The sequence below is a fragment of the Vanessa atalanta genome, chromosome 4 (genome assembly GCF_905147765.1).
Source record: "Vanessa atalanta chromosome 4, ilVanAtal1.2, whole genome shotgun sequence".
In the NCBI taxonomy this organism is placed as follows: domain Eukaryota; kingdom Metazoa; phylum Arthropoda; class Insecta; order Lepidoptera; family Nymphalidae; genus Vanessa; species Vanessa atalanta.
In genome coordinates, this window is record NC_061874.1 from 9441313 (window position 1) to 9585491 (window position 144179).

At 31.7% G+C, this 144179-nt stretch overlaps 1 protein-coding gene across 1 annotated transcript; it reads right to left on the reverse strand.

The window, feature by feature from the left end:
• Positions 1-50912: 50912 nt before the first annotated feature.
• LOC125077670 (roundabout homolog 2-like) lies at positions 50913-90298 on the reverse strand. The gene is made up of 11 exons (XM_047689667.1): positions 90252-90298; positions 64864-64980; positions 56914-57243; positions 56663-56816; positions 55543-55673; positions 55143-55415; positions 53726-55042; positions 53278-53611; positions 53015-53187; positions 52108-52454; positions 50913-52031 (listed from the first exon to the last, which is right to left on the reverse strand). Exons 2-11 carry the CDS (start codon positions 64910-64912, stop codon positions 51447-51449), a joined length of 3693 nt encoding a protein of 1230 aa, XP_047545623.1. The 5' UTR covers positions 64913-64980; positions 90252-90298; the 3' UTR covers positions 50913-51446.
• Positions 90299-144179: the final 53881 nt, after the last annotated feature.

Here is a 144179-nt window from a genome sequence, read left to right on the forward strand (position 1 = left end):
AATCAATCTATTTAAAAAACCGCATTAGATCCGTTTTGTAATTTTAAAGACCTAAGCAAACATAGACAGCGGTAAGCGACTTTGTTTTATACTATGTAATGATAATGATGTATAAAATAATAATAAAGTCACGCTACAATATCCAAACACTATCCAGTACCGCTTCCACCAACGACTTAATATCACAAAAGCTGCCTAATACAGAATTAGTGAGTAATAGTAAAATCTGGGAACTGAACAAAATATTTTTATTGTTAAATTCAAATGCGAATGAAGTCGCGGGGACAGCTATAATATAAAAACACTAGCTGTGAGTAGTAAAGTTTACCATGTGCATAGCTAAAGCAGCAAAATGTCTGAAAAGGAATGAATTTCTTGTAAGCTAATGTATATGTCCTGTTCTATTATGTTTGTCAAAAACCGTAACCTAATTGACAAAAAAATAATTATTATTAGTGAAATAGGATAACTATGATATTTGTGCTGTATTTAGTTTGGGTGAAGATTGCACAGTGGTTAAAACAAAATGTAAACTAATGTTTGCAGGTTCTAACCTAGGTAAGCACCACATCATATTCATGTGCTTAATTTGTATTTATAATAAGTCTCCTGTTCAGCGGAGATTAAAAACATAATTAGGAAATCTGCACGTATCGGATGTAAATCTACTAGATGTATCCACTTAGCCACATTGAAATAGCTTGGTAGAATTATCTCCGAATCTACCAATCAAATGAAGAGAAAGCCTACACAGGCTTTTACTTTTCTAGTTTAGAAATTATTTTGTGAAATAAAACTACCGTGTTTTTTCTTGAATATTTAAAAAGGAATAATTTAATTAATTATTCTGAAACAGTTAAAAAATTAAATAAGCACTTTGTATTTTTTTATGCAACATAAATAAGATTCCAATTATAAGTGTCGTTACAACCTGTAGTTTAGGTACTGCATGTTGTTTCTACAAGAACTATTCGGTTATAACGGCACGTGTCTGTCACGTGCCACGACAAGAACACCTCATTAGCTAGACGTCGTGTCTCGAGGGAGTGCTTCGAGTTTTTCTACTGATTTTTTGGTACATCAATAAAATGTTAGCGATAAGTTAAAAAAATTAAAAAGAAAGATTTTTATATATTTGAACTTTAACTTTTTATAGGTCTCCTCTCTCAGTGTGGGCACTTTCGATTTTGATAAAATTTTTGTGTGTATTCGAGTGAGTGAGAGTTTGGTACTTTGTTGAAAAAGAGTAACTACTGAGTTTCTTGCCGGAGCTGCTCGGTAGAATCTACATTCCGAACCGGTGGTAGCTTTACTTAATATAGTTTGTTAAATAACGATTCTAGTGCTTGTAAAAGCCTACTTGAATAAAGTATATTTTGATTTCGATTTAGATCGGCAAGTGACGCTGCGTTCTGGATTAAAGAAAATTAAGAAAATTAATTATATATATATATTATTAAAAAAATTATATTAATTTATTCGAATATTCAAGTGGTTCCTTCGCATTTTGAATGATAATGGTGATATCCTCCAGACCGATTTCAGTTTCGGCATTCAAAGAGACTAGCCATCTGTACATAGCATGATACATACAGAGCACAAGTGTGTACGCAAAGACAAGAGCACACTCTATTCCCTTACTGTAGTGAAAGACCGGAAAAAAATCAGGCGTACAAATAACGACTTTAAGTATTTTTCGAGGAACGGGATTGTAAGCATCCATATAAATTACCTTACCAGGCCATATAAATTACCTTGTCCAAAGAGATAGTAAATAAAGTAAATAAAATATAATCATTTAAATTAGGAACAATAATGAAGTATGAGAATCTTATAACTTATACCAAACGGGAAAAAGGAAAAGGGTTGTTACGATTTTTGAAATAGCACTACACTTATAACATTGATGTTTGCAGATAATTTATAGTCAAATTGCATATGAAGTACTTAGTGTAATGTGTATTGTATATGTTTATATAGCCTAATGCTTAAGTTTTGATCTAATGCGTAGCTTTATTATAGCGTACATAGTTGAAATATACATTTTAAATAAGTGATATCTTCATATAATCTTCCTAATATCATGAATGGGAAAGTTTGGACGGATGAATGTTTCTCAATCACGCCAGAACGACTCAACGTATCTGAACGAATTTTGGCAAAAAAATAATATGTTTTTTCCAGACTTATAAGTTTAAAAAGCACATATGTTACTTTTATCCCGGTAACATATATCTAACACCTGCACCCTCTGATCTCTCCTTTCACACGCAGGCAAAGCTACGAGCGAAAATTGGTTTTACATATATTTATTTACGTTAGATATAAGATTTGAAATTAACATGGTTATTTTTATTACGCAGCAAACGTACGAGAAAGGAGATAGTCCGATATGGACACTTCTAATGCCGTCAACATCTACCCACAAACATCAGTCCCGTGGACAAGACATTCGTAGATAATGTCGAAATATCGAGCTCCATCAAATAAAAATAAAAATATGGTAAATATCTCGTTTCAAATACTTACGTTAGATAGTTTCTTAAATAATATAAAATATTATAAGTAAGTAAATAGACTAAATTTTGTTTAAAATAAGATTAAGATAATCCAAATGTTCGAAAACTATTTGATCAACTCTATTTATATTATTTGTACGTCATCAATTTAGAATCCTTCTGCTTTCCTTATTCTGCAGTTACTATTGAAACAATATATATAAAAAAATACGTGACTATACTAAAGCATGCGTCGTTATAAACGTTGTGTTTAAAGCTAGCGACAGATAAGTCGCTTTACTACGCATTGTTATAAAAGTTAGCTAGCAACACCGACGTTAATATGACCTGATTGATGGATGACCGTCTGGCATAGTGGTCAGCGTGCACCTGCTTGCATTAGAGTTTTCAAGTCTGGTTCTATTTTATAGCATATATTTGTATGATCAGAATGAACTAGATCGTTTGGTATTAAATACAAGTATCTGTGAGAATGTTCCATATTTATTTAATTACAGACACTAAATAATATACGAAGTCGCAACGGGTATTAATTTTTAAGATAAATATTGTTAGCATTATTGTGAATTATATTGTTAATCTTTAGTATGTTTTTTATGTTATGAAATCTTGTACAGATGTTATGAAATCTTGTACAGATGTATTGAAAACCGTTAGGCTTCCGTCTCTTATAAATTTACGGTTGTTTCTTATGGCCTACACTTCAGTCGGCTCTGATCCTTGAAATAAGACAGCTTGTTAAAAGTATAACAGACGTAGTATAAGTTGTAGAAAATATAATTGTAAAAAACCAAACCAATTTTATTTAAATATACGACTATAAATATTCATATATTGCAAACATAAAGTTACATATTTATGGATATTATTCATTTAATTTGTAATATCAATGTCACGAACCCATATATGATCAATACATACCCACTATAAATATAAAAAAAAATGTGTGATTTGGTTATAAATTGTGCACATACGGTATAAGTTTTTAATTTTAGATTTCAATTAGGATGTGATTCCGTACTCTCATTGAAATAAGTGTCAAAAAGATAAGTTTTTTTGGTATTAATTACGCAAAATTCCACCCGTTCAACAAAAAAAAAGGACATAATTCGAAGATTTCCCCCGCGTCCAAAAGCGTCACAAACTTGGAAGTTTATATCCTATAGAAAAAGCTAAAATATACAATGTCTGTTTTTAGGGAAATAGTTATTTATCATAGATTTAAATACACACACATGTATGTGTGTAATACATACACTTAAAATATCTTGATGACATGTGGTACATGAACGTTAAAAGAAACAACGGTAACAACTCAACAAAAGGGATGTTTAGTTTGGAGAGAATATATATATATATATATATATAAAACAAATATGTCTATATTCTCTCCAAACTAAAAAACGGAACAAATATTAAACAGTAAATTTAAATTAACAAAAATAAGAATTAATTTCAGTCCTCTTCGTAAATAATTCTTAAATAAATAAATTATAACATTAATATTAGGAAATCAAAACATAGAAATTTAGAGTAACCATCCATCCATCCAACCAACCAGTAACTTCTTGCATAAAAAAAATAATAATTAAGCGCAGTACACACGGAGTGTACAATATTAACAAATAATAACTTTTTTTTTTTTAATATCGTCAGTCTATACACGTAGCAAGCAGACAATTGAATGAGGTGGTTGAGGATACGACAGACACATTTCAAATTCACGTGACAGAAATACGACATATTAGATCGTCAACATAGTATAATATTATCATACAATTCTATTTTCGATATTGAGAAAATAAAATAACTACGCTGTAATTAGTAATATTGAGTTCATCGACTACTTTTTAGTTGTTTTAATGCTGTTTGTTTTTTTTTTTTTTGTTCAATTGTATTTTTTTTTTCAGTTACTGATAATGGATGTATATTAATATTCCTACTTCTAAATAGTGCAGTTTTTGTCTGATTCTCTGTAATATTCAAAAATTTAGAATTTTCAAACAGGACTCATTGGTGAAAAGTATCATAAATAAAATATGTGTTATATGTTTTAATTCAACCCGCTTTTGAGCAGCGCAGTGGAATTAACTCCAAATGATTTCCTCAGAGACTTTATCCCAACAGTGGGACATTAATACGCTCTTACGGATTAAGCAGCATACGCGGGTTAACCAATAACAAATTAAATTGCCAAATATATAGTTTTATTGTATTTCTTCATTACTATTTCATCTAAGATCCTTATCTATGTTTTCTGAGGGCTTGAAGGTACGTTACGTAACGACTTGCATTTGTCAATGACATCAAGCCGACTCATGATGGAATCCAATCTATCGCGTCACCTGGAAATCTTGATTAATTACTAGATGTCCCCTAAACTATTTGGGATCGTCGTACCATCTGCACATGTGTAAGTATATAGGAAAATTATACGGCACAGTTTTATCTAAATCTATCTTATTGGTTTTGATAGATGAATCGTGTTTCTTTTATATATATATTAGGTGGCGTAAAATAACCGATTACATAATTGAGATATTTTAGTTAGTTTTGAACTTTTAAGTGCCGATGGCTCAGTGGTTAGAACGCGAGCATCTTAATCGATGATTTCGGGTTCAAACCCAGGCAGGCACCACTGAATTTTCATGTGCTTAATTTGTGTTTATAATTCATCTCGTGCTCGGCGTTGAAGGAAAACATCCGCCAACCCGCATTGGAGCAGCGTGGTGGAATATGCTCCAAAGCTTCTCCTCAAAGGGAGATGAGGCCTTTAGCCCAGCAGTGGGAAATTTACAGGCAGCTAATGCTAAGTGCCTCGTAGTACATCTCTGACATCACACGATACCTGATAAACTCACGAGGTGTGTTTCAAAATTGTATCAACGTAGTAGTTTCGCCAGCGTTAGACTAACGCTTATAATAACGATTTTCGATACAACGATTGTTCATTTTAAAACAGACCACTAACTATTATTTTTTGAATGATATCGAACTTGCATTCGCGTAAATGGTTCTATAGCAATAATATTTTTAATTGTACACCACATAATTTACAATAAGCATTCAACTTAATGTTGACCAATAAGGCAGTCTTATCGCTAAGTAACGATCTCTACTAGTCAGCCGTATGTAATTGAAAATAAATGATAGAAATTTAAGATTGATGTGAAATCGCTCATTTCAAATTGAACATAGGTAGTAGGTACACAAATTCTGAATTAGAAGATGCAAATTTATTTAAAATATTTTTTGAATATACCGAATAAAATAACATTACATTTAAAATCATTATAATATGCAGCTAGATTATTAAATAATAATGTTCCTAAGAGCCGAGATGACCCAGTGGTTAGAACGCGTGCATTTTAACCGATAATTGCAGGTTCAAATACAGACAAGCACCACTGAATTTTCATGTGCTTAATCTCGTGCTGTGAAGGAAAACATCGTGAGAAAACCATGTGTCTAATTTCAACGAATTTCTACCACATGTGTATCCACCAACCTGTATTGGAGCAGCGTGGTGGAATCTGTTCCAAATATTCTCCTCAAAAAGGAGAGGAGGCCTTAGCCCAGCAGTTTAAAATTTACAGGCTGTTTATGCATGTTAATTCCATGTTCCTAAATGCGTTATTGATGTTTCATTTGATACAGTCTCTATATGCAGGTTTTCTCACGATGTTTTGCTTCAACTTCGAACACAAAGTGAACTGTTTAAGTTGTTTGTTAAGGTGAAGTATTTACGTGGCATTTTAAAATTCCCGTGTTGGCTTGGCGATTTGACATCACATTTTACTAGTATTACGACACAGTTAACACTAGTACAGTCATCAACGTATTCTCTCTAATATTTGTGTCAATAAAATATATTTTTTGTTTAATTTATTTTAAGAGATATTTGTCAAATGTAGAACTTATTATTAAAAAAAAGCTTAATATATAATTTGAGATAAATAATAGTCTGATTTCATATTTTTTAATTTCCTTTTAACCAGAGAAGGTTAATGTTTTATTTAAAATTCTCTTATACCTCCTACTCAAGCGTCCGTATCTTTATGGGTTCCTTTTATAGGAAATAAATGTTTAATCTTTTATGACTTTAAGATAATATGATAAAATGTTTGTATAAATCAAATCAGTATATCGGCAAAGTTAAAAATGCGGAATTTTATTATCATTGAATCCATTTATATAAAAGCGAAATACCACTCACTGATCAATCACGAAATCTCAGAAACTATAACACCTACAAAATTTAAATTTGGCGGCAGGTTCCTTATAGGGTAAGAACTGGTTTTAAGAAACTCCATCCCTGAGGGTGTAAAACGGGGTCCCTGAGCTCTGTGGGCCCTCTAACCTAAGCTATGAAAAGAGCTTTGAATAGAGATGAAGTATGGATTTAATTTACTAACGATATGTTCAACTCACTGTGTCCTGTATCCTATTCTTATTACTATTTATAATTTTGAATGCCAATATACGTTAAAGAGGGGGCGAGGGCCCGATTCTTTTTCTATGCACCGGGGCCCTAACCCACCTAGCTACGCCACTGGGTTTGGATGTTTGTGTTTTAAAAATTTCGAGTGGATAAAGCCACAGGTTCAGCTAGTATTCTTATATAATCCTTTTTTTACTTAATATTTGATTGAATGTCTCGATTTGAATCCATTACCTTTGATAAAGTCCTTATCCAGAGAGTGATAAATATTGTTTCTGTATTCATTTATAATTATCTCTCCTTTGTCTATTAAAAAGAATATTTTTTCAAATGGAAAAATATTATGCATTTATAAATGCAGGCGATTTTTTCTGAACTAATTGTTAACCTAGTTTCCAACAGGCACTCGAACAATAGGAAGAAAATGAAATTTGAACTAAAATAAAAACTTAAAAAATGTCTACGGTTTATTTATATATAAGCTATAATATTAATAGGGTGAAAGTTTGTATATAAATCAATTGAAAACTCTTTACTATAGACTCCAATAATGTATAATATTTATGACATTTTTTTATAGCTTCTTTGGGAAAAATATGGCTATCGGGAATGTTCTTGGGATAATCAGCTGGTCTGATTTGACAAAAAGACAAAGACGTATATAATATAATGAGAATACTAAGCTAATTTAATTTTTAAAAACAGCAAAAAAAAATTATTAAATTATTATTAATAATAATAATATATGTGCCCCACACACACTCTAAAAGCGCCCGTCTAAAAGGTTTTTTTTATTTAAAAAAAAAAAAAAATAAACAAATAAAATTGTAGAAATTATAAATTGTAAGCGTTTTATTTTTATCTAATTACTGGTACACCGAGCAAGCCTAAACGCAACAATGTGTTAAAATTAGTTATAAATTATCGCCCCGCGTACGCGGAGCCAGCGCCGCCAAATCTCCAAAATAAGAGCACTTATGAAGTGACAACGGAAGGTTCCTTTCCTGAATAATGGCTGCCGACTTCCGGCGATATATTTCCGCTATCTCGTCGGCAACATGGCGTCCGAGTTTCCGCTTGACCGTTATGGTGTGTTAATCGAGCCTTCACTATGGTCATGAAAAACTATCCGCAGACAGACTCTATTAAAGATAATTTTCATGCCACTTACGAGAACGTTATGCGTGGTACTTATCTGATATAAAGTGATTAACTGTTATTGTTGTATGAAGTGAATCATGAATTGCTTAAATTCTGTTAATAAATAACCCCTTACATCTTTGTATACGTATATAATTACGGTGTGCGTGTATTCGTTATTTTTATCCTCCCTTTTCTTCAGCACTTATTCGGCTTGATCGCTTTTATGTTTTATATTTATTTTATTACGAAATAATCTCTTTTTTTATCTATAATTTGACCCTGGTGTAGCTGTTTCCAATTTTCAGAATATTTTTGCGAAATATAAAATCACAAAATAGTTAATTCTTCAATGAAAATATCATGAGATAAAATCTTTATTTTACGTGTACAAAGTCGTACGGTAAATAAAATCTAACTACTAAGAATGTCTAAATTTGCTAACATTGTATAAATGTTATCTTGTATCAGTCAGCTACAGTATAAAAAAAAATGAAAATATATGTATATACATTTTACATGTAAGTTAATAATAATAAGATTATTCGTAAATACAATAACATGCAAGCAAATTCGATATCAATTATTTTCGCAATACGCATCGATTCTAAATTAAAACGAGTGAAAAATTCCCCTAAGTCTCAGTTTCATAGTACGCAGACATCATTGTTTGCGCTCCCTTGTCTACTAGCTTTTGTTATTATTCTGTGCTTGCTTTTAAACAAAAGAACATTGATGCTCAACAAAGACGTAATTATAGAGAACGGCCGCTAAGAAACTGATGATTACGACAGGTAGCTATTATGCCCTTTATTTTCATAAACAATTTTATACGCTATTAATTAAGTCGTCTTTTAATATTTTACAATAAAAATCGTACTTTTTATACAAACCTTTGAAATTAATTCGTGTTTGTATATCACTAGCCACTAGACTATAACATAGTGTATAATATACATCAGCATAATCCCGCGGTTCTAGTATAATTTGTGTCCAAGCCTGTAGTTAGACAGCTACGCGTACAAACGCCCGTACAAAATATTTATATATATATATTTACCCAATATTCTATTCCCCCAGGTAATATAATTACATATTGTATAATCAATTAATTTATAAAAAAAGAAGTGTGTTCTCCTCTCCTTTCTTCCATCCGAGGAAAAGTCCTTTGTATAAATTTAATCAGACACAATCTATCCATCCACTCGTAAAGCATAAATAGTTCTTCGAAGACTAGGTAACAAGGTACGGTAGGAATCAATGTAGCTTATTGGGTTCATCAACCTATAATTCGAAGCGTGGGTACTGTTTCACCGATACCTGCTTGCAGAAAATACTTTCAATTATAGACCGTTGCAAACCTATCATTTAAGAATTTTTCCTTTGCAGTGTTTCATGAACGTCTGTCATTAGTTGCGAAGTCATTATTAATAATATAATTTTTATTACAACGCTTCTTATTATATTACAAAATAATATCGTCGATTAGATAATTGTTTTGAATGTGTTATGTTAATGTGACTAAAGAATAAATAAATATTTAATATTAGGTATAATTATCTATCAAAATATCACGTGCATCTTTTATCTTTTAATTTTATGTACGCTAATGAAGGAGCTTCACTTATTCTTAAACTCAATTGAATAAAAATTCAATTTGATTTAAATATCTATGTAGTAATAAGCTTTGTATGAATAAATGACTAATAAAGATGTACTAGTTCACAATATATAATTATTGTTAATAATTAAAACAACTATTTCTATGTTCATCTATTCGTTACTAACTATTCATCCGATTATGATGAAACTTCGGTAAGTTGCGTAGGCCCGGGGGAATTATTTCCCAGTCAAAATAATATAAGATATTTTTCTTTGTACGTTTTGTCCCTTAATATAAACATTCTATGTAGACCCTTCTAACCGTGTGAAGTTACGGCTAGCTAGTACGGGACGGTATTCTTGTACCGAATTCTCAGTTCTATTCTTCGGACATTTTTAAGAGAGTACATTTAATTATTATATTAGTGAATATTTTTTTTATTTTACTCAACTTTATCAACGTAAAATAAAATACTTTGAAACATCCTCTCGTGTATTTATTATATATTCAAGGGTACATTAAGCATGTATTTTCAAATTCAAATAACTTAATGGGTCCAAACAACCACAGCAGAGTACTATACAAAAATGCCTCAGCGGTTTGTGGTTTGACTTTCCACCGTCCCAGCACTTATGCAAATACGACCTACATTTTCTCGTAACATCCTAACATCAGGGTTGTGCTTACAGTAACCTATGAATATTAGATTAAAAACTGTACAGACTTGCGTCAGGCGATTAAGCATTCCGTTTGTGTTACACGTGACAGCCGTGTTAAGTGATTTATTAATTAGGTTATCAGGTAATAGTCCGACTTTGACATGTCTATCTAGATTAAAAGTGTAAAACTAAACATTGCAAGTCATCTTGAAGACGTTGCAGATCATTGAACTCTGTACTCTCAATACTAATAACAGCAATCACTATTTTGCAAAAAGAAACAAGTGACAGTGGTTTATAGTCCGGCCGATAAATTAATATACAAGTGCTTAATCAGTGTCTATAAATAATCACTCTTGTGCTCAGTGGTGTGGAAAGCATGGTGATGAAACCTGCATGTGTCGGATGAAAAACTGTCACACATAAATTCATCGTGGAGCATGCATTGAAACATATTCTTAGACCATTCCAGCTTAGGGACACTTTCAGGTTGTCAGTTTACTTTCCCTTTACGTAGAAAATTATTCTAGATGAATATAAAATACATATAAAACCTTCACAGATAATGAATTTGAACTGGAATTTGGACTTTGATCTTCACAATCCACTCTACATCCAGATAGGGCATTATGTGCGCTTAAGTATTCTACTCCGTCTGCCAAATAAGCTTATTTTCCAACACGCCGTGTGAAATCTTATAAGCGGTATATATGAAAAGGCTTAATTAAAACCCTTCTTAATTAGGCTCAGGGCGGCAGAATGTGCGTCGAAAGTTATAAGATAATAAGAAGGAAGTAATTAAAACATTACCGTACAAAGTCAGACGTATTCGACCGTTTATTAAAAGAGCTCAACAAGTTTTTGTTTATTTTCAAAAGCATAACGAGTCTCGCTTCTGTGGGCGTTTGAGAGACGAATTAAATTTATACTAAAAGTTATTGTTTTCCTACATTATGGAAATGTCTAGGTATATATATATGATTGTGATTTCGTCTGACACGAACGGAATGAGTTCAATCGCCAACCGCTTTTCGTGCTTTCCGAGGCACGTCATTGTAAACTCTGCTAACTTCCAGACTGACAAAGTTATTGTTATTGATTTTGTCTGTACTGATTATTAGAAGGTATTTTTCTTTGGCTGTTCCAAAATGAAATTGTGAGATTGACTGCGCGGCCGGCAAATTGGGCAAAATTCCGAACAAGGTACGGATGATGTACGAATCAAAGTCAAATAACATTCAAACATTTACCCTAAATTGTGTCAATAATTTCCAGAATATAATCCTTATTGACACGAACGATATAATAATACAGGTGTATTTTATTTTCAAATCAAAGGATCGATTTCTGGCTATAATATTGCTACGTATTTCAAAGATCCATTGATGCAGTTTCAGTTTTCATCATAATCGGGCTCGTATCCTTTGAGTATTATTGGCTATTCCTCAAAGTCTTGGAGTTAACCCGCCCATTTAAAAAGATCACTCTCTATAAATAATTTCTATATTCAAAAACACAGCACGAAATTTAACGTCAATTACGAAAAACGAAATTGAGTGCACCTATGTTTGCGCCCACGCTTGTGCACTATATGTCACACACACTCACACACACACACAATATGTCCTGCATAGTTGGCTGGTCTCCCATGATATTGGCCACCGTAACCGAAATATGCCGGACGAAATCATCACCATCGTATTTATTATTACATTGAAAGGAATTTTAAGTAATAAAAATTGTATCGTAATATTTGACTCTCAATTTTCTTAGAAATAAAGAGTTTTTTTAATTATGTTTAGTATTATAATGCTATGTTCCAAATTCAACGGTAAGTTAAATAATAAAAGCGCAGGAGATGACAAAATAGATACCGCAGTTAGGTACTGGATAAGTTATATTTGGTTGTCAAAGTTACCAGGAGGTTGATTTGCTCGTTTCAAATTTTATTTATGGTATACGCTTAGTAAGCCTCGATCACGCCTATCGGTATTGTCAGAAATGTTAACCATTCCATACATCTTTAATACGCCACCAACTTAGGAAATGAGATACGTATTATGTCTCTTAGGCCTTTAGTTACACCAGCTCACTCACCGTTCCAACCGGGACACAACTATACTAACCGTACCATCAAGTGAAATAAATAAAAAACACATTTTACAAAGGAGTCTGAAAATATTAATAAAGTGCTATTTCAGGCGGGGTATATCAAAAAATACTTTTGATTCTTGACATTGCTCTCTGTAATATTTCAGCAAATGATTTTGAGATATTTCATTCTCGCTAAAGCAAAATATGAAGGTTATTTTTAACGTAATTACGGTGCTACAATTTACATTAGTCATATCAAAGATGTCTCGTAATCTAAATGAACATACATAGATCAAGAAAGAAGTAATCTGAATATCAAATTTAAAAAAAATCAGATGTGTCGTATGGATGTTATACCATAATATATATACATAAATTATATATATATATTTTCGAACTACTATTAATTAGCAAAACTGCCACATACAAATACATACAAACAAATATAAATATTTCTAAAGACAATATAGCCGAGTCGATATGACTCAGTTGTTAATACAAGTATTTGTTAGCTATGTCGCCGATTCAAAAGTTAAAAAACGCTGAGTTTTTTTTATTCATGAAAATTATATTAAGTGGTGAAGGGAAGCGTGTCTATGTTGGAAAATTAATTCATCAATGCACAGCGTGATAGAATTCTGGGCCATTTCGGCTGACTGGGATTCTTGGGTTAGGTACCTGGTTCTGCAAATTATAATTTACCTTCAATTTATATAAATACCTTACATGTATTGTATAATTAATCATACGAAATTTTGGTAGATCGGGATAAAAAAATAAATTCTAGCTTGATAATAATTCTCCAACAAAGACTTTTCTCAATGCCTCGCTGTAATGTCATTACTTCTCGTGATCAATCTATGCCAGTCTTAAATATTATACCACATAAAATAATATTAATTAAAGTTTAAAAAATATTGAATAATTAATTACAATAACATTTTTTTTAGATAATATCTACTCTTTCGTATGATTTTAAGCCGCAAAAGTAGGAGTATTATACGGTTGTCATATCCGAGTATCTTTGAGTCTGTCGTGACATTGTAGTTCCCAATAAGTATTTGTTTAACTGCGTAATCTATATGACACGATGTTACACGTAGTGCCGTCGCGGATTAAAGCATAGATTTTTTTGCAGTTGCAAAAACGCGACAGAACAAAAATTAACGTTTTTTTTTAATGAGAATGAACCGGCGTATAAACAAGATGATGTAACACCACTGGAACTCTTTAAGAATATTTTAACTTCGTTAGCCCTGGTTCCATAATATCTGGATGTTAATAAAACAAACGCTATATATTACCCCAAGGTTACTACAGTATAAATCAGCGAAAACCGCATCCAAATCGGATAAGCGACTTTGTTTTATACTCTGTAAGGATGATGATTTACATTAAATATTATCTTTTTGGTTTGATTGGTTTTAATAATTATTTGTAATAATAATGTGATATAATTTACTTGGTGGTAGGGCTTTATGCAGCCCATCTGGGTAGGTACCACCCACTCATCAGATATTCTACCGTCAAATAGCAGTACTCAGTATTGTTCCGTGTCTGTGTTCCGGTTTGAAGGATAAGTGAGCCAGTGTAACGAGAGGCACAAGGGATCATCTTAGTTCCCAAGGTTGGTGGCGCATTGTTGAAGTAAGGAATGGTTAATATTTCTTAAAGCGCCATTGTTTATGGGCGGTGGTTATCACTTACCATTAGGTGGCCTATTTGCTTGTCCACCTATCGACATAATACAAAAAAAAATTCTTACTTATGAAATCCAATGGCATAACATTGCGTTGGAGGCGAGGGTTACGTGCTAACAAATGTCATATGTGGTTTTATAAATAGTATAAAACACATACAAAATAGAAATACATACAAGTTATAAAATTTGAAAAGTATATTTAAATCATATTGGGTAAATCTTGTTGAATAAACTTAGTGTTTACAATATGGTTTGAGTAATTTTGCTAAACTATCGAAATTAAGGATTGTTTACAGCTGTTAATTATTTAAATAACCGTCCACTTTTCGCATTTAGGCACGTGTTCGCTCGGCGCTTAGCCAGCATTATGAAAATGTTTAACCCAGTTCCGAGAACAGAAACTTAAATATAACTGTTTGAACCGTAGTAAATTCAAAGTTCAGAAGAAATTATTTCGAAAAGAATGTAAGTACTTTCATTAGATCGTATATTTAAGTTATATTTTTATTAATTTTATTTTTAATTTATAACACGCAGCACAGTTTTAGATAGCTGCGTTTATACTATAGAAAAAAAATGGAACTTAAGTCTCTAACAAAAATAATAATAATTTTACCCAATTTTCATTTAGTTTTTTTTTTTTAATTATTTATAATTTAGTTGCAAATGTTTCAAACCCGGAAATTGCCAAGTACCTATTCAAACAGAAACAAATTATACGTTAAAACTGTTACGCTTATTCGGGTTACAAGTAACTTCCCGACAATAACAAGTCGCTAAAGAGAATTTCTAAAACATAATTTCAAATTCTACATGTATTTTTATAATATCAGAATATTACTTTGAGCGTACAGTCACAAGCACCGTTTGTCCCGCAGTTTATCCACGTGCTCGTTCCCACGAGACGGAGCTGTTAGCATTATGCTAATTTCGTGCACACATAACCTATTATTGTTTCTAACTTTTGTGCGTGATGTTACCTCTCATACACATTAATGGGTAAAATATATATTTGTATTATTATATCGTGTTCATAGCGCATTCGCCGAAAACAAAGTGCAGCGGTGTATTCAATTTAGGAATATTAATGTGTTCTACGCTTAGAAATATTAAACATGGAATACTGTTTCTAATTTTCCTTAATAGAAAATACGGTAATCGAACTATATGGTATATAATATTAGACTTAGCGATATACGAAATAGGTCTTTAATAAATATCACATATTATAATGTATATAAAAATATCTACACATTCAAAAATCGAAATCAAAATATTTAACTTTATTCATGTTACAGTGTTGAATTAAATGTAAAGATACCACCGATTCGGAAGGTAGATTCTAGGGAGAAGAACCGGCAAGAAACACAGTACTTACTCGTTTCCACCATTTTAATTACAGAGCATATCAGTAAAGTACAATTAAATTTATACACAACAGTATTAGTAGTACTTTTTACCTAGATTAAATATTATTCTATATAAAGAAATGTATGTTTGATATTAATAGTTATGTCGATGTCAAATTGTCTGTTAGACCGATCACCGTCAAATTTGGCTAAAAGGGGGCTAGACGGAAAAAATTCTCACGAAAAGTTGTAGGGACACTTTTTGCTATAGTGTCATATCCTTTCTTATAATGTTGTTCCTTAGCAACGTTATATTTGTTATGTCATTAAAAATGTATTAAATAAAAATGCATGATTTGAAATTACCAATTATTATTTATTTAGTAAAAACATATTAGTAAGCTATTGTAAGCTGTGCGGCGTGCGCATGCTTCTCTGTATGTCTCTCTCTCTCTTTCTCTTATTTAAGGCAAACCAGATATTTTCATTTCTATTTCGCATTGAACAGTGTGGTGTCGCAACGATTATTTTTGTTGAGTGTATACAGGTTTTTTGTACATAATGAATAATAAAAAAAAAATAATAATTTCTTATAATAATAAGAACTTCGTTCCATCCGGGTGACATCCCTTGACACCTCTCAACTTTTTATTTTATCCACTTTGTTGTGAGTAACCACTAGATGGCGCTGCGCCACTAATCCTCTATCCCATGAACTGATCGCTATGGCAATTGGTATATATGAAAAGACAGAAAAACTTCTCCTAGTAATTGCTAGTACCTTATGCACTTGTATATTTAAAGTACATACATATACAGAACCATAAAAATAAATATTTGACGTGTGATCACATTTTAATAACTAATTACTCAACTTTTAATTTGTATCAAATATAATTAAATTAAGCTTATTTAATTTAATTATAAAACGAAATTAAATAACAATTAATATTTAATGAAATATAAAAAAACAATATCTACGTATAATTAAAAGTCTAATACACAGACATCCAAAATTTATACGTGTATAACTTTAACTAATAGGCCGACCTTTACTGTCCAAGTATCCCCACCTACCTACCATCCGAGCCATGATAAACAAGTAGGGTATAATAATAAGTTATCTACTAACCGTCTCAGGCAGATTTTCCCTACGGTGAAATGAAAATCTAATCAAGAACTATATACTAAACTACAAATCGTTTGTATTAGACATTTATCGTTATAGTAACGTTCAGAACTGTCCTAAGTTCGACGATGACTGTATGAATTTTGTTTAGATGTGCGGGTGTATTTTTCTGTTTAAATAGTGCATACGTTAAGCTTATAAATTTAATTAATCACTATAGACATAAATATTGCAGTCTACTAATCAGTCGACCGAAATCAGCTATCTGTCAGCAAGCAATCAGCAAGCAGATCGATCGCAAGCAGTAGTCAGCAAGCTACAGCGAGCCAGCTAATGGGACTTTTCCAAGATCATATGAAAACAAAGGGCTACAATATACATATTAAAATAAAAGGCTTTTGCAGCCTCACTCAAATTATTACTCTTATATTTCTTTTCACTTCTAGATAATTATTTTCCTGTATTACTCCACTGTTAATCACCGTAGACACAAAAGTATCACACATATTGTTTTGGCAAAAAAATCTTTTACAGTGTGCATGCATACATGGTTACATAGTTTGTATATATACTGACACACATATATATATATATATATATTATTCAACATACAAACATCATTATTTTAAAGTTATTTTTCAATATTTTAATTTAGATTCCATATACTGATATAAAAGTGAAACAAATAAAAAAATAGTTTAGGATACACATATTCGTTACGAGCGTGGATCAAACCTGCTACTGTTTGCAGCCAGCTACGAATGTACAAACCAGTCAAGCGATTTTCGATTTTTCTTTATGCGATTTCGTTAATGCAGATGAAGTAAAGTAAATTTTTAACATTCACTTTTAACACGTATGTACACATGTTACAGTATCGCAGTAGGTCATTTCCTGGATAAATCGCATTCAAATCCCGTTAATACGATATATTATGTGGAGCATTGCTGGTGATGTCATTGCATAACATGTTAAAGATTTAAAAAGGTTTTCATAGTATATTGTTAGACCAGAAGTGAAATATCGACTAAAAATAATACTTAATCACAATATTTAACAAAATTATAACAATACACGAGAGGAACAATTGAAATTTAATTATATATTGATAAAAACATTTACAAACCACACTGTCAGAGTACAACTACCACAGTATACATCATAACAACGGAAAGAGTCGGAAAAACAAAAGAGGTCCGTGATCGTTGTCTGTACTCCTTTGATATCTTAAAATAAAAATTATATATTTCTTACGTGTAATTAACATTTACTAAAAAATCTAAAACTCATATTAAATAATAAATATAATTATGTTTAAGATTATAGTTATTATACAAAATACATAAATTTAATTTTAAATAATTTCACAACTGTTAAGGCTCTACCGTGTTATGCTTAGTAGAATCTACATTCCGAGCCGGAAATGAAATCGTATTCTATAAAATAATTATTCAAAGTGCCTGTAAGAGCTTACTGTAAGCATGATAAATAAAAAAAATTAAGAAGAACATCATGTATATTATAGAATGACAGAAGTAAATTTGACACAATATAGAGCGTGTCATTTTATTCATTCGGATTATTTTTTAACACATTTAATAGCAATTGTTTTTTTTTTTTTTTTGTCCACAATTGTTAAATATTTTTAATCCCAACAAATAATATAAATGCAAGTATTCGTTTCTTACGCTTCTCTAGCTACTCAACTAAGCGTTATGATATTTTGCATATACGGTACAGAAAAGGACATACGGAACCTAACACCTGCCCTTCCTCCCAACCCTTATTTGTTTTCATTTCGCCTTCATACGCAGTCGAAGCCGCGGGCGGAAACTATTAATGAATATATAACAAAACACACGTTGGAGACAGAAAATGTATTTTTGTATAATATAATATTTATGTCACAGTCATTATTATTAAATTAAAAACTATTTAAAATATTTTAGTATCATGGAGTTTTAAATTCTTTAAAACTTGATGCTGGCGTGTAATGTTAGTCATTACATAAAGCGGATCTTTCATTTCACTTCGATGAAAATAAGAGAAAATATAAAAGAGATGCGTAAATTGTTCGTACCGTGAAACAGCAGAGATATTATCATAATTATTTTAAAAGGTGGAAGCCGTAATCGGAATGATGGTATAGAAAACCAAAATTGGTAAAACTCAATGGATAAGAGGAAAGCGATTTTTCAAAAAAGATCAATATTTATTTAATATATGCGTCTGTAAACTCGGTACTTACAGGTAAGGTAAGTGAAATAATAATAATTTATCAGAAATTTAATATATTTCTGATGCATATTACCTTAGTATATAGAAAATATTACCTGTCTGTATTCTTCATATAAATTCTATCTAAACCAATATGTCACTAATCCGCCTCGTCATTTTCGTAAAAAATATCAATGTTTTGCTTTACTTATTTATATATATATAGACATCATTTTTCCACAGATATATGTTGTTAAAATTGTATAGCTTGCTTGATTTATATTTGTTATTACATGCGTTTAGTTTAGTCGTACTTGTTTTATATAACTAGTTCGAAATATTGCTTGACCCTTATCCACTTCTCAAGGTCAAGCACATAACACAACTTAGAGAAATAAAAATAAATAAGTAATTTCTGATGCTATCGTTTTTCAATAAAAATTTAGTCGATCTTTGAAATCTAAATATTAAATATTATATATCGGATAATGTCTGTGGTCGAAATAAACAAATAAAAAACACGCTGTTTTTTATATCCTTACTCCACAGTCGAGGCTAGCGGGGGACCGTAGAGCGCATCACTGGATCGTCTCATTTACCACAGACAGGGAAAAGGCGGGCTGAGTGTCACAATGACTGGCGACACTTTATTTACGATAACTGTCGATATATTCTTTAGTTGATTGATTTGAATAATTGTTCTTAGGGTGACTGATAGTTACAGGGAAGTGATTTGACTTGAAATTCATTATAGTATGTTCCATGCAAATTAGTATTTATATTCTATTCCAACCATAAGAGGAGAAAAGACAAACAAACAACAATTGACGCGATATAATTGGTCGATAGCTTGATCAATCTATCATATTTACTATGGATTTGCGAAAAAAATGCCGTATTGAACGTCGACATAACTGTTATCGGAATTTTGGAAGTAAAAATAAAGGTGGATATTAGTAGTTCAGTGTAATAATCTTATATTATAAATAAATATATTAATCATAAACTCTTAGTGCACAATATAGCTGAGTTATTAGCAAATCGGATGAAATACGTAAATCTAAGGTTTGTTTATCTTTATTCCTACTTCGATTGGAATAGGCTTTTAGGTAAAATATGACCATCTAAACATACTATGCAGTTCATCATCACATCAGACGTAAGACGTCCACTTCTGAACATAGGCCTCTCCCAATGACTTCCACCTTGACCGGTGAGTAGCGGCCTGTATCCAGCGATACCCCACGGACTTGACCAGATCGTCCGTCCATTTCGCGGGGGACGTATTACATATGAATCCACATTTAAGACAATGCAGTTACGGCTAGTTAATATGAATTTGTTTAATTTATGATAAACTATACAGTTCAATTAAACTAATATAAAATTATGTCCTCCTGGCTGATTTGTGCGTGCAAGTACAGGTGCACTTCTTTCTCTCTCATAATCTTAAACGAACGGAAAGAGTTCAGACACTTACGGCGCACGTGCTTTATGAGGCACGGAAATGTTAATACTACTAACTTCCAATCTTCGAGCTGCTACTGAGAATATCTAAGTAGAAATCCGAAATTCGAGTTTGAGATTTGCTATTTTAAATTATTTATTTGATCTCCTATTTAGGATACAATTAAAAAAAATAGATGTGTTGAGGGTCATCGGGCTGGAAAGAAGTTTCTATTGGTATATTATATTATGAAATAAATAATAGACACAATGAAATAAATTAACTGAGCTATTAATAATATTAAACAAAACAATAACAAAAAGTAACAAAGAAAGGTTAAGGTCGTCTGGTGAGGATAAAACGCCTTTTCCTTACGTGACGATCTTCGCCAGTTCACGCTACTGCAAGCCGTATTAAAAAAACTTCGTCGCAATTATTATTATTAATACCAATGAAAAATTTTGTATTTTATGAATTACGACTAATCTCAATCTATAACCGATTCAATAAATAAAATCCATTTATCCAACCAATCATTTAATCATAGTACCGCTGTGTATTTACACGGGACATCTCTCGAGGTCGGAGGTAGCCAGTATAAAGAAACATTAAAATTGGTTCATAAAATAAATATTAGTATAGATAAATGGGTATATTTTTATCCATAAATATAAAAAGATATTTCATATAAACAAAATTCGAATAAAAATAAATCGGTAAAAATGTTAAATCGGACGCGTCAAATTGTCAATATTTCATTCGAACTACAAGCGGACACGCACGCCAAGACGCGGCCGACGAGGCGGCGACGCACTCGCATATTGTGTCTATTATTTATGGCGAGCACACGACCCTAGCAATTTCGATGCGGAACTTTCCCTTCCTTTTATTCCAATTTCGCAACGTTAAAAAAAATATGACGATATTATTGGACGAGCCAAGTTATGAGGACCCGAGCCGCGGTCAGGCGAAAGGGGTGTTTTTTTATTTGCAGTCAGAAAACTTTCAGGTTTATAATGCTTGCACGAATAAATTAAAATAACGGAGAGGAAACGGTGTAGATTTTCAAAAACAGTTGTACTGTGAGTAAATGCATTCAGCTACGCATAAATTAAATTCCATGTTCTGTTACGTATTACAATTATTCGCTTTTAAATGGGAAAAGTATGTCTAGTATGATATGATAATTAATTGTGTCTCTGCTATATCATCTGCAGCTATCGTTTATTACACACATTAAAAGTTTTCGTTAAATCAGAAAGCATTAAATCAATTAAAAAAATATATTTATGCAAGGTGATAGACCCTAATAACAGAAACTTAAAATTCTTACTATATATACTAGCGTATAAGTTATGTATGATATTCTTCTTCATGTAAAATAAGTAATAAGCTATATTCTGAAATCTTAACTTTACAAACTTGACCTGTTTCAAAGAGGAGTGAGCTGTATTTTTGCATGGACCGCATTCGGAGTTACCATCACTTAAATATTTATGAGTTTTGTTCGAAGCGAGAACTGCGATCGCTGAAAGAAAGTCAAACATTAATGAACGTTTAAATATTCCGTACGTGTGAATAAAGAAATGGATTTTTACATTATAATAAAGAGTCCAGACCTTCGGATGAAAGGCATTGGGATGTAAATTGAACTGCTATCTAGATTCAAGGAGAAAAATTATAATATGAACTTAATCTTAGCCCATAGCATAGACTATGAAGAGACGGAGATTTATTATACACTCATAAGTTTCCAAATAAAAAAAACTGATACAAAAGAATTGGGAATAGATTATTATACATTATTTTGTAATAATGTATATGTATGTATATATATCACCACAAACTAAATAGAGACATAGGTATTATATATATATTTTAATTCATCACAGCAGAATCTAATGTCGATAGTTGTATCTAAATTTATCTTGATAATAAGAGCTTATAAGAATCTACTTCATTACAGTTTATTTATATTTTGATTAATTTTATTGGAAATAAAAATAAAGAAAGATCCGAATCATAAGACTGTTAGTCCGTGTGATGTATACGTTTTATAATTTGTATACATAGATTATGTGGAAATATATGTTTTAAATGAGTATTTAATTGTATAATGCGAAAATAATAAAAAGCTTAAGAATCAGTAATAAAATTATCAAAATGAACAAACCGTATTGTAATTTTATTATACAAACATAGAGGCACATATAAAAACAAAGCATAAGTACTACTACTTAAAAATAAATTAAGTTGCCTAGTTCCTCATTAGTTTCAAATAATAATGGAACATACAAATACAAAGTCTTTGCTTTAACTTAATATTCTATGAAATATTAAATTAAAAATATAAAACTTTTTTTTTTTAAATTATTTATTTACTTTATGGTAACATAGCTTAATAATCTATAATAGCGATATTTCTATAAGTTTCCTATTCCGTATTTAAAACCATACATACGTACAAGAAGTTCAGTCAGCTGATTAGCTATGAATTATTGGGCGATTAGCTGGTCACCGAGAGCGCACAGCGGAAATACATTCACCGGAATTGGTCGGCCATAACTCAAAGAGGAAACATCCGGTACATATCTGATAGCTCTCTATACCTTTGAATACGAACAAAAAGTTTTACTTGCTATTGCTTTGAGCTTGAATATGAAATTTAATATAATAATATTCCTTTCGACTTTTTGTAAGGCATTCAGGATAACTCATAATGGCTTTACTGATAATTACGCGACTTCATGTCCCATTACGTGCTAAATTGCCAAGCAATGGTCGCGATAAGCAATAATTTATACAGGCTGGTGATGCTTGTTCAACACGAGCCATCTGCTGCGTAAAGACGCATTTTTTGGCCATTTTTATATTTTTTTTATAATCCTTATTAAGAAGTAATAACTATTTAAGCGTTTACGATTAATTTACATTTCTGTTTTTATTGTAAATAAATACATACATATCACTTAATAACGAATACTCACTATTATTAATAATGATGTTTTAACTATATTTGAATATATTACTCGTTCAGTAATAATAAATAAATAATAATTATTATATTTATTACACTAAGAAAAATTTGAAAAACAAGTGTATAACGAAATAATATGAGTACACATATTAAAAATTCGTAGGTCTACGATCGATCCTATCCATAATTATTATAAATCTTTAAAAAGTAATTATTTTTAGTCGATAACATTTATATATAATCGAGATATTTAGTTATTAAATCCATGAAATTCAATAACATGACAGTTCAACGGGCGGCAATGTTTGACGTTTACTGACGTTTACGCACTTTCTGAATGCATCCGGCATTCCAAATAGTAATTTCTTGCAGATGTACGGTATGTAGTATATCAATATTAGATTCGTTTCATACATTTTATCCGAGCATCGGCGGGTTTTCATCTAGTCATTATTATTATAATAAAGTTCATAATAACAAGCGCCTGATTAAAAATGTCAAGCAATATAACATTCCTAGAAAAATTGTTATAAACATTTAAAGGAGTATTTATATTATTCAAAAGTAAAATATTTAAATGTAACTAAAATTTTAAATTATCTTTTTATATGTATATAAATAGAATGAAGAAATTTAAATGAACCTTTAATTATTCATGTACTGTTAAACTTTAATGTAGTTAATTTCGTTATGTTTCTAAATGGAAAAACTTTTCTTAGGCCCCTAATCTTTTTTTCTTAGATCCCATAAATAATTGTTACTGCAAGCTGTTACGCACGAATAAAGTTTTTTCTTCTTAAGATTAAAACCGAGGGGTCAACCAGCACGTAGGTAATTATTTCGTACAACGTCGCTTTTAAAATGTTTAACAGACGTTTTTAGAAGCCAATACATAATTTAATTTTGCTTCATAGTGTATTCTAGTGTATTATACCTTTGTACTTGGGAACTAAAATTATAAAAGTTGTAAAATTATTTAGATTAAAATATATTTTATTATTTTTTTACATTTTGTTAAGTTTCTCTTGTTAACCAAGAAACTTCAAATCATAGATATAAATATTTTCGGTTACAATTCGGTTGTAATGCATGTCACTTTTAAAGACTCACAATGTACCCACGAATAACTTGATAATACCGCCCCCCCTCACTCCCCGTTTCTCCCTGGCATTCGATCGCGTAAACCAATTTTAAAGACTACTTATTTATACAGGACATATTATATTGCACAAGTAAATTTCCAAATACAATAATTGTAATATAAAAATCTCATAAATTATTATTATTTATTATCAAATTACTACAATATAAAGACTGAATCATAAAATTATTATATTAAATGAAATATTAGTTCAAACCTTGTGAGGAAAAGAAACAGACTGGTTGATTTATAGACGAATTGATATGACTCAACGTTGTAGACAAAGTTTCCTTCGTTAAACTAATATTCGACATTACGAATTAAATTAAATAGAAGAGGTATTTCAATTAGTTAATTTATTATTCATATTCATAAGTATGACGTATAAATAAGCTGTACCCAATACAATACATTGCTATCTAGAGACAAATGTCACTTGACATATTTTCAAATATTGACATAATTTTATGTCCTTAAAAATAATCTTTTTTTTTAAATAAGCAAAAGCTTATATTATAAGCTTGTATAATCATTTATAAATTTAATTATTAAATTAGAATTTAAATAGAAAGAAATCCGTACCTAATTTATATCAGCATTTGGTTGGCGTTAAATGACTTAAGAAATATATCATTTACTTGTTTTTATTATTAAGACATGCACTTCCAGATTTCATATAAAATGTATCTTGAATGACAACGTCTTGAAATTGTTGCTTACAATTTGCGGCTCAAATTTGGTGCTTAATTTAATAGTTTATCTTCAATTGCGCAGTTTGTGGGAGTCAAATAAATAACTGAGGTATCTCTAATGTCTAATGGTCACAAGTTTGTTCACAGCCGGTCGTTTGCGGTCAATGGCCTGTGAATCAAATGAGCCGACCTTCGAACTATCGTACATTATTGTGGGCATTTGTGCGCGAGTGCCATTGTCTTATAGTACAAATTATGTAATTATGTTTTCATAATGGCCAATGTTAACCGTATCTTGAATTCAAGCTTCGCATTTTAGGAATAAGGAAATTAGTATCGATAAAAAAATTAAGAGATAAGCCAAAGGTATTTCTTACCTAATAGATATAAGTTATAATTAATTACCTCGTGGAGTTAAAATTACGATGCAATTTATTTACTTAAGTAATAAGAAGCCCGACGTTAAAAGGCAATGATAAGATATTAAATTCCTTGAAAGTCTACAACTGGTTACTTAAAGTAATTCAATTTGAAAGCCAGGGCAAAAATAATAAGACGTCAGCTTAGCTCTGAGCGTAAATGCTAGAACATTGGAAGCTACGAAGGCTTATATCTCTGGGGACCCGTAGCGCCAGCTACGACCCGTAGCGACGTACCGTCTACGGTAACGAAGGCAGAGCTACAAGTGTTACAGAATGGTTTAAAGTTAAATGATGCTGTTAAATATTATTTATCTATAAAAAAACGTTTAATTTTACAGAATTTTTTATTTGAATAAAAATAAAACATCCCTTGTTTTATTTATCCTAATATTTTCAAATGTATGTTCTATTTTCCTTCTTAATTAGAAGACAACCTATCTTAGCAGCTATTAAAATCATTCTTAGTATGGCTCTGGCTATTATTATATTACTTATATAAGGCTAAGGCTAATTTAAACCAAGTAGCTGAGTTTCTTCTAAAGAATTATAAGGCATCATGAACTCGTACGTAATCAGTATCGCTCATCGCCCCACGCAACCGGTAGTTGGATTTCTTGAACCGTGAAATTTTATCAAGAGAATTAATCTCGTGAAACTTTCCCCTCGGACATCCTACTGTTTTTTTTTTAATCCCGACAAAATTGATTTCACTTTTTTTTTCATAAGTCGAACAACATGAATCGACTTTGATATCTGCATTATATTTGATTAGACTTCTCTCGTTACATTTTTAATCCAAAGAATTGATTAAGTATTTTTTGTTGTATCTCGTGGAATTAAATTGAAGAAAATAAATTTTTCAATAATACTTTTTAAAAATTGACATTGATGTACTCAAAGCGAAGTCATATGGTTCAAAAGGATCATATCAACATTTGTAAGACAATCAATAATGGTAATGTTGATGTTCTCCAGAAATACAGAAATATCTATGCCGTGACTGAAATTAGGATATAATAAAATCCTCTATTTTCTCACACTTTTTATCCGGTGGTATCACAAATCAAGGTGACTAAAGAGAGATCAGACACCGCCAATTTCTTAAATATGAACTTCTACTAAGAATTCGTTGACTGAAATTATAATAACATATTTGTCTGAGCTGGGATTTGATTTAATTCCGTCCGGCCTTTAGGTTACAGCCTTACAAAATTTGCAATCAGACCAACGTGGTTTGAGACATTCAGGAAAAGGCCCGTCGTTAATAGACTATAATTACAAAACGCAAAAGGCGTCATTCAACATCCCCTCATAATATTTAAAGGCCCGTGTACATGTAATTGGTATTAAATTTTAATTAGTCATTATTTTCGTAACATATATAACCATATTTTGTATTGTATATTGCTACTACTTATTTTTAAAGTATAGTAGTAGCAATACCCCATTTTACCTCAAGAAATTGCTTATATTATTATTTACCCATCCAATTAAGCCTACAGCTTGTGCTACAGAATTGAACTCGCGACTTTTTAAATCACTAGTCGGCCCCTAAACTAATTGCTCTTCAAAGTATTTATTGGTAGAAATTATGAATTTTATTTTAAAAAGAATAAAAATAATGGTAAAATATTAAGCAGTAAAATGACGCGTTTAATTCATAATAATTATTATTGTAAACAAGTAATAAAAATGATTAGCATATTTTATGAGAGGTTTATATATATTACTTTTTGAATATTAAATTGTTACTAGCGAACCGCCCCGGCTTCGCACGGGTGCAATACTCATACTAAATATACTACAGAATGTCTTACAACGTTCACGGCTTTTTTGTCATTAGACAATACAAACTCCCTACATTTAATTAAAATATTCATTTAAATAACATGTTGTAAAGGCATATTGATCTATATTAAATGCACAATTAAGGTACTTAATTGGATAAGGATTATTGCTGATTTGCTTAAAATAAGCCATTATTTCTCATAAAAAGTAATGAATAAAAAATGGTTATTATGGGTTATCTCTAAGAGATAGATATATACCATCCCGGACTTTTTTAAGGTGTACAATACCGTAGTACATTGTTTTTATCTATCTCGTAGATAGATAAAAAAGATAGCCAGCTTTTGCAATGTAAGCGCAAAAAAATTTGTTTATTTTCGACATAACTTTAGAAACCTCTAAAATCATCAGTGTTTCTCCACTATATTATGCATGTTTCATAAAAAACTTCCTCTTGAATCAATCTATCTATTATAAAAAACCGCACCAAAATCCTACGTATAATTTTAAAGATCAAAGCATACACAGGAACAGACAGCGGTAAGCGACTTTGTTTTATATTTTGTAATGACGACGATAATGTATAAATTTGACGACATACGTGGTCGAGTTTTCATGGGTACGCCACTCCGAGGGTTCGATTCCCGGCCAAATCGATGTAGAAAAAGTTCATCAGTTTTCTATGTTGTCTTGGGTCTGGGTGTCTGTGGTACCGTCGTTACTTCTGATTTTCCATAACACAAGTGCTTTAGCTACTTACATTGGGATCACAGTAATGTATGTGATGTTGTGCAATATTTATTTATTTATTTAATGATCTTGTCAAAGTGTGACAAGACCAACTGACTTTTACTACTCTATGTATACATTTTGAACATATTTACGTTAAAAATTAAATTTAGTTCATATTAATATTATTATTGTCACGTATTAGCGCGTTTCATTTAAAAACAAGTGAACACGTAACTTAACAATTCGCAGAAATATTGATTCAAGTAAAGCAAAACATGCTATTAACGTTCAAATCGATTCACATTTATAAAAGGACTTTTATAACTGAATGCTCTAACTCAGACTACGATAAATAATTAATGCATTATTACGTAAGCAATATTCTTCACGCTTGCTTATGTTACATTTATATTCCAATTTAATTTTTACAAAAAATATTTGGTTATGTTCGTAAACAAGGGGTGAGTTTCGTTTTCAAATAATCGAATTTCGTTAGACGGACAAATGGGCCACTTGATGGTAAGTGGTCACCACCTACCATAGATACTGGTGCTATAAGAAATATCAACCATTCCAACCTAAGAAATTAAGATGTAATGACCCTTGTGAAAATAGTTACACAAATAATTGGCGATATAATATCGTATGAGTGTGTGATACTTACCCAGACAAGCTTGCACAACGCCTACAGAAGATATGATTCTAATCATAACGGTAAAAACATTTCTAGAGTATGAATGTTAATATTAATTAAGGTATGTGTGTAATAATGTTGATAGAATAACTTCCGAGCCTACTTGTGAAGAAAAGAAGAGTCCTTGGCCTACAAGTAAAACATTTGTACGCTGTTTCTTTTTTTAATAAAATGTACGATTGGATATAAAGTTAATACGAATAATCTCTTCACTGTAAATTATTTATACTTATTTCAGTATCAAATATTTTATTTATTTTCTTTTTGGATTCACATAACAACAAATTTGATTGAAGTTAGCTTATCGTTTCAAAATGTTACACGCACTACTTACTTTAATCAATTAAAGAACAGAAATTGTTACTATAGTTTGTAGCAGAGCCATAAACTTAATAAATGTAAATAAATTATTGTGTGCATAAGATTAATAAGAAGATTAATCATGAATATAAAAACGACAGAATCATAAATTCAGTTAATTCTGTTAGGTAAAATGTATATAAGAAAAAAGACTTAACTTCGTTCCAAATCAAAATGTTACCGAACAAAAAATTAAGGCATATTTTGTTTTTTATTTAATAAAAATTGAATATGGAACACAATGCTTTTGTTCCTCAACATAAAGTACTCATAAATAAGGTTGATGTTGAATATTTTATAAATTCGCTTCCATTATCGGATAGGGTAAGGATGTCCGGCCTTATGTTACGATTTGGGAAATCTGTTATATCAACTGTATAGTGAAAATATATTTTTTTGTACGTTTTATGTTTTAATTCTATATTTTTATAATTCCAAGACCCTAAAAATAAATCAATGAAATATTTTTACCGAGGGCATGATGTATGTAACAAGATTTTTTTAATTTACTGTTTAAATACGTTTTTATGAGCTAGGACTTCAATCAATGTTATAAAATACATTATTTTTGAAAATAAATTTAATTAATCATAGAAATAATCGGATAGCTAAAGTACTGTAACACCATAAATCAGTCAGCGGAAAAGAGTAACAGCCATTTCACAAAACGAACACTGGATACAAATTTACGTTGTGCATTACATTCCAAACGTATAACACTATATATGCTCGTTTATACGGTTTTTTAGTCGATCGGTCCGCTGATCCGTATCACCAGGCGACTTATAAAACATTCATGACCTTCCACTTTATTCATTCACGACACCTCGGGATGAATCCGATCAAAGCTTCCCAGTTGACGTGTTGGTTATTCTTCGTGACACAAGTATTATTCTATTTCCATATAACCTTTCCAAAAACAAATATATGAATATAAATAAATACATAATTGAACAATTGAAATACGATTACAGTTTTAATACGTCTTAACTGAAGGCAAGCATAACTGAATTTTCATATACTTATTTTCTGTTTATTCATTTTGGACTTGGCGGTGAAGAAACATATATTGTGGAAACTAGCTTGTGTCGAATGAAAATCGGCTACGTATGTATGCACCAATCCACTGATGCACCGTCGAGGTAAAAGCTGGAAATATCAGTCCAGCCTTTCCCCGGCAGTATCACATTTACAGTCACTGACTTAAATTATGTTACTCATATGTAATTGCAATGTATTTTTATATTTCTAAATTGAAAACAATTCTCAAAAGCACGGCTTAATGGTTTCCTTTAGGAATATTTACATATTGCTAAAGAAAATTTAAAGAATCGAATCTGTTTCCATCTGTTTTTAATTTGATCCGAGAGACGGAGTGGAAACTCGTTATTGCATAAATATTATCAATTTTCTCTTCACAAGTATTTTCTTAAGCCGAAAGGGCCTATTTTTCCGGTCGCATTGCGATCCTCAAATAACTGAAAATCCGCTCCGGGACGTCTAGAATTTTCATTACCAAAGGACGGGATGAGACGTAGAATCGAAAATCTTCGGAGGGCGCGGGGATTATAGATGCAAGAGCGCTTTATTGCCAACTTATCAAGAAATATTTTGAGACACAACAGAATGTTCAATTACTTTGGCATGTGAAAGACGATGTTTACGTTCAGCCTACAAACATCGGTATTTTCTTGTGAACATCTAATTATTTTCGTATCACATGTCACAGACTTTTATATTCAGTAATCAACTCAAAATAAAACCAAAAGTTTTAATGATATCAAAAATTATATTCGAAAAAACATCCAAACCAACTCATCGTGAAAAAGAGCGAGAAATGAACTACTTCATAAATTATACTTGAACCAAATTATTCATCTTCATTCATTTATATGCCTTTACGAGACGTCGTCGAGATAGATAAAATCACTCGCAATTCGTTTTAGACTGGCCTTTAGCGAAATTTTTAATTAATTAGCATCCTTTTACATAAACCGGCAACGCTTTGAAACTATTTATTTGTAAGTAAAAAAGGCAAGTCCATTAGTAGAATGAGCGTCGGGGAATGAATAGAGGTCATTCAGGAGATGTCGTGTGTCACAAAGACGACGGAGTGAAAGGAAACAGTAGGTGCGAGCTAGGGTTGATACACCTTTATCTGAAAAACAACGATAATATGACAAAAATATCTAAACGACGAAGAAAATTTACAATAACAGATATACAAACTATTTAAAAAAATCTAAATGAATCATTGCATACACTTCTATTTGACTTTTTGATTCTCTAATATTTAAGTATTATATTGCTTTAATTAAGTATGTCAAGTAATAATGGAACAATCAAACTATTGTCTAATTTCATAAACAAATACTTCACATAAATTAAAATATTTTCACATAAATTCCTCTTTGGCGTTATAAGTTGTAAGTTATAAAATTTTGATTAAAACTTATCAAAACGGTGCAATTCTAAGCCCCGGAAGTAAGTTTATAATTGACCGCGTAGAACAGTCGCAAAATCGATACTCAATGTAAGCTCACAATGGTCTTATCCTAACACCGATTCAGTGCAGGCACAGTCGAACACGGATATGCGATAACGAATGCAATTTTCCAAGTCCCTGAGCAGAGTTTAGGCGGGCCTCTGATTCCGGCGTCTTTTACCTAACTACCACCTGGTAAACTGTTCCCCTTAAATATGTTAATGAACTCTAACTTTTAGATAATAAAGATCAAAATGCTTTAACGGTAAATTCGTGGCCCGCCTTGCAAGAACACGGGACACTGAAGACATATTTCGAATACGTGACGAAAAAGTTTTGTATTGCTCGTGGAATTTGAATCATTTAAATCGTAATCATTCTAATTAAACAAGATGATCAACATTTCATACTTTTTTACATTTACTACTACACATTCATAATAAATAAAAAGCGGATCTTAGACGAAAGGCGAGATATTATATCCGTAGTTTTCTTATGCTTGTAATGGAACATAACATCGCAAAAAAATAAGCATAGCATGGGTATATTAAATACTGTCACATTTGATTCCACCAAGCCGATTTGGAGCGTGGTTATTCAAACTCCATACTTTATCCATAAGAGGAGATCTTTGCCCAGCAATGGGGCGGTTTCATAATTTACATTTTTTTTATCAAAACAACATATTGAACACTACTATTATTAAAATATTTAGATTTATTATTTTTATCAACGTAACTAATCTTTGTTTAATGTAATATTCAGTGAAACATTGGATATTATGTAACTTTCATAATATCCTATTTATTATTAAATGTATTATTTAACGTAGAAGATAACTTTATTTATTCTTATACATATAAATATTTTATTTTTATATTTTTTAAAAAGTCTGTATATTCAGACTATTAATATTTATTTAAAGATTATTAAAATAAGATATGATGAATAATTATATTATAAAGATTAGTTTAGATTAAAGCGTGTATGTAATATTATAAAGGCAAAATTTATTTATTTGTATGTAGGGGGAAATAATAATCCAATTTTAAAAAAAAAGTTCTTTAAAAAAGTTAAACTATATTTACAATTTTTTTTTATTAAAAAGTTGCACTCGTGCGAAACGTAGCCCCATTTTTGTGAGTAACAATTTTTTTTGTTTCAACGCAATAAATACTCTCAACTCGATTAATTTAATAACTTTTCAATAATAATTAAAAATGAGAATAAAGTATTTAACGACAAATTTAAATTGAACTCAAAAATAATTGTGGTATGCATGATACTATATATTTTTATAAATATATCACCACTAACTTATGAATGACAAGTTATTATAACGATTTATTAAGAAAAGCGTGTTTATAACATTTTACATCCTTATAATGAAATTAGTGAATGACATTAGACTGTACCTATCACTAACTCAGTAGTAATAGTTCTATCCACGGAACTTATTTTTAAAATATTGAATGAATATCTCACCCTCCACAACTATATGTGGGTGGACGAATGTACACATTTATTTGACAATAGAATTAATACACTAGGGATCAGTATTTAGCAGATAAGCTCCTTTTATAGAAAAATGAATCGGCAGCACATTTATGTAAATTCAATTTAGGGACAATGAGAAGTGCGTTTACCATTATTACCCTAGATTAAAAGAAATTTGCTTGAAATTTATATCATTATTGACCGCCATCTGTTATCGTACAAAACCTGCTAAAATAAATATATATTTTATTATTTTTATCTCGTTTTAAATACATTTTTTTTAATTTTATCTATAGCAGTACTAAAAATTATTAACATTAAGGAAACAACATTGTATATTTAATAATAATTAAAAGTAGTCGTACAATTCATGACGCGTGGAATGGTGACAGCATTTCTCCATTGAGTCGCGACTCCTATTTTCTGAGCAAAAATAAGAACCAGCCCACATGTCACCAGCGGAGGCAATGAGGCTGTAATTAAAATTCAACGTAGATATTTAATTTGATAAGTCTTAATTAAATAACTTAATTTACTTGGTGGTAGGACTTCGTGTAAAACAAAATATTTAGTATTATTGTGGTCCGATTGGCAGGATAAGAGAGTCTTATATTTATAATTATATGGAAATAACATCTTAATTTCTAAGGTTATAGCGCATCGGCGATGTAAGTGTTGGTTAATATTTCTTCCAGTACCAATGTCTACAAGCAATAGTGACCACTTACCATGAGGTAACCTAATTACCAGTCTGCCTATCTATTTTCATAAACAGAAATAAAATATAATAAATATTTACAACTATAGTATTTTGATATCCTTAAACTTTAGTATATAGTCGTAAAAATTATATTATCATGTATTTATCATATACATAAGTTACATATAAATGACGGAATAAAAAACAACTATAAAAATCTTAGAGACGATTTGAAAGTCTTGGTAAAACACGTTCAGACGAACACGTTTCAAAAGTATATTTGGTATTAGCTTGGAAATCGATGAGGCGTTGGTGTTCCCTCCGCGAAAGTTCCTAACGACATAACCGCCTGCAATTGATATGCCCCAAGAGTAGGCCCATTGTAAAGAAAGGAAAATCCCGATCCGAAAATCTTGGGCGAGTTAGGAGTCTCCAGGCATCATCAGTATTCTTCCCGCGTCGCCACCCGGTGTCGGTTGCCTTCCCCCTTGCGGTAAACTCCTTCAGTAATTTGACTTTGTTGTTATAACTCAGTTTCAGTTGTTTGTCGTTGTTGTCAGATTTATTAGTTCAATGAAATACGCCACTTAAGGCCAACGATTTAGATTATGGATATGACACGCGTTATTGTTATTACACAGCTGCTTGTTAAAATTTTCCATGTTTAAATAGTCCGTAGAATTGTAATTGTACTTTAGTCATTTCATAATATGCTAGTATTTCAACTAATTAATGCATTTAATTACAGTAATGCTAACTATGGTGACTGTGACTCTGACATGACAGTTGACAACTTAAGCTGTTTGCTTCCAAAAGGACGGAATTCTGTTACTGCACTAATCAAAAACGGTACGGTCGGGTATTGGCGAGTTTTGGATTGGTTCCATTAAATCACAGCATTGTCGTGGGCAATCCTATTCAGCTTGAATAGCGTACACCGCGTTGGCTTCATCAAATTGCATTGAACGGACGTTAGAGCACTCATCGAGCGTACCCAACGAGCTGGGGGTAAAAATTTGAATAGAATATACGTACAGGGAGAAATGAAAGGCCGGTGACGCCCACTACGCTCTTCAGGCATACTTCCGACCACTCGGACATTGGTCGGTCACAATAGATCGGCACGGACTCAATCTCATATTGAAATTGGAGCTCAAGTTACGTCGATATATCCTTAATATAAACTTATCTACTATAATAGCCTTAATCAATATTTTGTGTGATCGTGGATATTTATAATTTTGTATTTAATTATGTTTTATATATAAAAAAATAGACAGGATCGTTACATGCATATTAATAAAAATAATATCCTATAAATAAATATGATGCTTTAAGGAAATCTCAAGGGAACGACTTTCATTTTATTCACGTATAGGCAACACTGTTCCTGTTTTAATATCGTTAACACAATTTCATCTCGAACGGCAAGAATAAAAATAGGCTACCATGCAAACTTCCGAGGTTTCTACGTGACTGGACTTAAACAGCTTGTTTATGTTGACTTTAAGAACTTTCAAAATTGTCGCAAGGCGTATAGATTTAGTCAAATTTCGTCTCGGTCTGTGTCAAAGCTGATGAGATGTAGTTCAATGCATTCACAGTCACGGAGGGTCTGTCATCCCTCGAATTGTGACCCTCACTGTGATCATTAATGGCTTCTCTCATACGGCGATATAATGTAGGTTACTGTGCAAACATATTTGGGGTGATCGGCCTTTGCTTTCGAAACTATGTCATATTCCACGCCAATGAAACTGATATATTTCAATCTATATCTAAATTATCGATTAATATTTATGAAATTATTTTTTTATAGATATACCAAAAATATATGTTATTTGAGTGTGCCTAAATGTTGTTACATTTTTCGATTATGCGTTTATGTAGTTGAATAAATCACGTCATTTCAAATGACGCGTGTGGTTATTAGACTCTCCGAGAATTCTCTAAGAATTAGAACATTTCAAATATATCAAATAAAATACGTTTCATAATAATGTAAAAACTTTTTAGTAGTAACATCATTCTTATGAAATATAAAAATAAAACAAATATTAAATAAAAACGAAAATTTGTTTGTTCAACATAAATAAAATTTAGAGCATATTTATATTAGCTTAATTTAGCACAAAAGACTTAAGATTTTTTTGACAAAGGATTATATGTCGACCCTTTCTTAAACCATAAATTAAACGAACTTGTGTCCTCAGGACAGACGCATGTATCGACCATTAGAAACCCTATGCAATAGATGCACAAATCATTGTCCTAACAGGATATGCATTTTAGGAGTTACGGACGTTAACTCATTTTGAACTCTATTGCTAGACATTTATAGTAGATTTTCAATTATTTATTGGATTTAAAAATATTTTTTTCGAAACCAAACTTTATGGATGACAGAACAGGGTATAAACATCAGGAATATATTAGAAAGGGATAGACATTGTGACCTACATCTCTAGAGAGGGACTAAGTAGCATTAGCTATATCTACTGGGAATATTATTTATAGGGTGCATTATGAACATGACATTTTTATGTATTTGGCATTGCGTTGATAGTGAAGTATTGTTGAAGAGATTCATTTTCGTTTGTAGATTATTTATGGCAGAAATTTTCGCGAATCATCGCTTTTTATAGAAAATAAAAAATAAATGTCCTAAGATTGGTCAAATATATTTATATAGAGTAGGCTTTATGAGAATATCATAGTAAGATAAAACGTAAGTGCATTCTTAATTAATACGTTAAAGTAATGCTATTTTTACTTCAATAGGTATTAATGGTCAATCCAAGTGTGTGGAACAAACTTAATTCTATAATTTATAGGACTGGCAACATCAAAAACCTTTAAAATCTATTTTTCTCTTCTGTGTATTATTATATTAAATCTATTGTATTATTTTATGCAATGAATAACATTACAAGAAATATATTATTTAATTCTTGTTTTGACACCGAGAGTGTAAACACAGCTGAGTCGATTGTCTACTAAATTAATGTTTGGATCTCACAACAATGTTATTTGCACATGTAAATCAACATTTTGTTTCCATTCTGAAATGAGACAACGGTAGATAAGACAATAACGAAAGAGAGGGTTAGAGCAATAAACACGGAGCGGTTGACGCATTTGCATAAACTATTAAGAATGAACAGCTGAGCTCAATAAATATATCACTCCCAAGATCAAGGATCTTTTTGTGTGAACATTTATAATTAGATGTATTTTAAACTTCTGGTAGAGCTTTGTGCAGGCCTGACTTGACACCAACCAACTCATCATGTGTTCTACGGTCAAGTACTACTTACTACCTTCTACTAACAACTAACTATGATCAATACTCAGTATTGTTGTATAGCGGTTTGAGTGAGCCTGTGTAATTATAACAAGAGACGTAACAATTTAGTTCTCGAGCTTGGTTGTGTATTGGCCGATGTAAGGAATGGTTACAATTTCCTACCGTATCAATGTCTATGGATAGTGATGATACTTACCACTAGGTGGCATTATCTCGTTTACCAATTTTATAAAAAAAAAACAACTCATGTAAAATAAAATTATCTCCTATATTTTGATTATTTTTTTTCAATTTATTTATTGATTATTGATTGATGATATTTACTTGGTGGTAGGGCTTTGTGCAAGCCCGTCTGGGTAGGTACCACCCACTCATCAAATATTCTACCGCCAAATAACAGTACACTGTATTGTTGTGTTCCGGTAAGAAGGGTGAGTGAGCCAGTGTAATCACAGGCACAAGGGACATAACATCTTAGTTCCCAAGGTTGGTGGCGCATAGGTGATGTAAGGAATGGTTAATATTTCTTACAGCGTCTTTGTCTATGGGCGGTGGTGACCACTTACCATCAGGTGGCCCATATGCTCGTCCGCCAACCAATGCCATAAAAAAATTTTATTGATTAATATTTAGAATATCTTTAAATAAATAGAGTTGTATTCTCTTTGTATTTGTTATATTTAGCTGAAAGCAAGTCATCTTTGAATAAATAAAAATTTACTGGAAACGATGTTTACACCAGCTTTTAACGGAATATATTGTTTGGGTTATGTATAAAAAAATTTCGTATACTGTTGTAGATTTTCTTGTAGTCTATTTGGATGCCTCTCATACAAAGTGTAAATGTTTTAGTTTTGGCAGCGTTGGCTTTAGTCTTAGTAGCTTTTGTATGAAAACGGAAAAATCGAACAAACTAATTAAACTTTCCTCTGTACAATCCACACAAAACAAATTGTGGAAATAAATTCGATAGCAAGCTTACATAAACGGAATGATATAACCGTTTTTTAATTCAATATGAGTGTTGTTCCACAAAATGTTCAAATCTTGTTTGCGTTCCATAAAACTGGCTATTGGGCACTGGCGATGGGCGAAAATTGCTAAAAATCAATAAATATTGCGTCCCCTCTAATGCAATGATGGATCGTAGACTTATCTGTTCGTAACATCGCGTTTGTGTTTGTACATAATAATACTTCTTTTGTTATTCGAATTTTAGCTTCTGTTCAGCCATATACCAATTTACATGCTAGTTTGTGATGTACATGTTTTTCAACCGTTTTATAAATTGAGTTTCATCTACATGAAGACTCGGATTAAAACTCACAGCTTAAGTTAAATTAACAAAGTGCATTGAATCATACATGATACCCATAATCTAAATATAGATTTCAAATAATTAATTGTATACCCATTTATTTTAACACTTAGATAGAGATCAGTATCAATCAATAGTTATCCCACTACTGGGCCTCGAGGTTCCTTGTGACGTTTTTATTCACCACTGGGTAACAGATGAATAATAAACACAAATTAAGTACAATTTCTGGTGATGCTGTCGTGTTCTGGTCAACTTGTTCAACATCTTCATTACTCAACAGTTTATTTGCTATGTAAATTAAAACGTACGTTATAATGATAGGATTGTTATAAGAAAACCGGAGATAAGGGACGTATGAATGATTGTCAATATAATTGTAATGTATTTTCGCTATTTTCAGGTAAAAGGCGAGTTAACCATTTCATTTTATATACAGTTAATCTAAAGTTTATATTATTTATATGGTAAGGGAGCCGAGATGGCCCAGTGGCTAGAACGCGTGCATCTTAACCGATGATTTCGGGTTCAAACCCAGGCAGGCACCACTGAAATTTCATGTGCTTAATTTGTGTTTATAATTCATCTCGTGCTCGGCGGTGAAGGAAAACATCGTGAGGAAACCTGCATGTGTCTAATTTCAACGAAATTCTGCCACATGTGTATTCCGCCAACCCGCATTGGAGCAGCGTGGTGGAATATGCTCCAAACCTTCTCCTCAAAGGGAGAGGAGGCCTTTATACCAGCAGTGGGACATTTACGGGCTGCTAATGTAATGTAATGTAATGTAATGTATATGGTAAGGGCTTTGTTCGTCTGGCTACCACCAACTCATCGGAAATTATACTTAGTATTGTTCTTTTCAGATTTGAAGTGTGAGTGAGCCAGTGTAATTCCCAAAGTTTTCTGTGTATTTTCATTTTTAAGGAATGTTTAATATTTTTTTATAGCGCCAATGACTGTGGGGGATGTGACCACTTACCAACAAGACCATTTGCCCGTTCACCTAATACAAAATAAATAAAATAATGTATTTTTTACAAGCCGTTATCACATTGAAGTGTTTCGTGTCTAGGCGACATACGAAGGGCGACTCGCTATAGAAACTTTGCAAAACAACTAAGTCTTATAGACGACAGGGCCTCCTAATTTATTTCGAGTACGCACGCAGTTGTCGTGACGGCATTAAAATATATGCATGGACAATCATTTAGATGAATAATGATCGCTATTATTTATTGATTTAAATGACACTGTTTTCTAAAGTTAAAGTTAAGTAAAGATTGAATAAAAGCTACTACTGTTCGAGCTCAGTGCCGGGTTGTGAGTAGCTCGTGTTATTTAAATTGTTATGTGAGTGAATAGAGATAAAAATTTGCAAGTTATTTTTGACTTCCTTCTATTATGCAACTGTATTAGTCTCGTGAACAAGACATCCGTAGATAATGTCGAAATATCGAGCTCCACCAAATAAAAATAAAAAACATGGTAAATATCCCGTTTCAAATACTTATTGTATTAGTACCATCGTTATAAAATAAAATATTCATTACCAATCCCAATTTATAATTATTTATATTGTTTTTGTTTCTTCGTCAAAATTTAATTTAATTAAATTAATCAAGAGTCAATTAATTAATGTCGGAAATTATAAAAATGTATAAATAGTAATTGTTTTTTTTTTCTTTAATGTTATTATGAAAAAAAAACGTATCATACATAGGTATCATCGTTAGTGTCTAGCAAATCTCTGCTATCTGGTTATAAGGCTTAGAGTTTGATCGAGACTACTTTATTCCATCTCCAAGCACCCAAATTTTTGTGTATATTGATAGCCAGTATTTCGAAAAATGTTCAAAAAGGTATACGACACACCAAAGCAAGCAGTTACGCTAAACTCGGGTGTAATTTCGCACAATTACAATATTTTTATAGGATATATTTGTTACAAAAAAAACATTGTCTTATTTAATCTGCTTAAGTAACTTGTTAGTAAATTACTGTTTCTCAAGAATTTTCTTTTTAAATTTGAAGCCTCTCGAACTTAAAATTAACAAGAACATTGATTGGGCAAAAGGGTAAAAACGATGTTTCGAAATTCGTAAGACGCAGTTTTTACTTAATTTGTAAGGCTTTACTCGTTTTTCATTGAAGTTTGAAAAGTTTAATGTCGTCAAGTTCTTGAGTAATTGAGTCTGTAGTCGACAATGCGCCGGTAATCTGCGAGGAGCGACGACCTAGCCATTTATTGTTATGTCGCAAAGTTTCCAAAGTTGCTCTCAAGTTGTAAATTGTGGCAATTTTGTATACACAACTATACTCGCGAATTTGTCCGCTCTTCTAACGAGGCTTTTAGTCAGATTCATTTTGACTACATCCATATTTTATGAAATTTTATAATTTCTTCCTATATGTAAGTATATTACTATATAAATAATATATAAATGTATATTAATTAGACGGTTGTATCGCTTAGCAGACAAAGTTATAGGTATAAAACAAAGTCAGTATAAATAAAATGCATCGCGTTTTTGGTAAAAAATAATGATTTTTGCTTTGTCCCACTTATACTTTTAAAAGTAATATGTAGCAAGAGCATGACCTGAGTAAGTGTTCATTTTTCAAGAATAGGTTTTGACATAAACGTAAAATGTGCAAAACAATTTTTTAAAAGAGGGAGTTTTAATTTGAAGCTTTCATAAGCCGCTTTCATACAAAGAATGTGTCGTTGTAGCGTTTCTGCACTCACTTATTCGAATAGCTGCTTGAATAATACGAGAGAAGCGCTTTATATCCATAGTAATACCAGGATTCCATAGATAATCCTTAATTCAACCCTTCGATATTAACCCGCCCGAACTAACGACTTCACTATCGCTCATGGGCACACACATGCGACTGACAGAACTGTTATTACATCATTAATAAAATTACAAAACTCCGGGACCATGTGCCGCGCTGTTTCAACTTTACAACCCATTCGCATCCAAAGGGTTAGTGTGCATCGTCTTAATTAAATTTGGGCAATCGTCATCGGCAGTTTATAAGGACGTTACTGTCTAACGATGACCCTGGTGTGAGAATTGAGTGAATTAAGCTGAATCACGTTTGTTAGTGCTTTATCGTGTGCTAAAAATGTCATTTAAACCGTAGGCTCAAACTACGATTAGTCTTTGGCTTTGTTAAGGTCTTGTGATTTTACTTATAAAATGTATTGAGGGGTTAAATGTATAGAACCAAAAAAAAAAACATATTTATAGTTTTTTATAGTTTTATTAAATCATTTGGCGGACGTGCCAATAGGGTTCCTGATGGTAAGTGGTCACCACCACCCATTAAAATTGGCGCCGAAATATATTTTTAGCATTCCTTACATCACCAATATACCACCAATATTGGAGAGAGATGTGATGTCTCAGATGCCTGTAGTTTCCACTGGTCGTAGAGTATAAGATGGGTAGGTGGTCAAACGCGCTTGCACAGAGTTATATATCTAGTAATCATTAAATAATATTTTTATTTCGATTATGATAAATATTTAATTTTTTTTACCCACACTTGTTTCGTTCGGCCTCAAATAAGACAAGATATTTTTCTTTGTATTTTTTTCAATACAAACGTTTTATGCAGACATGGACCTAACCCTGTAACCCTAACTGTACAAAGTCGAAGCGGGTAGCTAGTATAAAATAAAAAACCTTCGTAATTTTAATACTATAATCTGATTTATAAAAATCACTGACAAGTAAATATGATAAAGACTGCTAATTAAGTAACAAAGTACACAGGAATATCACTTACAAAAAGGAAACTTTAACAGTTTCAGCGTCGAATGCTATTAAAAAAGTTAAGAACATATAAGAGATCCGATGAAAGGCCTACTGAGGGTACGATATTAAAAGGCTTAGAAGTGTTGGGCCCGAAAAGCCTCTGAACATGTCTGTACCTCGCCCACTTAAGCACAGTATTAAGGGCACTTTCAGCTTAAGGGCGGTCGTATATTATCCTGGCCTTTTTCCTACATGAGAGAAAATTTTATATGCGTTTTATGTTTCACTAATTAGACCGAGCTGCGTTAAAATTTAAGCAGGTAATTATGGATGCTCTCGCTGTTGAAAGGAAAAGTGTAGCGTAATCGTATTATGAACGGAGGCGTCCGCCTTATAAATTATTTATAAATAATTTCGGATTTCATCATCGTTGCGAATAATATGTTTTATTTTTTAATTCCTTTTAAATTCTTGTTTTTAATTGATTTGTTTCATAAGCGTTGCTTTGAAATCCAAATAAGTTACACGAAAAATATTTTAGTATGAAAAAAATATTATAGCGGTTGATGAAAATTGTGTGATGAAAATATGGTTATCATTATTCATACATATATATAGTATATACAAATATAAGTATAACTTCTTGAGAACTTCATTAACGTTTTGACTATAAAAACATATTGTCAAATGTATTACAAGGATTTGCAATTTGCATCGCTTATCGGAAATTTCAAAGGTTGAATTTAAGAAGCAAATAATTTCCAAGCGCAAGTTCCGACTCTCGACAAATTCATGTCATCCTACGTCGAGATACAGTGTGCTCGCATTAGTGAAATAACTCTCAGAGTCACGTCGCATCTCTACCATTTATGTGCCTCGGTCACTACAAAGCCTACACAATAATAGTTGTACTTAAAAATATAATCATTATATAGGTTGACGGAATGGCAAGCCACCAGATGATAGATAATCAAATTTCATATCACCAATACGCCACTAATCTTAAAAATTAAGAACTGCCCCTTGTGCCTGTTATTACACAGGCTCACTAACTCTTCAAAACAGAACACAAAAAAAATCTCAGTATTGCTGCTAGGCAGTAGAACATATGATAAGTGGGTGGTACCTACCCAGACGGGCTTGCATCAAGCAAAACCAAGTCTCACCAAGTAAATCGTAATCGTTATTTAAGAGCCGAGACGGACTAATAAATAAAACAAGTAGACTTTCAAGTAAGTAGACTTTCAAGTAACTCTCGTCGGACCACTGTCTCGTTCGGAGTATAGTGCCGGTTGCGCAGTACTCACGACCTCGTTTCATGGGCTGCCGCCGCGTGTGGCACTACAAGTCAGCGGATTGGGATGGGATGAGGTCCTTCTTTGCCTCCTACCCATGGGGGCAGGTTTATTTCTGGCTGGATGATCCGAGCGTTATTGCCAACTCTGTTGCCGATGTGGTGCTTCAGGGTATGGAACTGTTCATTCCGTATTCTGCGGTGCCCATCGGTGGCAAGTCCTAGTCCTGGTTTGGTCGTTTCTGCAAAATGGCTTCACGCCAAAAATGGGAACGTTACCATGACTGGGCTAACGCATCGGCGTCTCGTGATGTAAAGACCAGCGCATTCAGAAAGGAATATAACTCTGCCTCTAGGTCCTTCAAAAATGTGGAGTACCAGTTGATTAGCGACCGCCAGTACGGTTTCCGTCGGGGTCGCTCAGCCGGTGATCTTCTAGTTTACCTTACTCATAAATGGGCGGAAGCAGTTGAGAGTTATTTCTCGGAAAAACGTCGAAGAAAACCGGAAAAAACTTGTGTCTGAAATCGAGTCCATAGTCCATTTCAACCCCAAAAGGACGTTAACCGCCAAAAAAACACCAATCGTCTCCACGATTCGAGAACATTCCGATAGCCGCCACAGCTAGTATCGGAATACTTGGCGTCGATGTTTCGAGCCTCGTTCAGTTCCGCGGTCAATTGGAATGCAAAGCCAAATTGGCATTAAAAAAGCTCGGTGTGCTCAGCAAGCCAAGACACGTCACGTCACGTCACGTCGGCCCATCGTCCAAGACTATACAAGGCGCAAATTCGGCCTCACATGGAATACTGCTCTCACCTCTGGGCGGGTGCTCCCCAGTACCAGCTCCTTCCATTTGACCGTATCCAATGTAGAGCGGCTCGAATTATCGACGATCAAGCCCTTTCCGATCTGCTTGATCCTTTGGCTCTGCGTAGAGATGTTCGATCGCTCTGTATCTTCTACAGAATTTATCACAGGGAATGTTCCGAGGAATTGTTCGGATTAATCCCGGCTGCTAAATTTGACCTTCGAACATCTCGTCAAAATTCCAAATATCACCCGCACCACCTAGATGTCCGAAAATCCACAACAGCGCGATTATTAAGACATTTTCTGCCTCGCACAACCACTCTGTGGAACCAGCTTTCGCCGGCGGTTTCTCCGAACCGATACGACTTGGGAACCTTCAAGAAAAGAGCGTACTTATTTCTTAAAGTCCGGCAACGCACCTGTAACCCCCCTGGTGTTGCAGATGTCCATGGGCGGTGGTTATCACTTTCCATCAGGTGAGCCTCCTGCTCGTTTGCCCCCTATAACATAAAAAAAGTCCGTGTATTCAAATCTGGCATCACTAAGTTAACATGTGCTTACGGAAAACATCGTGTTAAAACCTTCAGTTCATGTATCAGATGATTTTCTGCCCATTTATTTTTTAATGTTTCTAATTAAATTATATTTTTATTTCAAAAAGTAAAACAAAAGTCAGTGAAAATGTCATATATCCTTACTATGGAAGACGTGTGTTAATGGGTTCTCGGACACGTTTTCTTCAACCAACACTGGAGAGACTTGGTCGAATTAGCTCCAAATTTTCCTTATCAAGGCATGAACACTAAAGTAGTATATATAATGCACTTTACTAATGGCTGAAATTATTTTTTAATTTTAATATTAAAATACTGGATTTATTGAAAATAAATCAAACTGCCGAATATCGTATCGGCACTCTAAAATCCATCTACGTCAACAGCAGGCTAACAACCGTTTCCCATTACTAAAATTGACCCTAAAAACGCCACACCTTCGAAATCATATTTCTGATAATAGAACAAAACACCCCTCGATGACGGACGCAACTTAATCAAGCAATTAATTTCTAATTGAATTATATTCGTCACCGACTCGTCGGGAGTCCAGGGCACTTAAAATACCTGCCCATTTGACAATCCGTAATTGCTTGTGGAATAACTTTTCTATAATATAAGTATTTATAGTATTTTATTTTCTTATTTTCGCTGTCATATTATATAAGTATTTTAACTTGAAACGATTACACTGGAAGTGTTTACATTACGTATTAATCAATAATAATTATTATTAATAGAGCATTATGGTGTTATTTTTATATTTACGTCTGAAGTTTACCTCGATTTTGATGATGTTTAGATATCACTGATGATGCCTGATGTTAAGATAAGAAAAAAAAAGATATTTTATAATTTGAAATTAATGACATTTACATTTATATAGTTTCCATAATAATAAAGAATAAATACACGTATATGATTAATCTAACTGAGACATTTGTTGTAAGATTCATCTTTAGAAAAATCATGTATTTATTATTGTACATGTCAAATAAATAACGTACCTTTTCTCTCTTACTTAATACCAGCAAACAGATATATGTACGAACAGTTTATCCAACTAAAATAACCCACATTATTTCCTCGTAGACTCGTCTAATGTTTCTCTTAAAATCTCTCTTTTGATTTTCCATATAATTTTCTAACGGAAGAAACATTTTCCTCGCCTAGCGCACCACCGAGAGCGTTGATCAGTTAACTTTTAAAGCTCATTAAAATTGATGGTTCATTCAGATCGTGTAAATTTCCATGCTGGCGGAAAATTAAAACGGTACCCCAGGCGACCGCGCCCTCCGCACTTCACATACTATTCAATGAAAAAAATATATGCGAAAATGGAAAGAGAGAAACTTGGCGTATTTTTCATACATTTACATCGTTCTAAAACTTTATCGGTTTCATAGATACGCTGGAACTCTGTTTTTTTTTTATTTATTTTTTGTTGATTCAAAAATCCTGTTTCAACGGACGCTGTACAAAATTCAATACGGGACACGATTTTTCTATTACAGGTAAATTGGTTACATGTGAATATTCGATTTATCCAATGACGTCATTGGTCTGGAATAACAAACTCCTGTGTAGCGGAAATGTTTATACGGATTGCATTATTAATTGGTATAACATAATAAATACGTTATGTCAGTAAATGAGATCGTAATATCACAAATTTACTATGTAACTTTTAAAAGATTCAACCAAATGGAGTCTGCCTTATAAATAATGAATTATTACTGGATTTAAAATAAATAAAAATTATAACAGAAGATCATAGATTACATCTTTAAAATATTCTTTAGAATTTATAACTAAACTAAAATCAACCAATGAATACCAATATGAAAATTTACATTATACATTTTATTAAAATACAATGAATATCACTCGGGAACAAAACACTTGCACGTAATTAAAATACCAAACAATCAACGGCAGTTTCATATAAAATCTTGTCAGTCGCATGAACGAAGCCTTAATATACTTAACTATGTTATCGGGCGTTTACAGACGAGCCGACCGGACCACGAGCGAATGCTAAATATCCAATAATGTACTTACGACGAGTGTCGAACAGAGATTTGGTTTATGAATTGCTACGTCATCAATTGAAATGCGCTGACAATACAGGGTGTATATTACATTCGTTTCGATTTAATTTCTCTTTATTTATTCAGCAACAACGAGCTCCTGTGGTCACTGTTTATTTGATATTTTCGAAGTGCATGAATTGTAGATGCTATTGACTCAACAATTGTATTGAAACAATCGTTCGATGCTTTTGTTTTATAATAGTATGTATTATATACGAATTCAATTATTTTTATTGCTTTTGTTATTTATACTATTGATTTCAATAATTAGAGTAATGTAACAGACTGGAAAGGTACCACTATATGCCAACTCAATTTCTGGCCCTTCATCGGGCTTGGAGATTTTGACACTGACCCGACGCACATTGGATACACATGAGATATAATCTACATTAAAGATTTTCAAAAGTATTATATTAGAATAATATTTTCTTCTTTATTATATATTTATTGTTAACAATTTTCATTTATAATCATAAGTTATATAATTGACAACTACTAATTTTCGTGCATAGTAGTATGAAGTATGAACAAACTCGCTTTCAGTTTGTGTGAACATCTAGCATCTTAGATACCATATTTCAAAACAGATTTCAAGGTTATTGTCGATTGATAGTACGCAACCCTTTCTGATTAGATTTACTCGATAAATAAATACCTTGATCTCAATTTTCTATTTCCCTAACCTAAATGTTGTTCTGAAGTATTCGGCGATAAAGCCACTTGTGCTGTACAAATTATATGTTTTTATCTTTTATTGGTATAATTATATTTTTCTTACTTTTCTGGTAGGGATTTGTGCAAGTCTGTCTAGTTAGGCACCATCGTATATTCTACCGCCAAACAGCAAACATATTGATTTTCCGGTTCGAAGGCGAGTGAGCCAGTGTAACTACAGTGACATTGGATATAAAATCTTAGTTCCCACAGTTGCCGACTCATTGACGATATGAGGAACTGGTAATATTTCTTTTTTGGTGCTAATATATGGGACGTGATCACAACTTACCATCAATTTAATAATAATAATAAAATAAACTTTAATAAATAAATTGCTCACACTCGAAATTACTTAGAGCGTCAGGCGAAAACCAAAATTAGTCCAAACGTGTGTGAAAAAATATTTTCGTATATAATCATTTGCGTTAAACTCACCTTTCGTGTTGTTCAACTTCATTTTTATGTGTCTCATACTCTTATTTTAACTACCCTTTGACAGATAGACAGAGCTAAGATAAGCTAAGTTTATTGTTGTTGTTTTAAGCTTAAGTTTTTAAATATTGCTTAACTGTATATTCAATATACAAGAATTATAATGAGTTCATCGGCATTAAGCATACTCATAAATAGCCTACTGCTGTACTGTCAAATATAAAATATACTAATTAATGAAAGACAATGAGATTAATACATAGATTCTACTACTATTTAATACTTTGATTTTTTTAAGAATATTATTTTCGTTTAATAAAATCCATTAACCATGTTATTCGTATGTATTATGTATATTTTAAAAGATGTATAATATTTAAATAAAACTGCAGTTAAATTAGTAAATTAATTATTTTATTAAAAATAGGTATTCAAAGACCGATACAAAATTAAAATAGGGTCTTGATTATTGTGACGATATTCATATTTTAATGTTGCAATAACATAATCGCATACTATCACACACAAAAATAGGCCTTTTTACATTGAAAATAAAGTATATTTTTTATTATCGCGATGTACAGACATATAATATTTATTATTTGAAGTTCAGTAAACATAATGCTCTTACATATTTTATTGCAATGCTAGTTTAAGTTACAACTAACTACACAGTACTTACAGTTTGATTAAAATAGGTACAAATAATACACAAATCATACAAAAAAATATGCGTAATAATATATGTATTGTATATTATTTTAATTATACAAATGAATATAACATGATACTTTTTAAATTTTATAATTCTATCATTGAGAGCTGTTTGATATTTGGGTTTATTTCTTCAATAAATAACTGCACGATAATTTTATCATCCCCTAATTACCTATATAAAAATCCATGAAATAAAATGAAGTCATTTGAAAAGTAAATATAAATATTGCTCATTATAACACATAATATAATACTACAATAACATATGCTTGATGTATTTTTTACTAGTGTTGTGAGCAGATTCATACTACAGAAATCGATTCTATGATTATTATTATTATATATATTTAATTTAAATCGAGACTTAATCGAATAAAATTGCCGTAACGATTTTTAAATTTCAGTTTTTTATACAATATATACTTTAGATTTTATATTGAACGTGTGATTGACTTAATATATCATTGTGAGTCTGAACTTAAGAACTTAGCAACGATCATTTAACGCACGATTGTAGGAACTAGGTAAGAATATTTTCGAGTTCCTTTTAAAAATAGATATTCGAAAGATACAAACAAAATTTCTCAACATGTAGGTTTTCAATGAAAAATATTTGAATACAGTATTTTTATTTAGATAACGCAATAAAAAATTCGAGAGGAGTGTGTTAAATTATGTTCAAATATTATTTTTCGTTTTATTTTTTATCTGTACATATTCTAGGGAAATGATGTGTAACTACGTATGCGGATTGATTTATCCGAATATATTTATGAGAAATATATTTTGTAATAATAAATTGTGAATACTTTTATAAAAATTAGAAGATATATTCGAAATTGTGTTGTTTAGGTTTGAAAAAATAATTACATATAAAAACATTTTGAGAAAAAAATTCAACAAATAAATTTTATTGAGTAGTTTATATTCGGAAATTGTTATGAAATAAATTTGAAACCATAGGCTTTATTTATTAATGTATAAAATGCGATCTTGCATATTTACATAGAGCATCACCACAGATAAAAATAAGTAATAACTAAGTAATAACTGCATAGAAAATATAACCAGGAGTTTATAAGTTTTGTATAATCTGGGGGGAGAAAGGTAAACACGACTTTAGTAAAAAATCAATATCAAAAATAGTAAGCATTAGAACATCAACAGAGATTATCTGTATATTTCTATGAAGTAAAACCAATCTGCGTGTCTTTCATATATTAGAATAAACACTTGTCAAATGACTATTCTGTCGAATGTATAGAAAACGAACGATACAATTGATTTTATTGAAATAATACAATTTTCATCTGTCTCTACCAGTGTTGATAATATTTTGTAAGTACACGTGGCAAGCTCCGAACTACAAGAAGTCTCAATAATCGATTTTTTTGAGTCATCGTATAATATTCGTTCTTTGTATCATAATTACTTTTAAAGTACCTAATGGCTGTGTTTGTTACTGATATACCAGAATTGATTTTATAGTTTGTATTTATAACAGTCGAATATTGGTACAGAAAATAGTTGCTTCGAAATGTTTAGAAGTATTTTAGTGATAAGAGATAGTTCTCTTACTATGTGAATTAATATATGCGAGTGTCACTCATGCAAGTTTAACATTTAATTACGTAACTACAAATGATATGCAAAGATACAAGTAGTGCTATCATTTATAACAAGTGGATATACATACATATCACATTAACTTACGTAGATAAAAATTTTCCATTTCGTAAAAGTTTTGAATTTTATATTTCACAACTCCAATGTTACTATTTTATATTATAGGAAACATGTTATGGCACACGAAACAAATTTCAATATAATAATTACATAATATCACTATAATTTTTTGATAAAATTATTTACGTGAAAAATTAGATACCTTTACTTAGGCACGACGAAATACTTTAGCGTGTTTTGTTATAAATACAATCAAATGTTTAATGTTTTGCTTTATGGAACTAGTCGTTAATTGGAAATTAGGTGCTTTAATTAAATTATCTACATCGGTTTTACAAGACAATGCTACTTGAACTTTTATCTATATTATTTACACTAGTCGGATTTTCAATTTCAATTTCAATTGTTACTAAATTTATTGCCAAGCGTTTACTCATTCAGTTACTACTTGAAGACTTAAGCTAATGATATAATTAATTCACAAATTCGTTTATTGATATTCGACGGACTATATCAATTGGCTTATTAATCGAATCAATAACACGATAAACATTTCTTAGCGATTCATAATTATGACGATATTTTTAATACACTTATTACAGTTCTGTACAATATTTACATTTATTAACATTACAAAAGACTAGCTACAATTTTCAAATAACGTAATAAATATTTATTATACGCAATAAAGTTTTAGTGTTACTAAGTATCTTAAAAATATTAAACTAACGTATTAACCTCAAATTATAAAGAAAGTCACAGTCTTTACGATTAATCCAAGGTTGCAATGAAGCATTTAGTATGTAGATACAAAAGTCCTTATTTATTAATTTTACACTTAACAAGGTGCGGAAGAACAGTTACATTATTGTAACAACATCACTATGAAAAGTGCACTACGTTAGTCTATACGTCCGTTTGGCACAAGTCGCCGAAAACCGGCAAGGCGTGATACTACCGTGTCACTGAATCAACCCGTGGGTGAGGAGCGGGTGGTGGGGGAACAGGCGCATGAAGTCCTTGAGTTCCACTTAAAACATTTTGTCCATGCTTAAAAGACGTCAAGCGTGCTAAAGTTCTTGTAGCATCGTTGTCGAAGTTAGGCCTCTCGTATTGATGCTTAGGTCTTTGACGTTGTGGCTGCATCGCTTGTAATTCATCATAACCACCATCGTCACCGTAATTTTCATCATCCGATTCTTCTTCGCCGAATGCTCTGTACGTCGTTTCCGATTGTGAATTTTTTCGAGAACTCACACCGTAACTTCGACCAATGAGCGATTGCGTTACGTCGGTCTTGATATTCTTATCTCCTTTTCTCTCCTCTAAGCTTTGGTTATATCTAATTTGAGCTTTTTGTGTTTTATCTAATGAAGGTAGATCATAAAATTTAAGAACATTCGGATGACCTTGAAAGTATTTTTCACTGTATACGTTTCTATTGTAATAGCCGCCGTTGCTGGCTGGATATAGTTCTTCGTCTGGTGCATAACGATTGTCAAAATTATCAACATTTTTGGTTCCTGGAGGGAACCATCCCTGTTGATAAAACAAATAGTTGTAATAAGGGAAATTTATTCTATATGTATCTTATAATAATAAAGTTAAAACATACCAAGGAACTGACGCACTGTCTAGTATTCGCGACAAGCGTAACTGAAGCATAGGCAGCAGGTGAAGTTGCGGTCTTGCTTGTATTCCATTCATTGCCATTAACTCTTGAAGCTGTTACTTCTGCATATTCCGGTAACTGTTGCGCTACTTTGTCATATTCAGAGTTAGCCTTATCTTTACTATGATTTGATTGGCTACCAGACATACATAAGCCTGGTTGGTTCTCCATCCACAAAAGTGACTCTGTTTTAGTTACTGTGTTTTTATTATAACAACTGCTAAGCGGGTGCGATAATGAGACTGCTGCTTTTATATTCATTTGAGTCACCAAGCTTGTCCCATTTGAGTCTAAAACAATAATTATATAATTGATAAAATTAGAATAGAATATTATTATATTATATTTTGTTATAACGATATTATACACAAAGGGTTGTAAAATGTAACCCACAAATAAAGCGACTTAAATTGGCTTAAAGGTAACTGGGTGAATCAACAAACGAATTGCCTCGAGAAAACAAAATAAAAACATTTACATTTACTGAGTCTTTATTTTTCGGATTTGTATCATTCCTTTGTGCCTTGAACGTGAATGCGAAATGAAAGAGATCCACTGCGCTACGAAGAGAGGGCTCGTGCTACCTTTCAACTTGAAAGTAATCTAGCACCCTCCCGCCCCTCGCATGGCAAAGCCTCCATCAAACAAACGCTCGGCACCCTTGCCACCCTACGACACCCGTGGAATGTTTTTAATTTTGAAATTCTGATGCTGATTCTAGGAAAAGATGTAAGTATTTGGGGCTAAGATGAATATGTGCTTACTTTAAAAAACCCAACTACGACCCTTTGTATTATTACATGTATGTATATCGAACAGTAATTTCTAAATAATGTATCTAATTACTCACCGTAAATATTGGGAAGCGCAGACTTCTTCGCAAAAATATTGTGTCTTCTTACGTAAATTATTCCACCGATCATAACAATTTTGAACAAAACAATTGCTCCAATCAAAAAGTAAAACCATGTTTCCATTACAAAATCTCCTGCGACGATTGACACTTCTCCATTACCTGGATATCTAAAATAAAAATACCCATAGTATGTTATGTCGTAATTTAAAAAAAATAATTATGTTTCAATATGGATATATATATTTCATTTGTTTTACCTTGATAGTGGGTCTAGTCCAACAGAGCGGGAATCTATATTCAAATATACTTTTTGACTGAACGGACCTAATCCGACGATAGTTTCAGCTGCGATCTGAACGGAATAACTAACACCTGAAGTTAAATTAGTCATTATCAAACTGGTAGCTTGATGAACAGTCGTGTTGATAGCGACCATTGATTTGTTTGCAGGTATGTCTAACCAATTTAATACAACATTGTATCCGACGATTACTCCGTTTTGCAAGTTAGGCTCAGGTGGTTGCCATTTTAAATGTACCGTTGTTGTATTATAAATAAACATTTCTATATTTGTTGGAGGTCCATCGGGAACTGAAAAAACAATATATATACAGGACCTATTTTAGAAGATTTTTTTAAATAAAAAGTAAAAACAAACATTATTATCATTCAGTTTAAATTTAAAACAAAAACCATAATAATTACCATCATCTAGGGTTTGAGCTGTTTTGGAATTCGAAGGTTTTCCCTCGAATTTTTTATAAAAAGGCACAAGAAAGAACTCATACTTCATATATTTTCTTAAAGATGTTAGTTCGTATCCTGATACATCATTGGAATGTAGTATAGTTTTAATCTCATATTCTATTGTCTTATTGTCCAGAGGTCTAAAATATATGAAAAGACCCTCTAAATAAAAGAAATTCAATATTTCCCACATAAGTTTGATTGTTTTCGAATCTATAGGTGTCGCTTCAATAAGTTCTACGATATTATCAGTCATGATATTCTTTTTAAATTCTGTGTTATTTGAAAATATTCCTCCTTCCCATAGAAGATTTGTATCTTCTCCAACCGTTACGGCTTCTGATGTTGGACTTGGTCCTGATAAGCCATGAGAATTTTCCGCTCTAATAATAAACATATATGTTATACCGGGAATTAATGATTTCACTATGTAGTGCGTCTGATGAACTCTCTTTGAAACAACAACCCATCCTCGTGAGTTGCGAGGAGTATTGTTTCCTGAAAGGGTCTCTCTTGAAAACATTTCAACCTGATAGCCAAGAATTGAAGACGATCCAATTTTATTATTCTGATTCCATGTTATTGTTATGCTCGTGTCTGTTATATTATAAATTTGTGGTTTAGTTGGAGGACCTGGTAAAGCCGACGTATCAGCCGCCCTAAAGAAATGAATATTTGGATTCGTCGGACTATCGACTAATAAAACTCCGCTCCAAACATACTTTCCGTGCTGCGACGAAGCAACACAGGTGTACGTACCACTGTCTTCTTTATCTAAATCTCTTAAAATGAGCGTTCCATCGTTTGAGATATTTCTTCTTTGATTTTGTATCAAAGCTTTTCCTTCAAAGTACCACGCTATTATTGGTTCAGGTGTGCCTATAGCCGCACAGGGGAAAATGGCCATTGATTTTATAGGTAACGTTTGGTTAGAGGGACCACTCGTTATTATCGGTGGCGGGCGGTCATCGTCTGATGTCACGGTTAGTTTCCCTCTAACAAACGAACTACCAGCAAAGTTTACTGCTGAACAAACTATTGTATTTCCACTATCATTTTTATTTGTGTTATTGACAGTTAATACAGTTACACCGTCTAATATTGTCGAAGCATGATATTTTCCTCGTGATGTACCCGGTAGTATAACCGTTCTGTTTCCTTCCAAGCTCCAGAACATCGTTGGCTCAGGTTTTCCTGTAGATGTGCAAGTAAATGTAGCGGTCGAACCACTTTCTATTATAACAGAACTTGGTTTTAATATGACTGAAGGTGGATCTGAAATAAAACATTTTTGATTATTGCTTCTGTATATTATTTTTTTTTTTCAGTATAGAAAGTAGTTACAAAAATTTAAGCAATTAAAAATATTACTAACCATGGACGGTTAAGTATCCGCTTGCACTTACTGCTCCAACTGCATTGTCAGCTTCACATGTATATTCTCCCTCATCTGCTAAAACAACATTGTCGAGCCTAAGGCTTCTGTCGTCAAGGACTTTGACACGGCCGAGTGGCATGTTACCACCGCCGGCTGTCCTTCTCCATAGTACATCAGGGAGGGGGTCACCACCCACTCTACATTGAAAGGTAACACTCCCACTAGTTTGTGCTACAACGTCCTCCGGCCCCGCAATTAAATATGGTTTAACTGCACAACACAGATAATATCATTATAGTATTTGTTGAATAAACAGTGTATAAAATATAGTATAAGCGATTATATTTAAGCTCAATATTTTGTTAACATTTCATATACATGTAAATTAATAACTTACTATGTATTTTAAGCGTAGCAATCGCAGATTCTCTAGTGCCAGCTGCATTCCTTGCAATACACTGATATCTGCCAGCGTCAGTTTGCCTCGCGTCTTGTATTACGAGACTACCTCCGTCTACTAAGTGCATTCTGAAGCAATAACATTCTTATGAGCGGAGCTTTAATTTACAATAAAATTATGACTTCAATTTTCATTACTTTGGCTTAAGCGTAAAGTAACAAAGTCATTCAAATATTGGGCGGAATAATTCAATAGGAAATTAACATTTAATAAAGGGTCCAGTGAGTAAGAACTATTCAGATTTTTACTTGATTGCTTGTCGAGCTCTTCAAATATCCCCTTCTTTATGACTTTGATGTACTCTCCCTACTGTTAATTATTTTCATGCTTCACCATACATACTGTTCCCTCAAGATGTAACCTTACGCCATGCCTCATAAAAATTCATAGGCTACGAATGGAGATGAATTGGCAATAAAACTTACAAAATTGATTTCAAAGTTAGCGAAAATTGATATTAAATAAAAAATACAAATGTTTTATGTCGTAAAATGAAGCAAATTATAATAAAAGGAAATTATTAATAAAACAACGGACGGACGGAAAATAAGTCATGGATCAGCCTAATTGCATAAATTTATTTTACTCGAAATCTATTAATGTTTTTTAGGTTTTTAAAAGAAAGTAAAACATTGAAATTTTTTTTTAAATAATTCATAAGTGGATAAAAGATTGCAATGGATTACACGAATAACTACGACTTTAGGGCTTACATTTTTTAAATCATTTTAATTTTATTAATTCGGTCTTATGTGACTTATCTGTAGAGATTCACAAGACTATCGGGTTTCCACCATCCCATTTAACTTCAAGTGCTCTTACCAACTACCCTCGATTTTACGCTAAGTGTGCACTGTCGAACTAGCGAGTAACTTTCATTTGATATTCCAGTGCTCCACATTTTAATATATCTGGCAACTTTACAACATTTCCGCAATTCAAAAGTTTGTTTTCAATAGTTTTTAGTGGCTGCATAAATTAATTATTATCTCTACAGTGAGATAGTATTTTTGTAAGTGAAGTTTTTTTATGGCAGAAATATGTGTTGAAGACTTACCTAGAATCTCCATCAAAGTGTAAAATTTGACCATTCTTCTTCCAATAAACCATTGGCTCGGGTGAACCCCGTGGTGGTGAACATTCTAATATGACTGTTTCTCCTTGGGCAGTCTGTGTTGTCACTGGTTCCAAACGAAATTCTTCGCGAAGCACTAAAATATAGAATAAGAATGTAGAAAATTGCAAACGAAGTTCAATATACAGTACTTGACCATTTGAAATTATAAGTAAAAGTGAAATAAAACTTACCAGCAACGTGCAAAGTTGCATTTCGACTTCTAGCTGTTCCATATGGATTGGTAGCTTCGCACCAATATACACCAGCATCTGAATGGGCCCTACCATGGGTCGCTCGTAAGAAGAACAATCCACCAGCTGGTAGAAGGCTTCTATGTGTATCCGATACTACCAGAACTCCGCCTTTGTACCATCTTATTGATGGAGCTGGTGAACCACCAGCTCGACAGTTCAAAGTTGCTGGTTGATGTCTAGCAACTGTCACATCAAGAGGCTGTTCTATTATATACGGCGCTTCTCCACTACTCATATAATCATCACTTAAGCCTCCGTTCACTGGACCTGTTAAAAAAATATCGTTTTAATAATGACGCCTTTGTTTCCAAAAAGCAATTTTACGTTCAAATAATTGAAGGAATTTATAACTATAGACCTCCTTGATTATTTATAAGTGGCGTGCATTATTTTAAATTTAATGAACAAAGGCCCGTTCTAGGCGTTAACATAATATATGAATAACGGCTGGAGTATGTTATTCTCGGCTACTTTAAAGCAGCGCACAATAATAATGACCCATAAACACAGGCTAAGTCCCCCAGGATGCTGAATTGGGACCCTCACTATTTTACTCTGTTTACAACGAACGACGCAGATGTTAGTTTTTGACACTTGAATTGATGTATGTCTATTGTTGTGCCTCAAGGCATTATTATGGCAACGCAAAAATCGATCTCTGAAAAAAATACAGATTTCGCCTAAAATGAACCGGCCGTAATCGTCTGCGACTCGATTTTCGAATTGTAACAGAATAGGGATTACCTCTATTGTACAAAATAATTGTGTTTATTTATTCACGTATCCCATCGTGTGGTGCGGTACTAATCTATAATTGAATCTTGATCACATTTGTTATCTTTATATTTCTATCCTACATTGATATACGAGATAACGAAAAAAAAATATATATTGAAACAAATTAAAAAAAAAAACGTTTTTTTCATATGACAATTTTACATTCACCTACATTTACAGGCCTTATAGAACATTTGTAAAAAAAAACGTAGTGTATGAAAAGTAACCGAAAGGTAAATCTAGTATTTTATAATAATTGTTTACCAATACATTCATTGGACTACCCATATGTTTTATTTATATTCCGTAATATTTAAAATTTTTAAGACAAGTTTTTTTAATATTATTTTATATCAAAATTTTGTAATGTAATTATTGTCACTGAATACCTAAACCTTTACACCTAATCCGAAATAATTCATTGACTCTGTACAGATGACTTCAGTTTTCAAAGAACTTTTATGATTCATTAGATGTATTTTGTAATCATTGCACATTGAATACGATACATATCTACTAAAACAGAGCAAAAAGAAACCAAGAACTATAAAATAAGATTTAGCGGAATGTATGACCATAAAGTATTCTTTATGTTGATCTCGATACTTTATTTTATCGCACATAAAAGTCACTTTATTACGTAGTTGTGCGTTTGAACTATCGATTATATTCGATGCTAAAAAAGTATTCCTTGATAAAAGAAAAGTAATAAGATTATCAAATTAATTATCCTCAAAGAGAAAAAATTCAATTTAGGTTTATTCTGTAATGTTTACTTGACATATTATATTACTAATGTCATACAGGCGAAAGTTGAATGTATGGATAGATAACACGTAGGCTTTAATTTATGAATTGACCAAAATATACCGATATGTCAAGTAAGTATGAAAAACTTCCTATGAAGCAAACTTGAACTTCAATAGTCTATTTTATACCCAATACCTGACAAGGATCCCTAAAATGCGAGCGTAGTTGGGAGCGAAAACTAGTACACAATATTTTCTTATTAAACAATAAGTACATATTAACAAAATGACAAAAGAATATTAATGATCCGAATCCAAGTGTTTTTTATAGTGACGACGTAGATGACGCCCAGCGGTAAAGGGAGTAATTTTCATTTCGCACGCGTGTAGTTATGTCGCTATTGTTCAAAAATCTTTGTTAAAAAAAAAGTTTGCGAGGGAGAATTGCGTCCCCCAGCTAATTTATACTACTTGCACATGTTGACACGCGTCGAATAAAAAAAAATAAATAAAAAATCGGTTATCGTAACATGGCTTTTGAATTTAAGTTGCAAGCGGCCGTTTACGAACGGCCGAAGCTGTTTTATACGTCTACGTTTGAAACATATCGCGTGTGTTACATGTCTGGTTTAAATTGATAGCTCTCCTTTTAGTATACACAAAGTTAAAAAAGAATACGATTTGGACAAAAAATGGGCTAATCGTCGCTTTAAATAGAAACTCCTTTGATTCAATCTAGTTCCTATTGCCTCGTATCACAAACTTGTCTACATGTATTCACTTCAAACGGTCGTCTTTGATCGTTGAAAATTATCGAACATCTTTGCTAAGCATGTCTTAATTTAAATATGGTTTACAAAAGAAAATTATCTATATATAAAAATCTAGCGTAGTTCAGTTGTTATTATAGTCGTATTAATTTGAACAAATCATCTATATTAAGTAATATGACTATTATTTTATGTCATTAAAAATGTTTAACTAGCTTATTAAAATATTTAATAAAATAAGTTAATCTATTTATTGTATTTTTTTTTTGTGATATTAAATTACTATTAATAGTAGTTTTGTCAAAATAAATTATATTACGATCGTGTTACTTTGTACATAAAACTGTATTCGTTGTTGGTGATACAAGATAAAAGAAACTCTCTTTGCATAACCGACTTAGAAGACAAATTATTTCTTTCGCGACTCATAGGTGACAATGGTGTAATATTTTAAATTGTATCATTTATGGGATTGTTCCGAAAAAGCATCTCGGATAATGATGTTTACAAATCCAAGAATCCTCTACTGAGTTTTTCATAGGCTAAATGGATGTTTATAATTGTCGCACTCAGTGATGTAATAAAATATAATAATTACACTCTTATTGGTACAGGTAAAAAAACACTCACAACGCATTGGACTAAACTGTGATACATATAATAACGACGATCGAATACAGATCCGTCGTAATAGTAAAGGAAGTCCAGCTGAGGCATATTGATAGACTTTTCTAAAAAAAATATTACAGTTAATAATTTAAAACGACTGATGACGTTACCCTCCTAGAAATACGGTTTTTATCCCATTTCTAGTCATCGTTATCATCAAGTTTGTATCACCCTAAGTAACTCGATATTAGTTTGAAAATCGAATATCTAATTCTAATGGTCGTGATTGGCTCCCTTAGGAGGCAATCATGATTTTTTGAAATTTTGAACACGTGTTCAGCTTTTAGGACCCCCTTTGCAATGTGACGCTGGACTGTCATTAGGCAATTTATTATTGTAGAAGAAATATAATTGGCGCAATTTAACACCGTTTTGCTACACAACAGTCATATTCAATTTAAACTATATAATTAAATTCTATTAAAAAGTTAAACTTTAAATGAATCTTTAGTCTCTAAATAAGTCAAATATGAACGCAATGCCAAAATGATACTACACATGTATTTTAAATTCGATGCGATTGCAAAACATTTTGTTTTATTTTTTCAACTTCACCTGACCTTCTTGTAAAACCAAAAAATATGGTCATACACATATTCTATTCATTATAGACATTGGATATAATATTAGTTTAAAAGTAATAATAATATATCTTTTGAATATGGAACGGGGATCAATTACGTGGTGATGCGATTTTATTTTACAAAACAGCTTACACACAAACATTAGCAATTATATTTGAAGATGCTTAGAGTATATTATGCCACAAGTAAGCACATAATACGTAATAAAATTGGAAAGTAAGTAGTAAAGTAGTATCAGCTTTTCTGTCTTAAGCTGCCACATACTTACGAGTACTAGAAATAGGCTCCACGACTTAATCTGTGATTATTTTAAGTTTACCTCATTTTTTCAAACTCTCCATCAGCTAATCTTTTCAATTTGAAATATGACTATAGAATATTATTACAATTATTTATTTTCAATCAAATAAACGTGAAAATTTTTAAATGAAATGTTTCGATTAAATTGATATTTGAAAAGCATTAAGTAACTCAATTTGCCACATTTTAAAATAACATTATACTTATCTAAATTAATTACCAAATCAAACAAAATTGCTGAGCCCACGCCCCATCTGTACATATTATCTTCAAACTTGTTTCGACATAAACAAGTTTCTTTACGACATATTTTACCGCCAAACCCAAAATGAATTGGTAACTTGAAAAAATCAATGGTGCTTACTCCGGGATCTTATAATCAGCAAATTAATTTAATTAAGGTCGATTAATTTCCGCAATTCCACCTGACGTCACTCAATTGCTAAGACAGTCTACGTTTATTTAAAAAGAAATACATTACTAAAAACCACCCCATGCACTCTGTATTGCGTACATAAATTTAAGGTACCATTTAAGTGAGTTTAAATGAGTTACTGAGAGTTCAAGGAATGTCACGGTTAATGAAATAGCACTTAAATTTTTACGATGCAAAAAACGCGTATCGACTCGCGTCACACATGTGTTCAAAATTAACCGTTTTGCTTCAACGGATGGACGGATTAGGCTAATATGAATTTCGTGAGTTCCAATGTTTGTCTTGTAAGGCGCTTCTCTAATGTAAGGACAAATTGTTGACACAGTGTCATCTTTCATAGGGCCTTGCGTCCGTACCTGCGAGAAATGGGGGCAGCCCTATGACAAACAGTTGGACTGTTATCGTTTTTGCTGCTCGTAAACACATCTATCGGAATTTGAACTTTATTACATAGCCATAGGGACTTTAAAGTTTGCACTTTGATATTTACAGACTAAAAGTTTCTATCTTATTTGGGGTTGTAGCCATTTCTTTGTACGAGTTTACGGAAACGCGTCGGCGACAGTTGTGACGATTCTTTTTCTTCGTAGTTTGTTTTCTCAGCGTTCTAACGCGTGGACATTTGAAAAAATAAAGATACTTATATCGTAGTTTATGTTACTATTGCCAGACAGTGTCACGGCACATTTATTGCAAATTTATTTTATTTATCAAAACGCAGACAATTTATATGTATATTTTAATTAAAATCGATCCCTAATATTAGCCCTAAGGTCCTAGTTATTACTTCCCTTTTACATTACACAATGGCCCAATGCTGGGCTAAGACCTTTATTATAGTTTGAAGCTAATTTGACGACGTTGATTCAGGGCGGGTTGATGAATACACAAAATTTCAACAATCGCAATCATTACACTTGCAGGATTCCTCACGATGTTTTACCTTTACCGTTAAGCACGAGATACAAGTATTTTATTCCCATAAATGAATACCCCAAATTTTAATAATAATACTAACACAATATTTCACAGCAAGATTGTATTGTTACGGTAAACGAATAAAATAATATATGATGAGTCAAACGGCTTCCTCATTGAGCAAGAACTATTTATTCCAGAGATAATGGTCTACACTGATAGTACAGGTGTTAAATTTTTACAAGATATATATAAATATCCATAAAATAATACATATATTATTTTATTTGCAAAGCGTAGTTGAATATTCGCAGTAAATTGTTATAATAGATATAGCTACGCGAGATTATATAATAAATACTTTTATATAAGTTTAATCAGGACAATTAATTAGTATTAAGCATGTTTTATACTTTAGAGAATTACTGATAGGATAATAAAAAACAAATAAAAACTTGTAATGGCATCTTTAAGCAAGCATCTGTTTTATCTCAGCTTCTGAGCTGTCTCCATTAATATCGGCAGATAAAAAGGTATAGTTTGCAAGTTCAAAGCTATCTGATCGTTTAAGTGCTTAAAAAACGTGAAAAAAACATATTTAGCGATAAACCGTTACGATAAGAACCCTTGTTAGCAGTGATATCTACGTTTAAAAAGGTACCGACTGTTGGTCTTAGAAATTCTAAAAGTGTAATTTGCATCCACTATATAATAAACCTTTTTGTTAGGACTTCCGCCAATATTCATTTAAAAAGGTATGTTCCTAATTTAAATCGTTTTTCGATACCCGATACTTTATTAAAATAGGGGTCAAAATGTGTCAATATTCATAAAAGTCACTTTTGTTACAAGTCAGATCGGAGATAGTATCCATTTTTCAAATCTCATTGAACACAATGCGTGCCCATTGTGAAGTACCCTAACTATCGAATCTCTTTATTTTTGTTTTTTCACCGTATTTCACGCAGCATCCATCACGCATTAGATACAAAAGATAGGCGTCGTTTAACATTAGCTTAACTTCTTTACGCTTTGATAGCCGCCTGGGGCGCGGTCTTTTTTACACATAGATCACAAAGCCATAGACTAAAATAATTCTTTCATGGCGACACTTCTAACTGGGGTAATAGAATATATATTGGAGCGATATTTTTTACTCTGTACAAAGTTCAGCTGATTGTAAAATATATGCAACAGACAGATGCGTCACTAAATCTCTGCATGTGTATTTTGTTAACCTAATGATTTTAGTAAATAAGTTACGCTTTCCTTTGAAAATTATTAGTCCCGAGGGTGTTATTACCCCCACTGTTTATTTGTAAGACATGGCCAATGTTACTTTTTTATATGTGTTAGTGTGAGTATTCACATATTACTTCTATAAAGTGTGTGCGTTAGTTTCATGTAGCAAGTATAGGAATATTGCCAGTGTTGCAATTGTATTGTATTTATTTGTCAAAAGTAGGTTATTGCGAATGCAGCATTACGTCACTGGGTGCCTCGTGTCTACTGCTGGTTACGAATTATAAATATTTAAACTTAAAAATGAAAAAATACATCGTTAATAATAAGTCCTATTTATGAAAATATATCGAAAATAAGAAAAATATTTAAAAGTATTTATAACACGAATTTCTTAAATGGCCTCTCGTTTGAAATAAACACAAATATCGCGCATATTTTTCCAAACGACACTTCGCTAAGTGGTGTCACAAATCTTAGATGGTACGGTGTGACACTAAGTTTCGAATAGAGCAGGGAATGCGACCCCATGGGAGGGTGGCTATTAGCGCTGGTTGAACTTTGACTTCACCATGAATTCTTTATATGAAACGTATAGAATGAGTTTGTGATGGAGACAGAGACGTTTTCATTTTGGCTTGTTTGCTTGTTTTTCGAAAACAATAGAGTTTGTTTGTTAATGAAGTTTGTATATATACACGTAAGTGTTTTTAAAGGATTTAATTGTATTTAAATCTTATTAATATTAACAATGACATTAATATTAAAAATGAATGGATGGTAATTACTCAATCACGCCACAACGGCTGAATGTTAAAGTTTAATTGAAATAAATATAATAGTATATTAACATTCACAAAATATGATTTTAATAAAATTTAAAGAGTTATGTATAAATTGTGAAAATAAGCGAATGACGTTAAATTGTTTTTTTAATCATAGTGTTTTGTTACACGGTGTTCATAAAATTATTTTAATACATATAATTCAAACAGTAGAAATTCGTTCGTGTGGACTTTCGAAATGGTTATTAAACTTCCATCCACTTTTGTAAATAAGATATATTTAAGATTTTATTTTTCAGAATTTAATGAGGCGTGTTTTAACTTGAACTAAAGCTTCTTTGAAAACCATCTTAGCAAATTTCAAGGTCAATCGCGAGACAACGTTACCTTTTGCAACGTTTCGAAATGAAACGATTCTAGAACAATAATATATATTTGATGTACCTAAATGTGATGCAAATAATATATATTTGCATCACATTTAGGTACTGCAAATATTCTATAAAAAAATACGAATATCAAACACACATCCCTTAATAAGATATTATCGTTATAATATTTTGAAATTTCAAATTGCAATATATTTTTGTTGCTTACGATACAAATAGTAATAGACTTTTATCGTGAAAACAGAAGGAAACATTGGAAAATACTAACCAAGACAGAAAAGTCCCAGGAGAGAGGTCACCACAGCCAGAGTATCCATGCTGGCTCACTGCCACATATTAAATTGCTCCTGATATCTCGTGATCATGTTTTATTTTTATCTAGCATCTGAAACAAAGAGAAAATCATTTTAGTATTAAACATAAAAATCATAAAATAAAATAATAAATATTTCTTTTAATATATCATATTCAGCTTTGATTGTTTTAATAATTAACGTTATCTTCCTTGAGTCTAGATTGTCGTATAAATTAAAATGTCGTATATTATTAATATAATAACTATTATCAGTAAATAATATTGGATTGTAATAATACTATCATCTCTCACGGGCAATTTTTAAATTGTAATTTTATGTAATTAATTTAATTGTAATAAAATTTTATTTTATTTCTATTTTAGTTTATCATTTATGTCTAATTATTTTTTTATTTATAATCCAACACGTCGATAAACAAGACGTATATTTATCATGACATTTAAATGTATTAATTGAGAAAGCGAAACATATAGGATTTTATTATTATGGAAGCAACCCTCGCCACGGGAAGGATGAATTGACTTTGCAGAGACGGAAACTTGTAACAAATTTCCTACTTCTCGTGTTTATACAATGTGTGTCACTGTTTCTATCAAAGCAATCAATGTTATTGTAAAAAAAATAACGCCTGTAACTGGCCCTCTGTTGGGATTAGGCTTACTATCCTTTATTCTGATAAACATGTTGCACATGTGGTAGAAATTAAAATCAATTTATGCAAATAAAATTGATCCTATAATTTTCGATTAAACTCCGCGTATTCTAATCATTGGTGTATAGCATTTAAATACCTGATATTACAGGAAATACACTAACTATTTATAATTGTATATAAATACAATCAACACTATTAAATCACCAGACCATTGGACCCTCAGAATCAAATTAAACAAACAGAGGACTGATGAGTGCGGACACTTCGGAGTCGGCTATAGTGTAAACAACTTTATAATATTTATTTGGAATATTAAGGAGACTGTAAACATCTGTCACGTCGTGATTTGAAACTCTTAAAACCTCGTGGAAACCATTACCGAATTTACTTCACATGTCTCGGCTGGTTTATTTAAATCGAATGTCTTAAAATATGTTACACCATAATGGTTTGTAATTTAGAGCGAGAAATAAATTATTTATTGACAAATAGAATAAGACAAACTAATAAATAGATAATAAACTTAATATAAAGAGCAAGATCATCAACCTACAGATTATATGTATATAATGTCTCATAATTTTCATTCAGAAGAAGAAAGCATCGGAGCCATAACGATTGTAAAAAATGCCAACTCATAAAAGCACAGACGTTAAAATCTGTGAAACTAAAGCGAAAAATAATAGGTAGGTATAGCTGAGTTGAAACACGTTTAAGTAGAGTTATTTTGACAATGATTACATCTAAAACCTAAGTAATAAACTAAGTAATAAAAATAATTTAATTTAAATTATTCACGAGCGTATATAAAATTTCCGACACGACATTATTCGATTCCCTACTGAATCGTGCTCGAAGTACTTCGCCAATCAAGCCGTATCCAAGACAAGTGCCTACCTTCGCGAAATTTTTTATACTATGATGCTTCTACACTGTATAAGTCCCCGGTTCAAATTATTTAACTCCATTCATGCAAAGATAAGCACCATCGCATTTTCAAAATACAATATAAAAGTAATTGAACATATAAATATGCCACAGTTATAATACACCAAATAATTATTATAATCTTATCAACGCAATATCGTTTTTGTTAATGAATGTCATTGTTTTTATGGGCAAAAACCATTATAGTAAACGTCCCACTGCTGAGCAAGGAGGTATTCGTCTCTTTATAATTTAATGATTGGTTTGAATTATTGCATACACTTGTATCTGAATTACATTGCACGAAGGAATCGTTGAATGACGTGTATAATAAGGTCACAAATTAAGGTCACAAAATTTTTTTGGTGCTTGATGGATTTGAACCCGCAATCATCAGATAAGGTTCGTGTTCTAACCACTGGACTCCCTTATAGACGATCCGAGTATTTAGAGTTTGAATGAAACCTGATATGTATTACAAATACATGACTGACACGCTCCCGCGTGTCTAGATCTTTCAATCCTTATTTCAATGTAATAATGTTCATTTATTTTAAAAGTAATTTCTACTTAACTATTACAATTTCAAATTCAGTGGCATAGCCGTCTAAATGTAAAACGGAGTTACATTTGCATTTATATATACAACTATATATTCTACGTATATGTACATATTGCATCTTGTCATAACCAGATTTATGTTATGAATCTGCTAATTAAATTATTAACGGTGATACAACATATTGTGATGACAGTAAGTGGTGGAGATTAATTTCTTACTTTAATACAATATAATGAAATTAAAACAAATATGTACATAATTTGACCTAAACATACATTTAAATTTCAAGTTAAATCATAAATAACTAAAGCTTATTATTCAATGAATAATATATATGTTAAAAAAGCGTTGAGATAGTAAACGTATACATCGAATTAATTAGCATTCTTCTTGTTTGATGAGGAAGCCTTTGCACAGGAAAGAGATACTGTGAATTGACTTAAATTATAAACATTTAATAAACTAAAATAAAGTATGGAGTAAATATCACTATCGACTTGATAGCCATTTTCTATTTCAATTCTGTAGACACAACACTCACAAACTTCAAAATATACGTCATTATTTCTCTTGCGGAAACTCCGATTGCTAGTTATTATCTATACTAATATTATAAATGCGAAAGTAACTCTGTCTGTTGATCTTTCACAAGCAAATCACCGAACCGAATTTGATGAAATTTGGTATGAACCAAGCTTGAATTCCAAGGAAGGCCATTACCATATTAATTATACCTTAAAGTTGACGCCCGACCCGTTAAATGGGAGTGGAACAGATAAAACCAAGGTTATATGTATTTTTTTTCTAATACAATAAATATAATTAACATTATTTATTATTACTTACGATTGACAGGAACTATGAATGAAAATTGACATTTCCTCACACTCTCAATAACAATCAATATTTATTTCGTCCGAAATAAGTATTGAATACGTATCGACGTTCCATACAGCAAAATTGTTAATGAAGCGTTACTACATTCACAGGAATATCACCTCTACTGCGCATACAAAAGATAATAAAATAGATTGATGTGGTAAATAAGTTAATCTTGAGAGATCTGCGGGTAATATCATCAGTAACCCTTATATGAATTTATTAGTTAATACGGTTCCACGAATGTATGACCCTGATTTAACTTTCGACTGGTTTAAATTACTCGGCTCAACTACGTTTGATACAAACTTCCGTCATTGTCGAGTTAGCTGGGGGCAATATACACTAACAGCTGGAGTTGTCATATACTCTCAGGTACGTTGTTTGATGTCCATCTCACGTCTGACGCAATGGACGAATCCGTCATAAAATCTAATGTTCGCTAAACAATTCCCGCTACGGTAGATTTTTTTATAATTCTTGCATAATATCTTCGTTACTGGTTATACAATTAACTTCGCTTGTAAATAAATACACATAATAAAAATAAATGACGATTCATTTTTATTTTCTAAATTTAATGAAAACTTAATTTAATGTTTTATTGGTCACTCCTATTGTGATGTCACGGAAAGGTCGGATGAAGTGAAATTCCAACTTTTCCTGTTTATAATATAATATTAATTAATTTGAAATTAAAACTTAATAAATTTTATTATCTTTGTTGCATTATTATCTTTGCATTCTAAATAATTTCGGTGCTATAGATAACTTTGCTATAATTTATAATTTATTTATGTGATAACTCACATTTTACAAACCTCGCAAAAAGCCGTTTCTGATAAATATAACACATAAAATATGCTTAATAACAAAATAAATATTTACAATATTTATTTTTCTCGACATTTTATAGGGCTGTGATAAAAATATCTCTGTAATAAGACGCTGCAGTAGCCGTCCGAGATAAGATGGTTGGGATACATGTTATAAATATAGAGAGATTATGCGACCGTCAATAAATTCGCCTTATGATAACGGATGTATTCGAATTTTATGACAACAATATTTCAGTGGAAAGTTCTAGTTACAAAATCGATACATATTCGAATCGGTTGTGATGTCGGAATAGTTCAACTAAATTTGTGCTCATTTTCGATTTTAATCAACAGTAATGTGCTGAACGTGTTAATCCACCGGATAATGTGTTGAAATGGAACTTCATTAGTCTCATTCGAATAGGAAATCGAATCGAAATTAGATACAGTATTGAAATTTAGATTGTCAATAACTGTTTTTATTAAGTTTTACTGATAGATACTAATAGAATGACGTCAATTTATTTTTACTTTAAATCTTGATTAAGGTATAAAATTAGTGTGTTATTATTCAAAGGGTGTTAAACTCTGTCTGAGATGCGTTAAATAAAAAAATAAACGTGTATAGTAAATTTATTGTTCCAAACACTGGTTTCTCTATTTCGAAGGTTCTCACGAAGCACATATGCACTCAGGAATAAACGGTTAACCAAAACAAACGTAGCCAAGGTTAAGTTTATAATTTATTGCCACTTGAACGATGACGGGACGCCAGTTAACCGAAAAAATGTATCGTTCAATCCAATAAACAAAGAGCTCTTTAGTTGAGAGTCCGACGCGGCCAAAAAATCACGTCGACTCTGAAATATCAACCTACTGTTGTATAGGTAGCACTAAAATAAGAGAAATACCTATCAAATTTATATTTTACTCTTGAAAATAATTGTATTAGTTCTTTGACCTTTTACAAGGATTCAAAATACGTTTATTTAAGCATTGCCCGTTCTTTTATTGCTTATAACAATATTGAAACGTCGACCACTACAATAACATCATTAGTAAAGCGAGTACTCTCGAAAACATAATGCGACTGTTGACATTTTACTTCGAGGCGTGGTGCAGAGATAACTTTAGCAAATGCACTACGCTCTGGACTTCATCATGTTTATTTTTCACATACTGGCTAGCTGCGTCAACATAGTTTATTAACTTTCGAGATCGTGTACAGAGCTGGTTAATATTACTTTAATGTACACCACATTAAATATATTTGTACAAGCGGACTTCACAAACCTCCTAGTCTGAATAGTATCATTTTGGAAGTGCCATATTTACTAACACTTACTTAAGGAATTGACATGAGATTTTCTCAAATCCATCATGACGACACATCAAGTCTTTAACAGCAGCCTTAAAAGTAAATAGAGAAATCTCACCAAACCTTTTCTCGCCGAGATCACACGCGGAGATTTTTATACCCGAGTGCTATTGTAAAAATAAATGAAAACATGCCTTTTGAATAATGTTTGTTTTGACGACGGCTACCATATTTATGGTAGTTCAGAACTAAGTGTCGACGTATATTAGACCCACACAAAGAACGAATGAGTCGGGGTCTTGTAAAATACGATCGGCGTTCCATTTTTTGAATTGATTAATTGTAGGTTACAACGCTAAGATGAGCTTGTATGATCTAATTTTAAAAACGAACTCAAATGCTTAATTGTGGGCGTGAGAGCTATTTTTTTAATCGCAACTCTCATTTATCATAGCGTTGATTTGTACGTTAACGATCTTGTTGATAGTCAATTGGAATGGGTGTTGATTTGGGCTGTCGTACACGTTGTTTGACGAGAGGATTAAGTTCGTTTGCGCAGTTTTTTGTTCGAACGCGTCGGTGCGTGTATCGTCAAAAATTGCACAAGTTTTTTTCAAAGTTCCCGACAAAGCATAGCTCGTATCTCAATGGTATATTTTTGTTCGTGCGGTCTCAACTGACAGTTCGCGTGATGTATTGGGCTCCGGTAGAGGATTATTTTTACCCATTTCACGAAGTTTGCATGCATCTATTGTGTACGCCGGAAGCGGCATCACAAAGCAGCTACGAAATTATTGTCGGGGGTGAATTTTAGGCGCTTATAAATGATTGGGGATTTGAAATACAATGCCAACTTTGAGCGAAATTATAAGCCTATGCGTTATTTTACGCGGAATAATTGATAATAATTAAAATCCTCACTAATTGCAATGAGAGTCAATGCATTAATTTGATCCTTATCATTTACGTTTTCTTGATAAAAATACCCATCGTGGATTGCGAATGGAAAAAATTCAATATTAAGTTAAAAACTGGGAAATTTATGTAAAATGTAACAAAGAAATGTTCCTTTAGTGATAGGAGTTCTAGAGTTTACTGATAGCAACCTATCAGTAAACTCTAATGTCTTCACCTTCAGAGATTGTGGACATATGTGTCCCAATTCATTCACACGATCTTCTCCTACCATGCCGCGCACGAGATAAATTAGGTAATAACACCTATATGTGCTTATATGAAAATTTTGTGGTGCTTACTCGGATTTTAACGCATTTTTTTTCGTTTATTCACGAGAACACCCAAACGTAATATAATATTTAGGTATCTACCTAGCTACCTGCCTATAAACACGAAAATACAAAAACCCAAATGTGAAATTCTTGATATAAATAAATACGTCAAAGTTAACTAGTATCAAACTTTTAAAATGTCATGCATAGAAATATAATAAAAAAATATTTGTGACAGTAACTTTGAAGTTTGAAATAGAAATGTCAAAACGAGGAGTAGAGGAAAAGTGTAGTTTATGATACCGCGATGGGTTCGGTTCGATGTGCAGTTTCGTAACATTGATAAAATTTTATATAACTTTCAAAGAAAACTTATATAAATTTGTTTAATGCTGACATTTTTATTTTAACTATCATGTATGATATTTATATTAAAACCATTTCGAATTTTCGTGAAAACATTTAAATGGGATAAGTATAGGTAAATGTAGCATACACATATACATACATGACTGATTCATCACGAAATCGTCGAAACTATAGATCTGACTCACTTTATATATATAGTATATAAAGTCAGATCTATAGTTTATTTATACTTATATTATTCTTTTTACGACGTAGACGCTCACTATGAAAGGATTATTGGAAATTTCAACCTAACTCGTACTAAGTCAAAAGACGAAGCAAATACTAAGTGCTTTATCGTTAAAATCAATATATACATCGCAGTCTTAACTTATATTACTATATTTTACTTATAGAATCAACCAATAATACTACATTACACAGATAAGGTTCATAGGATATTTAATCGCATAAACGATATAAGCATCTAACTCAATAGTAATCACGTGGAGACGCTGTTTTAAGCCCGACAGCTTTTATTATCCTACTAACACGTACAACTTGAATGCAGTTAAGTGGCACGATAGTAAAATTAGTTATCTCGAAGAAAAACATATATAGACAAACTAACTTTAATTTCAAAAAGTTAGTGTCATGTTTAGTAGAAAGTGAAGGACTTGCTTAGGTACATCACTATTTTTACGATGCGTGGTTTATGCCCGATTTCAGAAGAGCAGAATGAAGATCTTTGGTATCAAATTGTTTATCGAAAACGAAATTGACATCAAAATTTTCGCCCATTCGCAAAAAGTAATTTTATTTAAAATGAATGCTACAAAATAAAATAACAGATCTGCTTAAATCCACTACACTAACGAAAATACGTAATTCACTGTAATTATAATAATAATCAGGTCTTGTTCTATTTTTAAAATTGCAATTATTTTAATTTAAGTTGCAATATTTTAACTCACTAACAACGGTGTAAGTTGTTGTTACTTTAAAATACTTGGAGCTTAGTAAATATTTATTTTTACGACACTCCATCGTCCGTAAATAAAGCCATAGCGAAACGTTTGAAAGTTAAACCAGCATAGTTTAAGACCGATTTGGATTTTTACACGATTTCTCTTTACCATTAAATAAATAAACCTTTACAGAACTATGATGCATAATAATCTGAAACGATTATGTGCCGTAATTTTTTTATATAGTATATCGAATTTAAGTCGTTTTAAATTATTCGGAAACTTTTACAGTATTCTTTTAAGATGCAGAATATTTCGCACACTTCCAAGAACTGGACAGCTGTTCGCTTGAATCTCTGCCCGTAAATAAAACTCCGTATAATTCGACCCAAAGCCCGCAGGCAGTGTCAAATTTTCCGCGTCATTTAAATGTTTCCTTACTTTCAAATTGTTCCAAAACAAAAGTTTACCCGAACGGGTGGAGAACTATAATATTTAGTTATTATCTATAGTTTTAATAAAGCTGTATCTTGTTGCGAGTTTTAACGTATCTACCCGAAACATGTCGCTTTGCCGAAATTCCTCGAAACATAAATGAAACCGAAACTATAAGAAGAAATTTCATCAATACTCAATAGTGCACCGAAGTGGATTATAATAATTTTGTATCGGAATATGGACGACCATTATCGTTTTTATAATCATTGATCAAACGGATGACCAAATTTTAAAGGCAAATGTGACAATTTTTGCAAGATTTTCCTATCTGTTACTATTCTATTGTCTTTCAATGAAACTCGACGTGATGGAAGCTTATTTAGTAGCTAAGAGCAATGTGCATATTTTAAATTTTGTTCTTGAAAAATAACGTATTCTCAGAAAGTAGATTCCAAACTGTATTTTCATTTTTAAAGCAAACGTAGTCCCAGGTGTAACGTGTTGTATGAGTAAAATACTTAGCTGAAAAATATTTTATAAAAGTAACTAAAGTATGATTTATAAAAGAAGCATTTGAATAGCTGCAAGTAGCGTCGACGCTAGGCGACTAGAACATTCCTTTAGCTATTTGCTAAAGGAATGTTCTAGTCGCGTTAGGTATAATTAGAACAAATATTCAAAAAACGAATATTACGAATAGCTATTTCCCAAGACTTCGACCGTGTCAATTTTTACTCATAAATTACGTAATTTATTTTTTCTTATCCACATTCCAAATTATATTTAAGTATGTCAAGTGTCATAGCGGTTGGATCATTGGCTTAGTCGCAAAGAGCCAATAGAGTTACTTTTTCATTTATAGAAGTTTAAAAATGTATTATAATACTGAAATGTAATTGTAAAACATCATTTTTGTTAATTCATTCAAAAATTTACGAATGACTTATCGCAAGTAATTTTATCTTTCAAAGTGATATTATTTCATTTCATTATCCAAAATAATCCCCGAGTAAGTTCTCCGAGTCGCATTTTAGCTTTGATGTTGATTCGTCAATTTGTAAATGACTTAAAAACTGAAACGAATGCATTATTAAATTAAAACAGGATGTAAAATTTAAGCTCAACAGGATTTTTGCACAAATTAATTGTCACTGTCGCTGTTTCTATATGAAAAATAACGTCTGCATTTCCGCGAATATACTCCTTTGATGTGGAGGAATTTCTCGGGTTGACAGCTGATTCATCGCAGGAGTTTATTTTGGTCAGCAACATCTATTGCTTTTAGACTAAGAGCAATACTAACAAATAGTTATACATAACAAAACTGCACTGGCGCCGTATATATTTATAATATGTTTTTTATGCTTAAACGTAGAAGACTGTCATTATTTTTAGAAAACTACTATATTTAAACGTAATCAATGAATGTGGTTTCATACTCGTTTATATAAATTTTGACCAGCGCTACTTTATTCAAAATCTTAACATAGTCTCGTAAAAAACAACTGAGTCATCTTGAATCACAATCGAGCGATAATTGAGCGCTCTTTTAGTAGTTTTAATTTAGTTCCATTTTCAAATTATTTTATCTTTCATTTATAGCAATGTACGAATACGGTAGTATAGACTTGCCTTTTTATACTAATTTAACAGTGTATTTCACGGGAAATGTACCAAAACAATATTTTCATTTCATCACAATTTAACTGGTCTGTTATTGATTTTCCACTATGTCCACATAGCTGGGCCTAGCTCCTGGCTTTACAAAGCACGTAGACTGTATAGTTTAGGAGCGTGGCGAAAGCGCAGCCACGTTTGTTTTGCTCGGCGTGCGTGCCGTTAACCGCGGCTAAACAGCTACATTCGATGTTGCACAATGTTTGACCACATGTTTCTACAATCCCACCACGCGCGCTATCAAAATATTGATCCTCTTATCCGCAACGACGGGCATTGTGGCACTTTAATACGAACAAGTGTGAGCACCTCTTATTTGCGTACCCCATTAGCCGATACTTAATGTAGTAAGCATGCGCCATTAAAAAAATATTTACCTTTGTGTCGTCGCCTCGATGCGGCGAATCATTATACGAGGAATTTTATATTATCAAGCTCTCGTTACTATCGCGGCTACCGATTATTTTTTGCTCGGCCTTAAATCGTTATGGTCATTTATTAAGCCTGTTTTTTGTCGAAAGGGACGATTTTAAAGGGTGGCCATGCGCAATTAAGAAGCTGTTAGAGCTAAAAAATGTCACCCTTTTAAAACCTTTGCGGGTGTAACGTCGAAAAAAGTGGTCAATTTTTTATCACCTGAACTGGAAGTCACAAAATGTTTATCGCCACTCAACGACATGTTGATTTATGTTTCCACCCCATTGAGGACCGGGACGCAAACGAAATGAATTAGATTGTTTAATTGGTCATTTATTTTCGTTGATAATGTCGGTTAGCCTGCTTCGAGTGCATGAGGTCACTCGAGTGGCACTCGAAAGATAAGGTAAAATATTTTTTTGATCCGCACTCTTATTTTTTATACTCTATTCTATATATAACCATATATATTACATTATGTAATAAGAACATAAATTTAGGCATCAGCTGTTGATCTAACATAAGATTTATTACAGATAATTGCTATGAAGGGATCAGTACCTCATGCATTATGGAATATTTTCAAGAAATACGATGTGCTTTAAGACAAAAGGTATAAAAATGAATCTAAAAAAGGTGGCTAATGACCGGCTTACACTTGAGGGCCACCCGTAACGAAAAATTAAAGGCTTATCTCAAATTATGCTTAATTGGAGGGTCTAAAAGTACAGATTGAATTTCAAAGCATTGATTGATGGCCTTACATCAATCGTGTTGCCGATGATGGAGTTTTATAAAATTCCAATACATTTATTACGCGAATTACTGACTTTTGATGAAACCATTTGTTGGGCCGATCATTTGAATATGCTTCGTATTCATTTTATTTATTATTATATTTTATAAGAATATTGAAGGAAAGCATTTTTGTTTACATTTAATACATATGTAAAATGACAACTTGTAGACATATACTAGATTTTGAAATGAAAAAGGTTTTTTAAATACGTACGTATGTTGCACAATTTAAAATATATAAAAATGTGGTATTAAATATATATATTCAATATAAATATATACTTCCCATGTTAACATTATCTAAAATCTCGTACAATGTAAATCTTCGTTTTAAATAAAATTAAATATAAAAGTAGACAAAATGTTAATCACATAATTTATTCAAATTTTAATTCGTGAAACTAAATTTCCATTGACTTAATCCGACACGCAATTTTCAACTTATTCTCAAATTCCTCGAAAATTATAACCGTAGCATCCTCGCTTTACCAAATAGCGAAGCGCAGTTAAGTCTCTCGAGTCCACGCACAATGAAGCATTGTTTCCGAAAACCGCCGACAATGGCGTCACAGTGCTCATTCCTAATTCCCACTAAATCCTCTAAATGAAGAACCGCTCGAGTGGCAATCCGTGAATTTCAATAACATTCTCACTCAAGAAACTGTATCGTTTTAATAACAAAAACAAGGGGGGTAAAAAATTAAGGCAATACAAGGGTACCTTCATTTTATGTGGCAGCTGTTTGCAGAAACAAAACACTCGTCTCGTAAATGCCACTCACTGTTTTACGTTTACAGTCAACGTCGATAACTCTTATTATGTAACGGACAAATTTTCTTTCTTCAAAACACTTGTGTCTAAGTATCATTTAATAAGCTATACAATTTTAAAGTAATCATATTTCTTTTTGTACATTAATATAAAAGTAAAATTTGTAAAGCTTTCCGGTTCGTTTGCTGTTTTTGTTTATCAATAAAATGATTCTTTTTTTAAATAAGATGTTACGCATTTGCTGTCTCTGTCGATCAATAAATGAATAAAAAATATAATTTTGAAAGTAGACGTTCAAAATTTCCAAATCAATACCTACAGCTAAAACGCAATCGAATCAAATGTGATCTGTTCATTCTGGACAATGTCCATGGAACTAAATTGTGACGGTCGTCGGATGTGGGTGGGAATGAGACAGTTAATTCTAATTATGGGCGCATTGTAAGGCGAAATTTTATTGCTATCTCATTGGCGGACTCATTACGACTTCGAACGTAATTGTGCTCTATTGTATTTCGCTCCGCAGCCATTTTTCTGCGAAGCGTGTGAATCTGGCAAAATCGCCCTAATTCGTAACGTTCACGCTAGCTTACCATTCAAAATTAATGAAATAAGTTGGAGAAATTTCCAATGGTCGGATAATCCCTGGTAACTTAAAGATGGGTTTATAGTTGATGATAAAACGTAATCCTTTCTCGAACAAACGATGTACAATGTACATCAAAATAACTTTGCTAAAAGGATAACAAAATAAATGGATGCCGTTATTGTGGATTTATTTTAGAAACATACGTTGGCCTTTTAGACTACCACTGATGGACTCTAAAGTTTCATCGCGGGCTGTCGGAGCGATTAGCGCTCTGACAGCTAATTTATATACTCAACTTACTGTTCTATTCCCGGAGCGATTGTGCCATAGAATACATTGGCTACAGACTTGACAAGGAAACAATATCGTACTATTATACTCTAAATGAATGTAAATGAAAAATGAAAATGAAACGCAATATTTAAATTACAGTAATATTCAACTACAAGCAATCTGGATATATTAGCCGTTGAATATATTTAAAAAAAAAATACATTTTTTTCTGTCAAATTAAATAATTGTATTAAAAAACATTTGGTGTGTAATAAAAATAATTGTTTATGAAAACAAAAATGTGCCGCAACGTAAATCAACAAACAGTCATTACGAATACAAAAGCAGCAGCTGTGCAGCGCTTACAGTTCATCGGTTCTTCCGTGACATTGCGCTATGCCATAAAATATATCAAGTTTTCCAATAACATTAGTGCATTTGAATGTTATCGTACTATCTGAAAAATCAAGTTTTAAGAAATCGATTATCTGTGTTATATAACATAAATTTTTCAATCGTAATAATATTATGTACATACTAGCTGTGAAAGTCGCGTCGAAATCTCTGGAACGGCTGATCAGCCGGTTGAGATTATGATTTTCCGAAATTAGCCGGAACAAACAGAAAGACAGACATACAAAAATTTTAAAAAATGTTATTTTGGTATATGTACCGTGTAAACATACAAAAATGGGTTATTTTAATATTACAAACAGACACTCCAATTTTATTATATGTATAGATTATAAATTATAACGTAATATATTCCGAAAACTATTTATATGTTTATATAGAATTCTACGAAAATATTGACAAACAAAAAACAAGTAACGGATCATAGCGTATGGATAAGTAAATCTAATCTTAATCCTACAAGATATCCCTTACATCTATGAATATAAAAAAGGAGCTGGCTTACAAAATAAAGCCGAAAGAAATGTTCCGCCGCCTCTAAGATTACCATAACATCGGTCGGCATTGTTTCAACGGTAACAACAAATTGTATTCGGAACCCTTCGTCTCTAAATCTGGAAGCGATTTTAGGGCATGGACTCTCTTGACAAATAGTTTAAGTACAAAATTGGTTCAACAATTCACCTATTCAATGGCCTCATTAAGCCACCGAATACTTGACGTACCACAAGAGAAAGCTATTTAGAAAAATATATATTACCTAATTGGGTACATTTCGAACATGAACATATTTGAAAGGTCACTGATCTATGCTAGAAGCAATGAATTATATTAGCATTTATAGTTAGCAAACATACACGGTACACGGAAAATGTTATTTTATATTTGAGATGAATGTATACCATATTATATTACACATACGCTTGTAAGGTTTGGGCATCAAATATTTTATTAGATTTTTTTATTAAAAAAAATTTACAGACTTAAATGAGTCCACTGCTGGGCTGTGTTCATCTCTCTTGAGGCTTGGATTCCTTTCAATTTTGCCCTTCACCGCCAAAATATATATACAATATATTTATATACATAAGTTAAGCACAAGGTAACTCAATAATGCTTGACCGGGCTTGAACCTGCAATCTTCAATTTAGAATTACGTGTTTCTAATAACTGGACTATATTGGATAGTAACATAAAAACTAATGTATTATTAAAAAAATGTCCTTAAGTTTTTTATTACAATAGTCACTTGTAGTGATTAAAATAATTTCTCGGAGTGCAAAGCAACTAGAATAAGATTATTTTCATTGATAATTATTGAGAAAACTTCTCATACTAAACTTCTTTCACAAAGGTTATCTGCGAGAGATCGCTATAAGAGATAAGGGAGTCTCTGCGAACAATTTCATTCCTTATTTTTTTTTTTTTATTTACTCGTTTGTGTTTTTGTTTAATCTATTATTCTACCAAAAATGTTACTCAATACAAAATAAGGTTGATATATTTATTGACCGCTGTATTAGTTAAGTAGAATAAATTAATCACTAACTAAATTTACCATAATATGTTCATTTTATCGATACAATATATTAAAATACAATACAGCTAGTACAATAAAATGTATATGAATAAAAACTAATTACAACATGTAAATAAAACAAACAAAACCCGCCCATCACTAATAAATGCGTATTTCATATTAAACTATTATATAGGACGATACTAAATTGGTTTTAATTATGTGTTTTTAGAAGTTCACTAATAAAATAAACATAAAATGAAGCGAACAAGAGTTACTAATAAAGATGTAATTTTATGTCAACAATTAGTTACACACATAAAATTGTTAAAAGCCAATATCTTAAGAGAGAAGACCTATTTATACGTCACTTATCATTTTTACGGTGGCATAAATTTAAGAAGAATCGTTGTCCCAGCGATGAATGTGCCATCTCCCTAAAAGCGTCTGTGCATTGCACGATCATAAATTATCTGACGACGCACAAAAATAGCGTAACTCCCTAAAGTCATGGGAACCGCCGGCCCCAAAACTAAAAGTATACAAATCTGTCGCTCGAATCAAAACGATATTAAAAGTTATCGGAACAGCGATTAGAGACGCTCGTTCAATAAACAATTTATTAAGCTAAAGTAATTTCTTGGATAAATGTATTACTTGCTGAAACTTGAGTAAATAGAAGAAGAAAAACGAACAATACTTCGATAGAAGCCGGAAACGTCCCTTTATCCCCGTGAACTCAAAAAACAATAGACGCCTTTAGTACCTAGGCCTACGGGGCGTCTTTTGTTTTATTAATTATCCAATGGATAAAATAATTATGATTTTTGAGCTTAATTATTATAGCGAGGCTATTGTTACAGCACTTTATAAAATAAATGTGATAATTTTAATGTTAATTGCTACGTACACTGCTTTTTATACTGAAATATAATTATAAAGTTTTTAGGACATTTATATAATTCAATGAAACGGTTGATTTAAAAAAATAAAAAAATCTAGGATTTATTAATTTATTTACAGTGTATTATATACGTAACGTAAAAAAAAAATATTTTTATCGACATCACTAGTGCCACAAGTTACAATAATAGTCTTGTCAACATTCTTCAGTCTTCGCTTACAAAGAGGCAATTGGGCGCGAACGTATACATTACCGTTCCATGGTACTAGCCGCCATCAATCAGAGTGCATTCGCAGCTGATAATGTATCGTCAACAGCCCAACATTTAATTGGTGATGGATCGCCACATCTGACAGACGAATTTCACGAACGAATATCACATTTCGTAGAAACATTCTCTAACCGTGCATACATTCGATACGGATTTATTATATTCATCTTTACATCTTACCCTCTTTTGGGTTCGGAAGCGATACGTAAAATGACGGAAGATAAGGGCGGTAATGGGGGAAAATTGCACTTTATTCGATTTTGATAGACTTGATGATGGATTTAGGTCCCGCTGTCATTCATGGGCTGACTGCCTTTAATATTGTTACCGGGGATTTTAGTACTTATTGCAGAATTAAATGCTAAGACGCGCCTCACAAATAATCATAATTCATCTTTCAAAGTTATTTAAACGATTTTTAAAGAATATACTTTGTGTATATTATTTTAAGAATGAAGATCGAGAAGTCGTCCCAGATCAAGTTGGGTGTTCCGAAGCTATAAAAGTTATTATATTTTTTAACTCCTCGCCTTATCTAAGATACACAAAAACTACTGAAGTTGCACTTGATATATTTGTTCATAAAATGATAAGCTTTTCTAAGTATACAAACTCAGAACATCCAGGTGCCGACACCGAACCAAACATTAGTTTATAAACATATTTAAATTGTCAACAAATTATGGTGTCACTTTAAGGATTGAATTAAGACGGTGTAATTTAATTTATAGTTACGTATTTGATATCTCTTGGCTTGGAGTGGTCGCCCCATCACCAATTACCTATTCGATAAGGGATTTATTTATGACCTAGCGGGTCGGGTTGCGCACGGAATTAAAATTCATTGTTTCTGTTATCCTCAAAATGTACGATATACGAGGTCACCAGATATCTTCGTTTTATCTGTGACAAGAATAGGCTTTTAAAACAGAGTGCCGCTGATAGCCGAGTTGGGAGGAATAATTACGTGACCTTTACGAATTGGTAATACTTCAGTCGGTATTTATTTCATAGATATTAATCCGATTTCTGAAAGATTTATCTTATCTTTGACTTGACTAGTAAATAAGATAAGAAATCGACTTATGGCCTCATTTTTTTAATTTAAATTGTATTAAATATGTACCAAAACTTTCCTAAAAATAAACATCTTGTATTATGTTAAATTATTGCCATTGTAAAATGTTTCATTCATATTTGTAGATGTTTTATAGAAAAATTCTTTCGCTTCTTGTGTGCTAATTTTCTACTGTACAAAACAAAAGTAAAAATATGTTTTTGTCTTCCATGAAAATATATTTATTATGAAATGACTACAGAGTTATTTAGGTGTCCAAAGTGTCAATTTAAAGAACTATCGAAATGTTTTTGTTCGTTCATTGCAGTTGCTTCGCTTCTTTCCTTCAGTTTATCAGTTCCTCAATAATGATTGCGCAAAAGTTGTTCACGATGCTTTAATATGTATATATTATAATTTTCTAATATACAAAATAGCTTTCATATGTTGGAATAAAGTTGAAACCATTGTTATGATTATTTAATTATCTAATCTTAATGTTTTACTCATTCTAAAACAGAAAACATGTACTTAAATATAATAAATCATTTTAATTATAATAGTCAAGAATTTGTTCAACACGACAAACCTTTAAATGTTAAAATTTACTATAATATACAGGAAACCTGCAATTTCGTATGCAAATAATAAAAAAAAAACCTACATGCAACATGTGTGGTTTATAAATATTTATGCAAATAAAACGGATGTTAACTTTTTACTTTAAGTTTTCGCGAGCAAGAGTCTCTTAAGTATTGTGGTCTGTGACCTGTGGGCTTGAGTAAATATGCGCGTTTGTGAGACAGTATTGTATGTAAAATAACGTGCAGGAATAGAGATGGGATGTATCCGTTCTTTAACCGATGACCTCTTGACTCTTTTAAGAACCGTGACACACTCAACTACCGATGTTAAAACTTTTGTTACATGTTCGATGTTTTCAAGATCGTAAATAACATTTAATCTTTGTGTGTTAGTGGACTGATTACCATATGTTAAATTCCTATTTCAATTTAGGATAATCCAAGATATATTATTATGAGGATTGAGAGGTTCATTTTATTTTAAATTATATTAATAGTTATGTAACCTAAGTTTGCTAAAAGCAACGTGTGAATGACTTTAGGTCCTTAAACAATAAAATATAGAGATTATGTTCTCAAATCGACGTTGATAATTAGTGTCATTTTACTAGAAGTGATGTATGAAATAATTAATTGTTTAATTTATATAGTATTCAATTTAATTTTAGAACACACAAAGTATTTTTAAAATTATCTTTATGTTACAATTTATTCTGAATGAAATAATACTGAAGCACTCGATTGTAAAATCATAAAGTTATATGAGTAACTATTTCTTTTATTTATAACATATAAAGGATACACACATCCAAAAAGCAAATCGTCGTAAGTCGAGTTTTAAAATTTCTCGAAAGAGATAAGAGTACGAAGTCTCTTAAAGTATTGCACTGATCCTCCTTTTAAACAATTATAAAAGAATATAACACACTAATTAATAATATGTAAAAATCAAAATTAAATGAAAGATCAAACGTTCATTATTATTGATTTTGGATTAGTTTAAAATAATATTATTCAATGTCATATTTTTAACTACGACTCCGATCTCTTAATGTATACATATTTTAAAACGTCATTTTTTACGTCGCTCAAATAAGTTAATGCAATACTAGTTAAATGTATCATATGACGTGATTACAAGAAGCAATGCTTCTATTTGTGACTCGGGTGTTTCCGGTTTTCAACCAATGTTTCAGTTGAGCAATTAAAGAAAGGTAAAACATCTTGAAATATGAATTAATTCATACATCTTTTTTCGTTACGATATAATTTTTAACTTTTTAACTACTCGCATCAACTGTTTTGTTATTGGTTGTTTAAGATAAGACTGTGACGAGACTTATTTGGATAAACAAGCAACCAACTGTCTGGTGTGTATTTAAACATTACTTATCGATAATCACGCTGATATAAATGAGAATAAATTTTAATCCAATTTCCCTAAAGTACGGTATATAGTGCCAATGTTTATTTTAGAAAATAGTTGTCAATATATTTGTCTCTTCAATCTCTTTACCATCTGTGATCTATAATTTCATCGTCCTGATCAAATATTACCACGGCTGTTATGAAATAAAAGTTTCAAAAGTGAAGGTATTGCTGTGTAATACTACTATAATATATACTATATTGAAGAAATAACAGCCTCTTAACTGCTGCTGGGTGAAGGACTTTTAGGAGAAGTTTGGAGCATAATTAACCACGCTTCCCCAATGCGGATTGGTGGATACAACATAGGACTGAATTTAATCCGACACATGCAGGTTTTCACTGACGAGCAAGAGTCTCTCAAACATTGGTGTCTTAAAAATTAAAAATTAGACGCAAATACCATGCATTAAACATTGTTTTGCTTTTCATAAATGATATTAATACTCTATGATAAAATTACAAAATCCTCTTTCATATAAAACGAGTATAGTGTAATAACCTTATTTTAGTAAATTTTTGATGATCGCGTAATCACGTTAAAACACTCGGCGAGCGTTGAATGAACTTTTACGTTATATGCATTTAATATCCGTTAGTAGTTCAAATAGCTCGCTGGGGATTAAAATAAAACATTGACGTCATGAATCTATGAGATTGATGGATAAATACGCTGTATTTTAATAAAACGCGAATCTCTTCCAAATATTTGTGTATACGAAATTTTCGCTAGTTCATATATACGCGTGTTTGTATGAAGTTTATACAGTGGTTGAATTCTTTAACAATTTTGATACGAAAATGTCTTTGTTTTGCTTTGAATATAAAATAACGTTATAAAGTATAGCTAACCGAAATAGAAATAGCGGCTGCGACACGTAATTTTTTACTGTAGATAGCGGACTGAAACCCAAGCAAGCATGAGTTTTCTTGTGGTTAATTTTTGTTTGTGATTAATCTCGGGCTTGATAAGAAAACCGTCATGTATCTGAAGACCTCCTTTGTATCCACAAACCGGCATCGGAGCAGAGTAGTGGAATAACCTTAGCACTAGAAAAGACCTTTAACCAGCCATTAGCAAACTGATACTTAATGTATAATAAAATAAAATAATGTGTCTGAAACAGTGATCAGTGTCAAACTAGATAATCTAGCTAATTACTGAACGCTCATTGGTCGCCTATAGCGTCACCGGTTACAACTGACCAATACCCATTCAGATTTCATGACCATTCAGAGTTCATCTAACTTTGAACACCGTTTCACAACCTCTAGGATAATCTAATAAATGCAAAACTGTAAGATGTGTTAACGTTTCATTTTTTAAGGAAATTTTAAACAAACCTCACTACACCAATACGCCACCAACATTGGAGCTAAGAAGTTCTGCCCCATGTACCTGCAGTATCACTTGCTTCACCCTTTAAACCGGAACCCAACGATACTAACTATTGCTGTTTGCCGGTAGAATATCTGATGAGCGTGTGGTACCTACCCATATGCACAAATCCCTTTCACTAAGTACAGGTAGTTTTATATTTATAAATATGTTTTTTTTACTACAGTTAACAAACCGTTTTGTTTTTAATATGCAAATTGTAAGTGAAAGAAGATTGTTATCATTTTAATACGTGATTAAAACGTTAATCTTGGTAATCTTATAATATCGACTTCTCGTTCCAGATTACTCGGGTCTAGAGCAGTTATCCTAGTCAGTAGTCGGCGCTTTATATAAAAAAAGCAAGCTTATTTTACGAAATACTAAGTACTGAACGCGTTAAAACATAATATTATGTTTTAACGACGAGATCTGTAGCTATTTTGTAAGAGAGCCGAGATGGCCCAGTGTTTAGAACGCGTGCATCTTAACCGATGATTTTGGGTTCAAACCCAGGCAGGCACCTCTGAATTTTCATGCGCTTAATTTATGTTTATAATTCATGTTGTGCTTGGCGGTGAAGGAAAACATCGTGAGGAATTCTTATTACTCCACCAACCCGCATTGGAGTAGCGTGGAGCAATATTCTCCAAACCTTCTCCTCAAAGGGAGAGGAGGCCTTAGCCCAGCAGTGGGAAATTTACAGGCTGCTAATGTAAAAAAATCTGTAAGAACTAATATGACACTCGCCGAAGTACAAGGGATATACGACTACAGTAATAAAAACATTAAATTGAAACATGCGTCAAAATAGCGAATCACTGTAAATCGTTTTACGACATTTTAGAAAAGAAATACTAATTTCATTTTTACCGAATAACACAGCCGATAATAGATATGCTTAGATTGAATTCAAAACCTATATTTTTTAATGTTTATTATTAAAAAATACTACAAAGTAACAACGCTTAGATACAACGATTGTATTAATCAGTCTAGGCTGTTTGAAATGCGAAATATACCGATTAATTTATTTGTCTGCCGAATAGTAGTAGATTCAATTATAACCAATCGCAAATATATTTATACATATAAGGATATATGGTGGTCAGTCTGTCTGAGTTGCTTCCGTATTCCCAACACAGAGTTCTAGTGGTTCTTGAGTTAGACAGGCTTATGATAAATGTACCTGTCGTGTTACAAAGCAACAGACGAAATAATGAAAGTGTAAAAATGGCTAGCGAATCTAGAAAACTCGTGTTTAAGCTTAGTACAACATAGTTCTATTATTAACGGAATCAGTGCATTATAAAATAATTACACTCATTTAGTTTTAGGGTTTATTAAGTTTTAAAAGGCAGTTATTATAAAGTTTATCTAAATCTACTCTTTTATGTTCTAACTATAGATGTTTTGGTAGATTGCCAACTTTGAAGCCGATTTTGTATTAAGTCGGTAAAAGGTTTCTACTTAGTTTAAGCTTTAATCCTGACTTTTATAGAGATCAATTTTTTTAAAATATAGAGCTGAAATGATTTAGCGGATAGAACGGGTGGATCTGAAGCGAAGATCACGAATTTAAATCTGGGCCAAATGGTTCAATTCTTAGTTGTTTTTAAAATTTCAAATGCACTTGTGTGTTTAAGCAACGTGTTATCACCAATTTGCACTGATAGCGGGCCGTTTTCCAGCACTGGGAGTTACGAGCTATTATTTTTGTATTGATTTGTAACCAACAGCTTTTTCAATAATATTTAAGTAAGCAGAGGCGTAGACCATAGTTTTATAAAAGAATATGTCTGTTTGTAACGTTACGTTACAGCTACGTTATTGATAAATGTTACGATAATGAATAAAAAATATATTAACTCATTCGGTTATTTAAAAACTTGTATCTAAGTCAATGTTTTATTTGAACTGCTGTTATTATAACTGATTCCGGGATAAGAAACGCTATTATTTTCTCCATAACATGTTAATATCTTCTCGAAATAGAATAACTGTGTTATATTACTCAGTGAGGTATACGTTTGATTCATGTGCTAATGGATTCATTGCTGGCGTCTTTACAATTCAAGGTTAAAAATCTCTACATACATAACTATAACGGATGTCTGTGCCTACATGAATTTTAAAATAAGTTTTTTTTTCCTTTTTTAAGAATGAAATATTATTTTTATCTGTATGTTACTCTTGCAAAATAAAATTTATTTTGTGTGTCGTTGTCTGTATTTGTCTTTAAAATAATATTCAAACGTGATAATAAAAAAATGTAAGTCGAAGCAATATTTTCATCTTTACATCAATATACGAAGATTAGAAAGTTTTTGAATAATCGTATATGTATAATAGAACCATTTTACATAATGACTTTTGCAAAATTATTATTGTGGAATAGATAAAGGGAACGAAAGATGCGAAGCAACAGGAACGTAGAAAAATATTCCAATACTTTCTTAAAGAGACACTCTGAACACCTTTTTTAACAACTGTAGCCGTTTCACAGTTTATTCATTTTCAAAGAAGTCAAAAAAATACTTCATAGTTTTGTTTTTTACAGTAAAAAAGCAGTTTGCTAACAAGCAATGAAATATAACACAAATTAAACATTTTACAATTATAAATACTCTAGATAATATTATTATTATTAAAATATTTACTTCAATTCAGCTCTAATTTTATTCAATATCATTGAACATTTATTATAAAAGCCAGAAGACTATTTAAAAAACAAGTTAATTTCAAACTTAGTTCGTACCTTTATATAATATTTGTAATAATTCATTAAAACTTTAGATAAGATTAGATTTATTTTACAAAAAAAAAACACTTTTAGCATAACACGTGGCTTATCTAGGCGTTAAGATAATTTAAAACTTACTATATGGACATCCTGCGCAACATCGAGATCGAGATCGAGATGTAAGAACTCACTTCGTATATCACTCGAAAAATTACAAATGGCGTTACGCTATTTTGATGCATATCTTTGAAATGTTGTTATTATGATTACAGTCAATATCGCACATCACTTGACATGCCACGCTCGTGTTTTGAGGTGAATTACGAGCTTGTTTTTTTATAAAATAACTCTACGGTTCTAGCGTGCATATTAGCTAAGTTATTTCAGTAACCTGTGTTACTGGGATATTCCGTTTTAATTATTAACATTGAATATTATATATATTGAAATTTCTGTATGTTACCAAATACTGATTAATGTTTTTCAATCAATAAATTAGGCAAACTTTTGAAGAGTATAATGAAGTGGCATGTATAGACAAGGGGATTGAAATTAAAAATAAAACTAAAGCCTATAGAATATTTTTAGTACGATATTATTCTAGTAGTTATCTTATAATAAAGGAATGGAACATTATTATGATTCTATCGCACCATTAGTGGTTATTGTTGTCGTATTTTGATGGCTTTTGTGTGATATTTGGTAACGATCTTCATGGCAATGAACAATGGTAAGTTTACCCAAATGGTTTTTATATAATGTACTAATAATGACTTTTTCTTTATAATTAGATTAATTATAATTTTATTTATACTACCGTCTTATTAAGTCAAAATTACTTAAAACTGATACATTATTACAATCGATAAAATAAGCGATTAGTAAGTTTCGTATCGATTCTTCTCGATGGAATCTACATTTTAAATCGATGATAACTTTAAATTTAATCGATTATCTGAGATGACGATTCGAAAGTGAGATAAACGAACAAAACTTATTGATGATTTTGATTTTCAATATTACAATACAGTTCAAATATTGTTTGATAAAATATAGAAAGCGATCTTGTGCAAGTAATCGAGAGCGAAGCGCACTCATTTACGAATCCGTAAATTAAAGAAAAATATTCGAATCGCGATATTGTAAAAAAAAATATATAATTTCACAGTGATGGCGTAGACAATTGAACTTGACTGGTAAAAAACTGGTATGGCCCAGTGGTTGGACAAAATGGTTTCCACTGAAGATTGTGGGTTCAAATCCGAACGGCCTTAATCTGTGTTTATATTTCATTTATTGCTTGGTGGTGAAGGAAAACATCTAAATATAACTTGGATATGTCGGATGAAAATCTGCCGCAAATATATCCACAAATCCGCTTTGGCAACTGTTGGAACTTTGTTTAGTCGTCGCTGGTTATATAATATTATTAATAACACCATCATTTTATAATAATAGTCATAGCTTGCTTTTGTTTGTAATATAATACTTGTGCTCTGCATATATATTATTTAGACCACTATAGTATGATGACGTTTTTTAATAAAAAGGGCTTTTTTCCTTTTTATTAAAAAACGTCATATAGCAAAAGTCCCGTTGCCGAAGATCCAAGTTTTACCGTAATACTTAAGATCGGGGGGGTTATATTTTCGCTAATTCATCGTTTCTGCCCCGGTGGTGATAAGTGGCGGACGGGTCGGGATGGAAGTCGTTTTTTTTTTCTTTTCGAAACTCTCGAGATCCTCGCAAAATGTCTTCGAAAAACGACTTTTCGCTCTTAAGTACGTTTTGACATCCCTTTTGCACTTATTTTTACAATGCCATACCACTCCTGTCCGCTCTTCGCTTTCATGAAGCTTTCGTTACATTCATTGACTTCAAAATAACGAGTAAAAAAACAATGCGCTGAATATATTCGCAATGTTTATTTTTTACTTTTGTCAGAAATAAAATTGCGTAACCATATCGATTGTTCGTTATTCCGTAATTCCATTTCCGATGTGGAAAAATGAAACGCGTGAATAAAATGGAAAATTACGTGATCCGTACAGTACATTGAGTTCCACTTTTATTAATATATGCTAATGACCGGTTATTATTTTTAAATTATGAATTATTTGTAAAATTTAAGTAAATAAAAAATTGGTGACTTCATATCACTAACTTATTATAAAACTTGTTTTAAAAAAAATTAATAGGGTAATTATATACGATTTCAATAATAAGCATATTTATGTATTTTGCTAAATATTTATTTACGGAATAATGTCTATTAGTTAAGGGATAAATTACTTTATAATAAAGACATATAAAATATATCTTTTAATTCAAATAAAGTGACATAAATGAAAGTATAAAACACCATAAGACTCACATTCAATTGGCTTCCAAATCAAAGAGAAACGAAACAATCGACACAAAAAAATCCGATGAATTCACTTAAACCACAATTCACGCACTCGCGTTCAAAATTCGCGCCAAAGGGAGCGTGTCGGAACGTCCTCCCTCTTCCAGAGTTGGAATCACACTAGTCTGGTCGCCGGTCTAGACGGAGGCAGATGGGGCGGGGTAAATCAACCCTAGCCAACCCGAAATGGTTCGGTGTCGATAGAGGCGATTTCTGATCCGGACACAATAGCCAGTGTACTGTGATGTAATTGCTTGTTTTTTTCATTAACTGTTTCAATTTTTTAGCCACCGAGTGTATTTGTGTGTGATTGAGTTTAACATTTAGTGTTATAGAGTTTGCTTTCGGCATTTTGGTGGTTTTTGAAAACCAACAACGTACTACTAAAAACAATACATTAATACACACTATTATTAAAATTTTAAAATTATAAGTAGTTTTACTATAATTTGAAATGCTCCAGAATTTTATCGGTCCGAGCCTTACGACATCAGAATTTTTCGATAAATTTAATAAGTAAAATAATAATTAAATAAATAAGTAAAATTTCCTAAAAAATCATTGAAAAGGTAAGATTCCGTCAGTAATTCATTTATTTATCAGTTTTACGTTAAGAAGTCTAATTAATACAATTATAAATACCAAAGTAAATCTGTCTGGCTGTTTGTTGCTCTTCCACGGCCAAACCACTCAGTCGAATTTGATTAAATTTTATATAAAGCAAAATTAAAGCCCAAGGAAGGACAAAGGCTACTTTTTTATTCCTAGCATCTGACGACCGACCCCTAAAACGCGACCGAAGACGGCAGTGTCAACTAGTCCAAAATATAATCGCGAGTCGTAATAAAGCTAAGTATTCTTAACTAGATTTGACTCAAACATTTTAAGCGGCGAGTTTTCTCTATTTTTAAAATAAATTATTAAAATCTTAAAATTAAAATATATTTTCGTTTTATTTTTTTTATTAATTATTTGAAATATTTTATGATTCATATAAGTGGGTGCAGGAAGTTTTGTGACGAAATAGTCTATACAAAATATTCATTTAGTTTAATGGCTAGGATATAGGCCTATAAGTGATAATAAAATAGTTTTCTATTAATAAAATGTCTGCAACGTCTGTGAACTGGAAGCTGGATATAACGGTATCGATCAAGTTTAAATTTAGTTCCATGCCTACTGTAAAGGTTTCGGCAGACAGTAGACACAACAGTCTAGAAACAGATATACACATAGACACGTTTCATTTCATATATTAAATTTCTTTGTCTGAATCAATAATAGATAATTAATTTTAGAGTATTGACGAAGCCGCTGTTTTAAGTCTAGAAACAGAACAGAGATACCGTCATTACGTAAATAAATTTATCAATATCAATAAATAGTATTTTAAAATTATTGACGAAAATATCTGGAAACAAAATAGAGAGTTTCACTTTTTCAGGACAAGCCTTTAAGTTTTGCACACATGAATGCATTTAATTTATTTTCCTGTATAAATGAATAATTATTGTTAACGTGTCGAAACTGTCGCTTCACTTATGAACAAAAATGTTTAATACATTAAATAATATTAATGTTCGACGCATTTTGATCTTTTATCATTTTTGATTATAATGCCCTCGAGATAATTCATACAATTGATCAAATCTTCCGTGGTTTAAAAATATACTTTAGTATTAATCTGCACTGCAACCACATTAATTAGAAGGGCGTGTTGTTTCGTGGCGTCTCGGTTGCCTGCGTAAGCGATCCCGTGGCATCCCACTAAGAAGGAGACTACCAATGGTATTAATGGTACTTTGGAATACGGCCAGGATTTCCATAACCCTTTCGTATCATGTGGTGATGCGTTAATATGTTTCATGTAAATAGTATTGAAATATAAACAAATGAAATACATTGTACTTGCCATTCTTAAGAGTAAAATAAGATATGATCTTTTTTAGCGATGCATATAAATTAACAACGAGTAATAGTCACCTTTTGAGGAGATGTTTAGAGCTAATTCCTTCGCACTTTTCCAATTAAAACAAGGCGGTGGATACTCATTTTTATACGACACATACAATATTCCAAGACGTTTTGGCTGACGAGAATGAAATGAATTATAAAAAAACAGGAAGTACGTGATTTTTGTTAACACGAGAACAAAATTCAGTGGTTCTTACACGGATTCGAACTACGGTTAAGAATCACGTGTACATTTACCACTATACGTCGCGCCCAAAAAAGTCCAACGCGACAAAAATTGAAACTGTCGGCAAAGAAAAAGATGAAAAAGCGTTGGGAAGGATTATAAATGTAGTTGTAAATGGACATCTAGCAAGTTCTTATTGTCTTATATGATCATATCATAAAAGGCTTAATAAATATTAACTATTTAAAAAAATATTATTCATACCGATGTAAGTCCCAGAATAAGATGCGGGCGTAATGACAAATTGATTTCCATATGACGGCTGGTTTGATACAAGTGTTTAAAGTGGCACTGAGTAATAGAAGCACAGTGATATGGCAAAAGTAGTGGGATGACTAAATTATCAATAGATAGAAAGAATGTAGACAATATCTATCTTTTAATATTATTTTTTAATTTCCTCGTTAATGTAGTGGTTAGTTTATAAAATTTGATCCAGAATCGGGCCGATGAAAAAATATTGGTTTTCAGCTTGTGGATTAAACACAGTCAAGTTTAGTCTCCTGTACCTCGGAATATACGTAAAGCCATTGGTCGTCATGTTGGATTGCTGTCGGATTATGATAGTAAAAGAAATACAAATTGCAGCTGTGTTTTCGCACAGTCTTGTACAATTTAATATTTCGTGCACGGATTGCTTTTGTGACGTTGTCAGAAATTAGTCTGGAGAACATTATTTTAATTAAAATTAAATGTATAACAATTGCCCTTCTCGCCTTCGTTCGGATGAAATACGTTAATTTTTGGTTGTCGTAAAAATCGTAGTTCTTTATCGTAGTGACATTTTTCGGGTTCAATCTAAGCCATTCAGGGACCACTACTGCAACTAAAACACGTACAAAATAATAAAAAAAACATCAAAATCGGTTCAGTCATTTTTAGCAGTTCCTATCTACGTACAGGAGATTAGTATATTTAATAAAGCTTATTATCGTTTGCCTACCCAGTGCAAAATTGTTAACAATTTGGTATTTTTTTCTTATGGATTGGATTATTCATTATCGAATCAACCCTTCTACGCTGACTTATTTACCGAGCATGTCATATTCCATTGGTAGTTTAAACAGTAGGTTTTTAAATATTTATTGGCATTGATGATTTAAGGAATAGTTTACATTTATTCACGTAACGATCTCCTCTTAAAAACCGAAACTGCATTCGTAGTCTATTAAAAAAAAAATTATTAATTGATTTATGTCTTCATCCAACCTATTTAAAATATAACGTCAATAAACCTTTGTAAATATTCAATATTTGAAAACAACATATCGAGATAAGATTGCGCTAACAAACACTACATAATGTCTTTTATTCTAGGAATTTAATACCGCCTTTAATGTCCTATCAAGTTAGAACTGTCGCGTTAAAAGACACGTTAATCGTTAAGTTTGCATGTTAAACTAATCTAGAGGACATTTAATCCCCAGCGTCGAGTTAAGCTCTCAAAACCTTCCATGTAGATTTTAACTAGTACGGACATGGCGCCGCGGTTTTTACTTGAATTATTTTGTGTATTTAGGACCTATACTGACAAGCACTCTTAATACGTAAAGAATAAAGGCTATATTACAACTTAAAAATGATACTATGATGAGCTTAGGACGAAATTTTATCGTTATAAAAATTTTGCTACTGCAGTTAATTCTACCCATAAATGATGACGATGGCTTTGCGCAAGTTTATCCGTGTAGGTTTTAGTCTTTTCATCAGCAATATAACTGTCAAACTTTAATACTTTAACGATTTTCGTCATGCTAACAAATTTGAAAATAGTGATTTTTTTTTTTTGTTTTATGACTGTGCGAAATTGAACCTTTTTCAAACATGTGAACCTTGAAGAGAAATCGCGGATTCAAACCATTGGCGAAAGAAAACATCGTGAAAAAATCTTTCAAGCGAAGTTATACCACTTGTGCTTTTTGCGCCAATATGGATTGATGAATACAAGAAATAGCGTAGACTGCAGCGGATAATATGGTGGATTAAGCTCAAAGTATTCTCCACTCTCAAGAATATGTTTCTTAGTTTCTTAATGGAATATTAACTGGCTGTTACTTAACTACTATATTATACTATATACTTGTATGTATATATCAATCTTATTATTACCATACGCTGGGATCGTCTGTAATCTCTCTTCACTGCTGATTGTACGCTGTTAACTCACATAAGCGCTAGGAATTTCAAACAATTCACGAGACGCAATGCAAATCCACATAATCGAGAATGGAAATCTTGTACTTTGAAGAGACGGGAGTAGACTTTGAATTAAAATAAACAATTAACGTACATAATAAACTCACAAATATCTGGTAGATAATTTGATTTACTTCGTATTAGACTAGTTTACCTGTCCCTTGGTGATTCGTGTGATTCAGTTGTACTATAACAGTTTTATATTTATTATTAGAGTGAATTCGATATAATATACCAAATTAAGGATTTTAAATTCTGAAAAAAAGAAAATCATATATGAAGTATTTTTTTAATTACTTGTTTTTTTTTTTTAATAAATGATTATGGCGTTATATATACAAATACCAATAAACTACAGCACTTTATTAATTTTGTATTGTTATTTGATATATAATTGGGAACACGGTAAATAGACTTCACAGAAGAGGAGATTAAGTGTAAAACAAATAATATTGACTTATTTTCTGAAAATTAATTTCATCCAAGGATACAATTTCGCATATCAGCGCAAGTTGTCTTGTTGTTGTGTACCAATTATTATTTATCGATTTCATTTACGTCATTTGTTGAGAAAATAATGTTATAGATGTTTTGGTTAAACGACAGTTCATACGATAATTTCTACTTGACCTCTCCATCGTTGTGTCATCCTGAACGATTTCAGCTACGGATATTCTTACAAGCCAACTGCATAAAATATATATTTATCTCGCTTTTACTACACTACCAATGGATAACGACAAATCCAAAATTATCGGGAAAAGATCAGGCGTCGGAAGGCACAGCACTACATACTTTCCGAGGCACTTTAAATAATATTTACCCAGTGAAATTCCTACGACGGCTGTGCTAGATGGATCGAGGAGCCACAGGATGTCTCAACATACGCATCAGCTGCCTTTCCCACCATGAGTTCCACTCATAGCTCAGCTGAGTACTGTATCTGATAAAAATAAATTAACAAGCTATCCAGACCAAGAACACAAACCATATCATGGCTTTTCTCGACTTCGTTCATAAAACAATAATAATTAAGAATATATCGTTTGGCTCATTTAGTAGAAAAAAAGCAACTATGATATCGATAGTCTGTGTCGATTCTATAATAATTTGAGTCGAATAAAGATATACTAAAGTTAAGTGCCAAACTATCTTGTTAAGCCAATCCCTAATAAATTGATGTAATACTGTAACCCCGATAGCTTCTAGAGATGTTTACCAGATATTCTGGAAACGGTCCAAAGTTTCACTTCCAACCTCATTACCGTAGTAGTGTTAATGCGGAATGTCCCTGAAATATTTTAAAGGGCACTTCACTTAGTACGTTTTAATTTTGTCTCTTTATTGCTTGCTTCGTTAAAGCTGAGAGGTTATTTGGCTGAGGGAAAGCAAAAGTCAACGCCATTGTTCAGGAAATAGAAAAATACTGCACCAAATTTTTTAGCTCTGTTAAAGTCATATGGTGAAGAAACAAAAATAAAATCATAATACTTCTATCATAATTCAATTTCTGACATTCCTAAGCTGTTCATGTTTTCTCTTCAATAAAAGTAATATATTTTTTTATTATTTGTTACAAAGCTTTGTGATAAATGAAAAAAGATATCCACAGATAAAATATGTCCCATAGAAGACGATGACGCGGGAGTTGCTACTATAAAATCCCCGTGAATGAATGAAGTCACCCAAACGTATTTTTTGCTGAAACTATAATAGAGTTCGATACATCATACAGGTCAGGATTATTACTATGAATCCCTTTATATGATAAACTATAACTCACTTTGAATTCATATTTACGAAATAATGGTTTGTAAAGCGGTGTGTATATCAACGTCAGTTAAATTTGTGATAGCCGTAACTTCATCGTGGGCGAAAATTATTTTGATATCATTTTATACATTTTTTCCAAAATAAATCATTCAAGTCACAATTAATATTTAAATGTTCATAAAAAACATCTAATAAATCTTATAATGCTTGAAATATGTATCTTGGCATCTTGTGTAATGTAGAAAATTAAATTTGATCTGCAATTACTTAAAAGTATACAAAATACATTTAAAACTGTTGATAAATACGACGAAAAAAGAAATTAAAGCTCTATGGTCTAGATCTCTCGAATAAAATCGCTAGCGAGAGTTAGTCCACAATGAAAGTCATCCAACATTTCGGTCTGATAGATATTCTCAACAGAAATATTCAGCTGCCGTTAACAAAAGGTTGTTTCCAATGGTCAACTATTGTTCGACACCGAGGATGTACAATAGACGACATCACGGATCACCCATCCCTAAACAACAATACAACTTCGGTTTTGTAATAAGTTTTTGAGCGGATCATAGCATTTGGGCAATAAAAGTATTTGAACAGTCCGTAAAGATGATATTGAGATTTTTTTATCAGAGGATCGCTTGCACCGTGACCATTGATTTATCAAATAAATTTATCCTCAGTACAGTAACACACTACTATAATCTATATTAATGCATTAATCAAAGATAATTAAAAAACATTAATGAAATATCGAACGATAGTGTAAAGTAGCAATGAAAATATCTCAAGTACAATTGATGAACATAGCAATCTGCATCATAAAACCATAGTGTTGAACTTATAAGTTTGGGGATGGCTATGGCTTTATGGAAAAAAAGACCAAGCTTCAAGCTTCAAGTGCCCTGGCTTGTAAATTATAGTATTTATTTTAGAGAGACAGACTACCAAATGTTCTAAGTGACCCTGTGGTTGGTGATCGCCCATAGGCACTGACTCTGTTGTAGAAATGTAAACTACCACTTCATGCACCGTTAATTGTTTGACCCTCAAATTATTGTAACTATAATTTAATTTTCAGAAAAACAATGAGATAAAAAACCAATTTCATTCGGACAAAAAATCAATCAACAACATTAACGAAAACATACATTATAAATGTTTCTATATCTACTGAACCGCGTATTTTCTTTGAAACTTACCAATGAGTTTTTATAAAATGCAGTGTTAAATCCACGTTAACAAAATACATCTTAAACCTTTTTTGCCTATTTGTCGTCTTTTCGGAAAGTAGTAAATCGTTGATGCGTGTGACGTTTTTGTTGAATGTGACATTCCCTATATCGTGTGGGCCGATACCGTTTTATTTTGACAAACGGACCAGAACACTCTTTGTTGTATTTAAGGTAATGTATCAGCTTATATCGTATAACTAATAAAAAAAACCATGACATCAACGACATCTAGATTTAAAGAAACATGATGAAAATTGCTTTATAACTTTAATAATGGTTATATCTTACTGCTGAGTTATGGCCTCCTTCTTTTAGTGCAAAAGGTTTGGAGCTCATTCAAATATGTAGCAGATTTTCATCCGACTATGAGATGAATTATAAATAAAAATGAAGTACATGAAAATTCAGTAGTGCTTGTTAGAGTTAAAAATTGATTATTATTAGATTAGAGTAAACATACTGTAGCCACTAGATTATCTTGGCCTTTATTAAGTATACTATTAATTTTTCTGCCTTATTTTTATAAGCTTTTTAACATAGGCGGATAAGCAGCCATATTGTAAGTTGTCACCACTGCCGATTTTAACGCCAGTGCATCACCGACTTTGGAAACTAGGATTGGCACAAAGCCCTAACACCAAGTAAATATTGTACACTAACAAATATTATATTTTCAGTTAAACTGTTCCAAAGTACTTCCACATAAACATTACATTAATCTAAATAATTAACAGAATCGTTTCCAGTAATAACACGATAGGTGAAGATTTATCACGTCATCAATAGAATTTCAATGCGCAAGACCACCCGCTTACTTACTAACGATGTCGTTAAAGACAATACTGGTGGCACAATGCAAGAATAACGACCTTCGTAGCCCGTCTGCCATTGATACTGGTACTGGCTAAACAGCCAAAAACAAAAGACGATTATAAATCACAAGCCCCACGCGTCCCGATGCAAATACAAAATTCTGTCACTTTAAAAATTATGTATACAATTATGAACCTTATTCCTTTAACATACAATATCAGATAGTAAAACTTTGTATGTCACTTCTGGCGTAAACAATAGACTGGACAGCGAGTTAACTTTACAACCAATATAACATAATCATTGACCTATTGTTAGAGAAACACTTCTCAAAAATGCATTATGGGTGTTAAATAACCGTACTTTACTTCGGACTGGACTTTGTGGAGAACGAACGACAAAATATTTCTACCGCAACGTGTGGCGAATTGATTATTCAAAAGCATGGGTGCCATTTATTCAAAGTATTTTTTGCAAACGTTATTTAACACAATGGTTTACTTTGTTCTGAAATTATTTTACTTAAAAATTCATTGTGTTTTACACTAAGCTACAATTACAGGTATGCAGACGAATTATTACTCAATGGGAACTTGTTCTTGAAAAAGTTTAGCGCTACATATATCGATGTATATACTTTGACAACAATTAAATTATTTTTTATTTATCTATACATATAATAAGATTGGAGTGTCTGTTTGTAATATTAAAATAACCCATTTTTACTAAATGCATATGCATGTATACACGGTACATATACCAAAATAACACTTCTTACAATTTTTGTCTGTCTGTCTGTCTGTTTGTTCCTTGCTAATCTCTGGAACGGCTGAACCGATTTCGACGGGACTTTCACTGGCAGATAGCGGATATAATAAGGAGTAACTTAGGCTTAGCTTACTTTATTTTAGAATTATATATAGAGTAAAAATAAAATCACGCTACAATATCCAAATAACTTAAATTCAAACGAAGCGCACAAAGTCGGGGGCACTACTAGTTTAAAAAAAAGTTTGAAACTATTGAAGACACAGCAAAGGATTGTGTTTCTGAAAATAAGTTAAAAGTGCATTCAATTTGTCATTGTCATTAAATAGTTTGTTAACCAAAATTAACATTCTGTAAATATCGTAATAATAGTAATTTTAATTCACATCACTTTTTCTTCATATGACTACTTTATACATTATATATTTATGTGTATGCATTTGCGCCTCTACAAGAATATGTATATGTAGATAAGGTATCATGGGTATATTTTCGTAGTACGTACGTAATTTTCAATACATGGATATTTCTATCATTGCAAATACGTAACATTACTGAAAAAAATTACGAAAAAACTAGTTTATTGCTAAGTATTTTAATATTTCTCTTAATTATTCGATGGAACTTAATTATTTTTTTTTGTTTTTGAATTACTAAAAAAAATAATTTCATATTTTGGATTGAAGCCATAGAAACGAGTCCAAAATACCTACAAAGGATGATAAAATTGACCTGAACTTTATCCTAATCCTGAATGTCTGCTAGGGAACAGGACAGGGAAAGTTGTACACCCTCTGGACAATTTACTGAGAGCTCTAATCTAATTGCCGCTTTCACGTGTAGTTGTCGCCTTGACCTTCCTAAATGCATTTTGTCTGTTAGCAATTATCGCTATTAACGCTGCCACAACAGTTTTAGCTTCGTGATACAATGCAATAAAAATTTAGAATAAAATAAAAAAAACCTACATCTAAATATTCTTTATTCAAGTAGGCTTTTAAAAGCACTTTTGAACCGTCATGTCAGAGTGTCGAATTAAATGTTAAGCTACCAGTTCGGAAAGTAGATTCTACCGAGAAGAACTGGTAATAAAATCAGTAGTTACTCTTTTGCACCATTTTAATTGATATAAAAAATAGTAACGATAAATGGCATTCATAAAATGGTATGTTCGTGATATTAATTGTCTCTGCAATTGTTTAACTGATTACCATAATATGAATACATGGTACATAAATGTGTTTCTTCATAAAGAAGGCTTACATATGTATATCTACCTTGTTGTAAGACACCGCAAGATGTTACTGCAGCATATCAACCTCTATACCATTCAAATGATCGGTATAACAATCCATGTATACGTATAGCCATAGCTGTTCATAGGTGTTAAGTATATTTTTTTAGTATTATTATACAATCATTATCATACATATAATTAACTTTTATACACAAGGCAAATAGTAAAAAATATACTAAAACGAAACTAACATAAAATAATTAAGGTAATTTGGGCTTAAACTTTATTTTCGGTTGAAATAATCAACACAATTTAATACAGTTGTTAGTTATTCCAAGCTCGATGAGTAATTAGATTCTTTTCGTCACGACCCTCCTAATTCCGGAATTGTAGTAACCATCGCATGACGAACTAAATTAACACATACAGATCACCCTAACTTGTGTAGATTTTCATGTACATCATAATATTACCGTTCACAAAATTTCAAAAGAAATCATTTCATCGATATTGAATAAAGTTGTTTTAATAATAATGTTTAATACATATTTTTAATTTTAAATCGTGTTATAGATAATGTCTCACTTCGTATACCAAATACAATAGATATCAGAGAAAGATAACACTAAAGTTACACGGAATAGCTTTCATAAATTTTATGTAAAAGCATTCAAAATCGATTATTAAAGCAATTCAATTTCAACCGAACATAGTTTTTACTTAAACGCGACAGTCCGTGTAAAATTTATTTCCAAACCGTTAAATCCAGAGTCCATCTAAAACTCCTCGATTACGGGGCGTGGCTAAACAAACAGCTGTTAATAGTTCCCAAATCTGACGACAAGGTATCGTGTGCAAACGTGAGAGTAATAGTTGCTACGTAATCTGCAAAGTATAGGAAATTTTGATATCGCGTGCGGCCTCGACAGACATGGACACGCGATCATTCCTTACCGAAGAGAAGGAAAACCGGGGCTGATAATTTACTGGCACGCTTCCCTAATAGACTTCAGCGTGGAAACCGACCTGTGGTAGATCTATATAATGTACTTATGTTGTGGTTCTTTTGGCTAACCGTCTAAAACTTAGTTGTTGTTTTAAAATCTGAACCGAATTGCATGCTACCATTTCAATGATGAAATGAATTAATTAACCAGACAGAAAAAAGAGAAAATTGAAACAGAAAAGAATAAAAAATCTCTCTGTAGATTATTGATAAAAGTATACTTCATATTTTTACTGGTTTATGTTAACCTCACAATAATGAATAAGCTTACAGAAAACATGTAAGGTTTTATCGTGTATGGGTACCATCAGAGGGTTTCTTAAATTTATAATAAATACAACTTGAAATTGCCTCAGCCTTAAGTACTAAGTAATATAAAATTTTAAATTGACCTTCTCAACCATTAAAATTATTATTAAATATGAGCAATAAGACACTAATTCCTGAAACCTTTTTTTACCACGATCCATTTACACATCTCATACTTTACAGAATTTTTAATACAAAAATAATCAAGTTTAATTACAAACTCAGCTAAAAATAATTTTCTCTAAGAATTCACTCTAGTTTCAAAAGTTATGTAAATATTTAGGTTAATAGCTTATAGTAGCTACTTAAATGAGCCTGTTACTTGTTAGCTTTTGGAAAAAACGCTACTTATAATAAGCAGCCATGTGATGAATTTTTGCATACCCAGACGTCGTATACATTTCATGATAACTATTACCTTGCGTGCTCCGTAATGAAGAAAACGTCGTAAGGACCTTCAAGTTCTGAATTTCAATTAAATTCTACCATATGTGAATATCTATCAACTCGCATTGGAATCACCGTACTGGAATAAGCTCTAAATCGCTTTTGCCCAATAGTGGGATATTTACTTTTCTCTTAAATATAACATATTATGTTTCTGGTGTTTTTTATAATCCAAAAATATTTTCCTCGAGGCATGCTTTGTTCCCAAACTTAATAACTTCTTGGTAATGTACAAAACTAATATACGTAATAATCTAACCATAATTATGTAATCTATGATTGTTAGTCGTAGTAGATTTATAGCAGTTTCAACGCATCTGCTGCTCTGCTCTGCAGAGTCACTTTCCATCAGGTGAGCATCCTGCTCGTTTGCCACCTATCACATAAAAAAAAAAGTATATATATATAAATATATTTTAATAAGTAAAACACACAGCTGGACAAATCCCTTTTCATTTTTCAAGGAAAAGGTTTGGAACATTTTTCTACCACGCGCCTCGGTTGAATTTAGCTTCTTTATTACATAGTATGAAACATAGTCGCTTAACGCTGTCTGTCTGACCCTATGTATGGTTTTTTTTAATAGATAGATTAGTTCAAGAGGTATTTTTATATATATAATACATGCACAATGTAGTAGAGAAACACTTATAATTTTTAGCTGACTTAAAATCTATATATTTTTTTATTTGGTACTTCAGAACTTCTGACTTAATGAACCGATTTTGTTGATTTTTTTGAGGCTTCTAATGTGATGTCGTAAATAACCACATTTTTGCTATCTCTATCTCTTAGGCATAACCCACAATAACCATTTTAAGCAAAACAACATTATCTCTTATCCAATTAAGTACCTTAAATACATTATGCATTTATTATAGATCAATATGCTCATTTACAGCATGTAATTTAAATGAATATTTTAGAAGATATTACTGATTTAAAATGCAGGGACATAGCGGTCTGAGTTGTATAATGACTGAGAAACTGTGAACTTTATACGACTATATAAAGACATTCTGTAGTATATCTAGTAACAGCATTGCACCCGTGCGAAGCCGGACCAGGTCGTTTGTACTATTATAATTTTATATTTGAAGATAAATGAGAAGATAAGAATTACTTGAAAATATATCTTATTAAAATTGATTCACTGGTTATATTAACTCGTTTTTACTCAGAATACTCATATCGCATTGCAAGGCGTAGCGAACCTCAAGATCACACGTTAATAAAACTACTTTTTTTACAAAAGTACTATTTTTTTAACATAACGTTTCCAGTTAAATAATGTTGATGTTTTCTTAAACATAGCCAATTTAGTAAAAGACTTGCCGTCGTCAAAGAGCCCATGCCATAATATTTTCCTTTTACTAATAATGCTTACTTTTGATGAAATGTATCAAATATTTTTTTACTCGATAATAAATTATAACGTTGCGGTATAGAGTTGATTTTTGTTTAGCAACACTCAGAACTCGCGGGAGCGTTTCAACTTAAGTACGTCCATTTCTTTCGCCGCCCATAATAATGTTTGGCGATTTATCAAATCGCAATTTCGTAATAGATACACCCGCTTGATGTGACATCAGATAAAGGTATATAAATCGTTCGGATTGTTTCGCCGGAATCGAAACCGGCTTCCCGATTATTAAACAATACGAACGATGCATATTTGTACGATAGCGTTTGACAAATCATTTGAGAAATTACTATTGTTTAATTGACTTGTTGTTATATTGATTCATTAATGAAAACTTATTTTTTGTGAGACGATAATATATTCATGATCATGCAACATTATGAAGTCTGAAATATATTTATAACGATAATTAGGTACTTAATAATAATTTAATATACGGGTTGCGTAAGCTAAACATACTGAAACATTATAATTGACAACATTAAATATAATAAGTATATATTTTTAAATACATTTTTCACGTTATTTTTTCTAGAGTAAAATTTAAAATGTTTGATAAAGATTAAGTCTTTTTTTTTTAATATTTCTTTCCTAATAATCTTTTGAAGGATAACCTTCACCAAAAGTGGTTTAAGTACGTACGTAAGTACTCGTACTCCGTTACTTCTATTTTGTAGAGGTTTAATTTATTAATGAGAGATTTTTCTAGTAATATTATGAAAAAAATATTAATTAGTTTGTTATGAAAAAAGAGAGGCGTCGAGGGATACCTTGTTGTAACGAAGTTGCTTATTATATATTATGTATTAAATAAAGGAACAACGTTGGAAAATAATTAGTTGATGAAAAAAAAAAAATTTAAAAATTCCATATGAATTAAAACAAAAAATAAGCTTAAATAAAAGAGAGAGTCAGAGAGAATGAGAATTAAAGGGAAAGATCGCCTGGAGAGGCATAATGCTTTTTCCTTACGTGACGACTTCTGCCAGTTAAATCTACTGTAAGCCGCGTAAAAAAAATCGTTCCAAAAAAATCATCTCATTTACAAACATTAATGACAAGGATTAAAAGTTTTATTTCTGGTTATCATAAAGGAAATAATCCGTTTAAACCCACCTTTGTGCATTGAAAATAAATACAGATTGTACAATTTTTATTCTGTTTCGTTGTAAAAGTATCTATTTCTTTTTTGTAAGTGTTACCATCAAAATATTTTTTTTTGTTTTTTTTAATCCCATTAGATTGTCTAAGGTCCGTCTGTTTATTTGTAATAATATCTATTGTTATAGTCTTTTGTAACATTTGTTGCTATCTGTTTTATCACAGGTTCTTTGTAACATTTAACAAATATAACTTTGCCTTCGAATATAGCGAATATCACCTTAATTCATGTGAATAAGGTTCAAAATGAAAAAAAAGAGCTAAATTTATCGACTATAAAACGTTGTTATTTAAGTATAGATCACGGGTAAATCTTTATATTACAATAGATTTAAATGACTCTATTTCTGACATCTTTGTTGTGTATTGTCGTGTGTCCAAAATGCGTTGGAGTAATTTATGTCAGTTTTTTTTTATATTTCCCGTGTTTTCTGTTTGGACAAGTGATGGTATTACATTTGTAAAAAAATCCCTATTATACGAGCTCATTATACCCGTCTTGTACGTAAATGTTGTACAATTGATATATTATAATATAACATTGAATTTAAGTACTGAGTTAGTCTTTTTCTACTTTTAGAAGAGAAGGCTTGGAGCTTATTCTACCACGCTACTCCAATGCTGGTTGGTATGTACATATTTTTAACCGACGCTACCAGCAATCATTTGGAAATTTATAACCGACGCTGGTTTCCTCACAATGTTTGACTATACCGCCGACCATGAGATGAATTAAAAAAAATTGTAGTCTTTGCTTGAGTTCAAGTCCGTAATTTGTAGTGAAGATTACCATCTCAGCTCCAATATTATGAAATAATATATCTTTGCTTTATAATTTTATTTACTAAGTTAGCTTAAGACTAGTTAGCAGTAAGTTATATTTTTATTAGTTATTTTAGTTATATTAGTATATTAGTTAGTTTTTTTTTGGTAAATATACAAACTTAAGTATATTAATTTTCCATACCAAAAATATTAAAAGCCTAACAAATATTTTTTTCTCGGTAGTTATAAAAACTTTAAAAGATATCTCACCTTAAAAATCCTGCAATCTTATCAAACAAGTCCAATCACTGAGTCATTTACACAATACACGGCACTGCGAAAAAACTTGGACAAAAATCATCCGTAATTTCCTAGAACGTACGTAACGTGGGCGGAAAGTGTAACTACCGCCCAAACGCGTGCACCCTCCCCGGCAGCTAATACCTTACTGAGGGGACTAGGGGAGGGCAGAACCTCCAGAGCCTCCCGATAACAGACGCGCGCATCTCATACCTTAAGCACTATATACATGCGTAAGGACCCTGCAATATCGGAGCCAGGTAAGAAATGTTACCTATTGCTACGCCGTTACCCCCAATGTCATATTACATGGAAAAGCGGTTAATAGAAAGTCGTACGTGAAATAAGATTTTTCGGATTTATGTATTCAAGGAAATCCGGCCGGATTCAATGTGATATCAAATATATTTATTACATGTTCCGTTTGGAACACTTGTTCGGGTATCATTGTGTATATAAATAAGGATATATTTGGTGAAAGTACGTAATTTAATTTTCATTAGTTCAAGCAAATTAAATCAAATTAATTATCTTATTCAAATAAGCTTTACATTAGTTTTAAATCGTCATTATTTCAACTCTACCACCGTTTCTGAAAGCAGCTTTCAGTCAGAAGATACTGTAAGAGACTCACATAGTTTCTCTTTTAAACTTAAACCGATGGAATTAAAACTCCTTACACTTTCGTGTAATAAAATTTGGTAATGATATTTTTATTTAATGGAATTACACATTAAATAAAAAAAAAATTACTAGACTTATAACCGTCAATTATGACGGTACGGTAAATAGAACGAGGTCCACATAATTTTCCAAGTAGATACTTAATAATCTTGAGGGTTAAAGAAAACATTTTCTATAATCTTGAATTTATCAAAGTTATATCATACAAATGGCACATGGAGCACGTGGAATATTGTAGCGAGTCAACCATAACGAATACGAAATCAAAATCGAATGCAAATTCCCAGTAGTGTAATAATTTGTTAACACGTCAATAATAAATTATTAAACTGACAGCACTTTTGACGTATTAAGAAAAAAAGCGTCTTCTCGCACTACGCATAATATGAATTCGCTTCCAATTTCTATTCGCTTTTGTTGCTTCACTCTAATATTTCGCGCGCACCATATGCCATTTGATTTATATATTATAATAATGTTTAATATATTATATTAATGTACTGTAAGCCATGTACAGATATAAAGATATATCATGATATATCAAAAGGTTGATATTTTGAGGTAAAAACTAGTTTATTTAGCAGTATTGCCAATTTATTTTATTCAAAATAAACCTTATAAAAACTTAGAAAATAATGAAATAATTATGCTACATATTACCTTTTCTAAATTCGGTGACATAGTAACTAAATAAAGTAACTGCAACTACCTCTATTATCTGCCCCAGAAGTAAATACCGACTCAGCGTCACACGTCTATTTCCGAGCTAATATATTATCTGTAAGGAAAAAAATTACCAACAATAAAAACTGGAGGCTCTCGCAAAATTAACGATGTATGAGTTGACAGCGCAGACGAGGCTTATCTCCATGTTTTTAATGGGAAAGAAAGTTACAACGGTTTCCCTTTTTACGGGAGAGCATTAACTGTGTTTTCTTTTAATGAAACGTTCTGTACAGTTTATTTTTTTGTTCTTTGTTATACTTTTATGTAATGTTATACGCTTGATATACTCACTGAATGCGAACATATAATTAATTACGTAGCTTATTTTGTTTGACGTGAATACTCATATTTAATATATAATGTTTTAATATTATATAATGAATTATTTTGTAGTCGGTTGCTATTATTAATATTTTAAATGTATTTACTTGCTTATGGTACTCACAGTAGGTAAATATAAGTCAATTATTTACTAATTACAGTTCCATTATAGATTAAGACACTTCTCACCTTACTCGTGAAATATTAAATACCGATTAACGATGCTACACTATTTTAATGCGTATTGAAAACGATTGTTTTGCTTACTAATAGACATTTATATTTTTCTGTCGAAGCACTGTCTTGTGTCTGTCATATTCATAAATTTATCCTGATATTCGTATCATTCTGATCCGTTATTAAGAAGCCAATCGTAGCTTCTGTAATGACGCCTCGTAGGCAGTTATACTATTCGTTAGCAAAATAGATTGTTTATTGATTGTAATAATAAGACATTAGTGTCAATTATTTTAGACGACCTCCGTGGTCGAGTAGTGTGTACACCGGTTTTCATGGGTACTCCATGCCGAGGTCCCGGGTTCGATTCCCGGCCGAATCGATGTAGAATAAGTTCATTAGTTTTCTATGTTGTCTTGGGTCTGGGTGTATGTGTACTTCTAATTTTCCGTAACACAAGTGCTTTAGCTACTTACATTGGGATCAGAGTAATGTATGTGATGTTGTCCGATATTTATTGCAGTCTATGTCACATATTATCATCTACCAGTTCAATATACGCGCACTACGATGTACTAGTGAGGTTGTTTAAGTATGGTTATTATTTATGGACAGTGGTTAGGACACATGACTCTTGACCCGAGATTACGGGTTAAAACCCGGGTAAGCATCTCTGAATTTTCATATAATTTATTTGTATGTATAATTTAACTTGCGCTCTGTGATGAAAGAAAACATCGTGATGAATCTTGTATAACTCGGATGAAAATTTGTCACACTTGTATCCATACAAAAAGGGATGCAAGCTCCCCTAAAATAAGGTTGCAGGTTTTAGACCAGTAGTTAACTATTTAATATCTTAGGTATAGGTATAGGTTATATACCTAAGATACCTTCCTATATTTATAATATTCTTAATTACATTAAATAAAACATTCAAATAAAATCAAATTCACACCAATAAACATACACATAAGTCATTCAAGAAAGACGCACACGAGGCGGCCTTATCGCTAAAACAGCGATCAATTTCAGACAACCTAAAGGTAGAGAAAAGATATAGAGGTAAGAAAGGTAGGGTTGTACATAGCAGAGATATATATATAAGTATATACAATGAAATAATAATATATTTGAAAGAGGTTAATGGAAACTAATTAATATATAGAGACACGTGCGTTCATATGTATGTAAATATTATACCACCACAATATTATATATTTTCGTTATTATTATTTATGAGTTATACTTAATTGGTAACATATAGAACCGATGTCGATTCGATCTATTTATATATGAATAATTTGATACGTTTGGTTTTCCGTTACCCGAATCGAAAAAGAAACAATAAAATAATGCATTAGCCGCCAAAGTATCGCTTATATGATAAGATAAGCATGAAAATTATTAATTTCATGAGACTCCTTAATTTTTAAGTACTTGATCGGAATCGTTTGAAGGGACAACTGTCACATGTTTAATTCTTTCGAGAGCGATGCGTCGGAAGCTAAATTATACTATAGAGAGCGATACAGTTCGGGCTTTCTAAACGGAATCGTTGGTTCACGCAACTCGGATAGTTATAATATATTATGTACCTACTTTATAATTTGTGATTGCTGATAACCTATATAAATTACAAGAATTGTTATATTGTATCGTTTTGGTTAATTGCCTGAGACCTACGCCATGAACGCTGTACCAGAAGCTCATACCATGCATGCCGCTGATCTATCGCAGTCGCCGTCATATATGTATATATATATTGATTTTTACTTTTGACTCTTTATAGGAATCGAGTTATCGACGCGGAATCGTTCTTAGATGGCTTTGAATTTTGAATTCCGTTGATTATTCCCCTTTTTTTATTGAATGCCCAGCGAAGCGGACGGGTAACAGCTAGTGTTGAACTACTCATGAAGTAAAATATGTAACATTTACATAAATTCTATTTTTAAAATCTTTCTAATACTACCATACGAAATATGCGTTACGGGTCGTTAATTTGTAAATTTTGACTTTGGCCATGAGGGGTAGATTTTAAAACCCTTGAATTAGTTAATTAATAAGGTGCGTACTTGAAGGGGATGGCAAAAAAGTTTAAACAAAGTTTCAACGACCAGCCATTGACGTGCCAGTAATCCCTTCGTGAATTGCCATTTCGTGAATGGACTGTGAAAATTTTCAAATTATTACTCTTTCATCATATGATGTATATACATATGCCTACTTACATTGAACAATTTTAAATATTTCAATATATAAGTATTGAATTATTATATGGACCTTAAAAACGAAATTGTAGTATTCTCAAAGTATAGCTATAGTTTTTATTTACAATATTGTTCATATCAGAACGTAATTATTGAAATCGAAAAGAAAAATAAAATTAGAATATATAGATTTAAATAAAATTCTGAATACAGATTATCAACTTATCTACATATAATCTATAATAACCACAAATGAATTTTACAACATGAATTTAATGCATTTAAATGTATATAACCTGCATGTATTCATTTATTACTTCCTAACATATTCGTCTCTTTTCCTAATCTCTTGATAAAGTTTATTTCTTACCTGTAAATAATTCTATACTAAAGTTTTTATGAACGTAAATCTATAAAAGTCGTGTATAAAATAATAATATCAGTGATAATTTTTCGTATTTTTTATTCATAAATGTTGTTAAACTATGTAAATTTAAGCAAAAATTACATGAGTCACCCAAAAAAAATTTTTTTTATGGCATTAGTTGGCGGTCGAGCATATGGGCCATCTGATGGTCACCACCAAATAAATAAATAAAATAAAATAAATAGACAAAGGCGCTGTAAGAAATATTAACCATTCCTATGCGCCTATGCGCCACTAACCTTGAGAACTAAGTTGTTATGTCTCTTGTGCCTGTGATTACATTGGCTCACTTACCCTTCTAACCGGAACACAACAATACAGAGTACTGTTATTTGGCGGTAGAATATATGATGAGTGGGTGGTACCTACCCAGACGGGCTTGCACAAAGCCCTACCACCAAGTATATATGTATATAAAAATATTTGTCATTATAATAGTAGATTACAAAAAATCTAATTTTGATCATCAGTTCACAACTGATGTGAGAACATAATATGATATATATAATGCAAGCACACAGACACGTATGATCTTGAGTGATTCAACTAATGTTATCTCTACCCAAATCGCATATAAGCAATTCATGTACCAAAATGTACACCAGCCTTGAAAATTTAATACAAACGACAGAACTAATAGGCATTTTTGTAGATGTAGGATTACTTCTTTTACCATGGCTTGATTGTATTAAATCAAGGCCTATAAGCAGTTTCTAAAACATATGAATTTTAACCAAATTGAGTCGGTTCAGATCCAGGAAAGTACTATGCAGTGGTATGCTTGTTTTGTATTGAAAAATCAATCCGTGTTGAAGATATGTGAACTTTCATTCAGAGAAACATCGTGATTACACCTCATTGCTTTTATTTATGGATAGTGTAATAAGCTTCAACCATTTTTTTTAAGAGCAGACTCTGCCCACCAGTGGTGATATTTACTTGCTGTAACTGTACTTTAAGGGATATTATTTTTTATAAAAATAAGAAAAATTAAATAATTAATAGTAAGAGAATAATAGAAATCTTTTGTATCTATTTTATCTTTACTTCTGTTTAAACCAGCTGATGTAGAAGAAAAAAAATATTATACATTGAAACATATAAAAGTTTAAGTACAATGAATTATTCATGAAAACAAAGCACGTATAAAATATTATGCAGCAGACTAACGTCTATAATTAAAATTTGAATTTCTACCCCACCACGCGAGTTTGAAGCGTGATCATATAAAGCGGAAGGTGAAAATTTGAAACAAATTGTGTTAAAACGTAATAGGAGCCCGTTCCGAGAAAAGTTTCCATCAGATTACGACGCAAATTCAATATTTAAGATTGATTTGGGCAGATGGTAGGGCACCAACGTGTGGAAGGGAAAAGGCTGCGTGTCATTTGCGTTAGTCTTGAAACTTTAAATGTTGTCGAATTTAGTTGATTTTATCATTTCAAGAAAATTTTGATCGTGACATCATATTTTTTCGTGTTTTTTATATAAACATTTTTTCCGTCATTTTGTAAATAGAAATAAAAATAAACGCGCGAACGTAAGCAGAACGCTTTTACATTGACTTTGTCTAACGAAAGAATAATAAAGACTGCTGTAAAATCGAAGGAATTTACATAATATTATAGCGTTACCGATTTTTCCTTGGATCTTATGTAAACGATCTCCGATACTGAGACATTTATTCTTACAAATTAATAATTAGACAGTAACTTCATGGAAACAAAGTTATCTTCAGTAGATGTTTTAATAAAAGAACATTTTGACAGGATTTTCGTTCGCTCCCTTCCAAATGAAGCGTGTAATAATTGCGCGTGTGTGTTTATGTACAAAAAATATATACGCACTGTCCAATTCCCTCTTTTAGTGACTAAACGGCCCGAGGCGTCCAATTTGCAGAAAAAGAATCCCACAAACAGAGTGTTACCCGCTCGACGTCACACTGCACTATTTGAATTTCCTTCGAAGGGAGGGTGGAATCAATTTAAATTTTAACTCACACTTAATACACCCTTGTTTGGTGTCTAAGTGGTGTGTTTGAGGCACCCTCTGTTTAGTACGAATAATAAGTTGGGAAGACAACACGGCTGGTAATTCAGCACAAATGTAGAAAACCAGCGTCTTTCGATTCCTCTATTTATTTTTAGGGTGATGACAATTTGCAGAACGTGTAACTGAAAGAGTTTATGGTAAATTCGAATCAAGCAACAGGATTTTGCTCTAATATAGCAAATGTTCATCAAAAAGTTATTTTAATCTAGTTTTTTCTACTGTTTTATGGTATTGGTGGCAAACGAACAAGAGGCTCACTTGATGGAATGATAACATTTAAAAACCTAGTATGTTATCTACACTATACCATCTCGGGAGTCAAGTTTGTTAAGTTATATCATGTTCTCACTATCAAGCACCGCCATTGGCCATCGCAAGCTATAATACTTGCACACAAAAATACTAAATACCAATACTAACTTCTTCTTGACAAAATATAAGATTAGGTAAAACAAAAATATATACAAAAGCACACTGTTTGGTTCAAGCTTTGGAACGACAGTACTTACTTAATCTTATCTTAATGATTAGTATTCTGTACTCACTCTTAACACATCGTAACGTTAAACCCTGTAGGTTCTTAGCAAATTCGAAATAGGAGCAGTAAATTTTACAAACACGCCACTGGCTTGGCTTACACCCATTCTCATTTTCTTAGATGACCCTTGTGTAAATAAATCCAGAAAAGCTGTAATGAAAATACCGGGCTAAATGGTAGTACACGTTTAGAGCTAGTGTTGTTAGCACGTGCATAATACGAATGCTTTAAGCGAGCGTCCAAATTTAAATTAAATACTTTGTATATTTATTTATGAAGCTCAGAGATATTTAATAAGCATCCGATTATCTGATGGAACATTTTTTTATAAATATTTATTCGTAAATTCTACACATTCGATTTTAACATTAATTCACAAAAAGGTAATTAAATTATGTTTTCCCTGTTATGAAAATGAAAAATTATGGTCTAAGTTGTTTATATATTATGAAGAATACTTTTTAAGCTATAAATATTTCTTGCAAAAAATTAAAATGTTTATAATACCATTATAATGTTATTAGTATAATTATTTAACTAAAAATACATAACAATGTAGAGTATGCTCTAATTGCTAAAAAACAGTAGATCGATTGGGAGTACAATATTTTCCGTTAAAAAAAATTGAAAACAAAGCTAATATCAACACAAAGCAAAGATATTTACGATAATTTAAACAAACAATTAAGAGGATATCGTGAATGATCTTTCGAGAATGAAAAAACCGTTTTATATGGAAGGCGAATAAAAAAAATGTTGTTTATATATGTTACGATACTATAGATTAAATAACATTCATTAATTAAAAAGATACATAAAAAATATTTAACTTTAGTAAATCTTTGTAAGAAAGCTGATTTCCATTGATTACGATAATAATGAAATACATAGTATCCATTTATTAAATTCTAGCACCGTCTAACAACCTCTCAGAAAACTACTGGATTGGCTTCTGAAATTCTTCACCATATTATTGGACATTCATCCGTATGATGCATATATAATAATATACAATACAAGCCGTATTTCAGTTTGAATCTTTTAAACATGGATTTATGAAAATTGGCCTTTAGAATTACATTTCGTATAATACAAGTCAGGTATCACGGTGTTCTTGGAAATTAAGCCTGTATGAGGATTAAAGTGATGATGTAATTATTTATTTGTGTACGTGGAAATAATTTGGCGCTGCAACCAATGAGCAAAAATTAAGAATATAGGCAGAACAGGTTATCATAAATTGCTATCTTTTTACAAAAATCGGATGGTTTCTGATTTGTTGGGCGCAAGCGGTTAGAACACGTGCATCTTAACCGATGATTTCGGGTTCAAGCCCAGGCAGGCACCACTGAATTTTCATGTGCTTAATTTGTTTTTATAATTCATCTCGTGCTCGGCGGTAAAGGAAAACATCGTGAGGAAACCTGCATGTGTCTAATTTCAACGAAATTCTGCCACATGTGTATTACGCCAACCCGCATTGGAGCAGCGTGGTGGAATATGGTCCAAACCTTCTCCTCAAAGGGAGAGGAGGCCTTTAGCCCAGCAGTGGGAAAATTTACAGACTGCTAATGCTAAAAAAAACGGTGCCAAAAATCGCCAGGCACCGCGCCGCCTTTAGGCAAGTCTTGGACTATCGGAGAGGCCCCAGACGGTCTTTTAACATTCTTTTTGGGTAGAGGAGATCGCCAGACAATTGCTTGCATCCGAGTAGCAGCTTATTGAGCTTCAGATCCCATTAGGCGTGTAACTAGTAATCTATAAATTAGTTGTATGAAATCGTACATTGACTTCGTACATAATGCTCGTAATGTTAGAAAAAAAGAAAACAAAAAATTTACACACTTTCGGTAACAGTAGAATAAAAGTAAAACGATAAATAAGTATCAAATGTTTCAAAACTTACAAAAATGAGTTGTTACTATTGAAAGGGTTTCATATTATATGAACTTGTAAAGTGTGTACCATATCGTAAAATAATTGCTCCACTAGAGGTTAAAATATAATTTTACAAGCAAATATATTAACTTGAAAACCTTCAGCGTATTATTTTTTTGAACCACCCTTAGTCTTTGTGCTGTAATGGTATTACGGTATTATGCTAAACGACTTGGGGCAATTGCAGCCTTGCATTCAGTACTATTTTCAATTCAACGGAAAATTACGTCATTTGTATGAGAGGCCGTATTAAGCGAGGAGAATTCGTTTAACTTGTTTATCCACTTAACCTTCAACGACATTTTAACGAGCCACTCGTATTTACAAGTTTTAATTGAAAAGAGACAGCTTTACATTTATTCTCCTTCATTCTTTTTAATGATAACATTATTTGGCCATTTTATAAAAATACCTTGTTTTAAATATTTCAGGAAACGATAATTATAATGCACTTACTTAATACTGTAGATCATAAATATTTTAATTCTTGTTTTTAAAGCTTTCTTATGATCAACTCCTATACATCTTATAAGACTTAACGATCTTCTATTCTAAAAAACGGTAAGATGAAATATCTTTTTCTGTTTCAAGGAAACAGAAATGGAACTAAATAGACTATTCTAATATAATAATATATTAAATGAAATATTTAATATACCGTTTTTTAGTATATAATATAATATTCAACTAAAAATGAACGATATGACAAGAGCAGAGCGGATGCCACTCGAAAGTCTCCTAAATTACTCACCTCCGTGAAGTCAGAAACTCAAGGTACGGGACAATACATATAATCCTGGATCGCCAAAGCAATTTATTTGCACTTAACTTCACCCTATATCTGTCTCTAAGAGTGAAACTTAAAATTTTTGGCTTCAATTTAAAGTTGATTTTGCTCTACGGACTTTGAAGAAATCCAAAAATCTTATAAACTAATTCACGATTTTTTTCGATTTACAGCTACCGATCGCCTACATCAAATATGCAAGATGTTCTACCCGGAGACAATCAATAACATTACCCAACGCAATTTATGGCAACAAATCCCAATAATTCTCCAAATCCGATGCCAGAAATGGAAATGGATCGCAAAATCTTTGCCGAGATCTATAAGACGGCTGTTCTAATGAGCAAATACGAACACTGAAGAAAATATCTTGTTTCTGAGCGATTATCGGGACGATGATTATGATGCATGATGACTATTATGGTCATAAAATGGAATGGAGTCAGAAACCACCACCAAAACGAGCAGGAAAATTATTTCTTTTTTTTCAACGCGGAAGAAAAATCATACAAGTATAAGTAATATTATTTTCTGAAAAGTTTATTCATAATTATTCCTTCGTAGTTTAGTTAAGAGTTACTTTGATTTGGACCCAAAACTTATATTTATTTACAAAACATTCTTCGAAGCCATTGTTCGAAATAACCCTTTATTTACGTTAAATTTTAAAATTACATTAAATTTAACTAAAGAATATTGTTCCTTTCAGTGATTTACTTTTATTTGTATATTATATATAAGCATGTTTTGTTTAAATGATTAAATTACAATAATTTAATTATTTAAACAAAACATGCTTCAAATAGGTAAAAAAACTGTTATTAAAATACTATGACTTCAGTCACAGTTAGATCGATTAAAATAATCTTGGAATTCACCTTCAAACCCATAACATTACCCATTCACAATACATCGTCACTGTATCACTTAACCATCTCTTCTAGAAATTGTGGAAACAACGTTCAAATTGTCTTATCGCAAGCTATTGAGATAGGTTTCTTTTATTCAATTAGTAAGTAATTTAAATAGAGCGTGGGTGTGTATGAAGATATAGTGCCCTTTAGATAAATTTTATCAAGTTCCAATTTCACTTATTAGGCAATTTCAAGCTGAGACGTAAATAGCTTTGTGATAATATAAAATAATACGTTAGTTAATCTATACACAACTTTATGTTAAGTCAAAAAGAAACAGTCAGTATTTGATGAACGCCTTTGCCCAGCTGTGGAATTTCTCAAGGAGAATATTTGAAGTTTATTCCATCACGCAGTTCCATTTATCATGCAGATCGTGAGAGTCAATTTTTATCGTCATGAATGAATTATAAACAAAAATTAAATACATAAAAACTTAATGGTACTTTCCATGTTTAAACCCGGAATCATCGGTAAAATTTCACGTATAATTCATCATTTTGGTATGTTTGAAACAAAGATAAAACTCCAAACAGTGATCACGCAAAAGTTACTGATGAAAGATTTAATTAAAATATTTTAATACAATGAATGTCCGTATTAAATTATGTATAATAGAATAAAAATTGCTAATTTTGATTATGTTTGTCAATCAAAAATAATTTATATTTTAAACACGAGAAAATTTATTTTAGTTTGTCACAATTTTTTTCTCCTTTATCCACATATGTTTTCGACGGAATCTATAATATTCTGTATAAATTAGTTAACTATGGCAATTTCACATCAATCTATTTACATCTAATAATATTATTGCCTTATTTAAACTTTAAATATCTTCCAAATTAAAATCACTTTTTTAATACTGATATGAAATCAAAATTTCTTAAATTATACTTCATAATAAACTCTGATTATAGTGTAATTTTAAAAACAATATTACTTCTGAATTTTGATTGATTGCAAAATAAAATGACGTACTCATTAAAATCGGTCCATTTCACGAATAAATCGGTTGCGTATATTTTTGTAAAATAGTTTTGTATTCGTATTGAAATAAAATACATCCCATATTTTTATAAAGTGTTTCTTTTCCATAAGATAACATTCATACTAAATTCAGTTTAAAAAACTTTAATAATACATACTTTTAATAAAACTTTATATGTAGATAAAACTATAGATTAAATATAAATAATTAGAAATGAGGATACATAAAAAATATTGACAAGCTATTTGAATTAAGTAAGTCTTTATAAGGAACCTGTTTGAGTTAAGTCATTTGATTCCAGGAAAATATTTCCAATCCATTTATGATATCTTAAATTTTGTTTATTCCTTGTAACTATGTAAAACTTTTGAGTGAGCCAGTGTAATCACAGGCACAAGGGACATAACATCTTAGTTCCCAAGGTTGGTGGCGCATAGGTGATGTAAGGAATGGTTAATATTTCTTACAGCGCCTTTGTCTATGGACGGTGGTGACCACTTACCATCATATGCTCGTCCGCCAACCAATGCCATAAAAAAAAACACATTTCTTAAAGTAAATTTAACTAAATTAAATTAATTATATGGCATATTAACCGATAAATTATGAATTATCCGGGTACTACTGAAAGGGCTTGCAAAACTTTATTTATAGAACGATAAAAATTCTGTAACCATAAACGACTCCAAAGTAAAAATTACTTGGTCTAGAAAACAAAGCCATTACAAAGCCCTGGTTAAAAATTCAAAGCATGCTATGAAATAGAAATTCAGACTTCAAATACTAGAACATTGGCCGTGTCACGCAAATATGGTTCTCGCGACATGTTTTGCTTGCGACCGCATTACGCTCGCGGTTTCATGTCTGAGAACTAAAGAAACATGTTGTCCAATACAAGCTATGCTGGAAATCTCTGCGGATCGTATCCAGATTAACTTAATGTTAGATTTTGTTGGAATTTTAGACAATAAAATCTTCTAAATTGTGTCTTTTACCTAAAAGAAACGTAAGGTTAGTCATTACTCTCATTTACCTTTAAAGTTTTTATGTTGCACTTGACCACTACTAAGTTAAGAATCTATACTAATTTATCTATACTATTATATACATATATTATAAATGAGAAAATAACGTTGTCTCTCTCTGTCTGTCTGCCTGGCCATTTGCTCTTTCATGGGCAAATCACTTCTTGAACTCCGAGGAAGGACATAAAGGACATTTTTATACCTAAAAACTGACGACCAACCGCTAAAACGAAGCCATTAGTGACTACTAGTATTCTAAATGCTTACGTTTTAATAAAAGGGAAGTTAGTATTCATTGTACGTCTTAAGCATTCACGGTGTACGAGTATGTTATACATTTTATTTATTCGAGTTTTAACACTGGTCATATATTTTTTGTGTTTTTGGACTAGACGAAGGTAAAAACTGCTGCAATCAATTAATCAATGGAGGTTTCATGATGCTCCGAGTCAGCTTATAGCTATTATAGGACGAAACTTCGAGTAGTGCAAAATATTAAAAAGTATACTTAGTAAAAAAGTAAATGTTTCGTTTCTCGGTGGCTACTTTTGGTAGAATTCTCAATTTAGTTGTACCTTGTGTTTTAAAAAATATAACAACAGAATCTAAAGTTTGTTTTAATTTCATGAATCAGCAAGAAAAATACAAGAAAAGTAACAATTAAATTGGTAAATCGTACCAGGGAGCCACTTCCGCAAAATTTACTTGAATACGTTCTAAATTCAAAACTTGTGTTAGTGGATATAAGTGATTCAAATTTCGAGTGAAAGATAACTTTATTACAGTTAGAATAATAGCAGAATTATCGTAGTCATCATTTCAGATTCTGAATTATTCTACTGTTACTATTGGGTAATAGTTATATCGAAATTTTCGAAGAGTCAAAATAGAAAAAAGTCCAAGGAATTTATAATATCAAAATTTGCTTACTAAAAAATAGTAATCATTCAATAAATGATAGATACATAATAAATCGATAACGCTGCCGCACGTCTATGTATGTATGTGTTTGCTCGTGAGCTTGATAAAAAAAAAAAACATAAATCATATAAGAAATTCTATTACACTTGAAAAGAGTTGATTTAACATCTAACAAGAGATATTTCCACTTCCAGTATATTCAAACTAAAAAAAAGTCAGTCACATAATATAGGAATTAACTTTTGAAGATATATAGATTTTATTAGTCAATTTGAATGAATATTATCTCTAATGCTGTAGTAACGGTTCAAAGATCGTAACCTAATTCTTTGCAATGTTCGTAGGAAGCTACCGGGGCTTTATTGCCGTATGCACGTGCTGTTGTATTTATTTATTCAGATTTATTCCCGACTCCGTTGCAAGTAAATACACAGTTGCGAATAATGTCGCCGGAGAAAATGTTCATACTTTTGCATAATGCTTCGCTATGACCATGTTGAATTTATTACAATCGTTTGAACATTAAAATACAATTATCACATTAAATTTATATTGCCACTGTATCATTTATCATGTATTCTTATACCATAATGGGAAAGATCTATTAAATTTTCTTTGTTAATTATAGATGAGTTAATAATAATAATCTTTATTTTCTCGCACTTTATTTACTCAAAATATTAGCATTCGAAATTTATTATGACAAACACTTTATGTACTTAAGTACGTGTGTACGGGGAAATGCTGCTAGCATTCTTGCCACCATTCCACGCGGTCAAGATTTATACAGTAACTATTTTTAATTCATATTTGTATATATATTTAAGCACTGAATCGTATCAATTTTTATGTTAATAAATACTTAATTTGACAGTACGTGAACATAATATTGATAAATGATTTTTGAGTTAACTAAATTCGATGGTATCCAAAATAGAAAAGGTCAATAGCCAATTGCATAGGACATATTATAAATGTAAACATTTCCTTGATCAGGTAATATTATTATTATGTGTGCAAGCATAGTTGCACTCTCTAATAATTCCCATAATCCAATAGGACGACAATCCGACTTGATCGGAGAAAGATTAGGTGCATGACGGGTTTGAGTGAGATGACTGGACCACGGTCAACTCCGCTATCTAACTCCGCTTTTTTCATAAAATGTATTCAAAGAAAAATTATTTACTTAAACATTTTTTTACTGGTCCAACTCAGGACCTCAAGATACTCAAATTCCAAAATACTGTTGAGTACTTCTTAAAAAAAATTATGATGGCCCCGAAACAGGTGTAGAACTAGGACCATTGGATCTACAGGCTTATAATCCAAACACAACACTAACAAGCGAATATTATATATTATATTATATTTATATACTTACCACAATATATTGTGGTAAGTATATAAATTACTAATATTCTAAAGGAGACATAAGTAACATTAATGATAAGGAATTTTCAATGTCTCTGTCACAAGATTGTCGCGACGGTATTCGTGCTTGTTTTGCGTCTGATCACGCCATTTATCTGTAAAATCCCGAGACATGGAACACTACTTTGCAGGTAAGTGTGAAATTGCCTTAGGATATATTGTTATCTAGAACCTTACAAACGGGCTGAGAGACGCTGCGTTTTCCTTTGCGTGTTATTTAAATAGTAATACCTTTCTATTGAACACAAAAAATAAAAACAAAACAATAATTCTTTATACTAGTAGCTTAATATGTTTGTTTCATAATAATCTTATTTTTTAAATAAATTAAGTAGGTAAACGAGCAAATAGATCACCAGATAAAGTGATCACCAACGCCTATTTACATTGGCGCTATAAGAAATAAACCATTGCTTACATCACCAATGCGCCACCAACTTTGAGAGCAAAGATATCATATCCCTTGGGCCTGTCGTTATACTGACTTACTGGCCTGACTTTAAACCGTAACACAACAATAATTACTATATTTTGTTGTTTGGTGGTAGAATTTCTGATCAGTTTGTGTATTGACGAAGACTTTTAACTCCTTAGATGATAGCATATCTTAGGAATGAAACGATCGTCTCCAGGTCGTTTCAAATAAAAGCATGAAAGTGTCGTTAATAGGTATATACAGTTTAAAAAATATATTTATAAAATAATAAAAAATAATATATTTATAAAAGAAACACTCTGAGCTGATGGCAGATTTTTTGATAACTAATCAATAAAGTATCGCTTATATAATCAATAAAGAATGTTAAAATTGCAAAAAAAAAAATGTGTATCTTTTATTTTTGACAGAATTGTTAAAAACAAGAAATAAATAGTTTATTTTTATGTCACAGTGATAAGAAACATTTTTTAAATGTTGTTTTATGAGGACATTTTTAACTGTGCAAAGTAACTCGGTAAAAAGTCGGGGCGTGTTGCAGAGACAAAATGGCTGTTTCATTAGTCAGAGAAAATCTGTTTCTTTCCGCAAACGACAAAAGTTTCTCGTCTTTTGAGTTTTGTCGATAAATCACTTTAATTTATTGAGACGAAAGCCGCGGAATACTTGAAGTTGCTGAATTACTTACCGCTATTACGCTTGACTAATGTATGGTCATAATAACTCTCTGTCAACTTAAATAGGCCTCGGCTCAATTAAGCTTTCAATTATATAATTCAATTCTATATGCTTCAAAGTACATATTATAAAGTAAAGTGGAGTAACAGCCTGTAAAATGTAAATCTAAATCTCACTGCTGAGCTTAGGCCTCCTCTCCCTTTTTTGTGGAGAAGGCTAGGATCCTACTCCACCACGCTGCTCTGATGCGGATTGGTGGATATATATGAACAGACATATATGAACAGAATTTCACATGCAGGTCTCCTCAAGATATTTTTCTTCATCGCCGAACACGAGATGAATTACAAACAAAAAATAAGCACGTAGAAATTCATTTGAACGATTGTGATGCACACGTTCTAACCACTTTATTTTTTTTTTCTCGCTGGAACAACGCGTTACGCGCTTCCCCCACGTGATGGAAGGTGGGGGGGTGTGTGGGACTCCCCGGAGCCCTGGACGCCGAGTGCGCCCAGGTACGCCGGGTTTACCCACTAAAAAACCAGCGGTACCCTCTCCGTCTTTCGGCGGGCGCCACGGGATCGCTTGCGCATGCTACCGTGACGCCCTGACGGTCGGCCCGCCTATGCGGGCCTCCAACACCTAGGGGGGGTTCTCGGGGTACTGAGACCCCTCCTAGTCCCTGCGACGCCTATTGAGGCGAGAAGGTGCGCGTAGCGCTTCTTCCTCCTCCCCGGTCGTCTTCGGCGGAGCGGGTCTGCAGCGGCATCCTCTTCCCGCTCCCGCTCCGCGACATCCTTCTGCGACATCACGTTTTCGCAGAAGGAGCGCATCTCCGACCAACACGTCTCGCTACCGAGCATTTACACGTTCTAACCACTGAACCAACTTAGCTCAAGTGTATGGATGTTCAATATTTAATTAATATAAAGCTATGCAAGAAAATATATTACTTAGTAGTTATATTATGTACTGTATTTATAAAGTTTATTTATTTATTCTTTTATATATGTATGATATAAATTAGATATTTGAAAATAATACAAAATTATTTAAGTTGAAATTTTATAATGAAACATATAAAAAAATTTTCACGGCTTATAGATTTAAATTTGTGTAATTTAACGTCAAAAATCAACATTTTTTACTAATACGACCCTCCCAGCGTATTTTTTACCTAAAAGTATTAATTCCAATATAACGTACACTTTTAATCTACATTAAACACTCGAGGTAACTTATATAATTATCCAAATAAGGATTCATTATGATTTTTTAGAAAATGGTTTGTACTCCTTTATAGTAGATAATAATTGTTATAATGGTTGTACCTAGAAGATAGAAGACGTGACGTGACGTGACGTGACGTCATGTCTTCAATGAGTCCACATTAGCATGTGCTATTGCGTTATTTTATTTAATTTATAGCCAACTTAAAAAATATTAAAAATAGCGCTGTATGAAGCGATTCTTATGACAAAATTATTAAAACAATATATTTAATAATAATAAATAAGTATTGGACAACATCACATACATTACTCTGATCCCAATGTAAGTAGCTAAAGCACTTGTGTTATGGAAAATCAGAAGTAACGACGGTACCACAAATACCCAGACCCAAGACAACATAGAAAATTAATGGACTTTTCTACATCGACTCGGCCGGGAATCGAACCCGGGACCTCAGAGTAGCGTACCCATGAAAACCGGTGTACACACTACTCGACCACGGAGGTCGTCAAAAACAGTATGTACCTTTACATATAACTAACGAGGATCAATTAGGGAAGCCCATAAACTCTTAAAACAAACAAACGTAAGAAAAAGTAAAGAGGCAAGAGTGTCCGCTCATTTGTCAGTTTTGAACTGTAATTCGTTACGTTTAAAAATTTTCGCGTCTAATCTGTTTGTTTTAAAAGTATAATAAATCATTTGCTCGTAACTTTTTTTACTTATATATTTATTTTTATTACTTTTTATACTTCACGACAAACATTGAAATAAATTCAAAATTATTTAAATTGTCATATGTATTGATTTGTTTTTTAATTCTGGATTGCTTGTATTTATGAATAATTAAAACAAAATTATTGAATTATTTTGATAAGTTCAGGATAAAATAAAGATAGAATTATTCGTTTTTTCTTATACGTATAATTTCCTTAAGAAAGGGATTTAAATCCATTAAAGGTTATTACTTATTACTTTCAAAGTGGATTATACTCTCAACTTTTCCTTGTTTTATATAAAAAATAGAGTTTTAAAAAATCTAGTTTTCCAAATCACATCAATCGTCATTCGATGTTTGAAACTCATACAAATCAACCGAAGCACTTAGCGAAGCAAAGCCATTTCTTAGGACAAACTTTAATTGTTTGTAAGTCTTGTAACAAATTCTATCTTTGTGGACTTTTCTCTTTCTCGCTTTTGTTTCGAACAATGGATATGGAATACTGATTTAATATTGTAAGGTTTGTAACTTTAATAATGAGGTTTTTTTTACAATATAGGATGGCGGACGAGCAAATGGTAAATGGTCACCACCGTCTTTAAATAATAAGACTATATTAATTATTACCATTCCTTTCATCAACAATTCGAATTGGTATTATGTGTGTAATGGTACCCATATATTACAATGTATTTTTTTATAGTAGAAAAATATTGAAATGGGACTTGTTAAAGTTATATAAATATCTCATGTAATTTTTTTTTTCTTTAACGGGAAATATTTCGGTACGCCTACGGTGATATCCGAGATGAGAAGAGCCGAGTTGGCCCACTGGTTAGAACACGTGCATCTTAACCGATGATTTCGGATTCAAACCCAGGCAAGAACCACTGAATTTTCATGTGCTTAATTTACAGGCTTTTAATGTACCGTAATATCGATTAGTCCGTCACGGTAAACGATATGACACTCTCTTAAGCCTTCATGCCTTCTAACCGGCGAAACTCCCTAATCTCTTGTCTGTGCGTAGCGCATATACTGCATACTTCGTTGTTATATATTATTATAATAATAATAATAATAAGAAAAAAAAAAGTTTATTACCAAAATTCTATATTTTTGTTTATTTTACTCCAAATGTATTTATTAATTTACTTTATAAATTATTTCACGTATTTCACGCCTGCCCGGCATTTCTTGACGGCCACATTTTTTAAGATGCCAGATGATCCAGGTGTAAATGACTAATGCATAAATTATTTACTATTTCTTGCTGCCATAATACACCGTCAACATTTGGCAGGTAACGTTTGGCAGTATAGTAATCAGTAAGTGGGTTATATCAACCCAGGCATGTACAAAACCCTACCACTGGGTAAATATTTCCTCTTATGAAATAACTCAAAACTACTTTAAACAGCATTTAATAATATCAACATATATAACTTCATTATATGACAACACATTACACGGCAAAGCCTGCATAAGAACATTGTACATAAACGCAGAGTACACGAAGCTTAGTACACTCATTATGGTACTGTTTGGGAAATATTACAACTGTTTATATATCAGCCTTAGAGCATAATGAATAAGGGCTATATTAGAATAGCAGGATATATCATATAGTTTATCCCAAGGATGTTTCAATTTAACTTTTTGTCGGAACACAGGGAGTTGTACAAACTCGACAATCGTCTAAAGTCCAGCTTCAAATGAACTCTGCTGTTTTGTCAAATAAGATTTTGTACAAAACATTGTAAATTAATCAAGTTTTAATAATGATAAGGAAAATATTTCATTAAATAAAAACACATAGTTCATAGTTCATAGTTTCATATGTATCGTTTGTTAGTTCAAGCGACGGTTTATTTCATAATAATCCATTATAAAATGACCTGCTATCAGCTTCATAATACAAAGTAATAAATATAGATATATGTTATTAATTGATATAGTTATTAAAATGTATCGATTGTCAAGCGAAAATGATGTTTAATTAGTATCGTTATTTCGCTAGACTCCAGACTAACAAGAACTTATCTCCAGTTAGCAGACGCTGAAAAAGCCTAGAATGTAACAAATATGGTGTGCTAGAACTTTGCCATGTGCGATATAATTACATTTATACAACTACCGCCTTTATAACAATAGCTGCAAGATTTAAAATTCAATGACTAAATGGTGTTTACTTCGTTTTTTAAATGTATACGAGTAAATGTGTTGAAATAGGAAAAATAAAAATATATGTAATGTATCGATTGTTCTTATACAAATGCCTCAAATCTTTATATGAGCAGAACAAAAAAGTAGTTGAAAATCTTATTAATATTGAGGAAGTCTTTTTAAGTATATTTAATATTAATTATTATTTTTCAATGCATATTATTGTAAAACCTAATATAATCAAAACTAGCGGTCCTTCAACCTTCATATATTAAATTAGAGATCTAAATATAAAAGTACTATACATGCCTATCAGTTAAAAACTATATATAAGCTAGCATGATATGGATATCCTTAATTATTAAAATCAGTGAATATTGTATATATTGTAAAATACACTTAACAATACTGCTCAAATAATTCCATACCATGTTAAATGTTATGTAAATGATGAATACGTATTCTTCCACACGTCAATCAAATAAAATAAAAATAAAATTGACTTTAATAATTATTTAATAATAACATTATACAAAATAAGAAAATACATCACTCACTTTTCTTTATAATTTTAAATCTAATTAACCCGTTTAAAAGCGAAATGGTTATTTCTGTGACCACTAACAAGGAAATATGGCTTCGCCATTGTAATAAATTTATTGCAAGTGACTGTAGCCGGTTGTAACAAGTCTTGGAAGAGATCTCAACTGGTTACAAACAGCCCTAATGCAATGTGCAGAACAAACATAAGTTACTTGATAAACGATACAATGCAAACTTGTGTAACCGCAATTTTACAAAATAATATGTATTTATTTTTCAAATGTTTGTGTTATGTAACACCAATTAGTATGTTTGGGGTCAATATTCCAACTGGATTTTAAACTTTATTTTTACCGGTTGAGCCGTAATTTTACACAGCCTTCTGATGTTATTAGCAATACTATACAATATTTAAGCTTTATATAATCTATTCGCCCATTGGCCGCTTATGGCGTCATCAGCTGCCACCGACCAATGAATATTCAAAATATTTGTTAACTTTGATTAGTTTCAGAGAGAGGAGGTGAAATATTATGTACTTAAATCCACTACAACGTGTTGTTTAAGCATTTTCTGCCTCGTACAACTCTCCACTCCCACTTCTTCCACTCTATGGAACCAGCTTTCACGCGTCCACATTTCTTTAAGGCCGGAAATACCCCTGCAAGCCAGCTGTGGCAGATGTCCATGGGCGGTGATAGTTACTTTCCATCAGGTGAACCACCTGCTAGTTTGCAAACGAAATCATAAAAAATATACTTAAATAATTAAGATGTTGCTATGAAGTTAAATAATTTGTATCAAAACAGTAAGTTCTTCTGTTGCAGTGGCACCTCATCATACCTACCGCTACATTACTGAATTGCTCAAAAAATATTTTAATAACAAGATACTGATAAATAAATACCTACCTAACTAAACAAATATTTTTCAAACATAATAATTAATGTTTGAACCAAAATTGAAAGATCAGACTTATAACACTTTGCCGTTCATATCAAGACTTCGGGGGTGAGTTAGCATCGCTCCCCTAATGAAATGAAGACGTTGCCAGTTTACATGCCGTGTGAGACTGGGTTCATGGGTGGCTTTTGGCTAATTTAACGTCTCCACGCACTAGAGAACAATCATTCTGATACATTGTTAATTATAAAAAACATTTTATATTATATTATAATAACAATCAAAATAATCGTACGTTACTGAGAATATAAATTTTCAAGTTTAGTAACCTTTTAAAAAACAACAATCCTTAAAGTACAAAATAAATTAAAATTAAAATTCTAAATTATATTGTTACCAGCTCTAAAAGTGGTTGCAAAATTTTATGTTCATTCAGTATCAGTATGTCCATTCAGTAGTTATCGATCCAGGCTTCGCACAGGCAGAATAAGGATCTACATAAAAATTTTATATTGAAGAACAAACAGACAAAGCAAGTTTCTTGTTTTTTAGACCAGGAACTTTACTATAGGTAGAAATAATATGTTTTGTATAAACATGTTGAAAATATTAATATGAACAAATTTGTTTTATTATAATAATAATATTTATTTTATGAAAAAAGAAAATAAAATAAAATTATTCTTATTTAATATTTAAAATATTCAATATCGACATTGACTGATAGATAGTATTTTGAATTGACGAGCTGCCCATCCGGACGTCCATATAAAATAAGAATTTTACTTACTTTCTTATCGAAGCGCCATCTAACGTAAAACAGACGTAAATTATCCACTTACAATTGCACAAAAATATCATCAAAATCGGTCCAACCGTTTAGCAAAATTTGAGTAACATGTAAACAAACAGATGTATAATGTTCAAAGTTATTTCGAACCTTATGACCGAGCCATTTAACCAATAAATATATATATAAATACATTAATAAAATAAACTTTCCATATTTAGCAGGCTATGATTTAAAAACAAAAGAAATAAACATCATAGTGCAATTTCATTTAATTATTGAAGAGAATAATAATTTAATCACTTTATTAAACATATTTATTTATTCTGTGTCGCCCAGCAAATACATCAAATACATTTTTCCCATCGTATTGCAGAGAGAATAACTCTCATTCGCTTAGTGGATTGTTTCCCTAGCAAACATTTTCTTTTAATCTACTATTCATGAAATACGATTGAAATGTTAATTTTATTATGACTTTGAACGGAGCCGGGGTTGAAAAAAAAAAAACATTATTATCGAGTTGAGATTGTCAAGTGGTTGAAACGATATAATTTTTGAATGTCGTGCGTTTGAAACCGAGCAAGCACTACATTGTTAATTAGCAGCCTGAAAATGGAGCAGATCCCACTGCTGGACTAGAGGTCCAGCAGTGGGATCTGCTCCAATGCGCGTTGGTGGAACACACACGTGGCAGAATTTCGTTGAAATTAGACACAGGTTTCCTCTTATTCCTATTCAATTATAAACACAAATTAAGCACATGAAAATTCAGTGGTGCCTGCCTAGGTTTGAACCCGAAATCATCGGTTAAGATGCACGCGTTCTGTATGTGTATAGCTGTATTTACATGTAATTACAAAACAGTGTGCGGAAACAGGTGAAACTCGCGGAAAAATTACTTGGTGGGTGGGTGGTCTTTGTGCAAGACCGTCTCGGTAGGTACCACCCACTCATCTGATATTCTATCGCCAAACAGCAGTACTAAGAATAGCTGTGTTCTAGCTCGAAGGTTGAGTGAGTCACGGTAACTACAGGCACAAGGGAAATAACATCTTAGTTCCCAAGGTGCATTAACCATTTCTTGCATCGCATTGGTGATGGTTTATATTTCTTAAATTGCCATTTGCCATGGCCCATTGGCTCGTCTACCTACCTATATCATAAAAAATATATACATTATACATGTGTACGTAAATTGGTCGAAAAGTTTTTTCAAAAACTGACTTTTGAATCTAATTAATCTTACCGCCTGAACATCACCATCAATCAGATAACCGCTATCGACTGCCAAGCATAAGCTACTCCAAAAATGGCTCAAATCCTTTAAACAGATCTAGCCTTCTTCAATTCAGAACACAAACGATTTCAAAGGTCATTGGCATAATACTTTTCCAATCATTACATCATAATTGAAAGTATACATTGAAATGCTTAAAAACATCAACGAGTAAAATCTGTTAAATAGTGAATTTAATTAATATAATCCTGTATATTACTGAGCCGAGATGGCCCAGTGGTTAGAACGCGTGCATCTTAACCGATGATTTCGGGTTCAAACCCAGGCAGGCACCACTGAATTTTCATGTGCTTAATTTGTGTTTATAATTCATCTCATGCTCGGCGGTGAAGGAAAACATCGTGAGGAAACCTGCATGTGTCTAATTTCAACGAAATTCTGCCACATGTGTATTACGCCAACCCGCATTGGAGCAGCGTGGTGGAATATGCTCCAAACCTTTTCCTCCAAGGGAGAGGAGGCCTTTATCCCAGCAGAGGGACATTTACGGGCTGCTAATGCTAATAATATTACTACTACATTACAGTATCGACTGATTTTTATTTAATATATAACTCTAACTATATCTATTTACAACATCTGTCGCCTCATTTTGCCTAGGTATACCTATTAATTGTATCATGCTGGCTTCTTCCGTGTACTTCGCGTGACGATGTCAATCATCAAACCAGCTTGCTACACAAAGTCGAATTCCGTTCCTCCACCTTCATTCAGTACCTTTAAACACATATTTCCGAGTATTTCCATATTTTTATATTTCCCTTATGATTCGTTCGTTTAATATTTAATTATATATGACATACATTTTATGTTTAAGAAAAATGTTTACATGATTTTACAGTATAATAGTTTATTTAATAGAATTGATTATTTATATTATTACGATATGTACAAATATATTTTATTTATATAATGCTTATTTAGATTACATATTGAAGTATCTTACAATAATTCCCCCTGAGATTATTAACAATGAAATAAAAATATTTAATAATAATCATTATTATGAACAACACAAATTCTCATGTAATTACCCGTTGATAAATACCTAGAACTCTTAAAGTGTCACCTGCTTTAATAACCTTTTAAGCCTCTAGTCCCCCTACTACGTAATCGATTCATCAACCGTTGAATAATATAGTTAGTCGGGAAATTGTCCTTCAGTATTAGGAAATAATCTCATTAAAATGCCGCCTACGAGTCATGATTGATGCGAGTTCATTTGTTTATGTCGAGTTTCAGTGGTACCACTTTGAAATTTCTAAACCATTAAGTTATTTTAAAATAAATACACAATAAAAAATTAGTAAATATACCTTAAAACAAAATTAATTTACACGATATAGAAGTAAAGTTAAACCAAATTACTAGTATTTATAAAACTGTCTTTCAATTATTTTATGATATAATTTAATCAATAATATCATGTTATGCTTGAAGACTTATAAATGGATATTAGATAATCATTTATGCTTTCATAAATTTCATCAGAAGTAAAACTAACACTGATAAAATCTGTAGCTAAATGTACAACTGTTTATAAAATCCTTCTTGTCAAAGTACAAATCGTATCTTAAAATATTAAGACCAAAAATATTCATATATTAATAGATAACCATTCAAATAACAACAACAAAAAAACGACCCGTTAATATCCTACAATGCAAGTACTATACTAAAGGAGAATGTCTAGAAATAAATCCACCACACTAATTCAACGCAAGATTGTGGATACATAAGAGAAAGAATATCGTTCGATTCTAATAAATGTATATTTCCTCCAGTATTTTCCTTTGCTGCGAGTATTGAGCGCGATATGAATAATAAACACTAATTAAGTACATGTAAATTCAGTGGTGCTTGCTTTGTTTAATGTTTAATAAGAGTACCTTCTAGTTTTAAATTATCTTAGTTCAAGAAAAACATATGGGGTGCTCACTTTGAAATTATTTCAGTCAGAACAACAACTGATACAACTTGAAAAAACAATGATTAAATTTACTAAGCAATTTTTTTTTTATAATGTTTGGCGCGGTTATTAGGCGCCTAAGGTAAGGTACCTTACCAATATCCATAGATTTGTTCACGGTAAAAAATATAAACCATTCCTTACATCAACAATACGCCGTAAACTTTGAGAGCTAAAATGTTATGCCTCATGTGCATGCAGTTACACTGGCTCACTCACTTTTCAAACCGAAATACTATAATACTAAGTATTTGCTATTTTGAAGTAGAATAAATGATGATTCAGTGGTACCTACTCAAGCGGGTTTTGCCTGCGTGGAAAAAGCCTTACCACCTAGTGAATGTCCGTTACAATAACAATAATTTTATGTTCAATACGAACATTACTTTCAATAATATAAATAATATTACAATAATGTATCACATCCTAAACTATTGACTCGCCCATGCTTTGCATGTACAACTTAATAAAGAAAATAATATGATATTAAAAATAATTTATATTCTACAGAACTCAGTAATAATAAAATAATGGTAGGTCAAATTAAAAAAAAATTGGAATATTAGTTCCAGAGATTACTTCCTACATGCAAACAAATAAATATTACATCTTTATGATATTCTTATAGATATATATATATTTATATAACTAAAAAAATAAATAATATACTTAGTAAAATGTTCCTTATAATCTAATCTCACATCGCACGTTTTTGATCTTCAGTCACTCTTGTTGAATCGCTTTTTACCCTTTCACGATATTAAAAGGAACTTATCCTTATTGTATTGGATTCCATAGCATATACATATGTAATTGAATGTACTAAGATATAATTTTATGTAGAAAATGTATATTTAAAATGAAAAACATATAATTACATTAATCAAGGGGTAAAAAATAGCTAAAAGGAAATTTTAATAAATTATTTTTTTTACTATCTCGTTTGATCAAGGATAAGTATTATTATATAAAAATTTTAGTATCATATCGGAGAGTCGATTTATTGCAAAAAACACAAAATTGGCTCTTTTTTCAAGTTGGCGTTTTTCTTTTTCAGAACAACGCTTATAGGAAATCTTGGCTACCAAATTCAAGTTAAGTTTTCTACATAATATCTATAAATCTTCTTATATTAGCATTCGAATCGATAGAAGAAACGCGAGTAAAACCGCGCTGAGCTATTCTTAGGATAAATTGTAAATATCCAATGTGCATTCGAATAATTGGGAACTGCCATACAGTTAATATCAATTGATAGTCAGATAATATTACCTTTAAAATATGGCTAAAATGTAAAGACAGACTTATATTAGTTATAGATCTAGATGGAGTGTTAATCTAAAAAAGAACTAAAATAAACGAGCCTAGTTTACCCTCTTGGCTGTCATGCTTGACGCTCGCCAAAGTTTATACTACTTTACTGGTATGGCCAACCGCCTTTCTTTTATTTCCTTTAGCACCGAGCATTTTATTTGGCATAAATTAAGCAAGCGATATCAGTTGTACTGGTAGAGATTTGAACCTGCAATCATATACTTTATATACAATATTATAACATACTTTTTAATTTAATAACAAATATAATTAAAAAAAAATCATATAGAATCCCAACCTTATTAATTTCATTAAAAAGGAAAACAAATTAAAAATTAATTTAGTTTAGATAAATAATTAGGTACGTGGAAAACTTTATTAATAAATACAGGATATAATATGTAATAATCTTCTTAAATTAATAAATTTTCATAATTCATTATAACTCCGACAATTTAAAACTTTAATTAGTTTTAATTATCACTTCGGTTTTTATTGGAGTTATTTTGATTTCGCGTTCAAACATTTACAAAGTTGCTTAGCGGTTTCGTGATCCTAATTAGTGAACTTTGCTCGTCGTAATTGCGTATAATAACGCTGGAAATCAAAGTTTATATAAAAATATTAATTATTCATGTTTTAATTTTCATTATAAATTATCTATGGAAACCTTTAACTTTCTAATAAGAGACTGCTCATGGTATGATAAAGGTATTTGCCAATTCAGGACAATATATATATGTATACATATATATATATATATATATATATATATATATATATATATATATATATATATATATATATATATATATATATATATATATATATATATATATATATATATTAATTATAAGGACGGGACGGGCCCGTCTTGACTTTGTACTAATGAAATAAAAAAAAGAAACATATATTTTTTAGCCAGTTATAGATTAATCAGTTATGATATTCAAATTTAAATATATATATTTGGTTTAAATGATGGGCTACAGTCTTATATAGCAGGCGCAACTTACCGGAAAATTTCTGGTGATCCCATAGAAATAAAATAAAACATTACATCAAAATAGGTTAAGACGTTTAACAGGATAACCAGAATTTTATATATAAAGATACAAAATAAAACGTAAATAATTATGATTACAAAATTTACAATTATACTAATTAAAAATTATGCTTAACAATATTTTATTTAAATTCTTACAAATTTGATCAAAGATTTAAACGACTTGGTACCCGGCAAAAAAGCGACCCGTCTGGGTAAGAACCACCCACTCATCAGATATTCTACCGCTAAGCAGCAAAAGGTACTTAGTATTATTGTATTCCGATTCGAAAAGTAAGGCGAGCCAACGTACAGGCGTAAGGGACATTATATCTTAGTTCCCATGGTAACGCATAGGCGATGTAAGGAATGGTTATATTTTCTTACGTACTAGTGAGCACTTACCACCAGATGGCCCATTTCCAGTATAATTTAAAATGCTAGAAAATATTATATTAAAATATAAGCATGTTATTAAGTTATATATTTACGTATATCGTATAATATATTTAAAATTAATCATGTAAGTAGTTACTATTGTTTTTCGTTTTGCAAGCTAGAATAACACGCTATTCATAAGAATTAATTTCAACTTTAGAAACAGCAAATTTATACAATTTCTACGTTGAGAGAGTTAGAGTTCTCGCTCGTTTCTATATATAATGTATTTTAACGTATCCAATTTACAGATACATAGACAATTATATACGTTTGATATAATTTCGTAAAATTATCCATCAGCCTATTAATATATACGAGGGTGCGCAGAGACGCAATCAGTAATATGATAAATCTCTCCCCTTCCTATGAATTCGAGCGATTTCCCTCAAAAAATTGAATTAATTTCTCTCAAACAATCAAAAGGAACATCGATATTACGATAAATATAATGGCCCGTTATTGTCTGATTCCATTAAAAAAGTTTGAAATTCGCATAAATCATTTATTACGTACGTATTCATGTTTTTTTTTAATGAAAAATGACATGACTTTGATCTTCGTGTTAACACTAAATAATTTTAAAGTTTAAGCAATTCATTAAATCAACTTCGTTATATCTTCCTTCGTGAAAAGTACTACCTATTGAGTTTTTATATTTTATTCTCGTGATTAGAAAGATAAATTGCTATAGATATACTAAGAAGCCCACGATAATAAATATAAAATAATTTTAGAAAATTTTGTTTTCATACATGTATTATTTATAATTTACTGATTAATTAACTACAATGACCATAGCGCCACTATATGTTTTATGAAATTACATGTATGTAGAAATAATGAAGCCGCGTGTATAATATATTACTTTTTTTATGATCTATAATTTTATTTTCAATTCGATTGCATAATGAATTTATTTGAATATTTCTAACACAGAGATACCTACGTTCCATAATGCGAAAACATTTAATATCTCTCGAAGATCTACAAGCGCAATATAAAAACCAAAATCTGTCCCCCGGGCTTTACAATCGTTTAGTATTACAGATATCTCTGTTATCTGGCGCGTGGCCCGTCGATACGAGCCTAATCCATCACCCTACGAACTCTTTGATGTCGGACATTATAGTGGGGAGTATTATTTTGGTGGTACCCAGCTGCGAAACTACGTACGGTACACATTAATTTCATTGCAATATACAGTCACTTTGACATCTGTTTTTAAATCGTTTTAATTGAAATCATAAATGTTTAAATTGAAATGGAAATTGCATGTTTCGAAAAGGACATTTTATCTTAAATATAATATAATACTGGACGGGATGTCACGGTTCGTAGACAATATATTTTAAGCTTTGGTCTCTTAAAATTAAGGAATGATGATGTAAATTGCATTTATGATCCTTATATTGCAGTTTTTATATCATAATTGGCAAATGGACCACCTGATGGTGGTTACCACTGCCAACGGATATTGACGCTATCGAAATTTAAACAATCCAATACGCCACCAACCTTGGAAACTAAGATTTTATATGCGATATGGGTATAATCGGTATTTAAATTTCGTAAGTGCTTTTTTTTTTGGGAATCGTTTCGAATTTTAAAAAGTCACAAATTATTTGGTCCGTAATTTAATTAATGTTTTTTCAATTTTAATCTATATTTATCTTCTAATAAGAATCTATTACTCGTTGTCAAAATACTATTAGACGAATTAACAATGTGAGACGATAATGTACAATTACTTAGCGCAGATTAAAAAAAATGATATATCAGAAAATATTTCGTATAAGTTTTCCGAGCTATACAAGTTTGATCTCTATAATACAAATTGACAACTAGATTAAGCCCTGTCTAACAAGGTACGAGTACATTTGAGTTAGTATAATGTTTTTATTGCGTTTCACTGGGGTGGAAAAAAGTGGGGTGTCGCATGTCACATTGTCCGTATCATGTCCGTCAATTACGATACCAAAGTGCCAATATAATGCCGATATTCATAGCAGTTGATTGCAGAAAGAATGATCCTACTAATTCCATATTTCACAACAAAAAACTGTTTAAATTATACGTTTGAAGTTGAAAGCATATATTTTCTTGTTACTCTGTATAAATATTTTAAAACGAATGCAAATTAATCCTCACACATAGTTTACTACACTTACAGTTGTAACTTATGTTACAGAAAATTTGAAAAATTATCTTCAAAGGCATGTTATTCAAATGGCGCTGAACGAAAAGGGAAATCTTTCCGTTCATCCCAGTAGGAAAAAAGAGTAAACATTATACTTGATGCCGTCTGGTCAAAAGAGAAATTGCAATTCCAAAAAACTCGTTAGCAACAAAACGTTTTTATATGTCACAAAAGAGTCTAGCCGCGCAGTTAATATACTTTCGCCGCTGGCAAATTCTCCCAAACAATAGCGGGGCCTTGGCTCAGCCGTGACGGGATAGCGTAGTCCCTGACTACTAATGCTCTACCAAGACGCCTGGGACATTTATATCTTCCCAGTCGACTATGTAACGAACTTAAAGTTGGCAGCACACATAGGGATACCGATGAAAATTTTCATATTAGATGCAACCTTTTTTTTATTGTTTTTTTATGTGCAACAAATGGATTGTTCAACGAAAACGAAATAAATTCAAGCACACCCAAATTAGCAAATGTAATAGAACCAAATTCATTTAACGTTACAAGCTTTTCACTCAAACTTCAATTGCAATATAAAATCACTACGACGGATTCATAATATACTCATTTTGAGATATTTGTACAAAATAAACTTAAAATTATTATTTCTAGTAAAATCATCGATCTTGGAATTGGTATAATCTTGGTATATTACTATAATCTGTGGAACATTTAGATCATACAGATTTATTTCCTTTACACAGTAATTTCCTTTACACTAGCACGAGATATTTTATTAACACAAATTTAACAGATCATTATTTGGTGATACTTTAAATATATGTTGATTTGTTAGTCGGGATTTAAACCCGCAATTTTCAATTATACCCTCTTACCTTAACCACGGAGCCAACTCAGATTATTTTTTATAATGACTTCAATACTTTAATACTTGTATTGTTTTGCCCAATGCCCGATTAAATTGCTATTAGAAAATAACATTATGATACAAAACCAATTAATAAAATCTATACACGAATCATCCATAAAAATAAAGCATTAAAAAAGAAAAAAACAAAAAGAATCAACATGTTCCAGTTGTATTTAAAATTCGATTGCAGCGTATGTTATATTTATAGGCAACAGTATTGAAATTCGTGTGGGCATACAAAGAGTTTGTTTTTGATTCACTGAAAGGGCTTTTAGCTAAATGTTTTGCTGGCTGAACGCTTGCACAAAACGAATTAACCTACCACTAGCTACAGAGTTGGTATGTACGAACTTTTACAGAGTTTACCCTTTGCTAATAAATCCCATGGCGATTGATAAAATAAGTAGCGGAACGGTAAATATACCACTGCTCAACTAAGGCCTCCTATCCATTTGAGGAAAAGGTTTGAAGTTTATTCCAATACGCTGCTCCAATGCAAGTTGGTGGAGACATACATACATATGTAGCTGGATTTCATTGAATTTAGTCACATAAAGGATTCCTTACGCTGTTTTCCTTCACCACCGAGCACGAGATAAATTATGGTCACAAATAAAGCACATAAGTACTGGACCATCTCATAAAACTTAACATTATTATTAGTAATCATTTTTCACATAAAGTTTCACTAGCAGTGAGCGCTGTGTCTCCAAATCATATCAACAGTGGCCGGAGGCTGGTGCAAGAATAACTAAACTACGTCACGTGACTAGGTTCTATGATACAGACCTCAGGGATGAGTCAATCTAGTTTCGGTCTCCTCAACAATCGTCAAATCCTGGAACAATGTTAATACTGTCTTTACAATTTTAATATTATTAACATTTTTTTATAAAAATAAACTTTTCGTACTATTTATTGATTGCATGTAGAATGTTATCAATTATATATTGATAACATTCTTCATGCAATCAATATGCAACAAATATGCATTAGTTTACTTAAGGTATTGTTACAACATGTTTGTATTGTTATGTGGTTATTTGTTTGCGTAGGTATAAATAAATACATCGCCTTCTTCTTTTTCTTCAAATGTTCTAAACCAAACGCTTACTGAAAGAAAACGTATTTGAGCTGTGATAGCCGCGTTTTATGTCGCACCTACTTTAGTTTTTTTTAGCTACGTTTAAAATATTCCAAAAGTTTTATGTCTAAATCTTCTTAAAATATTTTCAATAATGAAACAAGTAAATATTTTTTTGTTATACGGGCTTACTATATATAATCCTTACAAAGTACGGTATAATAAATATTATGTAATGCATAATTTTATTATACCGTTGATATTAATAGTAGACTAGTATTGTTTAACAATGACTACGATCTCCGAATATCAAATTCAATATATCCAACATTGAATTGCCGTGAAATAATAATAATTTTTAACTAAGCATTACCGGTGAGGGCATACGCCTAAGCAAGATTAACAGCCGAAGGCACTGGGGAAGTAATTACAGGCATTATTGGCAATCGATGGGGATCTCAGCAGATTTAGTACTCCAACTTACGAGGGATTTCAAAAACCAGCCAATTTAATAGAGCCCAAATGACGGAAGGAAAACAGAGATATAAAGTTCTTTTTAAACTGGTCAGGTATGGAATAAGTTAGAACATTAACTAAATAATAGGTAACTCGTACTATCTCCTGGGGGTTAATCTTAAGAAAATTCGGGGTTGGATCTATTAAAATTGCATCAATGAGTCGATAGATTTAAAAACTTAATGAAAGAAGCGGAACCTATTTTGGTTTATTGAGATCGAGTATTTTGTTGTATTCACTAAAAAGATTAATAAAAGTGGTTATAGTTTTACAAGAAACATTTACATTAACAACTCTTCCGCACAAAATATTTGGTATTTTCATGTAGTATATATAAATTAAATAGTGTCTCATTCGTGTCTGGGTAGGTTACCATACCTTCCGCTGATCGGGTATATTGCCGCCAAACAGAAATACTTGGTGTTTATGTGTTCCAGTTTTAAAGGATTGGTCACGGTACAATTTTTAATCAATAAAAGAGAATTCAAATGATTAATCAATAATGCTTGTAAGATCCATTTTAAACGGAGTATACGATTATTGATTTTGGTTACATTTTCATAATAGATGCTAAAATAATCTTAAGATTTATTCGATAAACTGGCCTTAGGTTATTTTAACCCCAAAGGTCACTAAACCTTTGACACGTCAGGTGTCAAAAAGATATTTCCCATATTCCGGGATGAGTTCGAAACGAAAGGCATTATCGGCGGGTTTTCCGGACCATTGAGCGCCTGACTCGACAGATCGTGACGTGAAAAACAGCCCCCTTAGCTGACAATCTGCATCGCTTTATTAGTTCAATAAAGCACTCTAAATTGAAAAAAGGTGACTTGTTCGATAAAAAAACAGATCTATTTTCTGTGGAACATTCATAAAAAACTTTGGGTATTATTTCATTTTTATGTTGGATTTATTTTATTCATACATTTTTATTATATATATATTATAAACACATCATTACATAGTATAAAACAAAGTAACTTCCCGCTGTCTATCGGTCCCTATGTATGTTTAGATTATTAGGATTTTGATGTCGGTTTTTATAGTAAGGTATAAGTATAAGTCACTTATAAGTAAAATGTAACGTATAATTACATTTCAAATATATTATAATTATTTAATAATTATATAATAATAAATTGCGGACTGCTGATATCAACCATGCAACCGGCATGTCTTATTTCAATGAAATGGTAGCGTGATGGAATTAGCTCCTTCTCCTCATAGAGAGAGGAAGCCTTAACCCAGTGGGACATGTACACACTGTTACTTTAATTTGAAAGTGAAAAAAATAACGTTTGCTGTCGCGTTCAGAATAAAACGCGCCAAGTTTCAAACATTCATGCGACTATAAAACGGTTTTATCTTTTTATTCAATGAATATCTGTATCCGTTTGTACGACCGTATCCCATTAATTCAATGTTCGAATGTCCCAATCGTAGTTTTCCTTGCTCTCGTTCAACAAGAGGTTTTTTTCTTATCTAAAGTGTTTCTGGAAAAGTGCCAGATATTGCAAAAGCTATCCGAAGCCTTATTTATTGCTAGTTAATATATATTTTTTAATTTATTATCGGACGCTGCTACTTCCATCGTTGTAAATAATAATTATTTTTATCAAAAAAATATTTATGATTAATTCGATTATAGTATTGTAAATAAAATATAAAGTTTTTAACTCTTTAAAAAGTAAAGAAAGATTTTTTTTTATATAACTCTACATATAAATATATTTTTATTTTAGGAAAACGATATAAATTATATAATACATTTAATAAACAGGACTTAAAAGTAGTCAACTAATTCATCATCTATCAAAAATATCTGACAAATCCACAACAGCGCGATTATTAATTTTCTGCCTCGCACAACCACTCTGTGGAACCAGCTTTCGCCGGCGGTTTTTCCGAACCGATACGACTTGGGAACCTTTAAGAAAAGAGCGTACTCCTTCCTTAAAGGCTGCCAACGCATCTGCAAGCCCCCAGATGACCATGGTCGGTGGTAGTCTCTTTCCATCAGGTGAGCATCCTGCTCGTTTGCCACTTATAACATAAAAAAAAACATAAACCCATGTATAAAAGTTAACACTTTCACTCGGTGGTAAGATTTTATGCAAGTCTGTTGGTATATAGGGACTACCCACTTATCACAAAGTCTACCGCCAAACAACAATCTCAATCAATCAATCAACCTAGAATTGTTTATTCTGGTTTAAAGGTTGAGAGAGACAGGGTAACTACAAGCAAAGGGACATATGTAACATCACACCTACAAAGAATTGGTTAATATTCATCATTTGTTAACTGCCAATGGCTCTGGATGATTGTGACAACTTACCATCTGATGGCATTTGCAAGTCTGCCTTTATTAAATAAAAGTAAATGTCGCCGATAGTGGTCATCCACTGTCTTACCATCGATAAAACATTACAAGTTCATAGGTTTATTTATCCAGCTAAGATCTCATGTCCTATTAATCTGCGAGACGTCCTTATAACGCGCGACCTAAGGTCCATAATGTTCAACTTTAAGCGGCGTACGTGTTCAGTATTTTAGAGTGTCCCAATAAATCAAATACTTGTAATGAAACGTCGGGGCTTACCGTTCCGGAACATGTTTTCGTACATTATGTAACATGTTCGAAGCAAATTCTGTCTAGTCATGTTTATTGCTTCGGTATTTGAAAACGCTTATACGATATACAATTATATATATTTTTATTGCTTTTTAGCTTTAACACTTTGATATTTTGACGAATGATACATTTTTCGAGGAATACAGTGTTTTGATTTGGTTGATTTTATTAATTTAATATTATTTAGATAGCAGACAATCAACAAACGTATTTACGTTCAGTTTAAAATTATAAAATGCTTGTACGTTATATTATAAAATGAAATTCAAAACTGCCATTCAGTTACTACTCGGGATATTTAGCTATGTGATAATCGTAAGTTCAATTCTCAATCCTTGGTTTATTTTGTAAAACTTTCCTAGAACTTGCTTTATATTGTTCAGCGTAATTTTAATTATTTCAACGTGAAGTATACATGCATTAAGAACTTCTTAATAATTTCAACGTGAACATGCATTAAGAACTTCTTTTTTAATAGAATTATCAATTATTTAAATAAGGCTGTACGGTGATAAGCCCTTGCTTAGCACGAATGTGTTAAACGAAATAACAATAAAAAATATAAAACACTGGCATGTTCTAGATTTATTTTTCCTGTTCTCTATAAATGTTTTTTTTTTTGCTACGATTCAATTAAAGATTACAAATAAAATATATTCGTTACAATTTCAGTACGAGGTTAATGTAAGCCCGCTCGAACACATCGAAGCACATCTGTTTTCCATTAGCGGTACTCCGTTACTTGCTATAGGTAATTTGTATTGTATGCGATTAAGTGCTAAGCCATTGATTAGATTGTTAAGTAAAGGAAAACCACTGATCGGTTGTATTTTAAAATTTACATCGAAATTTTTTGTATATTTATGAAAAAAGTTACGCGTACATCTACGCGTACGTCATACGCGATTGTGGTCACTGAATTTTCATATGTTTAATTTGTGTTTATAATTCATCTCGTGCTCGGCGATGAAAGGAAGACGTGGAGAAACCTAAATGTGTTTCATTTCAATAAAATTCTGTCACATGTAAATCCAACCACCCGCATTGGAGCAACGGAGATAAGTGGTGGAATATGCGTCTAACCTTCTCCTTAAAGTGAGAGGAGACCTTAGCCCAACAGTGGGAAATTTACAGGCTATACATGTGCCCTCTTTTCATCGTGCAATCGAACTAAATTAAAGTTTAATCAAGTAGATTCTAACAAACAAATATCAAGTCACTAGCTGGCCTTATCTTACGGGTAAATATTATACAAAAGTAAAACTCGCATTCCCGCCTTTAAAGTTGAAATGTCAAAAAATCCTTACTTAGTGGGTCTACGTAGTGAAAGGAGTAACTATGATTGAAATTTCAAGACAATATAATCTGTAGTTTCAGAGATCTCGTCATGAGTAATTGGTCTTAAAAGAGCAGTTCACATTTGATTCATATCGTTGTATTCAAATCGTAAGTTCTATATTCAAATCGCAATTAATCAGTTATGCTAAAACAGAAAAGCTATATTATACGTTTAAAAATCTATATTCTTGGTTTATTTTGTAAAACTTTCCTAGAACTTGCTTTATATTGTTCAGCGTTATTTCAATGTGAAGCATACATGCATTAAGAACTTCTTTTTTAATAGTATTATCAATTATTTAAATAAGGCTGTATGGTGATAAGCCCTTGCTTAGCACGAATGTGTTAAAAGCTATATTATACGTTTAAAAATCTATATTCTATACTCTAACTATTGTTATTTTAGTAATTTCAAAATTTTAATATTAATTTGTAGTTTTGCAATTTATTAATATTAATAATATCGTCAACTATTTACTTATAAGAAAATCTCTTTAAAAATGAGATTAGAATAACTTAATATGACGGAATAACTTAATCCTTAATAACGTCCCGATGGAAGAGGCTTCCGAGTATTACTAGGCAAGCTAGGGATCAAATGATTTACTTATACTCGTATCATCTTACTTAAACTCGAACCTAACTTTAACCTATATTAAAATACTAACATGCAATAAAATTCTGCAATTTTATTGCATGTTAGTATTTTAATATAGGTTAAAGTTAGGTTAGGTTAGGTTAGCATGCTTAAAAAAAATATCTATGAAAACTTTACGAGAATATTATCTTATTAAAGTTATATGATATTGAGTTTTGTTAATATTAAGCGAAAAAACATGCTTACATTTACCTGAAAAGATACAAATTTCATGTTTATAAGTGAATTTTAATATAGTACTCATTAATTTAACGAATACCTACCCCAGCG

Excerpts from the sequence above, each read along its gene's own strand:
- LOC125077670 (XM_047689667.1), bottom strand. The coding sequence starts at position 64,912 with ATGGATACTCTGGCTGTGGTGACCTCTCTCCTGGGACTTTTCTGTCTT. Across the intron at positions 56,817-56,913 it reads TGCAACTTTGCACGTTGCTG|TGCTTCGCGAAGAATTTCGT; the intron begins GTAAGTTTTATT and ends TCTATATTTTAG. Across the intron at positions 52,032-52,107 it reads GACAGTGCGTCAGTTCCTTG|GGATGGTTCCCTCCAGGAAC; the intron begins GTATGTTTTAAC and ends TTTTATCAACAG.